At 50.8% G+C, this 140,958-nt stretch overlaps 2 long non-coding RNA genes and 16 other non-coding genes across 19 annotated transcripts; 8 read left to right on the top strand and 10 right to left on the bottom strand.

The window, feature by feature from the left end:
* The first annotated feature begins 10,398 nt into the window (after window positions 1-10,398).
* On the top strand, window positions 10,399-10,472 carry TRNAN-GUU (transfer RNA asparagine (anticodon GUU)). The gene has a single exon. It is a non-coding gene; the product is annotated as a tRNA-Asn (tRNA).
* Window positions 10,473-11,194: 722 nt separating this feature from the next.
* Window positions 11,195-11,266, bottom strand: TRNAM-CAU (transfer RNA methionine (anticodon CAU)). The gene has a single exon. It is a non-coding gene; the product is annotated as a tRNA-Met (tRNA).
* A 4,688-nt stretch (window positions 11,267-15,954) lies between these two features.
* Window positions 15,955-16,068, top strand: LOC127041037 (U5 spliceosomal RNA). The gene has a single exon (XR_007771619.1). It is a non-coding gene; the product is annotated as a U5 spliceosomal RNA (small nuclear RNA).
* Window positions 16,069-17,215: 1,147 nt separating this feature from the next.
* LOC127041018 (U2 spliceosomal RNA) lies at window positions 17,216-17,414 on the top strand. The gene has a single exon (XR_007771601.1). It is a non-coding gene; the product is annotated as a U2 spliceosomal RNA (small nuclear RNA).
* A 15,326-nt stretch (window positions 17,415-32,740) lies between these two features.
* Window positions 32,741-32,822, bottom strand: TRNAS-AGA (transfer RNA serine (anticodon AGA)). The gene has a single exon. It is a non-coding gene; the product is annotated as a tRNA-Ser (tRNA).
* Window positions 32,823-38,049: 5,227 nt separating this feature from the next.
* On the bottom strand, window positions 38,050-38,123 carry TRNAT-UGU (transfer RNA threonine (anticodon UGU)). Its single transcript has one exon. It is a non-coding gene; the product is annotated as a tRNA-Thr (tRNA).
* Window positions 38,124-39,813: 1,690 nt separating this feature from the next.
* On the top strand, window positions 39,814-91,267 carry LOC127041000 (uncharacterized). The gene is made up of 4 exons (XR_007771578.1): window positions 39,814-40,269; window positions 41,249-41,539; window positions 42,378-42,470; window positions 91,242-91,267. It is a non-coding gene; the product is annotated as an uncharacterized LOC127041000 (long non-coding RNA).
* Window positions 40,156-40,228, bottom strand: TRNAK-CUU (transfer RNA lysine (anticodon CUU)). Its single transcript has one exon. It is a non-coding gene; the product is annotated as a tRNA-Lys (tRNA).
* Window positions 41,334-41,406, bottom strand: TRNAF-GAA (transfer RNA phenylalanine (anticodon GAA)). The gene has a single exon. It is a non-coding gene; the product is annotated as a tRNA-Phe (tRNA).
* On the top strand, window positions 44,253-44,324 carry TRNAQ-CUG (transfer RNA glutamine (anticodon CUG)). The gene has a single exon. It is a non-coding gene; the product is annotated as a tRNA-Gln (tRNA).
* Window positions 70,554-70,635, top strand: TRNAS-UGA (transfer RNA serine (anticodon UGA)). The gene has a single exon. It is a non-coding gene; the product is annotated as a tRNA-Ser (tRNA).
* An 88-nt stretch (window positions 91,268-91,355) lies between the features above and the next one.
* On the bottom strand, window positions 91,356-100,076 carry LOC127041001 (uncharacterized). Of its 2 annotated transcripts, none has more exons than XR_007771579.1 (3): window positions 99,751-100,076; window positions 97,855-97,957; window positions 91,356-91,439 (listed from the first exon to the last, which is right to left on the bottom strand). It is a non-coding gene; the product is annotated as an uncharacterized LOC127041001 (long non-coding RNA). The 2 variants fall into 2 exon arrangements; XR_007771580.1 differs by having other exon boundaries at window positions 97,855-97,937.
* On the bottom strand, window positions 92,653-92,724 carry TRNAC-GCA (transfer RNA cysteine (anticodon GCA)). Its single transcript has one exon. It is a non-coding gene; the product is annotated as a tRNA-Cys (tRNA).
* Window positions 99,934-100,015, top strand: TRNAS-GCU (transfer RNA serine (anticodon GCU)). The gene has a single exon. It is a non-coding gene; the product is annotated as a tRNA-Ser (tRNA).
* Window positions 100,077-109,307: 9,231 nt separating the features above from the next.
* TRNAV-GAC (transfer RNA valine (anticodon GAC)) lies at window positions 109,308-109,380 on the bottom strand. Its single transcript has one exon. It is a non-coding gene; the product is annotated as a tRNA-Val (tRNA).
* Window positions 109,381-117,024: 7,644 nt separating this feature from the next.
* TRNAA-UGC (transfer RNA alanine (anticodon UGC)) lies at window positions 117,025-117,096 on the bottom strand. Its single transcript has one exon. It is a non-coding gene; the product is annotated as a tRNA-Ala (tRNA).
* Window positions 117,097-129,229: 12,133 nt separating this feature from the next.
* On the bottom strand, window positions 129,230-129,313 carry TRNAS-AGA (transfer RNA serine (anticodon AGA)). The gene has a single exon. It is a non-coding gene; the product is annotated as a tRNA-Ser (tRNA).
* Window positions 129,314-139,366: 10,053 nt separating this feature from the next.
* Window positions 139,367-139,438, top strand: TRNAQ-CUG (transfer RNA glutamine (anticodon CUG)). Its single transcript has one exon. It is a non-coding gene; the product is annotated as a tRNA-Gln (tRNA).
* The last annotated feature ends 1,520 nt before the right edge of the window (window positions 139,439-140,958 follow it).

Genomic DNA, 140,958 nt, shown 5'->3' with positions numbered 1-140,958 from the left:
GGCAGGACCCCAGGAGGAGGGGGGTAGGGGGCAGTGTGGGGCAGGACCCCAGGAGGAGGGGGTAGGGGGCAGTGTGGGGGCAGGACCCCAGGAGGAGGGGGCAGGGGCAGGGTGGGGGCAGGACCCCAGGAGGAGGGGGCAGGGGCAGGGTGGGGGCAGGACCCCAGGGGGAGGGGGTAGGGGCAGGGTGGGGGCAGGACCCCAGGAGGAGGGGGTAGGGGGCAGTGTGGGGGCAGGACCCCAGGAGGAGGGGGCAGGGGCAGGGTGGGGGCAGGACCCCAGGAGGAGGGGGCAGGGGCAGGGTGGGGGCAGGACCCCAGGAGGAGGGGGCAGGAGCAGTGTGGGGGCAGGACCCCAGGAGGAGGGGGCAGGGGCAGTGTGGGGGCAGGACCCCAGGAGGAGGGGCAGGGCAGGGCTTTGGGGGGAGGGCGGAGCTCGGGGAATGAGGAGGATTAATTCGGTTCAGTGGCAGGTTTGTCTGCGGGTGACACTGGCACTGCAGGGGGGTTAAAGCCGGGCTCACCGAGGGAGGAGGACGGGGCTGGGTGGCCGGGCACAGCGGGAGTTCGGGGGAGTGACAAGGAGCCGGTTCCAAGGCTCATCGGACACCCCCAGAAACCAGCTCACACCCAGACGGGGGGTTACAGCCCCAGCGAACAAGGGGCGCTGGGAACATCCCCGCGGTGCAGACAAATGTACCAAGTCACCGGGCAGAGACAGACCCGGCACTGACCTGCCCCCCCCGGTCCTCGGCCTCCGCCCCCAGCGCTCCCGCCCCCGCCCCGATCAGCTGCTTTGTGCGGGGGTGTGAAAGGGGCGAAGCGGCGCGGCACGTTCCACGCGGAGCAGGTTAACACACTGCACGGGGGGCGGGGCTCTCTGGGGGGCGGGGCGGGGGGCGGAGTTGTGGGGGGGAGGAGGTGTCAGGTTGACCCAGGGACCCGCCCTCACCTGGGCTCGAGAGGACGGAAGCGCCCCGGGGCAGGCTGGGAGTTGTAGTTCCTGGCCCGTCTCACAGCGGAAGTGACGAACGGTTGCTCAGGCAACGCGCCCCCTCCCGGTGCACACCGGGAAGCGTAGTTCTCCCTCTCACACGCGGCCTCTATTGGAGGAGGGGCCGTAGCTCGTCAGATCGCCGCGCCCCTCCCCGCTCCCTGATTGGCGGAGAGAGCGCGGGACAGAGACTCGGCGCGTGGGGGGCGGGCCTGGTTCCCTCGCCGCGAGGCTTCGCTGCCCCCGCCCCCTCCCCACGGGGAGCCGGGGGGGGGGCACCAGTGGGACCCGCCCCGGCGCTGCGGGGGGGATGTGGGCTCGGGGGCAGCCGGCGGGCGGGGCCTGGCCGAGGGGTGCTGAGGCGGGACGGGGAGAGGCGGCTCCGCACGGGGGGGCCCAGACACCCAGTTCCAGGCGCCAGGCCCAGCCCGTGCCCCGGGAGCAGCCCCGGGCCCGTGGGAGCCGGGCGGGGGGGGCACAGGGCAGAGGCAGCGCGAGTGAAAGGGCTTCACCCCACCCCCCGCTGGGCCTGGGGGGGTAACGGGCCTGGGCAGCAGCGGGGGGGGGAGGGGCTGAGCTGCCTGGGAGCAGCCCCACATGCGGCAGCCCGGCTGAAAGCCGCTATAGCCTCCCTCCCTCCCTCCCTATGTGCGCGCGTGTGTGTGAGAGGAGCTGGAGGCTCAGCCACAGGGGCACGTGAGGGTCCCGCTGGCCCAGCACAAAGGCTGGTAACTCAGCATTGAGTTAACTGCTCCTCAGCTCTGGAAGCGGCTGCTGTTCCTCACTTGGCCCAGTGCTCGCTTTCATCACGTGACCTTTAAAGCGGATCGTTAGTTACCCAAACTCATCTATAAAACAGCCTCACATGTAACTCCACTGGCTGTTTAATCTACATGAGAGACATGAGGAAGGATCCCTGAAAAATAACAACCACGTTGCCTCAGGAGGGCATAATTAAGTGAGCTGAGTGCTTCCCCGTTATATCCGTTCTTCCTAAAAAGAGAGAAATTCACACACAGGCACATTATCTGCACCCTATGTGCAGTGAGCAGCTTTCCAGGGCTACACTGCACTTCTGCCACTGGTCACTAGGGGGTGCTAAAGAACACGGATTAAACAGGCATTGGGCAAGTGGCAGGAGGAGCCCCAGTGCCTCAATTATCTAAAACTGGTCTGTCTAAAGCCCTGGAGGATGTACGTAGGGAACTGTTCTGGATGGGCGAGGGGGAGGGACAGGGTGAACAAAATATCTTTCAAGTCAAACTGCTGGTGAGAAAGGAGCCAGATCTCTAAGAGATTTCCTGTGGGGAGGATTTGTGTGGGTGGTAGATCCCTGATGGCAGCCAGAGTGCAGCTAGGAATGTACAGGCTAAGTGGATGCATTCCCAGGATGCATTCCTACAAGATAAGGATGGGACACATTCCAGCAGATAAGCTCTATACAGATAAGGGCCATGAAGTAGCAGGAGGCCTTCAACCTCCCCCAACCTGCCCCCCAGTGTCCCCCCCATCCACTGTGACTCTTCTGCCAGCATCGCCCCCTCCTCTTCCTCTGTAGGGCCCCAGCAGCCCCTTCAACCTCCCCCAACCTGCTCCCCAGTGTCCCTCCATACACTGTGACTCTCCTGCCAGCACCGCCCCCTCCTCTCCCTCTGTAGGGCCCCAGCAGCCCCTTCAACCCCCCCAACCTGCCCCCCAGTGTCTCCCCATCTGTTGTGACCCTCTCGCCAGCCCCACCCCCATCTGTGGGGATCCCTCACCCCACAGCATCCCCTCCCCCATCGTGTACACTCTACCTGAACTTTCCCTTCGCTCCCGACCTCCTCCTCCCCCACCGTCCTCAGCACCCCGACATTGACCTCCTCCTCTCGCCCCACCCCAAACACCTTCCTTCCCGTCCTCAGCACCCCACACTCCCTTCCTCCTCCTCCCCCCCCATCCCCGTCCTCAGCGCCCCACCCCTAATTGCCTCCAACCCATTTCTCATTGCTAGGCCCAACTTTCCCATCCCCCCACTCCCACAGTCCATCCCCAGGATGTGAGGTTCCTCATCTTCAATCTCTGCTACACCCAAACCTGCCAGGTTCTCCTTTTCAACCACTGTGGGATCGTCCAACCGCCGACACCCATCCACTCTGGGCTCTCTGAATCCCACATTCCCACAATGCACCTTGGCAATGCCACTCTCCTCTATCCCTAATCCCCCTATTCCCTTAGGTCCTTCTGGACACCCCAAACGACAGACAGGCCCCCACATACATCCCAGTCATTCACATGCTGAGCTAGTTCTTCAGGGACCCCCACAGCCTACCAAACTTCTCCATCCATGAGCCCCATGGACCTGTGGCCGGGAAGGTGAGGAACCTCCCACTTTGACTGGGCTGGGTGTGGGTGTTAATCTTTTCCTGTCTTGTTGTGTGCTGTACTCACAAAGGCTTTTTGCTCCCTCCGGGTGAGGTGTGGTTTTGGCCGAAGATGAGGTGTTTTGGTAGCCCTGTGGATGCTGTGTGGTGTCTGGAATGGAGCGTGTGTATTCCCATCATGCCCCTTCCCCTCTGCCTGCAGAGCTGAGACAGACAGGTCTGAGGAGCAGAGCAGGAGCTGTGGGAAGGAGAAGAGCAATATGAAGATGGAGTCTAAGATGAGGCCAGGTAAGTTCTGTGGAGGGAGACATGCTAGACAGCACCAAGGATTGCGGAGACAACCAGGTGCTTCAAGGGAGATGATGTTGCCATTTGCGAGGGCAGATCATCTCTCTGGCCAGGAGTAGTGTGTGCTCACTAGCAGAAAGTTGCATCCATGAGGGTGACTCCCTGTTCTGAATTTCTTTCTTCCTCCTAGGTTTTTCTCTCTGTGTTGGCCAACTTTCACTCAAACTCTCTCTCTCTCCTTTCATGGACACCTGTCATGTTCAGTTTCCTGCATTCTCTTCCTCTGCTCCCCCACCCCCAGTCTCCTATGGGCTCTGCTGGGTCTATCTGCCCACGGGCAGGGTCTCTGCCATACTGGGAAGGATGTGTCCTGCCTGCCAGGATAAGGGGGTTGCTCCTCCCACCCCCTATCTTCAGGAAGACCTCATTGCTGTAACTGGGTCACAGTGTGAGTGGCCATTCAAGTCTTTCGGGCTGTGAGGTCTGAGACTGAAAGGGGTGGGCTTGCGGTCATGGCTTTGGGCACAGGAGAAGTGGGGCTGGGATTAGAGATGCCCCTTATCACCCGCTAGCTCCATTACTGCATCACCCAAAAGCCTCGCTCAGGGTCCACTATGCGTCCTTGCGCTGGGCACTGCAGGGACAATCAGAGGGACAGCAGGATGCATAAGGAAATAGATGAGTGTGTGAGGCAGATGGGTGAAGGGGTGTGTGTGGCATACATTGGGGCTGGATGGGGGGTTGAGGGTTGGACGGACAGCAGGACAGATGGAGAGCTGCAGGGATGGATGGTGATGTCAGAGGCTGGACTTGTGATGGGTTCAGCTCATGGCCGCTGGCTCTGTCATCTCCTGCCCCCATCTGCCCATCTGCCCCTGTCTCTCGCAGGCAGCACTCAGCAGAGTCTGGCCCTGTTGTTACACTGGTACCCACATCCAGCGCACACCTGTGCGTAATGTGCTCCTGGAGAGCTCAGGCAGGGAGAAGCGTGTGGCTCACAGCTGCTGAACCAGCTACTCCAAAGACTCTCGCAGATCTCCCCCTCCTTGGGCAGCAACACCCTGGCCGGGGGGTTCCTTGTCCCTCCTCGCTGCCAAAGCAGCCTGCTCAGCGCAGAAACCGAGGTCACCTGTCTCTGCCCAGCCTCTAGCTGGAGCTGCTGCAGCCCCGAATTGCTGGTATCGTGCCTGGCCGGAGTTGGTGTGATGTCCTAACAGAGTCTGTTCTTTCTCCCTGGTAGATAGTGATTTTCCCCACTGCAGTTAGTTGCTCTTTCTCTGCTTCCACCATAGCCCCTCCCCAGCGATAGTGACCCCTGCTGGCCAGGCACGGGAGTGTCCTGTAGGTGCCTTCTTGTAGGAGCAGTGACTCCTGGTGGCGAGAGGCAGCAATGTCTGGCATGTATCCCCCTTAGCATTGCTGCAGCGACCCCTGGTGGCAACTGAGGTCAGTTGCCTGTGTGACCCCCACTACTTCCATTGCGCCTGTGAGCGCTGGTGGGTAGGTGAGGCAGTGCTCTGTATGTATATCAGCCATTGGGGCAGTGCCCTCTGCGTATCCCGCTCTCATCTCGGTGACTTGTGTTGCCCAGGTGGGGCAGTCCCCTGTATGTATTTACTCCCCGCAACCCCTGCATTGTGTCTGTGACCACTGGTAGCCACAGGAGTCAGTGCCCAAGCTGTATTCTTCACCTTCCCCAAGGTGGCAGGGTGCCTGGGTGGCTGTGTCAGGCAGTGCCCTGGGTATCTTCCAAGTCCTTTGTGGCAGTGAGCCCTGCTTCTGGTGTGTATCACTCCCCCACTAGGGATGTGCACTGGTGGCCAAGTATGGCAGTGCCCTTTGTGTAGCCCCCTCTCCCCGCCCCCCAAGGTGACCAGATAGAGAGTGTGAAGGATCGGGACGGGGTGGAGGCTAATAGGCACCTACATAAGAAAAAGCCCTGAATATCAGGATTATCCCTATAAAATCGGGACATCTGGTCACCCTATCCCCTCTACCCATGTGCCAGGTATGGCAGGCACTGATCCCTGGTATCCCTGTGGGGCAATACCCTCTGTATATCCCCCAATTGGGGCAGTAACCCCTGCTGGTCAGGTGGGGCAGTGCCCTGTGTGTGTGTGTCCCCTATTTAGGTAGTGACCCCGATGGCTAAGTGAGGCAGTGGCCTTTGATTTTCTCTTCTCTCCCCAGCCCCCCCTCTCTCTGGTGTAGGACCCCCAGTTGGGGCACTACCCGATGTGTATCTCTACTAATTGGAGCAGTGACCTCCCCGGGGTGCCCTGGTGTGGCAGTGCCCTATTGCTTTCTCCTTCCCCTTCTCTCCATGCCATTGTAGTAGTGGCCACTTCAGGCAGTAGCCTGTTTATCATCTCCCCCCCACCAGCACCATTGCAGCAGTGCCACCTGTGACCATGTGCGGCAGTGCCCTGCCTGTATGCCCCCCTTAACCTTTGCTGCAGTGACCCCAGGTGCCCAGTTTGAGTAGTAGCCTGTGTGTACCTCACCTCTTGGTGCAGTAACGTGTGTGGCCAGCTAAGACAGTGCACAGTCTGTGACGTCTGGTGGCCACGTAGGGCAGTGGCCTGTATGTACCATCTCCTCTGGAACAGTGACCACTGGTGTCTTGGTGCTAAGATGCAGCCACTTCTGGGTTACATGGTGGGGCTGTTTAGGACAGTGGGGACAGCCCCCCTGTTCCAGGAAGTAGGGGAATGTCTGGTGTTTGGGGCAGAGCGTTCCACTTTCTATTGAACTGTGATGCTCTGAGCACCTTTTCCCTGCATGAAGAAGACCTTGTGTGACCCCAAAGCTGGTCCAGTAACAGGTATCACCTCATCTGCCTTGTCTCCCTGGTTTTCTGGCAACTGTCCAACTTCCCCTTTGCTGTTGGTCTTGAAACCTCCTCCAAGCAACCCCCCATCAATCCCTTAAGATGCCAAACCTCTCCTGGAACCCAACCCTAGGGGGGGGCACCCCACCTGAAAACCCTACGGCATCATGGGAGTGGTAGTGTCCACTGCCTCCATCTTCCCTCAGCCAGGATGGGCCCCACAGCACAATGGGAGTGGTCGTGTCTCCTGCTTCCATTTCCTGACAGCTGCTGCCAGGCCTGACCCAGACTTCCCATTTCTGGTGCGAGTCTGGAAGCAGATGCTGCCATGAGGCGGTGCCGGGAAGGGTGGTGCTGGTGTCAGGAGGAGTAGGTGGGTCTGTGCTACTGCGGGGAGGTGCTGCCCTTGCTGTGAAAGTACTCCGCTGTTAGAGGAGATGTCATCTCCCTTCCCTGCCGTGCTCTGCACCAGCCCCTGCTTGTCACGGGAGCAGGGCTGGCTCCAGGCACCAGCGTAGCAAGCAGGTGCTTGGAGCAGCCAATTCAAAGGGGTGGCCCGTATGGCATCGGGGCAAAACGTCTGGGTCTTTAGCGGAAATTCGGCGGCGGGTCCCCCATTCCCTGTCTTAGTCTTTGAGCTACCACCAAATGTCTACCAAAGATTAAGGGAGGGAGGACTCGCCGCAGAACTGCCACAGAAGAAGCAGTGTGGTTGAGCTGCCGCCGAAGAGCCACAGCTTTTCTTTTCTTTCTTATTTACTTTCTCCACACCGGTCATGGTTTTATAGACCTCCGTCTTATCCCCCTTTAGTCGTCTCTTTTCCAAGATGAAAAGTCCCAATCTTATGAATCTCTTCTGAGACGGAAGCTGGTCCATATCCTCTCATCATCTTTGTTGTCCTTTTCTGAATCTTTCCCATTCCAATAGATCTTTTTTGAGATTGGGGCGACGGCATCAGCACGAAGTATTCAAGATGTGGGTGTACCATGGATTTTTATTGAAGCGATATGATAGTTTCAGTCTTCTTATCTATCCCTTTCTTAATGATTGCCAACACTCGGCTGCATATTGAGTGGATGTTTTCAGAGAACTATCCACAATGACTCCCAGATCTCTTTCTTGAGTAGTAATAGCTAATTTAGACACCATCGTTTTATAGGGATAGTTGGGATTATGTTTTCCAATATGCATTACTTTGCACTTAACAGCACCGACGTTCATCTGCCATTTGGTTGTCCCGTCACCCAGTTTTGTGAGATCTCTTTATGGCTCTTTGCAGTCTGCCTGAGCAATTTTGTATCATCTGCAAATTTTGCCACCTCACTGTTTACCCCTTTCCCCAGATCATTTATGAATAAGTTGAACAGTACTACTCTCAGTACAGACACCTGGGGACAAGAGAGGGAAGATCCTCTTCTGACACTGGCAGACCAGGTGCCAGCTCATACCAAGGCCCGCAGGCCTTACTGAAAAGTGACAAACGCATGGCTGGAACCTGGTCTTTCTCTCCTGTTTGTTACTGTTGTTAAAACAGGCCTTAGATTTATAAAAATGTGTTTAGTGTTTAGAGTTTATGACAAGCTCGTGAGTTGCTGCATGCATTCTTCTCACTTATAATAGCCGTAGCCCATGTTGTAAGGTGATATATAAGCGTTGACACTAAAGCTGTAAACCCCCTTGCCGCCACCCTGCCACCAGTCAGGAGAGAAGCATTGCCAAGTGTGAAATGCTAGTTTACCAGAAGAGGCATCATCTCCTTTCCAACAAGAGAAGGCCCTGAGGCAACGTCTACACTACAGCATAAAATCGAAATTACTAAAACCGGTTTTATAAAACTGATATTATAAAATCAATTTTATGCGTCCACACTAAGGCACATTAATTCGGTGGTGTGCGTCCATGGTCCTAGGCTACCATCGTTTTCCGGAGCGGTGCACTCTGGGTAGCTACAGTAAAAGTATGAGACCAATAACTTCGATTTCCGTCCACACTAACCCTAAATTGATATAGTAATATCGATTTTAGGGTTACTCCTCTCATTGGGGAGGAGTACAGATATTGATTTTAAGAGCTCTTAAAATCGATTTAAAGTGCCTTGTAGTGTGGACGGGTACAGCGTTAAATCAATTTAACGCTGTTTAAATCGATTTAACTGTGTAGTGTGGAACAGGCCTGACTAAGAAATCAGGCAAGCCACTATGGATCATCCGTGGACAAAAGACCTGGTTGATTGCTCCCACTCACACACCCAGGAGGAGGCAAAGACCTGCACAAACACTTGCCCCTGTCAGCTTGAGCTCTGGGGGAATGGAATAACAATCCCTGTCAGGAAGAAAATGTTGTCCCCACCCTGGATGCTGCTTGGACTTCAGGGAGACCGCACACTTTCTAAGCATAAGCAAAGGATCCTGGCTGTTTTGCTAGGGTTAGCCCTATGACTCCATGTTAAAGCTATTCTAGTGCCTGAGAAACTCACACTTGATACATGGTGGGTGAGATTAAAGCATGGATATCATAACCTAGTCCCAGATTTGGACCTTAGCGTCCAAAATATGGGGGTTAGCATGAAAACCTCCAAGCTTAGTTACCAGCTTGGACCTGGTAAAGCTGCCACCACCCAAAAAATTAGAGTGTTTTGGGGCACTCTGGTCCCCACAAAAACCTTCCCTGGGGACCCCAAGACCCAAATCCCTTGAGTCTCACAACAAAGGGAAATAAACCTTTTCCCTTCCCCACTCCAGGTGTTCCTGGAGAGATACACAGAAGCAACCTCCGTGAATCTAAGCAGAGGGATTCCACCCTCCCCCCTTTCCAGCTGGGAAACACAAGCACTTCCCTCTTCACCCAGAGGGAATGCAAAGTCAGGCTAGTAAATCTAACACACACAGATTTCCCCCTGACTTCTTCCTCCCACCAATTCCCTGGTGAGCTGTAGACTCAATTCCCTAGAGTTCCCCACTAAAGAAAAACTCCAACAGGTCTTAAAAGAAAGCTTTATATAAAAAGAAAGAAAAATACATAAAAATGGTCTCTCTGTATTAAGGTGACAAATACAGGGTCAATTGCTTAAAAGAATATTGAATAAACAGCCTTATTCAAAAAGAATACGATTCAAAGCACTCCAGCAACTATAGACATGTAAATACAAAAAAAAACATATAAATCACTAGCTGATCCTTTGTACTTACAACTGGGAAACAGAAGATTAGAAAGCAAGAAACAGAAATCCCCTCATAGCTCAGAGAGCATACAGGCAGAAAACCAAGAACAAAGGATTCACACACAAACTTCCCTCCACCCAGAGTTGAAAAAATCCTGTTTCCTGATTGGTCCTCGGGTCAGGTGCTTCAGGTTACTTTTTTTTTTCAGGTGAAAGAGACATTAACCCTGTTTATGACAGTGGAACACGCAACCATAAGGAGCCCCACTGCCTTAGGGTTAGGGTTATGCCATTTGATCTCTTTGTTCTTCTTAGTGCTGCAGTTCTTTGCCTTAAGCTTATGCCATTCGATCTCTTTCAGGGTATGTTTTGGTTCCTGAGAGGTAAAAGGCTGCTGTGTGTGTGGTGTTATGGAGTGAGGTAGCAAAGGTTGGTTGCAGAGGTTGTGCAGGTGCCACAGAAATTCGCACCCCCCCCACCAACCCCAGTTCTGGTCCCAGAGTCCAGAATTTGCATTAACCTGCCTGCTGACCTCTGACTAGGAATTTCGCCCTGCTAACTCTTCCAGCAAAACAGGCCAAAGAAAGAGTACGCAAGCACTGTACCGCAGCCCCCGTGCTCTTTTCGGTTCCTTCCCACAGAACTTTCACTGCATACCAGTCCAGTCCCTTGCTGTTGCTTGTCTAAGAGCTGCATGCATATGCTAGACCGTACCCTGTGCTGATTCCCGACTTTTGTGCTCCATACAGCCTTGCCCGTCCATGTCTCTGTGGCGCAATGGGTTAGCGCGTTCGGCTGTTAACCGAAAGGATGGTGGTTCGAGCCCACCCAGGGACGGCGATGAGCCTGTGCTACTTCCTTGCTTCCCCGAGGCCTGCAGGGAGTCTCCAAAGTCCCCTTTTGCTGCCTCTTGGCCTCAGTGCTTTCCGCTGGTGGCCCAAAGAGCGTGCTGGATGCCATTCAGAAACCCGTCTCCCAGCAGCCGTGCCAGAGGCTCAGGCTTAATCCTCAAGGCCGAGCACAAAAACTTTCAGCCAGGAACATTTTGCTCCCTTCCCGCCTCCGCCAAAGCGGCAAGGGAGAAGGGGACGAGACACGCCTGCTCAGAGACGCCTCCCTCCCACTTCCCTGTAGGCTGTGCAAAGCTGTTGGCCTGCCTCATGCCTCGTCAGGAAAGAGCAGCCATGCTGCCCAAGCCTGAGTCATGTGCACAGCCAGGCCCGCCCCGGCTGACGGCGCGCAGAGCCACGCGAGTCAATGGCAGGTCGAGTCGGTAGCCTCGGCTCTTTCCCCTGACAGCCACACAGCACTGCCTAGCGCCCCGAGAGCCTCCCTCCTGTTCTCCCGCAGCCCGCCGGGGTGGGTGGGAAAAGGGGACCAGGAAGCACTGCAGCCTCATTCTGGGACAGGAGTCCCTTGCCACACCCAGACCTCCCTCTTGCCTTCAGCCCAGGTAGCCAGGGAGCCCTCTGGCAGGCCACCGCCTCAGCCACCTCTTGCCGCTCTGCTGGTCACCGCCTCGCTGGAAGGCCCAGAGGGAAAAGAAACAAACGCACACATAGCAGAGGATGGTTTCGATCCATCGACCTCTGGGTTATGGGCCCAGCACGCTTCCGCTGCGCCACTCTGCTGGCTCTTCACAGCCCTGCCACCCAGCCGGCACTATCCAGATTAGGGCCTTACGCGCTCTCATGCTGGCAGGCGGATGCGCAGGCTGCTAGGCAGCTGCCCTGGTCACAGGATTTTACAGCGTCTGCAGGGTAAAAGGGATCTCTTTGGGGTTTGGACCCCACTGGGAGCTGGGTAGCTGAGTGCCGGAGACGGGAGCACTTCTTAAACTGTTCTCAGTTAAGCCTTCAGCTGGTGGGGGACGAGGTTCAGCCTTGGATCCGTGTCTGCAGCAGGCAAGCGCCTCTGGCTCAATCGGCCCCCCTCGCTGTCTTAGCAGACTAAAACCCGGAGCAAACGCACACGCCTTGCAAAGGAAGAGGAGCCTGGATCTTGAACAAATGTCAACATTTTATTAAGATCAGTAAAGAATCCTGTGGCACCTTATAGACTAACAGACGTTTGGGAGCATGAGCTTTCGTGGGTGAATACCCACTTCCTCAGATGCATAATGATGATTTTATTAAGATGACGTTCAAAGAAAAAAAAAGGGTACGGTACAGCATTTAGGAGCAGAAGTTTCTGGTGATCAGGGAACAACATACAGATTACCCAGGGGGTGCGAAGTTCGGTTTAAGATCGGGTGGCATAAGGAATACATAATGTGCAATAGCCCCGACTGGGGGTAAAAGGTTAACGTACAGACACTGAGTTAGGAGGGTATGTTGTCCATGTGAGGGCTAAGTTCAGGTGTGGAGTATAACGAGCGGATAGGACGATGAGGATGGATTGACCCGCATTTGGTGAGTTTGAACGTTCAGTGTTTTTTAATCTTTTCCACAATCTAGTTTAAGCAGGGTCGCTATGAACTCTATCCTGTCATCTGTTGGTGATCTGTTGTAAAGGCCTTTTGAGGCTGCTGTCATTTGCATGGTTCCACCCACCCCGGATTGCATGATGGGAGTGCTTGTCCAAATGGTCATTTCAGCTGCTGTGGGATCCCCAGTCTCTTTGTTATTGGGGCAGGAGTAATGCAGTGTATTTTGCTGTTCGTTTTGGATCAAGGAGAGAGTAACTGTAGCTGGCATTTGAGGCCTGAGAGCTTCACCCTCGCCTCAAAAGTAGTCATCATTAAGGGGTCTGGGTTCCCAATGCCCAAGGTTTATGGGAGGCTGGAATGGATGTTTGTTTGGTTCTTGGCAGCCAGTGCATGCTGGTTTTGTTCCTGCTGTTCCTGGTGTGTAAAGACAGAGATGGTTTTGAATCTCTTTGAGTTGTTGTTAGTGGTGCAGTTGTTGGCCTTAAGCTTATGCCGTTTGATTTCTTTCAGGGTGTGTTTGGGTTCTGAGAGGTAAAAGGCAGCTGCTGTGTGTGTGGTGTTATGGAGTGAGGTAGTGAAGGTTGATTTGCAGAGGTGGTGCATGTGCCACAAAAGTTGTGGAGGCCCACCCCCAGCTCTGGTCGCAGAGGCCAGATTTTGTGTAAACCTACCCATTGACCTGTTACTAAGAATCTAGTTTCAGAGTGTGTCACAAAAGCTGTGTCCCACAGCTTGACTGTCAGAATCCAATCTGCAAAATTTTTTTGCTGTCTAAGTGGTGAGGAGCCTTTTCCCCAACTATGGGGTTGTTTTCAACTTATAGTGTGAAAAAGAAATCACAACTTAGGCTTTCAGAAATTTTGGAAAACTGCATTTAGTCACTGACCACTTTTTTCCTATGGCTAGTTCTAAACATGAGTTAGAAATGTAAAACATTCTGTTTTTAAACTGGAGAGACATAAATGGCATAAAATGTGCACTTAAAGATTCCACTAGAAATCCATAGCACTAAGTACAAATATCCCTTTTGAATCTCTTTTATTTCACCATGTTTTGGAACCCATGTCCCTTGCCTAACGAGATTCATGTAGGTTCTGGTGAGTCCCGAAATCATGAACCGCTAAGTTCCGTTCTACTGTCCTTGATTCATATCACCGGAATAACTGCACTTTATTACCACTGCCCTAATAAGAAAGAGACTGAGGATCCCACAGCAGCCGAAATGATCCTTTGGACAAGCACCCCCATCATACAATCCGGGGTGGGTGGAACCATGCAAATGACAGCAGCCTCAAAAGGCCTTTACAACAGATCACCAACAGATCGCAGAGTAGAGTTCATTCTCACCCTGCTTATCTCCTCCCCACAGCCAGGCAGATTGGACAAATGATCAGGGAGGAGTATAGAAATATTGCTCAGGCAGGCAGGAGTGAAATCAGGAAGGGCAACTCATGCTTGGAGTTGTACCTAGCAAGAGATGTTAAGAGTAACAACAAGAAGGGTTTCTTCAGGTATGTTAGCAACAAGAAAAAAGTCATGGAAAATGTGGGCCCCTTACACAGTGAGGGAGGCAACCTAGTGATAGAGGATGTGGAAAAAACTAATGTACTTGATGCTACCCCCTGCCCCCATCTTCACGAACAAAATCAGCTCCCAGACTGCTGCACTGGGCAGCATAGCATGGAGAGGAGGTGACCAGCCCACTGTGGAGAAAGAAGTGGTTCAAATCTATTTAGAAAAGCTGGATGAGCAAGAATCCATTGGGCTGCATGCGATGCATCTGAGGGTGCTAAAGGAGTTGGCGGGTGTAATTGCAGGGCCACTGGCTATCTTTGAAAAGTCATGGTGATTGGGGGAGGTCCCAGATGACTGGAAAAAGGCTAATGTAGTGGCCATCTTTCAAAAAGGGAAGAAAGAAGGAGGATCAGGGGAACTACAGGCCAGTCAGCCTCACCTCAGTCCCTGGAAAAATCATGGAGCAGGTCCTCGAGGAATTAATTCTGAAGCACTCAGAGGAGAGGCAAGTGATCAGGAGCAGTCAGCATGGATTCAGCAAGGGCAAGTCACGCCTGACTAACCTAATTGCCTTCTGTGAGGAGATAACTGGGTCTGCAGATGAGGGGAAAGCAATGGAGATGTTACTCCTTGACTTTATCAAAGCTTTTGATACAATCTCCCACAGTATTCTTGTCGTCAAGTTCAAAAAGTATGGGCTGGATGAATAGATTATAAAGTGGACAGAAAGCTGGCTAGGTCGTCGGGTTCAGTGGGTAGTGATCAATGGCTCCAAGTCTAATTGGCAGCCGATATCAAGCGGCGTGCCCCAAGGGTTGGTCCTGGGGCTGGTTGTGTTCAACATCTTCATTAATGATCTGGAGGATGGCTTGGACTGCACTCTCAGCAAGTTTGCAGATGACACTAAACTGGGAGGAGCGGTCGATACGCTGGAGAGTAGGGATAGGATACAGAGGGACCTAGAAAAATTAGAGGATTGGGCTGAAAGACACCTGATGAGGTTCAGCAAGGACAAGTGCCCAGTCCTACACTTAGGACGGAAGAATCCCATGCACTGCTCCAGACTAGGGACCGAATGGCTAGGCATCAGTTCTGCAGAAAAGGGCCTAGGGGTTACAGTGGATGAGAAGCTGGATATGAGTCGACAGTGTGCCCTTGTTGCCAAGAAGGCTAACGGCATTTTGGACTGTATACGTAGGGGCCTTGCCAGCAGATCGAGCGACGTGATCGTACCCTTCTATTCGACATTGGTGAGGCCTCATCTGGAGTACCGTGTCCAGTTTTTGGCCCCACACTCCAAAAAGGATGTGGAAAAACTGAAAAGAGTCCAGCCTAGGGCAACAAAAATGATTAGGGGGCTGGAAGACATGACTTATGAGGAGAGGCTGAGGGAACTGGGATTGTTTAGTCTGCAGAAGAGAAGAATGAGGGGGGATTGATCGCTGCTTTCAACTACCTGAAAGGGGGTTCCAAAGAGGATGGATCTAGACTGTTCTCAGTGGTACCAGATGACGGAACAAGGAGCAATGGTCCCAAGTTGCGGTGGGGAAGGTTTAGGTTGGATATTAGGAAAACCCTTTTTCATGAGGAGGGTGGTGAAGCATTGGAATAGGTTCCCTAGGGAGGTGGTGGAATCTCCTTCCTTAGAGGTTTTTAAGGTCAGGTTTGACAAAGCCCTGGCTGGGATGATTTAGTTGGGGATTGGGTTGGACTAGATGACCTCCTGAGGTCCCTTTCAACCCTGAGAGGCCATGATTTTTAAGCTGTTCCCGTGTATCAAGGTGAGCTGCAGCTCAGCGAACCCCAAGGATCTGAGGCCAGCTACTTTGCAGGAGAGACAGACCATGCAGCATGTACAACACGGGGTCACACCCCGGCCGGCAGATAGAATCTCATGTCTGAGATCCCGGCTCCTGTTCCTTTGCAAAGTGTGTGCTTTTGCTCCAGATTTTAGCTGTGGGCCAAGTGCCCTCTGGCTTCTCGTCCGGGCTCCGTCCTCCATGTGCCTGGCCATCAGCGGGACTGTCTCAGGAGAGCAGCTTCCCCACCCTCGCTGCATCCCAATCTCCGCCCAGCTGGGGAAGGAGCAGAGGCAGCTCGGAGAAAAGACCCCTTTGAGCGCTGGAGACGGCCGGAGCATCTTATTTGCATACCCACAGTGCATTGCCTGCAGCGAAGCGAGTCCCTGGTCAAGAGGCTGGTTTTGCTCCCTGTGTCACCGGTTCCCATGATCCAACTCAGGCTGTCGATCGGTTCAATTCCATTTCCTCTAAAAGCTAGCAGTTTAGTGGGCTGTGAGAGTAGTCACCCTGACTTGTGGTAGCATACGCGGTTGCCCCGGCAGAGACTCTGCTTTTTTTTTTCTTCTTCTCTTTTTTTTTCTCTCTTTCCCAGTTTGTATAAATCTTTTGCCTTTTACTAAAGATTTTTGTGGAGAGGAGCATTTATGAGTTTGTACCCAATTTTTTGAGGCTTTGTTTTGGTAAGACTGTTCCTTGTTGTGAAAAAAACAGGAGAATACTACCTCACCTAGTGTCAGTAACTCAAGCTTTTCTATTAGTGTAAGAAAACAACTGAGAGCTCTGAAAATGACTGTGTGGGATTTTTTGCCCTTCTTTTTTTTTTTTTTTTTTTTTTTTTTTTTTTGAGCTCATCGTGTTAGTGAGATGGCTTCCTAGCTAACAGGGGACTGTTTTGTGATGTGTATTCTGCTGGCTCTTTGGTTTCATAAGTTTTTGGTTATCACAGTTAAAGAGCAGCAAAGAATTGCGTTGTTGTTTGTGTTAACGTTTGGTCTGTCCTAAGAGTGTATGGTTTGGAGTCATTTGTAACTCTTGGGTTAGTTATTGTCAACAGCTTATTTTTGGGTCCCTGAGTTGAAAGGCTGCTCTTGCGGATTTCAGTTTGTCATTGTTGGAAGGTCAGTTAAAGAGCTGCTTTCTTAATCTAGTCCATGAGGGTTCTTACGCTGCCCTCCTTAATATACCTTCCAGAAGGTGATTGCATGGTTTCCCTCGTCTCCCCACAGAAGAGAAATTGTCCATCCCTTTCCTGTTGGGAAAACACCAGTGTTTTTAAATGTTTTGCCCAGATGAGGGATAGTTCATAGGAGCAGAAGAGGAGGAAGTTTGTGGCCATTTGAGTCAGATTCCTAGGGATTAAGGCCAGAAGGAATCAGCCGATCACCTCAGAGGGACTAAGGGGCACCAATGCCCCAAATAGCGAGGAACTGCTTTGATGCAATTGACTGTATGTTTGAGATAGTTGCGTGGGAAGGAGCAGAAAAGAGCACTGGGGCTGCGGAATAGCGCTTGCATAGGCTTTCTTTGCCCTGGTTTCTTGTAAGAGTTAACAGTGAGAGATTGGTAGTCACAGGTCAGTGGGTGGGTTTATGGAAATTAGGAGTCTAGAGGGGAAACCAGGGAGAGGAAGGCATCTGCAAGACTTGTCTGTCTTTGAACAGAATTGTGTGTTAAGGGTTCTTGCTTTGAATTCTTCCACTGGAGTCATTTCGGGGAAGTGAGTCAGTCTCCCGTAGAGTTCCCTAGTTATGGTGTTTGTTGCATGTCTGGGAGCTCGTCCTGATGAGGTAGAAATGGGTGGGCGCAGGGGTGTGCGTGCGTGGCAGAGTGTCAGCATTGTTTTTTGGTTCCCTGGAGCTAAGATCAAAGCATAGTGGCTGTTCTTCTCAGTATAATCTGTGATATGTCTTTGATGTGAGCACTGTGTATTAGCTTGATTTTTAAAAGAAGAAAATTAGTGAGAACAGGAGTTTGCTTTATCTACTCCATGCATGGATCTGGTATTGCAGTGTTTCCAGGAACAGTGTATCTTCTTTAGGGGAGACCTTTCTGATTAGAAAAACAGAAAAAAGTTAAACTGTAATGATCTTTTTTTTCAAGCAGATTTTTTTTTGAAATAGCAGAAAAATGTGGTATCTTTAGTGTTTTTGTTTCTTTATGATAAACACAATACAGTTACACTTTCTTGGAAGTGTTTTGTGAGTCTGCAGATGTGAGAGGTTCTTCTTTGTTTTCCTAGAGAATTATTTAAGAGGCTGGACTCCTTTCTGCTGTGATTCTTTTCAACAGTATGAGGGACAAATGCTTTCTGGACTCTGGGTCTGTTGGGGAGATGGTTGTTTTTTTCTTTTGTTTTTCTTGGGGTGGGGGCTTGGTAATATTTGAGATTACGTGTACATCAACAACTGCATGAGTTACACAGACTTCTCCGTACCCGACCTACGTTCTATGTATCTTGGTTCGTAAGATCGAGACAAGGCACTAGGTGTCGTGCTGCATCTGGCACACAAGGGCCCCAAGCCTGATTTTTTTTCCCCCAAACTGACTGTAATCTAAATGCTAAATAATAACCCTTAACTTCTCATTATTGCCACCCTCACTATTGGAAAATCCCCAAAATCACAACAGTGACTTACAAATCATGAGAATTCTTTGTTTAAAAAATGTAATGTGGGTTCTCTATCTTTCCCTTCCAGTTTTCTGAACCAGGCAAGCTTGAAACTTACTTTTCTAGTGCAGCCAGAGCCCCAGGGAGCAGGAGCCCCCGGTGCCTGGGGCTGGCAGGCAGTGGGGTTCCTCACGGTTGTGTATTCCACACACACTTTGATCTCACCCACCAAGCATCAAGTGTGATCTCCTCAGGCACTAGAACAGCCTTAACATGGAGTCACAGACAGCCCCCTTGGGCACCCTGACTCTAGCTTGCAACCCAGGTGTAGCAGAAGCTGCTGTAACACTCAAACTCTGTATGTCCTTTAGGGCTAACCCTAGCCAAACAGCCGGGATCCCTTGCTTATGCTTAGAAGGCGTGCCATCTCCCTGAAGTCCAAGCAGCATCGGGGGTGGGGACAACAGTTTCTTCCTGACAGAGATTTTTATTCTATTCCCCCAGAGCTCAAAGAGATGGGGGCAAGTGTTTGTGCAGGTCTCTGACTCCTCGTGAGTGTGTGAGGGGAAGCAATCAACCAGGTCTTTTGTCCATTGATGATCCACAGTGGCCTGTCTGATGTCTCAGTCAGGCCCTTCTCTTGTTGGAAAGGAGATGACGCCTCTTCTGGTAAACTAGCATTTCACACTTGGCAATGCTTCTCTCCTGACTGGTGGCGGAGTGGCAGCAAGGGGGTTTACAGCTTTAGTGCCAACGCTTATATATCACCTTACAACACGGGCTACGGCTATTATAGGTGAGAAGAATGCATGCAGCAACTGACGAGCTAGTCATAAACTCTAAACACATTTTTATGAATCTAATGCCTGTTTTAACAACACTAACAAACAGGTGAGCAAGACTAGTTTCCAGCCATGCGTTTGTCACTTTTCAGTAAGGCCTAGGGGCCTTGGCGTGAGCTGGCACCTGGTCTGCCAATGTCAGAAGAGGATCTTCCCTCTCTTATCCCCCGGTGTCTGTACTGGGAGCAGTACTGTTCAACTTATTCACAAATGATCTGGGGAAAGGGGTAAATGGTGAGGTGGCAAAATTTGCAGATGATACAAAATTGCTCAAGATAGTTGAGTCCCAGGCAGACTGCGAAGAGCCACAAAGAGATCTGACACAACTGGGTGATGGGACAACCAAATGGCAGATGAACATCAGCGCTGTTAAGTGCAAAGTAATGCACGTTGGAAAACAGAATCCCAACTATCCCTATAAAACGATGGGGTCTAAATTAGCTGTTACCACTTGAGAAAGAGATCTGGGAGTCGTTGTGGATAGTTCTTTGAAAACATCCACTCAATGTGCAGCGGAGTGTTGGGAATCATTACGAAAGGGATAGGTAAGAAGACAGAAACTATCATATCGCTTCAATATCAATCCATGGTACGTCCACATCTTGAATACTGTGTGCTGATGCAGTCGCCCCAATCTCAAAAAAGATCTATTGGAATGGGAAAGATTCAGAAAAGGACAACAAAGATGATAAGGGGATATGGACCAGCTTCTGTCTAAGAAGAGATTCATAAGATTGGGACTTTTCATCTTTGAAAAGAGACGACTATAGGGGGATACGACGGAGGTCTATAAAACCATGACCGGTGTGGAGAAAGTAAATATAAAAGAAAAAAAAAGCTGTGGCTCTTTGACGGCAGCTCAACCACACTGCTTCTTCTGCGGCAGTTCGGCGGCGAGTCCTCCCTCCCTTCCTCTTTGGTAGACATTTGGTGGCAGCTCAAAGACTAAGACAGGATATACGGGACCCGCCGCAGAATTACCGCCAAAGACCAGACATGCTGACCCGATACCAGACGGGCCGCCCCTTTGAATTGGCTGCTCCAAGCACCTGCTTGCTACGCTGGTGCCTGGAGCCAGCCCTGCTCCTGTGACAAGCAGGGGCTGGTGCAGAGCGTGGCAGGGCAGGGAGATGACATCTCCTCTAATAGCGGGGCCCTTTCACAGCAAGGGCAGCACCTCCCCGCAGTAGCACAGACCCACTTATTCCTCCTGCTTTCTCCTGACACCAGCACCACCCTTCCCGGCAGCACCTGCTTCCAGACTCGCACCAGAAATGGGAAGTTTGGGCCGGGCCTGGCAGCAGCTGTCAGGAAATGGAACCAGGAGACACAACCACTCCCATTGTGCTGTGGGGCCCATCCTGGCTGGTGGGAGATGGAGGCAGTGGACACTACCACCCCCATGGTGCCGTAGGGTTTTCAGATGCGGTGCCCTCCCCACGGTTGGGCTCCAGGGGAGGTTTGGCATCTTAAGGGACTGGGTGGGGAGGCTTGGAGGAAGTTTGAAGACCAACAGTGAAGGGGAAGTTGGACACTGGCCAGAATACCAGAGAGACAAGGCAGGTGAGGTGATACCTGTTACTGGACCAGCTTTGGAGTCACACAAGGTCTTCTTCATGGAAGGGAAAGGTGCTCAGAGCATCACAGTTCAACAGAAGATGGAACACTCTGCCCCGAACACCAGACTTTCCCCTACTTCCTGGAATGGGGCGGCAGTCCCCACTGTCCTGTCAACAGCCCCACCACGTAACCCAGAGGTGGCTGCATCTTAGCACCAAGACACCAGTGGTCACCGCTCCAGAGGAGATGGTACATACAGGCCACTGCCCTACGTGGCCACCAGACGTCACAGACTGTGCACTGTCTTAGCTGGCCCCACATGTTACTGCCCCAAGAGGTGAGGTAAACACAGGCTACTACTCAAACTGGGCACCTGCGGTCACTGCAGCAAAGGTTAAGGGGGATACAGGCAGGGCACTGTTGCACATGGCCACCAGGTGGCACTGCTGCAATGGCGCTGGTGCGGGGTAGATGATAAACAGGCCACTGCCTGACGTGGCCACTACCACAATGGCGTGGGGAGAGGGGGAGGGAGATACCAATAGGACACTGCCACACCAGGGCACCACAGGGAGGTCACTGCTCCAATCAGTAGAGATACACATCGGGTAGTGCCCCAACTGGGGGCCCTACCCTAGAGAGAGGGGGGGCTGGGGAGAGAAGAGGAAATCAAAGGCCACTGCCTCACTTAGCCATCGGGGTCACTACCTAAATAGGGGACACACACACAAACGGCACTGCCCCACCTGACCAGCAGGGGTCACTGCCCCAATTGGGGGATATACAGAGGGTATTGCCCCATAGGGATGCCAGGGATCAGTGCCTGCCATACCTGGCACAGGGGTAGAGGGGATAGGGTGACCAGATGTTCCGATTTTATAGGGACAGTCCCGATATTCGGGACTTTTTCTTATGTACGTGCCTATTATCCTCCACCCTGTCCCGATTCTTCACACTTTCTATCTGGTCACCCTGGGGGCGGGGGAGAGAGGGGGCTACACAAAGGGCACTGCCATACTGGGCCTACAGTGCACATCCCTAGTGGGGGAGTGATACACACCAGAAGCAGGGCTCACTGCCACAAAGGGGTTGGAAGACACCCAGGGCACTGCTTGACACAGCCACCCAGGCACCCTGCCACCTTGGGGGAGGTGAAGAATACACCTTGGGCACTGACTCCTCTGGCTATTAGTGGTCACATGCCCAATATAGGGGTTGGGGGGGCGTAAATATACACAGGAGACTGCCCCACCGGGGGAAGACGTGTCACTGAGATGAGAGTGGGATACGCAGAGGGCCCTGACCCAATGGCTGATATACATACAAGGCCCTGCCTCACCTACGCACCAGTGCTAACAGGCACAATAGCAGTAGTGGGGTCACACAGACAGCTGACCTCAGTTGCCACCAGGGGTCACTGCAGCAATGCTAGGGGGGATACATGCCAGGCATTGCTGCCCCTTGCCACCAGGAGTCACTGCTCCTACAAGAAGGCACCTACAGGACACTCCCGTGCCTGGCCAGCAGGGGTCACTATCACTGGGGAGGGGCTATGGAGAAGCTGAGAAAGAGCAACTACATGCAGTGGGGAAAATCATAATCTACCGGGGAGAAAGAACGGACTCCGCTAGGACATCACACCAACTCCGGCCAGGCTGGATACCAGCAATTCGGGGCTGGAGCAGCTCCAGCTAGAGGCTGGGTGGAGACAGGTGACCTCGGTTTCTGCGCTGAGCAGGCTGCTTTGGCAGCGAGGAGGGACAGGGAACCCCCTGCCCAGGGTCTTGCTGCCCAAGGAGGGGGAGATCTGCGGCACTCTTTGGAGTAGCTGGTTTAGCAGCCATGAGCCACACGCTTCTCCCTGCCTGAGCTCTCCAGGAGCACATTACGTACAGGTGTGCGCTGGATGTAGGCACCAGTGTAACAACAGGGCCAGACTCTGCTGAGTGCTGCCTGTGAGAGACAGGGCCAGAGTCAGACGGGCAGATGGGGGAAGGACATGACAGAGCCAGCGGCCATGAGCTGATCCCATCATAAGTCCAGCCTGTGACATCACCATCCGTCCCTGCAGCTCTCCATCTGTCCCGCTGTCCGTCCAACCCTCAACCCCCCATCCATCCCCAACGTATGCCACACACACCCCTTCACCCATCGCCTCACACACTCATCTATTTCCTCATGCATCCTGCTGTCCCTCTGATTGTCCCTGCAGTGCCTAGCACAAGGACGCATAGTGGACCCTGAGCGAGGCTTTTGGGTGATGCAGTAATGGAGCTAGCGGGTGAAAGGGGCATCTCTAATCCCAGCCCCACTTCTCCTCTGCCCAAAGCCACGACCGTGAGCCCACCTCTCTCAGTCTCAGACCTCACAGCCCCAAAGACATAAAAAGCCACTCACACTGTGACCTAGTTACAGCAATGAGGTCTTCCTGAAGATAGGAGGTGGGAGGAGCAACCCCCAATCCTAGCAGGCAGGACACATCCTTCCCAGTATGGCAGAGACCCTGCCCATGGGCAGACAGACCCAGCTGAGCCCATAGGAGACTGGGGGAGGGGGAGCAGAGGAAGAGAATGCAGGCAACTGAACATGACAGGTGTCCATGAAAGGAAAGAGAGAGAGTTTGAGTGAAAGTTGGCCAACACAGAGAGAGAAACCTAGGAGGACGAAAGAAATTCACAACAGGGAGTCACCCTCATGGATCCAACTTTCTGCTAGGGAGCACACACCACTCCTGGCCAGAGAGATGATCAGCTCTCGCAAATGGCAACATCATCTCCCCTGAAGCCAAAGCTAGTCCGGAAACCAACATCCAGGTAACGAGAAGTCCCTGCCTGGAGCCAGGACGGCTGTGACCAGAGCCCTTCCCAAACCAGATACACATCTCACCGACAGAGACGGTTACTCTCGTTCCAGTTGGGCAGCTCTTGCCTGACATCAACAGGATTCACGCTGTCACTGCTCTCGATCACTTTCCATCTCACCTCAGGGCTGGACTCCATTCCTGCGACTTCTTTTCCCTTGGTATGAAACATAACACAAGAGGAAAAGAAAAAGCAATGGTGGTGAGGCTCCTCTTCTCGCTACTCCCGCACCCCAGGGCTTCGGCTTCAACCTTCCTCCCATTCTGCCATCACAGCTACAATTAGAAATCTGAACCCGGGGCTCACACCTGGTTGTCTCCCCAATCCTAGGCCCTGTCCAGCATGTCTCCCTCCACAGAAGTTATCTGGCCTCATCTTGCACTCCATCTTCATATTGCTCTTCTCCTTCCCAGAGCTCCTGCTCTGCTCCTCAGGCCTGTCTGTCCTCAGCTCTGCAGGCAGAGGGGAAGGGGCATGATGGGAACACACAGACTCCATTCCAGACACCACACAGCATCCACAGGGCTACCAAAACACCTCATCTTCGGCCAAAACCACACCCCACCCAGAGGGAGCAAAAAGCCTTTGTGAGCACAGCACACACAAGACAGGAAAACATTAACACCCACAGCCAGCCCAGCCAAAATAGGAGCTTCCTCACCTTCCTGGCCACAGGTCCATGGGGCTCATGGATGGAGAAGTTTGCTGGGCTATGGGGGTCCCTGAAGAACTAGCTCAGCATGAGAATGACTGGGATGTATGCATTGTGGGAATGTGGGATTTAGAGAGCCCAGAGTGGATGGGTGTCGGCGGGTTGGACAACCCCACAGTGGTTGAAAAGGGGAACCTGGCAGGTTTGGGTGTAGCAGAGATTGAAGATGAGGAACCTCACACCCTGGGGATGATCTGGGGGAGTGGGAGGATGGGAAAGTGGGGCCCAGCAATGAGAAATGGGTTGGAGGCAATTAGGGGTGGGGCGCTGAGAACAGGGATGGGGGGAGGAGGAGGAAGGGGGGGGTGGGGCGCTGAGGACGGGGATGGGGCGGAGGAGGAGGAGGAAGGGGGGCAGGGTGCTGAGGATGGGAAGGAGGATGTGGGAGATGAGGCGAGAGGAGGTTGGTGTCAGGGTGCTGAGGACGGAGGGGGAGGAGGAGGTCGGGGCGAAGGGAAAGGCCAGGCAGAGTGTACATGGTGGGGGAGGGGATGCTGGGGGCTGAGGGATCCCCACAGATGGGGGTGGGGCTGCCGAGAGGGTCACAACAGTTGGGAGGACACTGGGCGGCTGGTTGGGGGGGCTTGAAGGGGCTGCTGGGGCCCTACAGAAGGAGAGGAGGGGGCGGTGCTGGCAGGAGAGTCACAGTGGATGGGGGGGGACACTGGGGGGCAGGTTGGGGGAGGTTGAAGGCCCCGCGGCCCCAGGCTGCCGCTTGTGGGGCTGCTCCCAGGCAGCTCAGCCCCCCCCCCGTTACCCCCCCAGGCCCAGCGGGGGGGGGGTGAAGCCCTTTCACTCCGCGCTGCCTCTGCCCTGTGCCCCCCCCCCCGGCTCCCACGGGCCGGGGCTGCTCCCGGGGCAGGGGCTGGGCCTGGCGCCTGGAACTGGGTGTCTGAGCCCCCGGCCCCCCCCGTGCGGAGCCGCCTCTCCCCGTCCCGCCTCAGCGCCCCTCGGCCCGGCTCCGCCCGCCGGCTGCCCCCGAGCCCGCGTCCCCCCCGCAGCGCCGGGGCGGGTCCCACTGGTGCCCCCCCCCCGGCTCCCCGTGGGGAGGGGGCGGGGGCAGCGAAGCCTCGGGGCGAGGGAACCAGGCCCCCCCCACGCGCCGAGTCTCTGTCCCGCGCTCTCTTCGCGAATCAGGGAGCGGGGAGGGGCGCGGCGAACTGACGAGCTACGGCCCCTCCTCCAATAGAGGCTGCGTGTGAGAGGGAGAACTACTCTTCCCAGTGTGCACCGGGAGGGGGCGCGTTGCCTGAGCAACCGTTCATCACTTCCGCTCTGAGATGAGCCAGGAACTACAACTCCCAGCCTGCCCCGGGGCGCTTCCGTCCTCTCGAGCCCAGGTGAGGGCGGGTCCCTGGGTCAACCTGACACCTCCTCCCCCCCCACAACTCCGCATCCCCGCCCCGCCCCCCAGAGAGCCCCGCCCTCCGTGCAGTGTGTTAACCTGCTCCGCGTGGAACGTGCCGCGCCGCTTCGCCCCTTTCACCCCCTGCACAAAGCAGCTGATCGGGGCCGGGCCGCCCCTCCTCCCCTCCATCCACGTCCTCAGCACCCCGCCCCCCCTTCCTCCTCCTCCCCCCATCCCTGTTCTCAGCGCCCCACCCCTAATTGCCTCCAACTCATTTCTTATTGCTCGGCCCCACTTTCCCATCCTCCCACTCCCCCAGTCCATCCCCAGGGTGTGAGGTTCCTCATCTTCAATCTCTGCTACACCCAAACCTGTCAGGTTCCCCTTTTCAACCACTGTGGGGTCGTCCAACCCGCCGACACCCATCCACTCTGGGCTCTCTAAATCCCACATTCCCACAATGCACCTTGGTAACGCCACTCTCCTCTCTCCCTAATCCCCCTATTCCCTTCCCTCAGGTCCTTCTGGACACCCCAACCCACAGTCAGGCCTCCTCATACATCCCAGTCATTCACATGCTGAGCTAGTGACCCCCACAGCCCAGGAGACTTCTCCATCCATGAGCCCCATGGACCTGTGGCCAGGAAGCTCCCACTTTGGCTGGGCTGGGTGTGCGTGTTAATCTTTTCCTGTCTTGTGTGTGCTGTACTCACAAAGGCTTTTTGCTCCCTCAGGGTGAGGTGTGGTTTTGGCCGAAGATGAGGTGTTTTGGTAGCCCTGTGGATGCTGTGTGGTGTCTGGAATGGGGCGTGTGTGTTCCCATCATGTCCCTTCCCCTCTGCCTGCAGAGCTGAGGACAGACAGGTCTGAGGAGCAGAGCAGGAGCTCTGGGAAGGAGAAAAGCAATATGAAGATGGAGTGTAAGATGAGACCAGGTAACTTCTGTGGAGGGAGACATGCTGGACAGGGCCTAGGATTGGGGAGACAAGCAGGTGTGAGCCCTGGGCTCAGATTTCTAATTGTAGCTGTGATGGCAGAATGGGAGGAGGGTTGAAGCCGAAGCCCTGGGGTGCGGGAGTGGCGAGAAGAGGAACTTCACCACCATTTCTTTTTCTTTTCCTCTTGTGTTGTGTTTCATACCAAGGGAAAAGAAGTCATGGGGACGGAGTCCAGCCCTGAGGTGAGATGGAAAGTGATCAAGAGCAGTGACAGCGTGAATCCTGTTGATGCCAGGCAAGAGCTCCCCAACTGTGACAAGAGTAACCGTCCCTGTCGGTGAGATGTGTATCTGGTTTGGGAAGGGTTCTGGTCACAGCCGTACTGGCTCCAGGCAGGGACTTCCCGTTACCTGGGTGTGAGTTTCCGGTCTAGCTGTGTCTTCAGGGGAGATGATGTTGCCATTTGCGAGAGCTGATCATCTCTCTGGCCAGGAATGGTGTGTGCTCCCTAGCAGAAAGTTGGATCCATGAGGGTGACTCCCTGTTGTGAATTTCTTTCGTCCTCCTAGGTTTCTCTCTCTGTGTTGGCCAACTTTCACTCAAACTCTCTCTCTCTCCTTTCATGGACACCTGTCATGAAAATTCCCCAAACTGAAAATTTTCTGCTGAAAAACCAATACTAATCTGTTTGAGGACTTGATTTGAATGTATTATTGTTATTCTCTTCTGATTTATCTCATTTCAGTCTTTGTCCTCCAGATGTGTTTCCAGCTGTTGAGTTGTGGGGGAGAGAGGCCAATTCATAATGTCTCTACTTCCCTTTCATAGTTTCTTCCAACTTGCTAGAAAGTACCTTTGCTACGACATGAGTCAAGCACTGTCCATTGTCTCTGTGCTATCTCAGAGAAGTCTGCATTGTACATGGTTCCTGGAATAATCCTTGGGAGTGTGGATACCTTCAATGGGCCAGCAGCAAGTCTGGCTCCTCCATTTTTGCACCTGAAAGGCTGGTGGGAGGCATTTCCCAACCTCATAACATATTTCTGTAATGCACACAGAGCAAACTTCATAACTTCCCAAACAAATGTGAACACATAGAATGCAAGAAGACATTAATGTTCAACAGATGAACAGTTCAAGATTTTTGAAATGATCCCTCACCAGGCAGACTTTGTTCAAAACGTATCATCACTATATGAGAGTGGTGAATATGGGGCTTGCAGGGTGCTGCTTTGAGCACAGCTTGCCACCCCTGGGCTTACATTGCAATGGGAACGTCCCTTTAGAGTCTCTCTCTCGCGGGATAAAGATGGCAGGATGACTGGCCTGGGTCATCTGCCTTGGGCTCATTATGCTAAGGCTGAGAGGCTAAAAACTGTGGTGCAGATATTTGTGTTCACACTGAAACCTGGGTTCAGAAACCATCGCCCCTCGTGGGGACTCAGAGGTTGGGCTCAAGTCCATATGTCTGCACTGTCATTTTATAGTCTTGCAGTCCCAGCCCCATAAGCCTGAGTCAGCTGACCCAGGCTTTGAGACAGCTGCTCTGGGTGTGTTAACGGCAGTGTAGACATAATGTTAGGGTACGTCTCCAGTGCAATGAAACATCCAGGGCAGGCCTGTGTTGGAGTTATCAGGGTAATGTGGCTTCTTCTGTAAAGTTGCAGTGTACGTGTCACAGCTCAGGCTCAGTACCCTGCTCTAGGAGCCCAGAAGGTTGGGAGGGAGTTTAGCAAGTGGAAATGGTAAAACCGCAGTGAAGTATTACCCTGGAGTCATGTCAGTTCTCCATTGGTCTTTCTGCTTTTGGGGCAGGGATAATAACTCTCAGTGGTGCCTTGTTGAGTGGCTTTTGGGGCACCTGCTCTTGGCTCCTGTCAGAAGAGAAGATTCAGAGCTAGATGGTCCTTTGGTCTAGCCCAGTGTGGTTTTTCTTATGGTTTAAATTACACTCCAGGCACTGATAATAGAGTTACTGAAAGTTTAGGAGTTAGCAGCTGGTAGGTTGTGCATGACCGGCTGTGGCTGGGGCAGGTGCAGGTCTGGGCTCTCACACCAAATGCTCTTTGTGGCTGCCAGAATCTGTGTGCTTCTCATTTAGGTTACACTGAGTGTTAAGTCCTGCTTTGTGCACAGTGTATGAGAATGAAAATCCTAAACCGCCCTTTGAAATAATGAATGCAGCAGGACGTGTTATTGTCCCTGCCCCAAAGCAGACAGACCAATGGAGAAATGCCATTGAGTCCAGGGTAATACTTCATTGCAGTTTTACCTTTTTTGCTTGCTAAACTCCCTTGCAGCTTTGAGGGGGCCCAGAGCCCAGTATTGGAAGCACCTGACCTTTCTTTCTTCTCTTGCTCTTTGTCAGCAAGGGGAAGAAAAAGAAGCTCTCCTTCAAGCTGGAGTCAGAAGGGCGACGTCAGGATGACTTCCTGAGTGCCGGCTCTAGTCATTTGCTCTACCAGCTGACCTATCGAAGGGCTGCCACTTCTCTCTCCAGGTTCGCCCATTGGTGTGTTCAGAATGGAGAGGAGTAACTAGTGGTGTTCCCCAATGGTCAGTCCTAGGACCAGTCTTATTCAATTTATTCATAAATGATCTGGAGAAAGAGGTAAACGGAGGTGGCAAAGTTTGCAGATGACACTAATCTGCTCAAGATAGTTAAGACCAAAGCAGACAGTGAAGAACTTCAGAGACGTATCACAAAACTATGATTGGGCAATAAAATGGCAAATGAAATTTAATGTGGATAAATGTCAAGTAATGCACACTGGAAAAAATACCCTCAACTATACATACAATATGATGGAGGCTAATTTAGCTATAAATAATCAGGAAAGAGATCTTGGAGTCATCATGGATAGTTCTCTGAAGACTACCGTGCAGAGTGCAGCAGCAGTCAAAAGAGCAAATAGGATGTTAGGAATCATTAAAAAAAGGAGAATAAGATAGAGAATATCTTACTGCCTTTATATAAATCCATGGTACACCCATATCTTGAATACTGTTTACAGATGTGGTCTCCTCTTTTCAAAGAAGATATACTGGCATTAGAAAAGGTTCAGAGAAGGGCAACTAAAATGATTACGGGTTTGGAATGGGTCCCATATGAGGAGAGATTAAAGAGACTAGAAATTTTCAGCTTGGAAAAGAGAAGACCAAGAGGGGATATGATAGAGGTATATAAAATCATGAGTGGTGTGGAGAAAGTGAATAAGGAAAAGTTATTTACTTGATCCCATAATATAAGACCTAGGGGCCACCAAATGAAATTAATAGGTAGCAGGTTTAAAACAAATAAAAGGAAGTTCTTCTTCACACAGTGCACAGTCAACTTGTGGAACTCCTTACCTGAGGAGGTTGTGAAGGTTGGGACTATAACAATGTTTAAAAGGGAACTGGATAAATTTATGGTAGCTAGGTCCATAAATGGCTATTAGCCAGGAAGGGTAAAAAATGGTGTTCCTAGCTTCTGTTCATCAGAGGATGGAGATGGATGGCAGGAGAGAGATCACTTGATCACTGCCTATTAGCTTCACTCCCTCTGGGGCACCCGGCATTGACCACTGTTGGTAAACAGATACTGGGCTAGATGGACCTTTGGTCTGACCCGGTATGGCCGTTCTTATGTTCTTATAGGGCACCTTCTACACGGCGACTGGGCAGTTGACTGACTTTAAATCTAGCTAGCTCTGTTGGTAGAGCATGATGCTCTTAATCCCACCATCATAAATTCAAGCCCCATGGTGGGTGATAGCGACAGCCCTTAGGTGTCACTCTTCTGCTAATAGTCACAGATCAAAAGGAAACAAACTCTCTGTGCTCTTTGGCAGGTCATGTTTCTTCTTCTCTCTGAGCTTCACTAAAACATGAAGAGAGAACAAACAGACATTTGCATCCTATGTGAAGAGAGTATTTTCTCCTCTTCCATTGTACCCCAGGCAAGAAGAGGGGATAATAACCAGTTAACGGATGATTGCAGAAGGAAAAGTTTGGTCTTTATAAATAGGACAATTATCATTTGGTCTCCATGTCCACTGATGGTAGGACAAGAAGTAATGGACTTAATCTGCAGCCAGGGAGATTCACGTTAGATATTGGGAACAGCTTTCTAACTCTGAGGGTAGTTAAGCTCTGGAATAGGCTCCCAAGGGTGTCTGTGGAGTCTCCGTCCTAGGAGGCTTTTAAGAACAGGTTGAACAAATCTCTGTTAAGGATACTCTGCATATACTTGGTCCCATAGACAACCTGCTCTGGCTCTGGTTCCCTCCTTCTGCTCCCTGCCTGGGCCGGCTGCTCTGGGCACTTGGTCCCACATGCCCCCAATGCATCATCTCTGCTTGGCTCTGCTTCAGCAGAGAGGGCTGGATTTCATGACCTCTCCAGGGCCCTTGCAACCGTACAGCTCTATAATTCGATGCCATCGCAATACAATACAAAGAACAACAAAAGTGGAATCCCCCCAATCTAACATCTAACAATTCAGCGTGAACTGACATTCCACAGCACAAAGTGACAACACGTAGGAGTGCAAAGCCTGACAATTGAGCACCATGCAAATGAACGCCCCATGGGGCAAAATGACACACTGCAAAAGAGCTCAGCTCAAACCAGTGCAACACAAGCCAGTGCAAAAACCATACAAGACGAAACAATGCATCAGAGTGCAAAGGTTCACAGTGCAAAACAGCTCAGCGTGGAACAACGACATAGCGCAAACCCACACAACAGAATCATATAGAAAGTTAGGGCAGGGAGGGACCCTGAGAGTCAGGACCAAGTCTCCCTAGGCCGTCCCTGACAGGTGTTTGAAGAACAAGGAAACAAAGGGCACCACAAACTTATGTTTTTTGGATGAGCAAGTAAAAGGGAGTAGCATTGTCCCCCTCGGGTAGCCCCTGTTCAATTCCAGGTCAGAAAACAAAACTCTTCTGCAAGAATATCCAAAAAATATTGTGTTTCACTTTACTTCATAAGTACAGTTGTGTGGCAATTAAATGATGACTCTAAAGTTTCCTAAAAGTGTGGGAAATATGGATGTATCTGAGGAAATGGCTTGGAATGAAGGAAGACAAAAACTGATGGGTCGAGAGAACAGGCCCTGTTTCCCCCTGGTTTGGAACTTCTCTCACAACTACTGGAAGAGAAAAGCTAAGCAAATGGTGTTCTGTTGTTGCAAAGGAGATTAAAGTGAGGCCATTTTCTGCAGATAGAATTAAATGGTCATGTCAGGAGTGGGATTTGAAATCACGTCTCCATGCAGAGACCAGAACACCCAATGGATTGGAAAAAAAGAAACTTATAACTAGTACTTTAGACCAGTCCACCATCCTGATACTACAAAGAAGGTGACTTATCAACCCTAGTTTTCATTAATAGTTGGTGAACTCTTTAGGGAGGTCACGATGGCACATCTCTTTCAACTCCTAGAGACCTTCTACAGCACAGCTGATTTTTAGATACACTCACCCGGACCTAAAGTTACACGTTTCCTGGAACTCCATGAGTTCTGAGGTGTTGGAATCTCCCTGTTCGCTTTTTAAGTGAACAAAAGATGGGTGCTGGCATTCTAAGAGAGTAATGATGAACCTCAAAATCCTGCCCTGTGCGCCAGACAGTCAAGCAACCAGCACCCACAACCTCTACTATGATAGCATCCTGTCTGGGAACAACTCACTTACCAACAGCTGGGGTGTGAAATCCTCATTTCTTTGTTGTTCTGTCACTGTAGTCCCCACTTTCCTATTACTTGTCTGTATAATCTCTGTCTGGTTCTGTAACTGTTTCTGTCTGCTGTATAATTAATTTGTTTAGTGTAAACCAATTAAGGTGGTGGGGTATAATTGGTTAGATAATCATGTTACAATATGTTAGGATTGGTCAGTAAAATGATTGGTTAAGATAGAGCTAAGCAGAACTCAAGTTTTACTATATAGTCTGCAGTCAATCAGTAAGTAAGGGGGGGAATGCGAATGGGAATTGGAATTATGTTTTGCTAAGGGGGGAATAGGAACAGGGAAGGGGAACAGGGACACAGGAAAGCCTCTGTGGTGTCAGAGCTGGGAAGGGGGATGCTGAGGAAGGAAATTGGAATAATTGCTTGCTGGAAGTTTACCCCAATAAACATTGAATTGTTTGCACCTTTGAGCTTCATGCATTGCTGCTCTCTGGTCACGTGAGAAGGACCAGGGAATGGGAGGGTGATGGGACAAACCCTGTAACAAGTACGTCTTTCAGAGTGTGAAACCCCCCAGAACCAGTATAATTAAGCTGACCTAAGCCATGGTTAGATAGTGCTAAATGAAAGGAAAGATTGTTTTGCCAATGCAGCTATTACAGGGATGGAAAACCCCTCTCCTCACTGTAGCAGCTGTCTACTCCACAATCCTACAGCAATATTCTAAGCACAGCCAGCCTCAAAGGGAGACCAGATCTGGCTTCATGAATGGTCAGGCACTAAGACAGCAGCAATGACAACACACTAATGTTTCTGTAGGTGGCAGGATTCGAACCTGCGTGGGGAGACCCCAATGGATTTCTAGTCCATCGCCTTAACCACTCGGCCACAACTACTTGATGAACAGCTGCTGCCCTATATGATAATTCTGTTCTCACAGATTTGTCACTTCAAATGGCTCAGACCAGCTTCCCCAGCACACTCATGGCTGTGCATTAGTGTAAGTGTGTCCATGGTGAACAGCAAGAGTTCCTGCCCATTTTCCTTCCAGCTGGAGCGTGATTAGTGTGTTTGTGGCTAACAACTTTGCTATAGATTGTTGTTCATTCCCCACACTGACAATTCAGACAGTCCCTTTCCTATTCCAATCTCCACCATATCATTCCAATAGCCAGGGGCAGGATTTCTCTGGGGCACTGAAATGTTTCAGGGGTTGGTGTGTGAGCTCAGCCTTGCATTCCATCCCTGATGTTTCATGGACTAACAACAGCAGCAGAAAGAAAGAGCTGAGCCAATAACTCACTGTCAGCACGGAAGGTGGCCACGTCCCCTCTGTCTGACCATTGCCATTGCAGGAGAGAAGGGTTCACTGCAATCGAATGCCCTGGCTCAGACCAGAGACACAGGGAGGTTTTACTGTTATTGGATCTGTGCAAAGGAAATTGTGCCTCTGTGTGAAATTGAGGAGGGAAATGAAACATCCACATGGTGGCCCAGTGCCTTAAGGAATGTGGGCGATGGAGTCTGGCTGAGAAATGATTTAACAGGAATTTGTATCAATGTATTGCCCTGATTAAAAGCTATGGCTGTAAAGTGCCACTGTTGTTAGTACTTGAACATGTGTGAAGACACCCAAGTGGGTGTCAAGTCCATTACCTTAATGAGGGGTAGTTGATTATTTTGTCAAGATCCAAATTTCTTGGTCAAGGTCTAGTCAATGTCTGGATGACAGAGAAAATAATACACTGATGATAATAAGAAGAATTTAGAAATATTTACAGTTGCTATGGACATAACTATGATGATTGTTTCATGTTTCACTCTTTATATCGGACACCACCATCATCTTTCCCTTTAGCCTTGTAGTTTACCAAGGGTAAAACTAAACATCTCTTCAGATACAAGGGAGTGTTTATGTTCATTCCTGCTAGCTACACAGGGGCTTGATGTAGCTGCTTTCAATCCTCCTGCTCTGCCCTGATAAGTAACATTTCAGGGTGTCACTGAACTGAAGGAGGGAGATCATTTTTTGACAGGTTACACTTCCTCTTAAAGGTGTTTGTCTGGCTGGCAGCCCTGGTTCCCAGGTCTCTCCTGAGGGAAGAAACTTTCTGTGTAAAATTCTAAAACTTTTAACAGAGAGGAGGGAAAGGCGATGGCCACATGATGGGGCCAGTATGTACCAGAACATGGTTCTTTTATGTGGGATGACTCTGAAGATTGACTGATCTCCACTTCCTTGGTTTTGAAGAGATGTTTAGTTGTGCACTTAGGAACCTATAAGGCTGAAGCAATTTTATGGATGCTGACACTACGATTGAAGGGTTATTTAATGTTGTAGAAATCGTTAAAAACACTTAGCTTCAACTTGAGCTGCCTGTTATTAAAGGCTGGTTTCCCCACGTCAGTTCCATAAGCTCTGCTAGAAAGGCCCTGGGTTCTCTCCTGCCTCGGTGGGAACTAGAGGCAATCGTCCCCTGCTGCCCTTGGCTTCAGGCTGATTTTTTTAGGGAGGGGATGTGGAATTGGTTTGTTTGCTGTTGAGAAGGGAGCCGGACCAGTTATCAGAGAACGAGAACTCCCAGCATCTTCCCAGCCCAACCCAAGCTGCTGCCCTGTCCCAGCCTCTGTTCCCCTGGGAGCCCTGCTTGTTTGACTCTAGAGCAGGCTGGGAGCAGCAGCTGAAGCAGAGGACAACCTGGGCTGGGCAGATGCTAGGAGCAGAGCACCAGAGGCCTCTACTGGCTCCCTCCTCAGCAGCAAACAATCAGTCCCCACCCACACCCTGGGACAGCAGCCTGGAGCCAAGGACAGTGTCCAGTGGGGGTTTCTCTTTTTCCTCTTCCTGGGGTGAGCAGCGACCTGGGGGTGTTTCTTGCAGGGCAGTTGGAACTGAATTGGGGTACAGGCTTTTAATAACAGGCAGCTCAAGTTCAGACTAATTTTGTTACAATTTTCTTTATAATGTAAAATAATTCAAAAGTAAATGGGCAGGAATGATTGGAACTCTTTTCTCCCTGTCATACAAAGAAATGGCTTTTTGGCTTTTCATGATACAGGAGTCAGGTTCGTTCACTGTGCAGAATCAATGTGCACAGAAGCCTGTTGTGTTTCAGTTGTGTTTCATTTCTTAAGTTCTGCTGCCATCATGTGGCCATTTCCTTCCCCTCCTTTCTGTCCAAAGTGCAGTGCCCAGTTCCTCCAGGAAGAGAAGGATATCTTTCTTCTTTCCTTCCTCAAAAGCCCCCTTCCTTGGAAAGCCCTTTGCTGGATCTGGGTGGGGAACAGCTATTCCTGAGGATTAATTTCACACCATATTTGGGTTTGTGTATATAGATTTTACAGCCAGACTAGATCACTAGGTATCTCTGCTCTGACCTGATTCAGAACAGAGTCCAGAGAATTTTACCCAGTGACTCCTACACCCACCCCAAGATCTTCTGGCTGAATGAGGCAGGTTCATTCAGAAAGTCATCATGTTTGGATGTAAAGGTGGGAAATGATGGGGAAATTGGTCCCTCTTTCAAGTTTCAATGTTGTAACTTCTACACCTAGACCGGGGTGGCCAACCAGAGCCTGAGAAGAAGCCAGAATTTCCCAATGTAACTGCCAAACATGCACCTTTGTAGGCAACTACTGAGTCAATTGTGAAGCTTCCCATCATTATCATTATCCCTCTGAAATAATGATGTGATGGACACTTGGCTGTATATCCCAGTGTGCCCTGCACATCTACAGGCTGCATTAGCCAATCCAACCATTCAGCACTTGCAGATGGGCACCTCTGTACTGTGCCTGAGTCTTGTACAGCTATGAAAGGCTGGTAGATGCCAATATTTCCCTGTCTTTTTAACCTGCACTAATACCAGGCCAGGCCAGGACTGGGAAGAGAGACAGAGCAGCAGGTTTCCCATATTGTATCCATTTCCCTTTTTCTTGACTAGTTTCTCCTCTGCATAACTTGTACTTCTTTTGTTGTGAGCCTGGCTAACTCAGCTGGTAGAGCGTCAGACTTTTAGTCTGATGGTCCAGCGTTCAAGTCTCTGGTCAGGTAATAAACTACTCACTATATCTTTAAAAATTGCTCTTCTGATGTCCTCTTTGGTGTTACTTTTTCTCTTCAAGACTGTGCCTTTCCTAAGAAGGGCCTTTGTGTGTGTGGGTTTGAAGGGGCAACTTCCTGACATCCTCTCTGTGCTTGCAGCCTGGAGGAATAAAGGCCTCTGGACACACAGCATGTTCCTCCCCTGCATGCACACGCACACGCACACACAGAAAACAAAACAGAATATCTCTAAGGAATTACAATCACCTGCGGCCTTCCTCTATCCTGCTGGATCCCCAAATGATGATGCTCTTCAGCCTAAACCCATGTTCCCTCTACTCCCAGTGACCTTCAGTCCCAATCCACTGCCCCTCCTATGCACACTGCTCCTCACTCCCATCCAGAGCCTACTCTTCTTCACCCTTCTCCTCTATCCCAACCCACAGCCCCCTCCTTTTTACACTGCTCATCAATCCCAACCCACAAGCCTCTCCTATTCCCAGTGCCCCTCAATCCCAAACCACGGCTCTTTCCTTCCCTCCAGCAGCAGGTGCTTCAGACTCCCTCAGGAAGATTTTCTTGCAAGGTTTCGTGTATGAGTCTGCATGTGGATTTTACAGTGCGTTGGAAATATGTTGCATTGCTTGCCAAAATGATCACTTTTGGCTCGTGTTGGATTCCCAGTCTCCTTGTTATTGGGACAGGAGAAAGAGAGAGTTGTTATCCTTGTTGTGTGAATCAAGGGCAGCACAACTGTGCTTGGAAGACCCCGATTAAGAGACTCACCCTCAATTCAATAGCACTTGGTAGGCAGGGGACAAGGGTTCCAGGACCAAGTGGGCTGGGGTCCCAATACTAAAATGTAGGTGTTAAATCAACTTTAAGACAGGGTGGCAGTGGAGGGATGAGTGAGTTCCTAGACAAGACAGTGATGTACAGTGCCTTCTTATTTTCCCTCTTTTCCACTCAGGATGGCAGGTGAACTCTACAGAGGCACCTCTGGGCTTGCACTGACTAAGGACAACAGCTGTGAGTGGAGTGCCGGGGGGGCTCATGTTTAAGGACTTTTGGTTGCTGGACTTACAAACCGTAGGGATAAGGACACTGCCCAGCTTATTTGGGGGTGGGTCTTTTCCTCGTGGTTTATGTTTATGTGTTGGGGCTGCTGACATGACTTCTGCTAACCCTGGGCTTACATTGCAATGTAGACATATCCTAAGAGGGCATCAATACTGTGATAAAATCCCACTGACCTGGATGATCTGATTTGGGCTCCTGGGGATCAGACTGGAGCCCAGGCTTGGAAACCCTCACCCCTCGTGGGGTCTCTGAGGCTGCGCTGAAGCTCAAGTGTCTACACTGTAATTTTATAACCCTGCAGCACAAGCCCCGCAAGCCTGAATCAACTGACTCAGGGTTTGAGAATAGTGACTTGGGTGTGTTAATGGCAGTGTAGACATAATGCTCGGCTATGTCCACACTGCAATGAAACACCCACGGCTGTCCTGTGCCAGCTCAGGCTCCTAAGGGTTTTGGCCGTGGGGTGGTAAATTTGCACTGTAGACATCTCAGCTCAAGCTCAATATCGGGCTCTGGGAGCCCTCAAGGTTGGGAGGGAGTTTAGCAAGCAAAAAAGGTAAAATGGCAGTGGAGTAATACCCTGGACTCAATGGCATTTCTCCATTGGTCTATCTGCTTTGGGGCAGGGACAATAACATGTCCTGCTGCATTCGTTATTTCAAAGGGCAGTTTAGGATTTTCATTCTCATACACGGTGCACAAAGCAGGACTTCACACTCAGTGTAACCTAAATGAGCCGCCAACAGATTCTGGCAGCCACAATGAGCAATTGGTGTGAGAGCCCAGACCTGCCCCTGTCCCAGAGGGAGGAGGGTCATCTGTGAGAGGCTGGACCACTGACCTATCAGCTCTTAACTCCCAAACTTTCAGTAATTCTGTTATCAGTGCCTGTGAGTATAATTTAAACTGCCATACTGGGCTGGACCAAAGGCTCATCAAGCTCTGGGTTTTGTCCATTGACAGTAGCCACCTCCAGGTGCCCCAAAAGTTAATCAACAAGGCACCACTGGGAGTTGAACCCAGGATCTCCTGTTTACAAGACAGGGGCTTTAACCAGCTAAGCCATGGTACCTTCCTGTAGCTAAAACACAGTGTTTGCCCACACCTGACTCCCTGCCATCCTCACTGGGGCCTGAAAAGCTTTGCTTGTGTTTGGATTCTGCAAAGCAGAGAAGCAGGTGAACTTTTCCTTGCAAGCTGTGTGTGTGTGAATCTTTGGCCAGGTCTGCACTACAAAGTTATTTCAGCATCATTATATTGCTCAGGTGTGTGAAAAACACACAACGCTCCCTCGGTCAGCAGCTTTTGGCAGGTGCACACACTGCAATACCACATCTGGTGACAAAACTGCCCTGTTTAGGTGACAAAATAAAACCACCTAGACGAGAGGCCTAGAGCTTTGTGCAGCAAACTTAAAGTGGCAAATTTTCAGTGTAAATGCTGCTGGTCATTTTATCACCATAACTGGCCTCCACCAGTATCCCATAATGCCCGCCATGAACTCACCTGCCCTGCGTTCCTGCTACAGAGGCTGGGCCCCTCCCCTTTCATAGTTCCAGAAAGTTCTGACAGCTGAGCCGCTATCTGCCCTGGGATTAGGTTGATATACTGCATTGCCAGCCTAAGTAACGTAATTACACCAACCTAATTTTGTAGTGTAGACTTGTCCAAAGAATCACACGCACCCCTTGGGAGCAAAACTTCACCTGCTCCTCTGCTTTACGGAAGCCAAACACGAGCAACGTTTGTCAGGGCCCAGTGGGTATTGGCAGACAGTCAGGTGTGGGCAGACATGACACTTTAAGTAACAGCAGGTACCATAGCTTAGGTGGCTAAAGTACCTGTTTTGTAAAGAGGAGATCCTGGATTCAACTCCCAGTGGTGGCTTTTGGGGCACCTGGCATTGGCTACTGTCAGAAGACAAGATTCAGAACTAGATGAACCTATGGTTTAAATTACACGCACAGGCACTGATAATAGAGTTACTGAAAGTTTGGGTGTTAAGAGCTGATAGGTCAGTGATCCACTCCCCTCAATGCAGTTTTACTATTTCCACTTGCTAAATTCCCTCCCAACCTCTATAAAATTACAGTGCAGACATATGGGCTCGAGCCCAACCTCTTAGGCCCCACGAGGGGTGAGAGTTTTTTAACCCAGGCTTCAGTGTGAACACAAATATCTGCAGCACAGTTTTTAGCCCCTCAGCTTTACGTCCATGAGCCCAAGTCAGATGAGCCAGGCCAGCCCTGCTGCCATCTTTATCCCAGGAGAGATGGACTCTAAGGGTACATCTCCATCGCAATGGAAGCCCAGGTGTGGCACGCTGTGCTCAAAGCAGCACCCTGGAAGCCCCATATTCACCACTCTCATATAATGATCATATGGTTTGTACAAGTCTGCCTTGTGAGGATAGACACTACTTGATTCACATCCTAGCAAAGGAGCTTCCTAACAAGCTGGAAGAAACTATGAAAGAAGGGTAGAGACACCATGACTTGGCCTCTCTCCCCCATAACTCAACAGCTGGAAACACACCTGGAGGACAAAGACTGAGCTGAACTGATTCAGAAATCAGAAGAGAATACTAAGAATACATTCAAACCAAATTCCCCAACCAGACTAGTATTGGTTTTTCAGCAGGATTCCTGGGCCCAGCCTTGTTGCGGTTACGAGGACTCTGCCACACATGAGAGTAGAAAGAGAGTCCTTGGGGTCAGGCAGGCCTCTGGTAAGGGGGTGGGGACTCAGATCCTCTCTCTGGCCAATTGCACCAGGGTCATGTATAAACCAGGGAAGTTCTCCACAATAGCCAGACCAGAACCCCCTGTACACTTGCCCTCTGTACTCATTGCTTCTCTGTCTCTCTTCCCCTCAGCTCTGCTGCTCTCCCTCTGAGCTTTCTCAGCACCTGGCCCCACAGCACTTCCTGCCAGCCAGAGACTGCATGTTCCAGGCCTGTTCCTGTGGATGTGACCTCTCTCCTGATTCCTGAGGAAAGGAACCTTTCCAGGAAATGGCCATGGATTCTGGGAATCTGCATGTGGCTGGTGGACAGCACCAGGAATCATTTGGCTCCTGGCACACAAGGCAACTTAAAAGCTGAGCACCCAGACAAGGGCTTGAACCCTGGATCTTCAAATTAAGAGCCTGATGCTTTACCAACTGAACTACCTGGGCTTGTTGAGACCATCTTCACCATTCACCACAAGAGCGAGTAGGTAGGCAAAAGAGAGGCAAAAAAAGTCCCAGGAACCCCTCATGTGGCCTAATGGATAAGGTATCTGAGTGTGGATCAAAAGATTGAGGATGAGAGTCCCTTGGTGGTTGTGTTTCTGCAGTTTTACCTTTGTGCTGAAAGTTCTACTTCCTTCAGGGCTGGAACCTCTTCTTGGCTTCTCAGGCCAATGCTCTGGCTTCAGCTAGAGCCCTGGGAAGGAGTTGGGGGGTGGGTGTCACAAAGGCTGGGACATGAGACCCAAGTGCTTCCAGTCTAGCCTTTGTCATTCCTGACTTGCCAAAGAAAGTGAGTGACTGCCCGGGCTGGCGTGTGCGCCTGTCCCTGTGCTGGACAGTATTTGCTACATAGCGTCTTCGGAGCTTGGGTGTTTCTCTGCTTCTCGTCAGCTTCGGAAAAGCCTCTTGGGGTAAAATCTCCTGCCCCACTGCAAAAGTGAGCACCTTGAGTGGGACCAGTCAGAGGCCCCACCATGGGGGCTGACCCTGCTTTCCTAGCAACTTATGATGTTATCCACAGAGCATCAGCAGCTGCCCTGCATGCTGGTGACCTTCAATGGGTGTTTGGCATTGCAGGGAGCAGACTGGCTGAGTGTTTTTGTGCCTGTCTGAAGGCCACACATAGGCATGGTCCTGCCCTCCTCTAGCCCTGACCTCAGTTGCTCTGTGGCTTTTAAGCCTTCCCTTGGAGCTGTCAGCCCCAGCTGCTTCTGCTCTAGATGCCCAGAGTAGGAGAGGTGTGGCTGGGTCACTTTTACAGATACCCCTTCCCTGGTACTGCCATTGCTCAGCTGTACAGAGGAGCTTCCATCCCCAATCCCTGCCTAGCAGCCCTCTGGCACCATTCCTGAGACCTACCCTGCCTCACTTTCTTCCTACCATGTTGGGAAAGACAGCTCTCATTATTAAAGGTCAGGTGGGCCAACTAGGGGCAGAAGCCTGTTCTCTGTTTTCCTACTGCAGAGCCCAAACTCAGGAACTCACCTTGGGTGCAGGGACTGCTGTGCTCCCAGAAAACATCCCCTGTACGAAGAGTGCTAACAAGGCCTGCCAAAGCCAGGGATTGAACCAGGTACCTTTAGAGCTTCGGTCTAACACTCTCCCAACTGAGCTACTCTGGCAGTTATATGAGAGCATTTTGGCCTGTTGCTTCTCTGTCTGGGATGTTTTTGTCAGCAGTTGCACACAAAAAGGACAGGAAAACAAACGGCTGCTTCATACCCCCACCGGAGGAACCCGGCACCATTAGCTGTGGTGAGTAAGAAGTGTCTGTTGGCTGACAGGGCCTGTCCCTCAGGAGCTGGAACAGCAGCTGCTGCCTCCCCCTTGGCTCCAGGCTGTGGGAAATGCTCATTGCCTGGCTCCATGGGCAGATGTTGCTCCGTGCTCTGGAGAGCGTCTGTATTGGTCTGTCAACCCCCCATCTTCATTGAGCCAGTCTGGTAAGGTCCCAAGTGCCCCCTCCGGCCTGGCAGCTGAGAGTCTGTGCAGACATCAGCCCCCTGCCAGCCCCACAGCCAGCAGAAGCGCCAGCCCCCCCAGCACCACAGGGGCACTCAATGCACTTCCTGTGGGGAAATGGCTCCTTGGCGTCCTGCTGCTAGAGTGAGAGCCAGGAGAGAGCAGTGTCTGGCTCACCGTGGGGGAGAGAAGAGACCTGATGAGTGCGGATCTCCCTCAGCCTCCCCCGCAATGCTGGTCAGTTTTATTGTCACTGTGATAGTCAGTGCTTCCCTTCAGGGCTGGCCCTAGGGAGGTCTGGGGTCTGGGACAAATCCCCCCCTTTCCTCCTCAGGCCCTGCCCCCACTCCACCCCTTCCCCCAAGTCCCCACCCCATCCTGTCCCATCTCTTCCCTTCCTGCACCTTCCTGCCCCATTCCTCTCCCACCCCCACCTCTTCCCGTCCCTGCTCCTTCCCGTCCCCACCCAGTGCCTCCTGCACCCCACTGAATGGCTGATCACTGGCAAGTGGGAGGTGCTGAAGGGGAAGAGGAGGAGCTTGTCAGCAAGGCCTGTAGTGTGTATGGGGGAGGGGGGGAGCTGGCTGCCAGTAGGTGCTGAGCACCTATTTTTTCTCTGTTGGTTCTGCAGCCCCATAGCTCCCATGGAGTCGCTGACTTGGCTTCTTTCGCACTCTAGAGACAGGAGCAGAACCAGGGCTATGGCTGATCTATGGGGCATCAGGTGACTGCCAGAGGCTTCAGGTGCTGAGAGTTTGCCTGACCCCTCAGGGACACAGTGTGAGGTGCTGTCCCAGGGATCTCTATGAAAGGAGCAGAACGGGATTTACTTGGGGTGGGGAGAGAATTGAGAGTGTCTCAGGGAGTTGTATAGAGATGTTGCCCGGGTGAGAGACTGGCTAAAACACAGGCCTCACTGTGAGTAGGATTCAAACTTGCTCAGGGAAACCCTTTTGGATTTCAACTCCCACATCTTAACCACTTGGCCATCACAGCTGTGAATACAAAAATGCCCCAATGCCAGAGAAACTGGTAAAAAATCACAATGACCAGGTGTGAAGCCATCTGAACCACAGAATTCCCACCACAAACCTGGCTCCCAAAGCACAGGGGGGATTTGGGGTTTGTTCTCTTTGCTTAGCCATGTGCAGTAGCACAGAGAGCACGTTTAAAAGTCTCTCCTCCCACAGAGCGGGAATGGGAAATGATTCTCAACTTGAAGCCTGATGTAGGGTGACCAGACGGCCCGATTTTATCGGGACTGTCCTGATATTTGCTTATTTGTCCCGCGTCCCAAGCGATGTGTGGTCGGGACCCTGGACAAACAAATAACTTTGTCCTCTGTTCCAGCACACAGGCATAGTCTGGAGGGATACTTGTCCCCTCCAACTCCACCCTCTCATTCCCCCATTGGATCCCTCCCCAAATCCTGGCCCTGGCCCTGCCCCTGCCCCCAGGCCCACTCCCTCACTGCCCCATTGGATCCCTCCCCAAATCCTTGCCCTGGCCCTGCCTCTTTCCCAAGCACACAGCATTCTTCCTCCCTCCTAGGTTTGCACACAGGCCATGGCCATGGCTGGGAGCGCAGTGCAGAAGCTGCTCCAGCCCTGCAGCCTGCGGGGCAGCGCAATGGGGCTGGGGGCAGCGCGGAGCAGGCAGGGCCCAGGTGGGTGGGAGGCAGAGACATACATGGGGTGGTCACGCTCCTGCTGGGAGCAGCCTGGTTCACCCCTTGTCCGGGAGCTGCAGGAAGGGCCCGGATCATGGCTCGGCTGCAGAGTTCGGAGCCCAGGCTGGGCCCAGGAGTGAGGGGATGGGGGAGCTGGGGGTGTAGCGGGGGTTGGAGCCGAGAGTTGGTTGGAGATGGGGCTGTGCCACTGCCGCTTGGTGGCGGGGGGGCCCTCCAGCTTTTTTTTTTTTTTGCTCCGCCCCCCGCGTCCCGATATTTCATCTTTGACATCTGGTCACCCTAGCCTGATATGAAGGAGGATGTCTGGACCAAGGGGACAAGGACTGGCCTTTGCTAGAGAAACCGCTGTCAAGTTTTAGCCAATTAGGACAAGTCAGCAAATAAGAACAACCTCAGGTATCAGTAACTGCTACAGGTTGCAAATTCCTACATGTAGCAGTTTCTGGCACTACACCTGCACAGCTCTGCTCCCGGGCTCTTCTCGGGCTCCTGCTCTCCCCTTAGCTCTGCCCCACTCTCACCCAGGCAGTTCCAGCTCACATGGAGGATGGGACCCCCTGGCCTGGTGACTCCCTCATTACACTGCCTGGCCTGTCAGTGCAGCTAACTTGGAGCTTTGGCCTCTCCCCATTGTCCCTGGGGACTGTCAGTCTCAGGGTCCTGATTTCCCATTGATCCTTCCCCCTTCTATTGGTGCTGGGAACTAGCCAACCAAACCCCCTCCCACACACACTAAGTTTTAGTAAAGGGCCAAGAGCCCCCTTACACAAGCAGCCCCATGAGGGTCACCGATGTGCAGAGAAGGCAGCACAAGCTGGTCCCATGGTGTAATGGGCAGCACTCAGGACTCTGAATCCTGTAATCTGAGTTCAAATCTCAGTGGGACCTTGTGTTGGCTTGTGGTCATAGGCAGCAGGTTATATACATTTGCGGTGCTCGGGCTCCAGGAATATTCAGGGCTGGGGGCCCTGCTCCAGCAATATTTGGAGCTGGGTCTCTTCCCCTGGCCCTGCCACCCCTCCCCCTGCATGTCTGGCGCTGCGTCCCTGCCTGACAAAAAGCAGAGTGCGACTGTCTCCTGCCTGCTCCTGCTGCTGGAGTAGAGGGATTCTGGGCAGAACTGCTGTCTGCTTCCCCTGGGGTCCTAGTGCCCACCCTCCACTAATGGCAAGGCAGGCTGCCCTGAGTCCCAACTCTGATCCTGAGCCACCTCCTGCATCATGAATCCCTCATCCTCAGCCCTGCACTCCCTCCTATCCCCAAACTCCCTCCCAGCGGCTGCACCCCTCCCCCTTCCCACACACTCCTTCCCACCCCCAAACTCCCTCCCAGAGCCTGCCCTTCTCATCCCTTCCTACAACCCCACCCCCTGCCCCAGCATGGAGCCTGCACCTAGCACCCAAACTCCATCCCACAGCCTGCACCCTATTCCCCAGCCCAGGATCTGCACCCCAGACCTCCCCGGCAAGCCCCCTCCCAGAGCCTTAGGCAGGTGGGGGTGGAGTTTGGGGGGCGGAGTTGCGGGGCGGGTTCTGGGCACCACCAAAATTTCTACAAACTTGCCACCCATGCTTGTGGTAAAGCCCCAGAGCTCAACTCCCCTGTCTCCAGCTGTGTAAGAGTGAATCTTTCCCCTCCTGCTGGGTGACTCACACCTCCTAGAGCCAGGTCTTTGGCTGGGATGGCCACAATGAGTTAGGGCTTTAGAACTTGCTACTCTGATAGTTGGGATTCTTGCTGCTGCACCTGATGTTCGCAAACTTGGCCCTTGTGCTTCCTACCACACGTTTCCTCTGACTCACATGGCACTTGAAGAAAGGAGTGACAGGATAGTGATTAATAGTCAGGTCTTGGCAGGAGGGAGGAAGAGTCTCAGGCTGGAGCCCCACACACCTTCCCTCCTCCGGGCACCTAGAGCAGAGGCAGCCTAGCTCTGTCCGCTGGATACCTCGGCAGAGTAGGTTAGTTCATGTAAATACAGTCTGGTCCCAAAGCCTTCTCCCAACCCTGGTCATCAGTAGCTGCCAGGGGAGAGCTCATTCACACCTCGCTTACAAATCATCATTTGAAATTCTAAGGTTGGCCAACACTGCCGAAGCCAATGCACCGACATTGTCAGCAAACACAACAGCTGGGTGAGGAAACCTGGCTTTGTACAGACTTTCCAAACCTATTTTACTTTCTCAGGTACAAGTAGTTTTCATACGTTGTATCTGCTTTTAAAGTGTGTGTTAACGTTTCAATTTCCATTCAAATTTGCAAACAATGACAACATTGGCAGCGCTGCATGTAACTACCTGACCACTGAGGGAGGGGGTGTTGGGGAAATTCGGGGAAGGGGGTGCACAGTCCCCTGACTGGGGGGCCTATAGGGAATACCCAGTTTCACTGAATTGAGTCTCCTACTGCAGAACCTCAGTAGGTCACATCAGAGAGGAGCTGCAGTGTCTAGGCAGTGGGATGCCTGTGCCTTTAAGAGCCCAGCCCTGGGAAGCCCATGCTGAGAGGTGCTGCCTGTGAGAGGGGAAATAAAAAAGCCCTCTGCTCCCCCCACCCATGTTTGCAAACACGAATCTCAGCCCACCGGGATAACTGTTACCCCTCAGCCCCTGCCTGTGCCAGGATTAAACCCTCTGGCAGCGCCTCCCCCTGGGCTTAACTCTGGCTCCTCCCCCGCTCCCTGACTTTGCCCTTCAGTCCCTCTCCTAACTCTGCCTCCAGCTGCTTGAACCCCGACCAGTCAATTTCCACCCCCTGCTCAGACCCTGACCACCCCCTCCTCTGATTTGCCCCCCTTTGTCCCTTTTTAATCCCTGTAAAAAGTAGGGGGTGCTGGGTCCCATTCTCTGGAGGGAGGGCTGGGCGCCTGGCCCCTGCCTGCCCAGTGCTCAAAGTGCCCCATGATCTTGTGGATGTTTGCCGAGTGCTGCAGGATCACCCGAAGGGGAAGAGAGACGTGGTTAGGAGGTGATGCAGCCAAGGGTGCCTCACCCAATACTGAGATGCAGCCACCTCTGGGGTGAGTTACACAAGTCAGCAAATGAATTTGGAACAAGAAATGCACTGAAAGGACCGAGGCAGCTGCAGGAGGTGGAGAAAACCAGAAAAAGCAGTATCCCCGGATCCCAGCCCTGCCTCTCCCCTAATCTACCGCGTAACCTCCACTCCCCTCCCACATGTGAGGGGAGAACCCAGGAGTCCTAGTCCCCAGCCTTGCCCACTCTCATATTTTGATATGGCTCCATCCAACAGCTGCCCCCACAATTGCCGGGCGGTGTCATGGGGCACACTGGGGCCTGCCTGTTTGCACAGGACAGGCAATGCCAGTGCCCCAGGGTGGGGAGAGACGATGCTAAGGGAGAAGCAGGCAGCAGACAACTCCCATGACAGAGAAAGAAATGCTAGGGGATGCTGTGCTGGAAGGAGTGAAGGGGGTTGGCAGGGAATGGGAGGATCTTCCCTCAAAGCAGGTGCATCTGTCTCCCTCCCAGTTCCTCCCCAGCCCTACCCCAGCCCAGACTAATCCCAGCCCAGCTACCAGGGTTAAATTTGGCTTGAATTCCCAAGATGCTGGGGGAGGGGCGTGGGTCTGGAAAGCATGAACCTCTACTCCCCCTTCCCCAGACACAGTTGCATGGGCACAGACCAAAGGAGCCTGCAGCACTGCTGCCTAGAGGAAACTGAGGCACCAGCCACTGACAGACACATCATGGCTCTCCTCATCCTCATTCTCTTTTCCATATACAACCTGGCGAGGGGAGGGGGGGGTAAACTCAGGGCAGTTGCATAGTTAACCTGTGGAACTCCCTGCAAGAGGATGTTGTGAAGGCCAAGACTATAACAGGGTTCAAAAAAGAACTAGATAAGTTTATGCTGGGTAGGTCCATCAAGGGCTATTAGCCAGGGTGGGCAGGGATGGTGCCTGTAGCCTCTGTTTGCCAGAAGCTGGGACTGGGCAATAGGGGATGGATCACTTGATGATTCCCTGCTCTGTTCATTCCCTCTGGGGCACCTGGCACTGGCCACTGTCAGAAGACAGGAGGATACTGGGCTAGGTGGACTTTGCATCTGAACCAGTCTGGCCGTTCTTATGTCTCCCTTGGAGCAGCAGTGACACCCAGTGGGCAGTCAGAGTCATGCACAGAAGGGGTTTTGCTTGGCGCAGCAGTGACACCAAGTGGCCAATCAGGGTAACACACACAGCACGTTTCCCTTGAAGCAGCAGTGACACCTCGTGGTGATTCAGGGTAATGCACAGAAGGTGTTTCCCTAGATACAGCAGTGACACCCACTGGTCAGGTGGCGTAATGCACAGCATGTGTTTGCCCTCCACAAGCAGTGACACCCACGGACCAGTCATGGTACGGCACATAGTGTGTTTCCCACCAATCTGGGTAAGGCACAGAGCATGTTTCCCATGGAGCAGCAGTGACACCCAGTGACCAGCAGGGGTGGCATCAAACTCTTCTCCTTTAGTGGGGGACTGAGATGGGCTAGACAAAAAAAATTGGGGGGCTGTGCCCCCCATCACCTGGCCCCACCCTTCATGGGGGCCATGACTCTGCTCCTTCTCAGTTAAAGGCCAGGCTCATCTCCTCTCCCCCAGGCTAGGGTTTACAGCAATACAAACTTTATTAAAATAAAATAGTAAACAGAGTTTATTTCAAATATTCTAAATCTGTCCAAATTTTAGTACTGAATCCAAAGTTCTCTTAAAGATCCCATAAGTAACCAAAACCTAAATGGAAACCAAAAACAAGGCTTAATTTAAAACCCAAACATTAAGAAAAACTTGGTTTGTAAAAATAAAAACTAACAAATGCTGTAAATTAATAATTTCAACATTTTATCAAAAAAGTGTGCTACAGCAGAATGATAAAATAACATCAAATAAATAAGCATGACCACTAAAACCTCCTATAAAGGAATTGAATCCTTGAATACTGGTCAAATCTGTATAAAATATGCAGAACTATGTCAAAACTGGTGTTGCAAGACAGCCATTCCATCCAGCAAATGTCAATTAAAAGCTCCAGTCCAACTAAAAAAACCAAAACAACACAATAAACCAAAATGGTCACAGCCTGAAACAAACCTACACAGAAGCAAAATTAAACCTGTACCAACACTGGAACAAATGATGTAAATTTCTAATTTTAACTTCTTGTTTCTCCCAGAAGGAAAGTGTCTTGCACCCCAGTAACCAGGCTGTCACTGCAGCTTTCCTTTCACTAAATAAGATTTTTACCAAATATAAATTGCCTTCCAAATTCTCTAAGAGAAATTGAAATTGTATCTTTGCACTAATATCCCAAGTGTGCAAGTTCATCCCCTCAGAGCAGCCCCACACCCTGAGGCCAGGGGAGAATCCCAACTGGTTTGTGCATTTGTAACCCTGGGGCCTGAAGCTGCTGAGAGAAAGGGAAGTGAGCCATCTTGGAGGTTTCTGATACCACCTGCGGGGAGCACAGGGATTTGACTGAGTGACATCCTGGCTAATTTTCACCTTCTTCTCCACCAGCAGGATCCACTGGGAGAGCTCGGGAGTGACTTGACCATGGCAGCACCCTATTTACATATTAAAAGCTGGCATTTTGGGGCCAATGGGGTGAAATGTGAGTACTTTTGGGGTTGGGACCCACATGAGAAGGGATGTGTACAAACTGGAGAGAGTCCAGCAGAGGGCAATAAAAATGATTAGGGGACTGAGACACATGACTTACGAGAACCTACAGGTCATTTCCTGTATGTTAAGCTAAGGCAAAGTTAGCATATCTGTATTGTGACCTTTTACTCAGAGAGGAAAATCGACCTTTATCATGTTACTTAAATAGATAAGTACCCATGCCTGTCCAGGACCTTTACCTAGACCAATCGACAATGGAGAATGGCATAGGGTTTTTTTCAGTGTTGTACCCACAGATTTAAGAGGTACGCTACAAGGTAACTTATGTGCATATGTACATGTCATCAACAAGCACAAACATACTAGCCTATGAAGTAAATGTACCCTAATGTTTTGTGGGTGAGGAATGAAATTTGGGTATAGGAGGAAGGATTTCCGGCCCTTGTGCCCTATAAAAGATGTAACCCACCTTGCTAGAGCACTTTGCTCTATCATTCTGACTTACTTCCTCCACTCTCTCTCTATGTACTATCAGCAGGCTGTACTTGTTCTTAAACTTTAAGTTTCAAGGGAACTAGGCTAAGTTCGGTTTCCCTACGTTTTTAGTCTTTATTAGGTTTTGATTTTAAGTTTAACATATACAAGTAAACCCTAAGTAACACTAGCTTTTTCGAAGCACTTCATCTTTCACTTAAGAATTGAGAAACCTGAACTGCAAGGCTGGTCCTGTGTCTCTTACCACCAGGTTATCAAGGAAGGCTATGGGTATATTAACCAAAACTTTGTTGCATATAATGCCATATGTATCTTTTGAATAGCAGTAATGCAACTGTAACTTTGTAACTCAATTAAATTAAATAAAATGTAAGCTAATCAATTACATTTTCATCAAATTATCCAAATTAATATTATTAGTACACCCTAAATCAGGCTACATGGGACAGAGACTTGGAGTGCAGAGGGATGAAGGCACTGGCTCTGGGGGTGCAGACTCTGGGGTGGGGTTAAAATGAGACATTCAGGGTGCAGTAGAGAACTCAGGGTTAGGATAGAGAATTGGGCTGTGAATGCTCAGGAATGAGGCCAGGAAAGAGAAAATTGAGATGCAAGAGAGAAATCAAGCTAGAGCAAAAAGCAGAGAAGAAGTGTGTGATTTGAGCTGCAGAGAAAAGAAAAAATCTCTGCTTGTCCCCTCTCACCAAAGCGTCTAAGAACCAGATGAGAGACATCTCTCCCCCACTGCAACAACAATTTAAGTTGACCTAGACTGAAAAAGGAAATCTTCTCCTTTGCAGCACTAGCAGACCTGGACTGAGTCATGAACACCTCATCCTCTCCCCCGATCTCCTCCAATCTGGTGTTCCTGGCCTGGGGCACAGGAGGGGCTCCTCTCTTCTCCATTTGGGACATGGCGGGATGAGAGAAGTGAAAGGGCTTTATGGGAAATAATTATTTGCCTAATTCATGTGCAAGTCCTAGTCCTTGTTAACCCAAACAAACCATTTATCCTGCATGCTGATGCCAGTTTGGAGGTCTGGGAGCAGTCCCGTACCAGGAAGTGGAAGGAAATGTAAATCTGTAGGCTTTGCCAGCTGAGGACTGTCTGATAGCGAAACTCACTATCCCATTCACCTGCAGTAGTTCTTGGTCTTGAAATGGGCCATCACTGAGAAATTTCGAGACTACTTGTGTGGTGCTCAGTTTCAGGTGTGGACAGAGAACAATCCACTGACTTATGTGTTAACAAGGGCTAAGCTGGATGCTACAAGGCAGAGGTGGGTGGCTACTTTTGCTAGCCATAACTTCGCATTCAATACCAATGAGTTGGTATAATAGGGAATGTGATTTATCAGGACCACCAGTTCTTGGATACAGGGAGGACGTAAGCAGGGTGAGAATAAACTCTACCCTGACATCTGTTGGTGATCTGTTGTAAAGGCCTTTTGTTGCTGATGTGCATGGTCACACCCACCCCGCAGTGCATGATAGGGGTGCTTGTACAAAGGGTCAATATGGCTGCTGTGGGATCCCCAATCTCTTTCTTATTAGGGCAGATGTAATAAAGTGCAGTTATTCCGGTGATATAAATCAAGGACAGTAGAACGGTACTTAGCAGTTCATGATTTCGGAACTCACCCGAACCTACATAAATCTCGTTAGGCAAGGGACATGGGTTCCAAAGCAGAGTGAAATAATAAGATCAAGTGTCAGTAGTTTTTTGGTTTTTCCAGGGCTGTGATCAAGTGTCTTGATGTTTTTGGTTTTCCTGGCTTAAGATGAAAGCTTTGTTTGTGTTTCTGGGACCTTGAAGTAAAAACATTATTTAAGTAATACAGATTTTTTGTGAAATCTCTAAATAAAAATATTAGGTCCTGTGTGTTTCTCTAGTTTAAAAATAAAGCTTTTATAATTCTAATACACATTTGCACCTATACCACAGATAAAAAGTTATTAATGACTAAATGCAGTTTTTAGATACACATAAACTGCTGGGCTTATCATAACCTTAGTCCCAGATTTGGACCTTAGCATCCAAAATATGGGGGTTAGCATGAAAACCTCCAAGCTTAGTTACCAGCTTGGACCTGGTACTTGCTGCCACCACCCAAAAAATTAGAGTGTTTTGGGGCACTCTGGTCCCCCTGAAAAACCTTCCCTGGGGACCCCAAGACCCAAATCCCTTGAGTCTCACAACAAAGGGAAATAATCCTTTTTCCCTTCCCCCCTCTCTGTTCCCAGTCCTGGAAACAAAAGTACTTTCCTATCCCCCCAGAGGGAATGCAAAATCAGGCTAGCAATCCAACACACAGATCTCCCCTTGATTTCTTCCTCCCACCAATTCCCTGGTGAGTACAGACTCAATTTCCCTGAAGTAAAGAAAAACTCCAACAGGTCTTAAAAGAAAGCTTTATATAAAAAGAAAGAAAAATACATACAAATGGTCTCTCTGTATTAAGATGATACAATACAGGGTCGATTGCTTAAAAGAATATTGAATAAACAGCCTTATTCAAAAGAATACAAATCAAAGCACTCCAGCACTTATATTCATGCAAATACCAAAGAAAAGAAACCATATAACTTACTATCTGATCTCTTTGTCCTTACACTTAGAAACAGAAGACTAGAAAGTAGAAACTGCTTCTCCAAAGCTCAGAGAAAGCAGGCAGACAGACCAAAGACTCAGACTCTAAATTCCTTCCACCCAAAGTTGAAAAAATCCGGTTTCCTGATTGGTCCTCTGGTCAGGTGCTTCAGGTGCAAGAGACATTAACCCTTAGCTATCTGTTTATAACACGCCCCCCAAATTGCAGACAGTGGGGAAGCTCACTGGCGGCGATTTCCTTCTAGAACTTGAAAATAAACAGATTAATACAACACATGCACCTTTACATATACCACTAAGTATATAACTAACAGACTTCTACATTTTAAGAACACTTTTTAACTACTGAATTCTGGGAAACTCTCTCGGGAGAGTGCATCAGCAACTTTGTTAGAAGCTCCTGTGATGTGTTGAATTTCAAAATCAAAATCTTGGAGAGCTAAACTCCAACGAAGAAGTTTCTTGTTGTTCCCCTTGGCAGTATGAAGCCACTTTAGTGCAGCATGGTCAGTTTGTAGTTGGAACCGCCGTCCCCAAACATATGGGCGTAGCTTTTCCAGGGCGTACACAATGGCATAGCATTCCTTTTCACTGACTGACCAGTGACTTTCCCTCTCAGACAGTTTCTTGCTGAGAAACACGACAGGATGGAAGTTGTGATCTGTTGCTTCCTGCATGAGCACTGCTCCTATACCACGCTCAGATGCATCTGTGGTTACTAGGAATGGCTTGTCAAAGTCCGGGGCCCTGAGCACAGGGTCAGACATGAGCGTTGCCTTAAGTTGGGTAAAGGCCTTTTGACACTCATCAGTCCACTTAACTGCATTTGGCTGGGTCTTTTTGGTCAGGTCGGTCAGTGGGGCAGCGATTTGGCTGTAGTGTGGTACAAATCGCCTGTAGTATCCGGCCAAGCCTAAGAAGGATTGGACCTGCTTCTTGGACCGTGGGACAGGCCACTTTTGGATAGCATCCACCTTGGCCTGTAGGGGGTTTATGGTTCCTCGACCCACCTGGTGCCCCAGGTAAGTCACTCTGTTTTGGCCTATTTGACACTTTTTGGCCTTAACAGTTAGTCCTGCCTGCCTGATGCACTCAAAGACCTTTTCCAGGTGTAGTAGGTGTTCGGGCCAGGAGTCAGAAAAAATGGCCACATCATCGAGGTAGGCAACTGCAAATTCTCCCAGTCCAGCTAGTAGACCATCTACCAGCCTCTGGAAGGTGGCGGGTGCATTTCGAAGGCCGAAAGGAAGGACATTGAATTCATACACCCCCGCATGGGTGACGAATGCTGACCTCTCCTTGGCAGGTTCATCTAGCGGTACTTGCCAGTACCCCTTGGTTAAGTCTATTGTAGAGATGAACTGGGCACGGCCCAACTTTTCCAATAGCTCATCGGTACGTGGCATTGGATAGTTGTCCGGACGAGTTACAGCATTTAGCTTACGGTAGTCCACGCAAAAGCGTATTTCCCCATCTGGTTTGGGTACCAGAACCACTGGAGATGCCCATGCACTGGTAGATGAGTGGATTATACCAATCTGTAGCATGTTCTGGATCTCCCGGTCTATAGCAGCTTGGGCATGAGGAGACACTCGGTAGGGTGGGGTTCTGATTGGGTGAGCATTACCTGTATCAATGGAGTGGTATGCCCGTTCAGTCCGTCCTGGGGTGGCTGAGAACAATGGGGCGAAGCTAGTGCACAGCTCCTTGATTTGTTGCCGCTGCAGACGTTCCAGGGTGGTTGAGAGGTTCACCTCTTCCACGCCACCGTCTTTTTTCCCGTCGTAGTAGACACCGTCAGGCCACTCAGCATCCTCTCCCTGGACTGTAAACTGACAAACCTGTAAGTCTCTGGAATAGAAAGGCTTGAGAGAATTAACATGGTACACTTTAGGCTTTAGTGAGGAATTGGGAAATGCTATGAGGTAGTTTACAGCTCCCAGGCGCTCTTGGACCGTGAATGGCCCTTCCCATGATGCTTCCATCTTATGGGCCTGTTGCGCCTTCAAGACCATAACCTGGTCTCCTACCTTGAAGGAACGTTCTCTGGCATGTCTGTCATACCAGGCCTTATGCTCTTCTTGAGCATCCTTTAGGTTCTCTCTAGCAAGGGCTAAAGAGTGTCGGAGGGTGCTTTGTAGGTTGCTTACAAAGTCCAGAATGTTAGTTCCTGGAGAAGGCGTAAACCCCTCCCATTGCTGCTTCACCAACTGTAATGGCCCCTTAACCTCGTGACCATACACAAGTTCAAATGGTGAAAACCCTAAACTGGGATGTGGTACAGCCCTGTAGGCAAACAGCAACTGCTGCAACACTAGGTCCCAATTATAGGAGAATTCGTTGATGAATTTTCGTATCATGGCCCCCAAAGTTCCATTGAACCTTTCCACTAGGCCATTGGTTTGATGGTGGTATGGGGTGGCAACCAAGTGATTCACCCCATGAGTTTCCCACAGTTTTTCCATGGTCCCTGCCAGGAAATTAGACCCTGAATCTGTAAGGATGTCGGAGGGCCAACCTACCCTGGCAAAGATGTCTGTTAGGGCCAGGCACACAGTGTTAGCCCTGGTGTTGCCTAGAGCTACTGCTTCTGGCCATTGGGTAGCAAAGTCCACTAAAGTCAGTACGTACTGCTTTCCTCTGGGCGTCTTTTTTGGGAAAGGGCCCAGAATATCCACAGCTACTCGCTGAAATGGGACCTCAATTATGGGGAGTGGCTGGAGAGGGACCTTGATCTGGTCTTGAGGCTTTCCCACTCTTTGGCATACCTCACAAGACCGGACATACTTGGCAACGTCCTTGCCCATCCCCTCCCAGTGGAAGGACTTCCCCAACCGGTCCTTGGTTCTGTTCACCCCAGCATGGCCACTGGGATGATCATGGGCTAAGCTTAAGAGCTTCCCCCGGTACTTAGTAGGAACCACCAACTGTTTTTGCGGCTGCCATTCTTCCCGGTGTCCACCAGAAAGAATTTCCTTGTATAAAAGTCCTTGGTCTATAACAAACCGGGATCGATTAGAAGAGCTGAGAGGCGGTGGGGTGCTCCGTGCCGCCGCCCAAGCTTTCTGAAGGCTGTTATCCGCTTCCTGCTAAGCCTGGAACTGTTCCCTTGAGGCTGGGGTCATCAGTTCTTCCTCAGACTGTGGACTTGGGCTTGGTCCCTCTGGAAGCGATGTAGGTGATGGGGTTGTTTCCGTTGCTGGTGAACCGCTCTCCGCTGGTGCACCTGAGGGTATTTCAGGCTCTGGCTGAGTCTTTTGGGTATGGCTGTCTGTTGCTTCTGCCAGTTTTGGCTCGCTGGCGCCCTCTGGCGTTGAGTTTGAAGATGTAGTTGCACTTGCTGGTGCTGGTTGCTGTTCCAGTTCCGGGCCTGGGACTGGAGATGCTGTGGCTGTTTCAGTGGTAGGCATGGAATCCGGGTCCACTACCTCTGTCTGGGTCTCTGGTAACACAGACGGAGCCTCTGTGGACGGCTCAGGAACAGGAATGGGTCTGGAAGCTTGCCTGGTTTGGCTACGTGTAACCATTCCCACTCTCTTGGCCCGCCTCACCTGGTTGGCCAAGTCTTCCCCCAGTAGCATGGGGATAGGATAATTGTCATAGACTGCAAAAGTCCACATTCCTGACCAGCCTTTGTACTGGACAGGCAGTTGAGCTGTAGGCAAGTCTACAGCTTGTGACATGAAGGGGTAAATTGTAACTTTGGCCTTTGGGTTGATGAATTTGGGGTCAACGAAGGATTGGTGGATAGCTGACACTTGTGCCCCCGTGTCTCTCCACGCAGTAACCTTCTTTCCGCCCACTCTCAAATTTTCCCTTCGCTCCAAGGGTATTTGAGAGGCATCCGGGCCTGGGGATCTTTGGTGTGATGGTGGTGTAATGAATTGCACTCGCATGGTGTTCTTGGGACACTTGACCTTGATATGTCCCAGTTCATTACACTTAAAGCATCTTCCATCTGATGGGTCACTGGGCCGAGGTGAGTTACTGGAGACTGGTGAGGTTGAAGGGTAGGGTATCTGTGGCTTTACTTGGGTGGTATGTGGGGTCTTTGGCTGTCCTCGGTTGTAGGGTTTATGGTCTGTGTGCCCCCTGGGGTAATCGTTCCCCTTGACAGTAGCTTTCTTGCTTTCTGCCAGTTCCATCCATTTGGCTCCAATTTCCCCCGCCTTAGCGATATCTTTGGGATTTCCATCTTGTATGTACCGTGTGATGTCTTCAGGAACACCATCCAAGAACTGCTCCATTTGTATGAGGAGGTGCAGTTCTTCCAAGGTTTGAATGTTGTTTCCTGCTATCCAGGCCTCATAGTTTTTTGCAATGTAGTAGGCGTGTTTGGGAAATGACACCTCTGGTTTCCACTTTTGGGTTCTGAAGCGCCGACGGGCATGATCTGGGGTTATCCCCATTCTGTATCTGGCCTTGGTTTGAAAAAGTTTATAGTCATTCATTTGCTGCTTAGGCATTTCAGCTGCCACCTCTGCTAAAGGTCCACTGAGCTGTGACCTCAATTCTACCATGTACTGGTCTTCGGGAATGCTGTACCCAAGACAGGCTCTTTCAAAATTTTCCAAGAAGGCCTCGGTGTCATCACCTGCCTTGTAGGTGGGAAATTTCCTGTGCTGTGGAGCAATAATGGACGCCGGGTTGTTAGGGTTGGCTGGCACATGCAGCCCAGCTTTTGCCAACTCCAGTTCATGTTTTCTCTGTTTTTCCTTCTCTTCATTCTCTTTTTGTTGTTTTTCCATTTCTTTTTGTTGTTTTTCCATTTCTTTTTGGTGCTTTTCCATTTCTCGGCGGTGGGCCAACTCTTCTTCTTCTTGTTTCCTTCGGTGGGCGAACTCTTCTTCCTCTAGTTTTCTTTTGTGTGCTGCCTGTTTGATTTGTTCTTCTCTTTCTTTCATCTCCATCTCTTTTTGTTTTATTTCCAGTTGTCGCCTGTGTTCAGCTTCTCTGAATTGTTCTTCGGCCTCAATTTTTGCCTTAGAAGTCATGGTTCTTGTTTTCTTGGGTTGGGGTGCCCTCCGGTGTTTATCTTCTGCACTGCAGGCTCTGTTGCCTCCTGAAGTCTGCCTAGCAACAGTGCCTTTAGCTAATCTTCAATGTTAAGTAAACCTGAAAAACCACTTTATTTGCATTCATATAGTGCTGAAACTTGCCTCCTAATGGGAGGGCTATTGCATGACAAAAGACCCTTAACAGTCTGGTAATGGCTTCTTGCTTAACATGCAAGCCACAAACTGCCAGAGAGAGCAGAAAAAAAAATTCTCTCTGGTTCCCTTTTAAAACCAACTGTTTCTCTCTGCTAAAAAGCCCTTAGCAGAGAAAAGAAAAATATAATATTCCTACTGGCTTCTGGATTCTGTCTATATCCCACCAGCTGCCACTCATATCATAACCTTAGTCCCAGATTTGGACCTTAGCGTCCAAAATATGGGGGTTAGCATGAAAACCTCCAAGCTTAGTTACCAGCTTGGACCTGGTACTTGCTGCCACCACCCAAAAAATTAGAGTGTTTTGGGGCACTCTGGTCCCCCTGAAAAACCTTCCCTGGGGACCCCAAGACCCAAATCCCTTGAGTCTCACAACAAAGGGAAATAATCCTTTTTCCCTTCCCCCCTCTCTGTTCCCAGTCCTGGAAACAAAAGTACTTTCCTATTCCCCCAGAGGGAATGCAAAATCAGGCTAGCAATCCAACACACAGATCTCCCCTTGATATCTTCCTCCCACCAATTCCCTGGTGAGTACAGACTCAATTTCCCTGAAGTAAAGAAAAACTCCAACAGGTCTTAAAAGAAAGCTTTATATAAAAAGAAAGAAAAATACATACAAATGGTCTCTCTGTATTAAGATGATACAATACAGGGTCGATTGCTTAAAAGAATATTGAATAAACAGCCTTATTCAAAAGAATACAAATCAAAGCACTCCAGCACTTATATTCATGCAAATACCAAAGAAAAGAAACCATATAACTTACTATCTGATCTCTTTGTCCTTACACTTAGAAACAGAAGACTAGAAAGTAGAAACTGCTTCTCCAAAGCTCAGAGAAAGCAGGCAGACAGACCAAAGACTCAGACTCTAAATTCCCTCCACCCAAAGTTGAAAAAATCCGGTTTCCTGATTGGTCCTCTGGTCAGGTGCTTCAGGTGCAAGAGACATTAACCCTTAGCTATCTGTTTATGACAGGGCTGGCATCTCATTTCCACACTAAAACTTGTAAACAACTCCATAGATGGGTAAAATGCTCCTTACAGCTCAAACAGCAAGGAAATTTTGCAGATTGCACACTGGGAGATTAGCTGTGGGACACAACTTTTGTGACACACGGACTACCTCTGCAACCAAATTCTTAGTCACAGGTCAGCAGGCAGGTTTATGCACATTCTGGACTCTGGGACCAGAGCTGGGGTTGGCGGGGGGGGGGGGACAATTTTTGTGGCACATGCAACACCAACCTTTACTACTTCACTCCATAACACCACACACAGAGCAGCCTTTTACCTCTCAGAAACCAAAACATACCCTGAAAGAGATCAAGTAGCATAAGCTTACAACAGACAACTGCAACACTAACAACAACTCAAAGAGATTCAAAAACATTTCTGTTTTTACACACCAGAAAAAGAAAACCCACACGCATAAGGACAGGCCAGCAAGAACCACAGAAACATCTATTCCAACCTCCCAGAAACCTTGGGTCTTTGGAACCCAGACCCCTTAATGATGAGTACTTTTCAGGCGAGGGTGAAGCTTTCAGGCCTCAAATGCCAGATACAGTTACTCTCTCCTTGATCGAGAACGAACAGGAAAATACACTGCATTACTCCTGCCCCAATAACAAAGAGACTGGGGATCCCACAGCAGCTGAAATGACCCTCTGGACAAGCAATCCCATCATGCAATCCAGAGTGTGTGGAACCATGCAAATGACATCAGCCTCAAAAGGCCTTTACAACAGATCACCAACAGATGGCAGGGTAGAGTTCATACTGACCCTGCTTAAACTAGATTGTGGAAAAGATTAAAAAACACTGAATGTTAAAACTCACCAAACGCGGGTGAATCCATCCTCATCGTTGTATCCGCTCGTTATACTCCACACCTGAACTTAGCCCTCACATGGACAACACACCCTCCTAACTCAGTGTCTGTACGTTAACCTTTTACCCCCAGTCGGGGCTATTGCACATTATGTATTCCTTATGCCACCCGATCTTAAACCGAACTTCGCACCCCCTGGGTAATCTGTAGGTTGTTCCCTGATCACCAGAAACTTCTGCGCCTAAACGCTGTACCGTACACTTCTTTTTTCTTTCAACATCATCTTAATAAAATGTTGACTTTTGTTCGAGATCCCGGATCCTGCTCCTTTGCAAGGCTTGTGCGTTTGCTCCGGGTTTTAGTCTGCTAAGACAGCGAGGGGGGCCGATTGAGCCAGAGGCGCTTGCCTGCTGCAGACACGGATCCAAGGCTGAAACTCGTCCCCCACAAGCTGAAGGCTTAACTAAGAACAGTTAAGAAGTGCTCCCGTCTCCGGCACTCAGCTACCCAGCTCCCAGTGGGGTCCAAACCCCAAATAGATCCCTTTTACCCTGTAGAAGCTGTAAAATCCTGTGACCAGGGCAGCTGCCTAGCAGCCTGGGCATCTGCCTGCCAGCGCGTGAGCTCGTAAGGCACTAATCCGGATAGCAGTGGCTGGCTGGCAAGGCTGTGAAGAGCCAGCAGAGTGGTGCAGTGGCAGTGTGCTGGGTCCATAACCCACAGGTCAATGGATCGAAACCATCCTCTGCTATGTGTGCATTTGTTTCTTTTCCCTCTGGGCCTTCCAGCAAGGCGGTGACCAGCAGAGCAGCAAGAGGTGGCTGAGGTGGCGGCCTGCCAGGGAGCTCCCTGGCACCTCTGGCTGCCTGGGCTGAAGGCAAGAGGGAGGTCGGGGTGTGGCAAGGGCCTCCTGTCTCAGAATGAGGCTGCAGTGCTTCCTGGTCCCCTTTTCCCACCCACCCCGGCGGGCTGCGGGAGAACAGGAGGGAGGCTCTCGGGGCACTAGGCAGTGCTGTGTGGCTGTCAGGGGAAAGAGCCGAGGCTACTGACTCGACCTGCCATTGACTCGTGTGGCTCTGCGCGCCGTCAGCCGGGGCGAGCCAAGCTGTGCACGTGACTCAGGCGTGGGCAGCATGGCTGCTCTTTCCTGACGAGGCATGAGGCAGGGCAAGAGCTTTGCACAGCCTACAGGGAAGTGGGAGGGAGGCGTCTTTGGGCCGGCGTGTCTCGTCCGCTTCTCTCTTGCCGCTTGGGCGGGCTGCCCCCGAGCCTGTGTCCCACTGGTGCCCCCCCCCGGCTCCCCATGGCGGAGGGGGCGGGGGCAGCGAAGCCTCGGGGCGAGGGAACCAGGCCCACACCCCACGCGCCGAGTCTCTGTCCCGCGCTCTCTCCGCCAATCAGGGAGCGGGGAACTACGTTTCCCAGTATGCACCGGGAGGGCATTGCCTGAGCAAACAGTCGTCACTTCCGCTCTGAGACGAGCCAGGAACTACAACTCCCAGCCTGCCCCGGGGCGTTTCCATCCTCTCGAGCCCAGGTAAGGGCGGGTCCCTGGGTCAATCGGACACCTCCCGCCCCTCCCCCCAGAGATCCCCGGCCCCGCCCTCCCCAAGCTCTGGGTCCAGGTGCGAACTCTCGTGTTCTGGGGTCTCGGCCTGGCCCCGCCCCCCGCAGCGCGGCGCCCCCCAGTGTGGTGGGGGCTGCCGGGCGCCTGCTCCTCCCCTGGCCTCGTCTGTGCCGCCCCGATGTGCTCCGCGGGGCTGCCCCACTTGGGGGGGGGCGTTGGGTGGAGCCCTATGGAAACACGGAGGTGGGCAGGGCTGGGAGCCAGGAGTCCTGGGTTCTCCCCCAGCTCGGGGAGGGGAGGGAGATTAGGGGGTAGAGTGGGGGAGGGGCTGGGGGGGTCTCCTGCCCAAGAGGCAAGTCCAGGAGCTGGTGTCGGGCAGCAGGTCACTTCTGGGCCCCAAGTGTCTGATCTGGAAACAGCTGCCTGTCCCCGCGCCCGGGGACTGCGCGTGGCTGGCAACCGTCTCCTTGTACCTGAGACATGGGGTGGCATTGACCAGAGACTTTTGGGTTGTTGGACTTTGGGGTAATTGAACTTAAAACCCTAAGGGGAAAAAGGACAGTGCCAAACGTACTTGGAGGTGGGTTTTTGTTTATGGTTTGGGTTATAACCCTGTTTGTGGTGTTTCTCCAATGGGATGCCACATTAATTCCTTCCTTTATTAAAAAAGATTTTGCTACACTCAGACTCCGTGCTTGCGAGAGGAAAAGTATTGCCTCCTAGAGGCGCCCAGGGGGGTGTGGTATGTGAGTGTCCCAGGTCACTGGGCGGGGGCTCGATCCGGTTATGCATTGTGTTACTGAAACAGAACCCCTGGATACTGAACCCGGCCCTTGTTGCTGCCAACTCAGCGGGGCAGAAGGGTTACATGTACAAGTCACTCCCTGTGCTGGGATGTCAGTTCGTACAGACTTTGCTGGTGCTTTTTCTGTAGCCTGTGGTAAAATGAGGCAATTAACTAGATGCCTTGATGGAAGTTCTCTGCGTACCCTATGGCGTACACATACCCTTGGTTGAGAACCACTGATGTAGGGGAACCCAGGCCCACCCTCCGATTCTGACTTCCAACCCCGTACCCTGGGCAGCTGGTTCAGCTTTGCTTACCTTGCATCAGCCTCAAGTCAGCTTCACTGGGTCACCAGTTCCAGCATGGCCAGGCATCAGAGAGAGGAAGTTTCCTCTCAGCTGGAAAAGCAGCAAGGGCTCCATGAGGGGTCGGTGCTGCTGGAGCAATTATTGACACTTTCTCTAGTCTCCTTTTCAGATTTTGCCCCATTTTCTCTTTAATTCTCCAATCTTAATTTAACAATCTCTGATTTGGGATATTTTCACAACCATTTGACCTGAAGCAAATTTTCTTCCTTTCTTCGGGAAATTGTCCTGAATCATTCCCCAAATGAGAAGGGGCTTAATGGATGCAGTTTGCAGAGCCCTGAGACACAGCTGCCTCTGGGGTGGGCTGGGGTGGCCATTCTCTGCTGGCAAGGAAGGGGACAGAAGGAAAAAGTCCCCAGAGGAGACTTTCCAGCACAAGGTTACGCCGTCCTGGCTACTGCTACCCCCAACTGCCAGTCACCTGCCTGCCCCTGCTTCTGCCTCCTCTCCACTGCCAGGAAGTTTTCCTGCTCCACACTCCCCTCACGTACCCTCTTAAAGCACCTCCCCAAAGGGCTCCCTGCTGCCATGTGAATGGTGTGGTTGTGTGTGTGTGTGTGGGGGGGAATTATTGCTGTCTGTTAATTGAACTTCCACTGTCCAATTACTCTCACTTAATGTAAAATCTCTTCATATTCAGATGGTTTTCTCTCAGTAGCAAGTGTTTCTTTTTAGACCCATTTCTTCCCCAGTTCTCTAAGATAGATATAAAATATCCTGTGTGCAGCGCTGTAGTAGGCAGGGTGGTCCCAGGGTATTGGAGGCTTCCCCCTTGGTTTGTATACAAATGTTATTCTCCAGCCCATTCCTTACGAATACTAACTTGATGTTAACTTTTTTGCCGGCAGCTGTGAATTGAGTGGAGCTTTTCATTGATCTGTCTACAGCAACATGCAGATCCCGTTCTTGGGTTGTGTAGCCGATAATCTGTTCTGCTGCCATCACTAGGTGTAATGCATGTTCAATAGGGGTTTCTCCCCTCTTCCCTTTTTGTATTTCCTCTCCCTACTAGTGTTGGGGTGTCCTTCTCCTCAGGTTAGTGTATTAATGATCTCATCTTGGGGTCATATGTGTCAATTCATTGCTACGTCTTCAGAGAACTATCCATGATAACTCCAAGATCTCTTTCCTGATATGTTGTAGCTAAATTAGCCCCCATCATATTGTATGTATAGTTGGGGTTATGTTTTTCCAACGTGACATTTATCCACCTTAAATTTCATTTGCCATTTTGTTGCCCAATCACTTAGTTTTGTGAGATCTTTTTGAAGTTCTTCGCAGTCTGCTTTGGTCTTAACTATCTTGAGCAGTTTAGTATCATCTGTGAACTTTGCCACTTCACTTTTTACCCCCTTCTCCAAATCATTTATGAATAAGTTGAATAGGATTGGTCCTAGGGCTGACCTAGGAAAATCACAGCAGCAAGATGGAGTCTGGAGTCACATGGGCAGGTCACATGTCTGTGCCTGATTCAATTTGCAGGCCTACAACATTGTTTACATGTTAGTTTGAATGTTCCCAGGAAAGCTCGGATGTGGATTGGCATTTTCCAAAGTCCATTGTCAGTGAAACGTTTCTTGATTGGGCACTTACTGAGAATAGTCCTTTCTCAAGAAGCTGACCAAATACATCACTGAGGCTACTTGAAATCAAATACATTTGAGATACAAGTACATAGCCCATATTCATAACTTCAGATAGAAAAATAGTACACACATACAGCTAGTATAATTATAACCAGCAAATCATAACCTTGTCACAGACACCTCACACGACAACTTTTGCACAATATTTGCTGCAAATATATAACAGTGGTGGCAGCAATGATCTATATGGTCCCAGTTGATATTAATAATGTCACAGCCTACAGAGAAATGAGAGGGAGGTGTCTTCTAGCCGGCGTTTCTCCTACATTTCTCCATTGCCGCTTGGGCGGAGGCAGGAATGGAGCAAAACACGCCTGGCTGAAGGTTTTGTGTTCAGCCTTGAGGATTAATCCTGAGCCTCCAGCATGGGTGTTGGGAGATGGATTTCTGAGTTGCATCCAGCACAGTCTTCGGGCCTGAGCTGAAACCACTGAGGCCAAGAGAGATGGGTTTGAGGTGGCCTTTGAGGCTCCCAGCAGGTCTTGAGGAGCTAGGGGTTATCGCCATGCCTGGGTGGGCTCAAACCACCATCCTTTCAATTAACAGCAAAACACACTGACCCATTGCGCCACGGAGAAACATGTCTGCTGTTACCAAGGCTGCTGCCTAGCAGCCTGCGCATCTGCCTGCCAGCGCTAGAGCTCGCAAGGCAAGTGTGGGTGCTGGAGGCTGTAAGTAAAGAGCCAGCAGAGTGACACAGCAGAAGCGTGGTGGGTCCATAACCCAAAAGGCAATGAATCAAAACCGTCTTCTGCTAGGCATGTGCTTGTTTCTTTTTGCTGGGGGCCTTCAAAGGAGGAGGCAACCAGCAGAGCATTGAAAGCCTAGGCCATGAGGCAAGAGGTGGCTGAGGTGTCCGCCTGCCGGAGAGCCCGGCACCTCGGGCTGTGTGGGCTGAAGGATTTTTTTAATTTCTCAAGAAACCTTTGTGGTTTTCAATGGAAATCTAAACCCAAAGCTAAAATGTTGAGGATTTTGTTTTCATTTTTGCAACCCCCCAGTGAAAAGGAGTGGGTTGTGTTGACTTGTTCACTGTCCATCCCTTTTCTTTTCCTAGACTTGCGTCTACAGAGTGTCAGTCCTACTGAGCCTCAGGCCATGGTCTCCAAGGTTTTGGAAATGTACCGACCTGTCCTGGACATGGTCCCTGCCAGCTCATGTGACGCTGGCTTTGCTGAGCCTGCTGCTGGGGAAGAAGGAAACTTTGTCTCTCAGCTGGACGTTCCCTTCAGGTGCCCAGTCTTCAGTGTGGCTCGAATGTCCATGGATCAGGGTTCACTGACCCAAGAGATAGCTTTAAAAAATATGAACGTTTTCACAAACACACTGACTTTCTCAATTTTCTTTTTCTTGGTAACATTTCATGGATCTTTTGGAGATGAATCGGTTAAAAAATACAGGAAATCAGGGTGTCACCAAAAGGATATAATATAAAGTTTGCAGTTAAAGGTACAGAAAGGAACTGAAAAGGCAGCTGCAGACTTTAAGACTGTTTCTTTAAACAAGAGGGGGCAATCAATGTGACCCCAAAAACCTTGGGACTCATAATCTGATATTGCAGAGAGGAACTTTGTCTGTTTGCAGTGTATTTCAGCCTATGTTTCGGACTGTGAGAAATCTGTTAAGAATGGGACTACAATTCACCATTTCCTTCTCCGCTGCACTTCCCTTTCCTCTGGCCAGGTCAGGGGAATGGTCCTGAGGCAGGAAAGGGCCGGGCTGTTGTGGGAAGTGGTGGCCGCGTGGCAGGCGAGGAGCTGCAGAGAGCTGGATGCGGAGGGCAATCCCCAGGAACGGATGCAGATCCACATGTGGAACAGGCTGTGACTCCCAGAGCTTACAGCTGGCTGCAGGTCTGGGTGGGGTTCTGGGGGAGCAGCAGCGGCTGGGCAGGGAGCCAGTACAGAGCAGCTCCAATGAGAGACACGAAGTGAACCTGGCCTGGAAACCTGCAGGCTCCAATTTGCTTGGCTAGAGATTGGAGTGGAGAGGTCACCCCAGGCTTTAGGCCTGAAGTAGGGTTACCAACTTTCCGCACAAAACCAAACAGCCTAACCCCGCCCCTTCCCCAAGGCCCCGCCTCTTCCCCGAGGCTCCGCCCCTGATTCACTACATTCCCCCTCCCTCAGTGACTTGCTCTTCCCCACCCTCACTCACTGTCACTGGGCTGGGCAGGGGGTTGGGGTGCGGGAGGGATTGAGGGTCCTAATGGAGGGTGAGGGCCAGAAATGAGGGGTTCAGGGTATGGCAAGGGGCTCCGGGCTGGGCAGGGGGTTGGGGTGTGGTAGGGGGTGGGGGTTCTAATGGGGGGTGAAGTCCAGAAATGAGGGGTTCAGGATACGGGAAGGGGCTCCGGGCTGGGACGGGGGTGGGGATGCGGGAGGGGGTGAGGGGTCTAATGTGGGATGAGGGACAGAAATGAGGGGTTCAGGGTATGGGAAGGGGCTCTGGGCTGGGCAGGGGGTTGGGGTGCAGGAGGGGGCTGAGGGCTCTAACGGGGGGTGAAGGTCAGGAGTGAGGGGTTCAGGGTACGGGAAGGGGCTCCGGGCTGGGCAGGAAGTTGGGATGCAGGAGGGGGTGAGGGCTGTAAAGGGGGGTGAAGAGCAGGAATGAGGGGTTCAAGGTATGGGAAGGGGCTCTGGGCCGCAATGGGGGGTGGGGGGTGGGACTGGGTGAGGGCTGTAAAGGGGCGTGAAGGGCAGGAATGAGGGGTTCGGGGCACAGGAAGGGGCTCCAGGCTGGGTAGGGGGTTGGAGTGCAGGAGGGGGTGAGGGCTCCGGCTGGGGGTGTGTGTAACCTTCCCCTTTCCCTAGCCATGTGTCTGAGCCACCAGGGTCAGCAAGTACAAGGCTTCGCTGCTGAAGCACTGACAGTGGGTACGTCTACACTACAGGATAAATTCGAATTAGCTTAAACCGATTTTATAAAACAGATATTATAAAGTCGATTGTGCGTGTCCACACTAGGTACATTAATTCGGTGGTGTGCGTCCGTGGTCCGAGGCTAGCATCGATTTCTGGAGCGGTGCACTGTGGGTAGCTACTGTAAAAAAATGAGGCCAATAACGTCGATTTGCATCCACACTAACCCTAAATCGATATAGTAATATCGATTTTAGCGTTACTCCTCTTGTTTTGTAGGAGTATAGAAATCGATTTAAAGAGCCCTTTAAATCGATATAAAGAGCAGTGTAGTGTGGACAGGTGCAGCGTTAAAACGATTTAACGCTGTTAAAATCGGGTTAAACAGTATAGTGTGGACCAGGCCAGTGTCCAGTGACGCTACACCTGGCCCTCTACTGACAGCTCAGGGGTTTGGCGTCTTCTGGCACAGAGACTCCACAATAACTACAGGGTTATTTCTAATGGGTTAAAGCAGAACTTGTGCTGAGATTAACACGTCTCTCATGGGTCTGGAGGTTTTACAGCATGAACTGGCTCTGCGTGTGGGTACTGTGCATGTGTTTGAGTGATACCAACATGGCTGAAACACACAACTCCCCATCCTGGGGGTTTCCATCCCGCCTCATTCCTTCCACGGGGGTCACTGACCCGGCTCCTCTACAGCCAGATGTCCTGATGGGCAGCAGCCGGGATGTTAGGAGAGGTTCTGTTTTCTGTGACTAGTGACAGGCCCAAAGTGACTCCCACCAGCCCCCATTGCCTTGCGCTGCAGCTGCCAGTCTCTGAATCCTGGCCTGGAATTCAATTGGAACGAGGCCCCTGGGAGCTGGATAGACCACGAGTCAGACACTGCAACATTGTAGCCAGAACATCCATGTCTAGATTTTAAGGCCAGTCAAGACAACTAAATAATCCTGTCTAACCCCCATGCATGTGACAGGCCACAAAGTCACCCCTGCACTGAGCCCAACAACCGGGATTAAACTAAAATATTGCAGGCCTTAGGAGAATATCCCGTTGTGTGCCACAGGCAGAGCATAGGAGAGGCAGAGGGGTACCAATACGGGAGGCCCCTGCACTGGAATTGATTTGGTGAGATGTACCCAGCTGATCCTGGCAAGTGACTTGTGCCCCATGCCGCAGAGGATGACAAAAACTCCAACATCCCTGCCAGTGTGAGCTGGGGGAAATTCCTTCCTGACCCCAGCAATGGAGATCAGGGAGACCCTGAGCATGAGAGCAAGGCCACCAGCCAAGCACCGGAGAGAAATGGTTTTCTATCTCACCTGTGAGCACTTTCTTCAGTCCCCCCTGTCCCCTCTTGCCACCCCCATGTGGGGTGGAGAATCCATCATTGCCCTGGGTACTTTGTTCCAATGTTTAATCACCCGATTGCAAATGTGTCCCTTATTTCTCATTTTACTTTCTCCGCCATTAACTTCCAGCCACTGGTTCTTGTTCTGCCTTTTGCTGCTGGGTTAAAGAACCCTTCAGTACCCAGAATTTTCTCTTTGGGAGGTGATTTACGCATTGTCATCAAGTGACCTCTTGGTCTTCTCTGTGATAAACTGAGCAGATTGAGCTCTTGTCTCGCACTGGAAGACAACTTTTCAGTGCTTTTTTTCCTCTTCTCTGCTCCCCCGTCCAATTTTTCATTCTTCATCTTAAAATGTGGCCAGGACGACTGTGTGCAAGAGTCCAGTGTTGGTCTGAACAATGTTGTACAGAGATAACACTAGTGCCCTATAACTAGTCACTGTTCTCCTGTCTGTACATCCAATGACAACCACAGCATCGCATGGGGATTTCATTCTGAGTTGTTTGTCCATTATGACACCTAAACCCTTCTCCGAGTCACAGCAGTCTGGCCTTGCTCGTTAGTAAAGCTCAGGCCATGGCTACACTGGCGCTTTACAGCGCTGCAACTTTCGCACTCAGGGGTGTGAAAAAACACCCCCCTGAGCGCTGCAAGATACAGTGCTGTAAAGCCTCAGTGTAATCAATGCCACAGCGCTGGGAGCACGGCTCCCAGCGCTGCAAGCTACACCCGTAGAGGATGTGGTTTACGTGCAGCGCTGGGAGAGCTCTCTCCCAGCGCTGGCGCTCCGACCACACTCACACTTCAAAGTGCTGCCGCGGCAACGTTTTGAAATGTCAAGTGTAGCCATACCCTCAGTGTGTTTGAATGGCCACAGCTGCCCAAGTGCTCTGTAACATGCACAAGGGATTCCACTCCTCAGTCACCTTCAGTGCTGCTGGTCTCTTTTCTCTTTCTTCTCCAGGATCCACATGTGTCATTGTGGGGGGAGTTCTCCTCCTCTCTTTGCCTGGGAGCGATGTGACCCCCCGGATGGACTGACCAAACCCAGGATTCCTTCAGCCTGAAAGCAGAGGGGAGCCTTCACCCGCTCCCTCTTTAAGGCTCCAGTCCCAGGTCCTAAATTTCCTGCCAAAGCACAAAAATCCACACTGAGCCCAACTCCTCTCTCGGTGGTGATTTCCTTTCTCCCACAAATCTGTCTTGAGGACACAGCCCCTGCAAGGGGCAGTTTGCCCTATTAAACAGCTCGGGAATGTCGTCTTTTTCTTTTCTCCTTTCAAGAGTAACTTCATGTATTTCTAGTCTCTTTATATGACCCCCCGATTTGCCGCTTCCAATTCTCTGCTGTACATGCCAGCACTGGATTGGCTGATGTGCCTGGAGCCATCCTGTACTGGGTACATGGGGGACTTGCAGGATCAGACCCTGAAATCGCTTTAGAGGGAAATTCTAACCCTAATCTGTTCCTGGGAGATGTCGGTACGGACCCAGGCCGTCGAGCACCATGGAGTGAAGAGACCTATTTTATCAGTAAGTCAGACCCCCCAGCTGCCCACTGCCTGGATCACCTCCCCCCAGGTGACGTGAGCCACCCTCCAGAGCCATTGCTGGGCCACAGGGGACAGCCACACAAGCCATGGGGATGGGCAGCTCCCAGGAATCTCGGCAACGAATCTCCAGGTCGGAGGGTTTCCCCTAGTGCTGGATCCACCCTCAGGGTCCAGCCAGCCAGCAGCTTCCACCCAAGCCTAGAGCGCTAACAGCAGCAGCATGCCTGGGGGCCTGGCCGGTGACTGGGGCCAGTCACCTGGGCATGAACCCAGCCGACCTCAGGAGATGGACCCAGGTCACCAGCCCAACCCACCACGCAGCTGCTGCCACTACCCCATTAGTGCATGAGCTCCCATGGACCACGCTGGGGAGATCCCCCAGCTGCAGGGTAGATGCCCCTGAGCACCTGGCAGGGCACAGCTCCTGGCTGACCTGCCCTGCTGACTTCTCTACTAGGCTGGGTGGATCTGGGGCCAAGGGTGCTGGGTGACAGGGGGGCGTTGGCTCTGGGCTGGGACTGTCACTTCCCCCCCTCCCCATCCAACAAGATCACAGCAAACGAAACCAGCTCAGCCTGCAGGGGAAGAGTTCAGTCCAGGGCCTGGTGCATTCTGGGAGCAGGGACAGTGCAGAGAAAGGGCAGATACAGGGCACCTCTGAACAGTCCGCACAGAACTGCTTGTCCTGACCCACAGCCCCTGTTATCCCAGCCCTGGGCTCCCCTCTCACTGCTCTGCCAGTGCCCCTCACTCCCGATCCACAGACCTCCCCCGCTGTATCTGTGACTTCTGCTACGGAACCACCAATGCGCTGACTCCTCTTGTGAGACATTTCTCTACACAATACTGCTGCTATTCCAGTTACTGACTCCAGGAAACATTTTCCTTAGCCTGATTCCGTGCGTCACTGGTTTCTATAGCAAAGGTCAGTGTCTGGCCCTGTGGCCCAGACATCCTCATTCACATCAAGCTTGAAGTTGAGAATCATTTCCCATTCCCGCTCTGTGGGAGGGGAGACTTTTAAATGCGCTCTCTGTGTGACTGCACATGGCTAAGCAAAGAGAACAAACCCCAAATCCCCCCTGTGCTTTGGGAGCCAGGTTTGCTGTGGGAATTCTGTAGTTCAGATGACTTCATGCCTGGGCATTGTGATTCTTTACCAGTTTCTCTGGCAGTGGGGTAGTTTTATACTCACAGCTGTGATGGCCGAGTGGTTAAGGCGTGGGAGTTGAAATCCAATAGGGTTCCCCTGCGCAGGTTCAAATCCTGCTCCCAGCGAGGTCTGTGTTTTAGCTACTCTCTAACCTGGGCAATACCTCTCTACAACCCCCTGAGACACTCTCAATTCTCTCCCCACTCCAAGTAAATCCTGTTCTGCTCCTTTCATAGAGATGCCTGGGACACCACTTCTCAGCACCTGAAGCCTCTGGCACTCACCTTGTGCCCCATAGATCAGCCATAGCCCTGGTTCTGCTCCTCTCTCTAGCGTGCGAAAGGAGCCAAGTCAGCGATTCCATGGGTGCTACAGGGCTGCAGAAAAAAAAAAGGTGCCCAGCAGCCGCCCCTGCACCTCCCACCTAGCAGGCCTGGCCGACAAGCTTCTCCTTCTGCGCCTCCTGCTGGCCATTGATGGGGTGTGCTGGAGGATGGAGGAGAGAAAGAAGTGGGGCAGGGTCGAATAGGAAGAGATTTGATGGTTTGGGGGCAGGGCCTGAGGTGGAGCAGGCATTGAGCTCCGCCCGGGAACTCTCAAAGTCAGCGGCTCTGAGTGCAGAAGCCTTCCCTGAGTCTGAGCTGCCAGGATCCCTGCCGCAGAGCAGGTGCCACAAGTCTCAGCCTCTGTCCCACACATGGCTCTGGGCACCACCAGGAATCAATTGGCTGCTGGCACACAAGGCAACTTAAAAGCTGAGTCCCTGGACAGCAGCTCAAACCCTGGCTCCTCCCATTAAGAGCCTGAAGCTCTACTGACTGAGCTAGCCAGGCTTGCTAGGAGCCTCCACCCCTCCTCTTCTTCTCCATGGCCACTGCCAAATCCTCCTTCTCTTCCTCTGTCCTGCACCTGAGGGTCACTAAATCTCCTCACCTAGACAGCCAGCTCATCCACTGCACCCCAATCCCCCATGCCTGAGCCTCCCTGCCAAAGTCCTGCATCTGGCTCCATAGAATTAATTCTCACGTGTTGCTGGGAACTCTACTTCTTGTGCCCAGAGAGTCTCAGCCCCCCTCAGTAGAAGACCCGAGAAACACAGTGTCTGCCTTTTCTAAAGAAGTGCTTGGAGGGGCTTTTCTCATGTGGCCTAATGACTAAGGCATCTGACTTCAGAACAGGAGTTGAGAGTTCAAGTTACTTCAGGGTTGTGTTGCTGCAGTTTTACCTTCGTGCTGAAATTCCTGCTCCCTTCAGGGCTGGAACCTCTTCTTGGCCGCTCAGGCCAGTGCTCTGGCTTCAGCTAGAGACCTGGGAAGGAATTCAGGGGTGAGTGTCACAAAGACTGGGGCATGAGCCCCAGGTGCTTCCAGTCTAGCCTCTGCCCTTCCTGACTTGCCAAAGAAAATGGGCAGCTGCCCGGGCTGGCATGTAGAGCAGTTTCCCTCTTCCAAGTGTGCACCTGTCCCTGTGCTTGAGGGGGTTGCTACATAGCGCCTTGGTAACCTGCATGTTTCTCTGCTTCTCGCCAGCTGGGGAAAAGCCTCTTGGGGTAAAGTCTCCTGCCCCACGGCAAAAGTGAGCACTGTGAGTGGGAACAGACAGGGGCCACACCAGGGGGCTGGCCCTGCTTTCCTAGCTTCTTCTGATGTTGGTGACAGAGCATCAGCAGCTCCCTTGCATGCTGGTCTGTGGGTCGCTTTCAGTGGGTGTTTGGCATGGCAGGAAGCAGCCTGGCTGAGGGTCTTTGTGGCTGTATGCTGGCCATGCATAAGCATGGTCCTCCCCTCCTCTTGCCCTGCCTTCAGTTGCTCTGTGGCTTATAAACCTTCCCTTGAAGTTGTCAGCACCAGCAGCCTCTGCTCTAGGTGTCCAGAGGAGGGAAGGTGTGAGGGGCTCCAGGCTGGGCTCCACTTCCCTCCTGCCAAGCCCTGACTATTAATCCCGGCCTGGCATTCCTTTCTTCAAGCGCCGTGTGGGCCAAAGGAAAAGTGTGGCAGCAAGCACAAGGGCCAAACTTGTGGGAATCAGGTGAAGCAGCAAGAATCCCAACCACCAGGTCAAACCACAGGACTACAGGCAGCCATAGCCACTTCTACACCCCAATCCATTGCAGCCACCTCAACCAAAGACCTGGCTCCAGTGGGTGTGAGTCACCCAGCAGGAGGGAAAAGACTCACTCTTAAACAACTGGAGACAGGGAAATTGAGCGCTTTGAGCTCCAGGGCTTTACCACAATCCAACACAAGGTCCCACTGACATTTGAACTCAGATTCTAGGATTCAGAGTCCCAAGTGCTGCCTATTACACCATGGGATCAGCTAGTGCTGCCTTCTCTGGCCATCGGTGACCCTCATGGGGCTGGCTTGTGTAAGGGACTGTTGGCCCTTTACTAAAACTTAGTGGGGTTTTTGGTTGGCTAGTTCCCAGTCCCAATAGAAGGGAGAAGGGTCAATGGGAAATCAGAACCTTGAGACCGACATGCCCTTGGGGCAATGGTCACAAACTGGTAGGGAACATGGGAGAATTTGTTAATGGAGAAAAATTCCTGGTGAAAATTGGCAAAGCTGTGGAGATTCTGAAAAGTTCCTGTGAATATACACATGAAGATACAAACAGAGAGACAAACACACACAGAGAGAAAGAGAAAATCACACACTGCACAGGCCCACACAGACATAAACAAAAACCAAACCCACACAGCACACAGAGCCATATACACATAAGGGAAAGCCACACAAAATATAGAAAGAACAAATCCACACCAAAAAATACAGCAAAAGCCCACAACAAGAAAGCACAACAACCACATACCAAAAGAATACTAAGCAAAAAAACAATCTGTATGCAAAAATCATACACACACACACCCAAAACTATGCCAGGCATCCACCAAAATCACACAGGACCCACATGCAGATCAACACGACAGACGAAAAACACATCAAAATATAGAAGGCCAGGCATGGTTGGAGTCTCACAGCGAAGAGGGTGAGCACACAGGTGGTTTGGGGAGCAAAGACTGAGGGGGAGTCAGGGGCAGCGCTCTGGGCTCTGTCTGATCCCTCCTGACACAGGTGGCTGGTAGAGAGCAGAGCCTGGTAGATCTGTGGAATCTGCCCTGCTCTCTGTAAAGCAAGGGGACCTCGGTGTCTTTTGAGCTGGAATTGTATTTTCTGCAGGACAAAATGATTGGCAGAAGCCATTTGCTTAAAGAAAACTAGTGCTTTAGGTGAGGTTTAAACTCACAGCTTCAGCATCATTCCCCTCAGCACTGCTACTATAAGTCCTGAGCACTAATCCATTGCACCTCTGCTGCCTGAGGGTCTTGTCTCCTTGATTCATGGATGGATTAGGGGTTGAGGGGGTTGCATTAGGAATGGTCAGAGGCCCCTCTTGCTTTCCAACCACCTTGTGATGCCGGCCGCAGAACGAATGCTGGTCTGTGTGTGGCCTTCAGTGGGGGTTTGGCATGGCATGGAGCAGGCTGGCCGGGTGTCTTTGTGGCTGTCTGCTGGCCACGCATAGGCATGGTTATCTCCTCCTCTTGCCCTGCCCTCGGTTGCTCTGTGGCTTATAAACCTTCCCTTGGAGCTGTCAGCACCAGCCGCCTCTGCTCTAGGTGCCCAGAGCAGGAAAGATGTGTTGGGCTCCAGCCTGGGACTCTTCCTCCCTCCTGCCTAGCCTTGACTATGAAGCCTGGCCCTGGCACTCCTTCCTTTGAATGTCATGTGGGCAAGAGGAAGAGTGTGGCAGCTGCAGGGACCAAAGTTGTGGACATCAGGTGAAGCAGTGAGAAACAACCATATGGTCAACAGCAGGGCTCTCCAGCCAGAGTGTTAAGTTCAAGGACCCCAACCTATAGCAGCCAGCCCACTGAACCGTCCGGACCAAAGACCTATCTCCAGTGGGCATCAGTCACCCAGCAGGAGGGAAAAAACTCACTCTAGTTCACCCTGAGGGAGGGGAGCCAACACACTGAGCTCCATGGCTTTGCAGGAAACCAGCATTGCTCCAGGAGGTCCTACTGAGATTTAAACCCAGGATCCAAAGTCCTGAGTGCTGCCCATTACACCATGGGACCTGCTGCCATTTCATTTTCTAGACCCCTGTGACTCTCAGCTGGCTGGTTTGTACCCTGCACTTATTGCTTCCCACTAGCAGCTTCCTCTTGCGGGACTCTCTCTCCTCCTCCAGCGACTGTGGTCCTGCACTATCAGATCCGCAGGTCCTGCCCTGAGTCCCCGCATCCCCCTGCTTTGTCTCCATTCCCTGCAGGCCACAAAAATGTAGGGGAGCTGCCTCTCCCTTCACTCAGTGCTCCTGCTCATATCGGCCAGCTGCAGCCTCATCTCCTGGAACTCGGCCAGCTGTCATTTGATCCGGTCACACAGTCACATGCTGACTGGCTCCTCAGCATGGATGCTCTTGTGGAAACCCCACAGGTGACGCTGCAGGACTTGGTACCGTTGGTTTCTTTAATGTTGTGGTATTTCCCCAGCAGCTGGAACAGAGCCACCAACAAAGCAGGGGGGGCGGTGGTAGGCTCCGGGATGGAGTTTGGGTGTGGTGCAGAATCTGGGCTGGGGGAGGGGGTTGGGGTGCAAGGGGGACAGTGGCAGGCTCTAGGAGGGATTTTGGGTTCATGAGGTGCAGGTTCTGGGCTGGAGCAGGGGGTTGGGATGTGGCACCTATCTCAGGCAGCTTCTGAAAGTGACCCACACCCCCATTTGGCACAATTCCTACATGGAGGAGGCTGGGAGAGTCCCCTGGCACCACTGCCCACAGGCATCAACCCTGCAGCTCCCATTGTCGCAGTTCCAATGGCAGAGTTGGCACTTGGGGCAGGCGCAGCGTGCAAGAGACACACCCCACAGGGGCCGCAGGGACGTGCCAGATGCTTCTGGGGGTGGTGCACCGTGTGAAGCGAGGGTGGGCAGGAATCTGCTTTAGCCCCACTGTGCTGCCGGTAGTGGTGGCAGGAACCCCCGGGCCCTTTCCAATCACCCGGGGCCAGCTGCTCAGGCTTTCTGATGGGGAAGCAAAGGGAAGCCACAAGAGTGGTCATGTACCCCCCATGAGCAGTTCTGGGGAGTCTTTTGGGAGCTCCTGAAGTAGGCAGCAGAGAGGTGCAGCCTCGCCACAGAGTCTGTTTCCCTGGAAGGGAGAGGGGGCTGCAGGGTGATACCCCACCTCTGAGCATCCAAGAGACTCTGCTCCCCACTGCCATGCTGGAGCCTCCACATTTATTTATCGGCAAATAAAATTTGCAGAATTTTAAACTACTGTGCACAGAATTTTTATTGTGCAGAATCTCCTGAGGAATGAAACCGACTCAGGGAACCTCCTTGAATTGTCACTGCTTGGTTAACCACTCAGCCACCACACCAATGCACACAGAGAGTGCCAAGCCCTACTGCTATGTGGGGGTGGGGGCTGGGGTCAGGTCATACACATTCAGACTGTACGCTCCCCCAGCTACAAACCGCTGCTGATTTCCCATTTAGGACATTAGCCCTTACTGACAAGGTTTGTCTGTGGTCTCTTTTTATCTCATGCTGCAAGTTAGAAGGATATTTATTTATTTATTTATTTTTCAAAAATACACAACTCCCTAAACCTGCTTTTAGCAATCAGAAGAATTTAGTGTCACCTTATTTTTGCCTGCCCCAGTAAAAAAGCAGAGGCTTTTGTGGTTTTCCTGACTCAGAGGATGAAAACAAACATGTGTCGGTCCCAGGGGTGGCTCTAGGCACCAGCAAAGCAAGCAGGTACTTGGGGCAGCTCATTTGCAGGGGCAGCAGCTAAGAGGGATCCAGCCTGGGAGCAGTGACCTAGAATCCTACTTTTGTCATCTCCGACTCAAAGAATACTTCCAACACACCTCTGGACAACATCCTAACCCACAGAATCCTTCCTACCAATGTTATAATAAAAAGGATTCTGCATGGACTCCTCCTGAGGGTCGAAACAACAGACTGGACTTCTACATAGATTGCGTCCATCAATGTGCACAGGCTGAAATTGTGGAAAACAGCATCACTTGCTCCATAACCTAAGCCGTACTGAACACAATGCCATCAACAGCCTCAAGAACAACTCCGACATCATAATAAAAAAGGCTGACAAAGGAGGTGCTGTCGTCACCATGAATAGGTCGGAATATGAACAAGAGGCTGCTAGGCAGCTCTCTAACTCCACATTCTACAGGCCATTACCCTCTGATCCCACTGAGAGTTACCAAAAGAAACTACACCATCTGCTCAAAAAACGCCCTGAAAAAGCACAGGAACAGATCTGTACAGACACATGGCTAGAACTCCGACCAGGTGTATTCTATTTGCTACCCAAGATCCATAAACCTGGAAATCCTGGATGCCCCATCATCTCAAGCATTGGCACCTTAACAGCAGGATTGTCTGGCTATGTGGACTCTCTCCTCAGGCCCTATGCTACCAGCACTCCCAGCTATCTTCAAGACACCACTGACTTCCTGAGGAAACTACAATCCATCGGTGATCTTCCAGAAAACACCATCCTGGCCACTATGGAGGTAGAAGCCCTCTACACCAACATTCCACACAAAGACAAGCTGTCAGGAACAGTATCCCCGATAATATCATGGCTAACCTGGTGGCTGAACTTTGTGACTTTGTCCTCACCCACAACTATTTCACATTTGGGGACAATATATACCTTCAAGTCAGCAGCACTATTATGGGTACCCGCATGGCCCCACAGTATGCCAACACTTTTATGACTGACTTAGAACAACGCCTCCTTAGCTCTCGTTCCCTAACGCCCCTACTCTACTTGTGCTACATTGATGACATCTTCATCATCTGGACTCATGGAAAAGAACCCCTCGAGGAATTCCACCGTGATTTTAACTATTTCCATCCCACCATCAACCTCAGCCTAGACCAGTCCACACAAGCGGTCCATTTCCCTAGACACTACTGTGCTAATAAGCGATGGTCACATAAACACCACTCTATATTGGAAACCCACTGACCTCTATACTTACCTACATGCCTCCAGCTTCCATCCAGGATGCACCACATGATTCATTGACTACAGCCAAGCTCTAAGATACAACCGTATTTGCTCCAATCCCTCAGACGGAGAGAAACACCTACAAGATCTCTATCAAGCATTCTTAACACTACAATACCCACCTGCTGAAGTGAAAAAACAGATTGAAAGAGCCAGAAGAGTACCCAGATGCCACCTACTACAGGACAGGCCCAACAAAGAAAATAACAGAACGCCACTAGCCATCACCTACAGCCCCCAACTAAAACCTCTCCAGTGCATCATCAAAGATCTACAACCTATCCTGAAAGATGATCCCTCACTCTCACAGATCTTGGGAGACAGGCCAGTCCTCGCTTATAGACAGCCTCCCAACCCGAAGCAAATACTCACCAGCAACCGCACACCATACAACATAAACACTAACCCAGGAACCTAACCTTGCAACAAAGCCCAATGCCAGCTCTGTTCACATATCTATTCAAGTGACACCATCATAGGATCTAATCACATCAGCCACGGCATCAGGGGCTCATTCACCTGCACATCTACCAACGTGATATATGCCATCATGTGCCAGCAATGCCCCTCTGTCATGTACATTGGCCAAACTGGACAGTCTCTACACAAAAGAATAAATGGACACAAATCTGACATTAGGAATCATAACATTCAAAAACCAGTGGGACAACACTTCAACCTCTCTAACCACTCACTGACAGACTTGAAGGTGGCAATTTTGCAACAAAAAAACTTCAAAAACAGACTCCAAAGAGAGACTGCTGAACTCGAATTAATATGCAAATTAGATACAATTAACTCAGGCTTAAACAGAGACTGGGAACGGTTGGGTCATTACACTAATTGAATCTATTTCCCTATCTTAAGTTCTCCTCACACCTTCTATGGGTTACCTTAATTATCACTTCAAAAGGTTTTTGTTTTTCTCCTGCTGATGATAGCTCATCTCAATTGATTAGACTCTTCCTGTTGGTATGCATACTTCCACCTTTTCATGTTCTCTGTATGTATAAATATCTCCTGTCTGCGTGTTCCATTCTGTGCATCCGAAGAAGTGAGCTGTAGCTCAGGAAAGCTGATGCTGAAATAAATTTGTTAGTCTCTAAGGTGCCACAAGTACTGCTGTTCTTTGCAGATACAGACTAACAGGGCTGCTACTCTGAAGCCTGGGAGCTGAGAACCAACAGGGAGCCTTGGGAGCTGTAGTTCCTTGGTTAGCTCCCTGCCTATAGAGTCAGCCCTGGAGCAGGGAAAGAACTACATTTCCCAGCATTCCCTTGACTGCTATCAACAGGGAAGGGAGGGGGAGGGAGTATGGTAGCTGAAAGCTCATGCTGCAGCTTGCTGTGAATGGAGAGCTCACTGCTAGAGCGGGGTGGCACTGTGAATGGGGAACAAATGTGCCCAAGGAGTAGAAGGCTTTGGCCCAGATACCCCCTTCAGAAGACATCCCCAGACTGGCTTAGGGACACTGGTGTGACCTCACCTTGCAGCCCCCAAAGAAGGAATTGAGGGGACTAAATGGACAGTGCCCCTCTCTATCTGAAGCCTAGCAAGGGAGGTATGTGGGTCCCACTAGAATTTAAAATGAAAAGTAAGGGAGGGGAGGCTCTACTGGACCTGGGCAGCTTTAGATACAGTACCAGGCACGTAGGAGGATTTCCACTTCTGAGCCATGGAAGCAGAAATTGACTTTTCCTTTCCAGATTTAGCTAATATTCAGAAAGGGAATCTAGCACCTGCCTTCCAGATTTGAACACCTCAAAGTTCAGGAGTGCTCAAGCTCAGTTTGGGCAGCTGATACTTCATTTCTCCCAAATCAAATATACTGATCCACTGTAATTTCCTGTAGAAAAAGTAGGATAAAATTGAGCAAGAAATGCTTCCCAGAGGTTTTTAGGACTGGAATTGCTATTTTCAACAGCCATTGCCTTTTTGTTTGTTTAAAAGGAAGACCGTGATATTGCATTGGCAAATTCCCCATAGAAACGAAGAGTGGAACAAAAAAATAATAATAAAGGCACCTTAACTTTTCCTCATTTATGGAGGACAGTCTTACAATATGCATCCAGATGTCTTCCAATCACACAAGCTGAAAATTGTTCCACTTTACTGCAGCTCTGTAACCATGTGGGAATCAATCCTATGTGTGTTCTGTACACATCCAAAATTCCTGCTGAATGACCCACCCTAGGAGCAAGTTACCAGTGACCCAGAGCTGGGGCGGAAGGAGGGTGCAGATGAGGGGAGCAGAGCCCAGGGCTGGGGCGGCAGGAGGTGCAGGTGGAGGGAGCAGAGCCTAAGGCTGGGGTGGCAGGGGGTGTGTGGGTGGGGGAGCACTGGTGGGGGGTGAAGGGGAGAGCCCAGAGCTGGGGAAGCATGGGGTGCATGTGTGCGAGAGCCCAGGACTGGCTTGGCAGGAGGTGCGGGTGTAGGGAGGAGAGCCCAGGGCTGGGACGGCAGGGGGGTGAGGATCAGGTGGTAGAGCCCAGGCCTGGGGTGGCAGGGGGGTGGGAGTGGGGATAGGGGTAGGGGGAGGTCCAGAGCTGGGGAAGCAGGGGGTGCAGGGGCAGGGGAGAACCCAGGGCTCGGGCAGCGGGTGGGGCAGACAAATTATTTTTGCTTATGGCAGCAAAAAATCAAGAGCCGGCCCTGTCTCCACATACTGTAAGGTAGGTAGGAGCGGATCGTTATTATCCCTACTTGAAAGAGGGAGAAGCTAAGGCTGAGAAAGGAGAATTGACTTGTCTCAGATCACACAGCCAGCCAGTGGCAGAGTTGGAAATAGGACCCAAGAGCCCTGATTTCCAGACTAACCATCAGATCTTGAATTTTAAACTTTGACTAACTTGAGTAAAGTGTTCTCAAATGAGCTGCAGACCAACACTGCACAGTAATTATTCAGCAAGTATTTGAGGAGAACTGCAATGTTAGAGAGAATCATGAACTGCTCAGAGACCATTAATGCACCGAAGCAGCAGAATTAATCAAACATATAATTGGTTCTGACTTATTTCCTTGGTCTTCAAAGAGAACAACAAGGACCTGAGTCTCCTCCCTGTCTATAACCCCCTGCTCAGACAATCAGGGTAGAGACTGAGGACAGGAGGCTGAGGGTTTTCAGCAGAGAGCCCAAAGGATGGCCCAGGTCACCGGTGGAGATAACTGACCGAGCACTATTTCAGCTCCACATTTCTGGGTGGACCTCCCACAGTGTGTGCTGCCGAACACTCCCCCGCAACACACACACAGACACACACACTGCTCCTGGTGTTGGGAGGGAAACAGATGAAAGGAGAAAAGAAGAAAGAGACAAAAAGAAAGGAGGGAGGGAGGGATGGAGGAAAAGGTGAAACACAAAGGACAAACCCTAATGTCCCCAGTGATTCTAAGGGACAAAATCCCAGGTGCAGAATAAAATTCTGCGTCCTTAAACTTGTATTTTCCATGCCTAGATTTCAACTGTCAACAGATGGATCAGACTGAACAGGTTTCAAACCTCGAGGAGGCTCTTACCTTCTAATCAGGGACTGCAGTTTTCTAGTAAAATCAGGAAAAGGGAAGGAGGAAACTCAAGAGAGGTTCCTCCTGGCACTCACGTCTGTGAACCCAAATACTCTCTCAGTCCTCAAAGAGAGACCTGGAGAAGGAGACTTGCTGAAGCAAAGCCACAGGGGTCTCTGAGGTTTCCCTGGCCCTTCGCCCCTGTCCTGCCTGGCTGATGTTGCATCTTTCTGTGAGGTCACCACATCCCCACCACCTTTGACCAATAGTCTTAGCTCCTGAAAAATGCCTTTGCGATGTCACTGCCACACCCCTCCCTTGCTGTGCTAATGTCCTGCCCCTGGCCAGGCACTTTGGAGGTTTGAGCTACTCCCTGTGGATCACCCCACTCAAGGAGCATTTGTTCTAGGAAGCAAGCCGGCTAGACAGTAACACATCAGACGCTGCTCCCAGCGCTACACTCAGTTTTTCAGAAATTAGTCAACTTTATGGCTAGAAGAGACCATTAGAGCATCTAATCTGACCCCCTGCATATCACAGGCCTCCTGTATGACACAATAGCTACTTTTGGGGCAAACACATTCCAGAAAGGCATCTAGTTTTCATTAAATGACATCAGGAGATGGCAAATCCACCACTTTCCTTGGTAGCTTGTTCCTGTGGTGAATCATCCTCGCTGTTGCATATTTGTGTCTTATTTGTAATATGAATTTGTCTCTTTTCACCTTCCAGCAATTGGGTCTTGTTATGCCTTTCTCTGCTAGACTAAAGAGCCCTTTTATACCCAATCTTTTCTCTCCATTAAGGCCCTTCAACACTTCAATGAAGTCACCTTTCAATCTTCTTTTGATAAGCTAAACAGGTTGAGCTCGTTCAATAGCTCACTAGAAGGCATTTTTCTCCAGCCAATAGAACATTTGTTGGCTCTTTGCTCATCAGAATCCTGAACCCCAACTGGATGTGGTTCTTGCTCTTCTGCACAACATAGCTCCTGGAGAAGAGGGATCTGCAAATGCACATTCATATGATACCTTTGTTTAATTGATGAAAACATAAACTAGACACTTAGGGCTGGTCTACACTACGGGGAGAAATCGATCTTAGATACGCAACTTCAGCTACATGAATAACGTAGCTGAAGTCGAATATCTAAGATCGGATTACTCACCCGTCCTCACCATGCGGGATTGATGTCCGCTGCTCCCCCTGTCGATTCTGCAACTCCGGTGGGGTTGGTGGAGTTCCGGAATCGATATAAGCGTGTTCGGGGATCAATATATCGCGTCTAGATGAGACGCGATATATCAATCCCCGAGCAATCGATTTTAACCCGCGCGGGTAGTCTAGACGTAGCCTTAGAGGGTTGAAACTGATTTCAGCTGATGGACAGGTTTGCTAGATTTTTATGCATTTGGATAGCGAAATGTTGAATGTTTAGATTCATATCAAGCCCCCTCGTATAGTGGAGCTCCTGAACATAATGGAGAATGGAAATGAAAATGTTTTCCTTTTTTAAAAAAAAGAAAGAAATTTTTAAGAGAACGCTGGGGTTTGAACTGAGGACCACATGAGTTGTAATCAAGCACTCTACCACTGAGCTACACCCCCATGATGACAAGTATATGGAATCATGATCTCCAGGACTTTGAAGGACAAACCCTGCTTCATCGATGTCCTTTGCCATTCCCAGACCACAGATGGTTTTAAAAATGAGATGTGACCCTGCTTTAATGGGGTTGCCAGGGCTGGCATTAGACTTGTTGGTACCTGGGGCTGAAGCCAAAAGTCTGAGCCCCACCACCCAGGGCTGAATCTCTCAGGCTCTGGTTTTCGCCCTCCCCCAATGGGGCAGAGCTCAGACTTTGCCTCCTCTGCCTCTGCTCAGTGTGGAGGGGCTTGGTCCCTCTTTCCAAGGCCATGTAGTAAGTTTTTTTTGGCAGAAGGGGGTTGTAGTGAAAGGAAGTTTGAGAAACCCTGGCATAGAGCCTCTGAATATGTCTAGACTTGGCTCCCTGTGACACCATGGGTAATCAGACACTGAAAATACAGCCATGCAGACACCACACACCAATCTTGCCTAGCAGGCAAGAATCAAACCTCCATAGAGAGATGCCTGTTGTTTTTAAACCCATCTCCCTAAGCACTCAGCCTCAACCACTTAACAAAGGGGCTTTTCTACACTATGGTTCTGGTCTCACTGAAGGGTCAATTCCAATTGTTTGTTCAGACCAGCATTAGGGAAAATGGTGCCCTGGGCAAAACTTGTACTTTGGCACTTCCCCATTGCCCCTGAATGATCCCCACTCCCCCTTTACTGCTAGCTCCTGCACGCCCAACCCTTGCACCTCCTTCACCCCTAACTCCTGCCCCCTCCTGTGCCCTTAACTCCCCGTGCCACCAGCCATTGCCCCTCTTCTGCAGCCCCTTCACATGGTTCCAGTGCTGGGGGCCCCGCACTTGTTCTCCCTTTCCCTGGGCTTTGGCATCACTAGCCCTGCTTAGCAAGTAGGGTTCAGTGGTTCCCAAAATGTGGGGCATGACCCCTAGGGGGACACAGAGGAACATTCTTGGGGGCACCACAGGGCCTGAGCCAGCCCCCATGGAGGAAGCACCATTCAGCCTCAACGCAGTCTAAATGTCTAAATCCCAGTTTTATTTAAAAAAAATTCTCTAGTTGTGTATTTCTTAGTTTTTATCTCAAAAGGTAACATCCTCATCATCTCCCCCAGACACCCTGGGACCTGCCCAAATTATTAAAATACCCTCAACCCGAGCAAGGCCAGAGCAGTGAACCAGAGCTAGTGTCTAGGCCAAGCTGTTCTCAAGGAGGCAACTCAAACATTTTCTCCCTGCTTCTCTTGGCAAGGTCTGACTGAGAAAACTAAATTCCCCAAACTGAAAATTTTCTGCTGAAAAACCAATACTAGTTTGTTTGGAGACTTTGATTTGAAAGTATTATTGTTATTATTCTCTTCTGATTTCTGAATCAGTTCAGTCTTTCTCCTCCAGGTGCGTTTCCAGCTGCTGAGTTGTGGAGGAGAGAGGCCAAGTCATGATGTCTTGTGGATAAGGGAGAAGCGGTGGATGTGATATACCTAGACTTTAGTAAGGCATTTGATACGGTCTCGCATGATATTCTTATAGATAAACTAGGAAAGTACAGTTTAGATGGGGCTACTATAAGGTGGGTGCATAACTGGCTCTATAACCGTACTCAGAGAGTAGTTATTAATGGCTCCCAATCCTGCTGGAAAGGTATAACAAGTGAGGTTCCGCAGGGGTCTGTTTTGGGACCGGCTCTGTTCAATATCTTCATCAACGATTTAGGTGTTGGCATAGAAAGTACGCTTATTAAGTTTGCAGACGATACCAAACTGGGAGGGATTGCAACTGCTTTGGAGGACAGGCTCAAAATTCAAAATGATCTGGACAAATTGGAGAAATGGTCTGAGGTAAACAGGATGAAGTTCAATAAAGATAAATGCAAAGTGCTCCACTTAGGAAGGAACAATCAGTTTCACACATACAAAATGGGAAGAGACTGTGTAGGAAGGAGTATGGCAGAAAGAGATCTAGGGGTCATAGTGGACCACAAGCTTAATATGAGTCAACAGTGTGATACTGTTGCAAAAAAAGCAAACGTGATTCTGGGATGCATTAACAGGTGTGTTCTAAACAAGACACGAGAAGTCATTCCTCCACTTTACTCTGCACTGGTTAGGCCTCAACTGGAGTATTGTGTCCAGTTCTGGGCGTCGCATTTCAAGAAAGATGTGGAGAAATTGGAGAGGGTCTAGAGAAGAGTAACAACAATGATTAAAGGTCTTGAGAACATGACCTATGAAGGAAGGCTGAAGGAATTGGGTTTGTTTAGTTTGGAAAAGAGAAGACTGAGAGGGGACATGATAGCAGTTTTCAGGTATCTAAAAGGGTGTCATCAGGAGGAGGGAGAAAACTTGTTCACCTTAGCCTCCAATGATAGAACAAGAAGCAATGGGCTTAAACTGCAGCAAGGGAGATTTAGGTTGGACATTAGGAAAAAGTTCCTAACTGTCAAGGTAGTTAAACACTGGAATAGATTGCCTAGGGAAGTTGTGGAATCTCCATCTCTGGAGATATTTAAGAGTAGGTTAGATAAATGTCTATTAGGGATGGTCTAGATAGTATTTGGTCCTGCCGTGAGGGCAGGGGACTGGACTCGATGACCTCTCGAGGTCCCTTCCAGTCCTAGAGTCTATGAGTCTATGTCTCTTCCCCTCTTTCATCGTTTCTTCCAACTTGATAGGAAGTTCCTTTGCTACGATGTGAGTCAAGCAGTGTCCATTGTCTCTGTGCTATCTCAGAGAAGCCTGCATTGTACAAGGTTCCTGGGATAGTCCTTGGGAATGTGGATACCTTCAATGGGCCAGCAGCGAGTCTGGCTCCTCCTTTGTCGCACCTGAAAGGCTGGTGGTGAGCATTTCTCAACCTCATCACATATCTCAGTAACGCACGCAAAGCAAAACTTCATAACTTCTCAACCAATGCGAGCACACACAATCCAACAAGATATTAATGTTCAACAGATCAAGACTTTTGAAATGATACCTCACCAGGCAGACTTTGTACTAACCATGTCATCATTATATGAGAGTGGTGAATATGGGGCTTCCAGGTGCTGCTTTGAGAACAGTGTGCCACACCTGGGCTTCCATTGCAATGGAGACATACCCTTACAGTCCATCTCTCCTGGGATAAAGATGGCAGCATGGCTGGCCTGGGTCATCTTACTTGGGCTCATGGACATAAAGCTCAGAGGCTAAAAACTGTGCTGCAGATATTTGTGTTCACACTGAAGCCTGGGTTCAGAAAGCCTCACCGGGCCTCAGAGGTTGGGCTCAAGCCCATATGTCTGCACTGTAATTTTATAGAGGTTTGGAGGGAGTTTAGCAAGTGGAAATGGTAAAACCACATTGAGGGGACTGGACTACTGACCTATCAGCTCTTAACACCCAAACATTCAGTAACTCTATCATCAGTGCCTGTGAGTGTAATTTAAACCATAGGTCCATCTAGCTCTGAATCTTGTCTTCTGACAGTAGCCAATACCAGGTGCCCTAAAAGCCACTCCCCAAGGCACTACTGGGAGTTGAACCCAGGATCTGCTGTTTACAAAAGAAGTATTTTAACCAGCTAAGCCATGGTGCCTGCTGTTATTTAAAGTATTGTGTTTGCCCACACCTGACTGTCTGCCAATCCCCACTGCATCCTGAAGTGTTGCTAGTGTTTGGCTTCTGTAAAGCAGAGGAGAAGGTGAAGTTTTGCTCCCAAGGTGTGTGTGGGATTCTTTGGACAGGTTTACACTACAAAATTAGGTTGGTCTAATTACATTACTTAGGCTGGCAATGCAGTATATCAACCTAATCCCAGTGTAGATAGCGGCTCAGCTGTTAGAACTTTCTGGAGCTATGAAAGGGGAGGGGCCCAGCCTCTGTAGCAGGAATGCAGGGCAGGAGAGTTCATGGCAGGCATTATGGGATACTGGTGGAAGCCAGTTATGGTGATATAATGACCAGCAGCATTTACCCTGACAATTTGTCACTTTAAGTTTGCTGCACAAAGCTCTAGGCCTCTTGTAGAGGTGGTTTTATTTTGTCACCAAAAAAGGGCAGTTTTGTCACCGGACGTGGCATTGCAGCATGTACACCAGCCACAAGCTGCCAACCAAGGGAGCGTTGTGTGTTTTTCACACATTTGAGCAATATAATGATGCTGAAATAACTTTGTAATGCAGAACTGGCCAAAGATTCACACACCCACAACCTGCAAGGAAAACCTCACCTGCTCCTCTGCTTTGCAGAATCCAAACACATGCAAAGCTTATCAGGCCCTGGTGGGGATGGCAGGGAGTCAGGTGTGAGCAAACACTGTACTTTAGCTACAGGAAGGTACCATGGCTTAGCTGATTAAAGCCCCTGTTTTATAAACAGGAGAACCTGGGTTCGACTCCCAGTGATGCTTTGTTGAGTAACTTTTGGGGCACCTGGTATTGGCTACTGTCAGAGGACAAAACACAGAGCAAGAAGGACTTTTGGTCCAGCCTAGGATGGCTGTTGTCATGGTTTAAATTACACTCACAGGCATTGACAATAGAGTTACTGAAAGTTTGGGAGTGAAGAGCTGATAGGTCAGTGTTCCAAGCTTCTTGCAAATGACCCCATCCCTCTGGGGCAGGGGCAGGTCTGGGCTCTCACACCAAATGGCTCATTGTGGCTGCCAGAATCTGTGAACAGCTCATTTAGTTTCCACTGAGGATTGAGTCCTGCTTCGTGCACTGTGTGTGAGAATGAAAATCCTAAACCGCCCTTTGAAATAACGAACGCAGCAGGATGTGTTATTGTTCCTTCCTCAAAGCAGACAGACCAATGGAGAAATGCCATTGAGTCCGCGGTAATACTCCACTGCCATTTTACCTTTTTTGCTTGCTAAACTCCCTCCCAGCCTTGTGGGGTCCAGAGCCCGGTATTCAGCCAGAGCGCAGATGTCTCCACCGCAAATTTACCACCCCACAGCCCAAGCCCTGGGAGCCTGAGCTTGCATGGGACAGCCATGGGTGTTTCATTGCAGTGTGGACGTAGCCTAGAATTATGTCTACACTGCCATTAACACATCCAAGTCACTATTCTCAAACACTGGGTCAGTTGATTGAGGCTTGTGGGGCTTGTGCTGCAGGGTTATAAAATTACAGTGTAGACACTTGGGCTTGAGCCCAGCCTCCGAGACCCCAGGAGGGGTGACGGTCTCTGAGTCTAAATTCCAGTCTGAGCCCCAGGAATCCAAATCAGATCATCCAGGCCAGACAGGCCACAGGGATTTTGTCATAGTATAGATGCCCTCTCAGGGTATGTCTACATTGCAACGTAAGCCCAGGGTTAGCAGAGGTCATGTCAGCAGCCCCAACACATAAACAATGAGGAAAAGACCCACCCCCAGATAAGCTGGTCAGTGTCCTTCCTCCTACGGTTTGTTAAGTCCAGCAACCAAAAGTCCTTTAACATGAGCCATCCCCTCTCTGCACCCTACTCACAGCTGTTGTCCTTAGTCAGTGCAAGCCCAGAGGTGCCTCTGTACAGTTCACCTGCCATCCTGGGTGGAAGAGAGGGAAAATAAGAAGGCACTGTACTCACTGTGCTGTTTAGGGACTCACTCATCCCTCCACAGCCACCCTATTCTAAAGTTGGTCTAACATCTAAATTTTAGTATTAGGACCCAGCCCCCAGCCCACTTGGCTTTGGAACCCCTGTCCACTGCCTAGCAAGTGCTATTGAATTGAGAGTGAGTCCCTCAATTGGGGTCTGCCAAGTACAGTTGTGCTGCCCTCAATTCACACAACAAGGATAACAACCTTTTATTTCTCCTGCCCCAATAACAAGGAGACTGGGAATCCAACACCAGGCAAAAGTGATCATTTCGGCAAGCAACCCAACATATTTCCAACATACCGTAAAATCCACATGCAGATTCATACATGAAACCTTGCAAGAAAATCTTCCTGAGGGGGGGTCTAAAGCACCTGCTGCTGGAGGGAAGGAGGGGGCTGTGGGTTGGGACAGAGGAGAAGGGTGAAGAGGAGTAGGCTCTGGTTGGGAGTGAGGAGCAGTGTGCATAGGAGGGACTAAGGGTTGGGACTGAGGGGCACTGGGAAAAGAGGGGACATGGGTTTAGGCTGAAGAGCATCCTCCTTTGGGGATCCAGCAGGAAAGGGGAAGGCAGCAGGTGATTCTAGTTCCTTAGGGATATTCTGCGTGTTTGTATGTGTGTGTGTGTGCAGGGAAGGAACATGCTATATGCCCAGAAGCCTTTATTCCTCCAGGCTGCAAGGACAAAGGGGCTGTCAGGAAGTTGCCCCTTCAAACCCACACACAAAAAGGCCCTTCTGAGAAAAGGGAAAATCCTGAAGAGAAAAAGTAACATCAAAGAAGACTCCAGAGAGACAGTCAAGAGCTTGGTGAGTAGTTTATCACCTGACCAGGGACTTGAAGCCTGGACCCTCAGATTAAAAGCCTGACGTTCTGCCAACTGAGCTAGCCAGGCTTACAAGAAACAAGAGCAACTTGGGGCAGAGGAAAAGCTAGTGAAGAAAACAAGTGCAAGAAACAATAGGGGAAACCTGCTGCTCTCACTGGCCTGGTCAACACTACGAGTTTATATTGAATTTAGCAGCATTAAATTGCATTAACCCTGCACCCGTCCGCACAACAAAGCCCTTTATATCGATATAAAGGGCTCTTAATACCGATATCTGTACTCCTCCCCGACGAGGGGAGTAGCTCTGAAATTGGTATTGCCATGTCGGATTAGAGTTAGTGTGGCTGCAATTCAACGGTATTGGCCTCCGGGCACTATCCCACAGTGCACCATTATGACCACTCTGGACAGCAATCTGAACTTGGATGCACTGACCAGGTACACAGTAAAAGCCCCATGAACTTTTGAATTTCATTTCCTGTTTGCCCAGCGTGGAGCGCCGATCAGCACAGGTGACCATGCAGTCCTAGAATCAAAAAAGAGCTCCAGCATGGACCGTATGGGAGATACTGAAGCTAAGGCTTTTTCTCAGCTCATTTCACCACCCTCTATCCTGTGGAGTTGAGTTTATCGCAGGTGTTACCCAAAATTGGGCTAGCTAGTAAGTGTAGGGAGGACTAATAACCCACCTGAGTTTGGCAGAAAGCAGCACATTTATTATACTGACAGCTAAGCTCAAAAGAAGAAGGAGGGGAGTGTCACACTCACACTCGCATACTCACGCTCCCAGGACAGGCACAGCACTGAACACGTCAGGGTTCTGCAAGGTAAGTGTCCCACAGCGCAGCTATGGATGATGCGATGAAGGTAAGTCTTCCTGAGGCACAGTGAAATACAACGCAGAGAACCACTGGCCAGGCGGCCCGGGCAAAGGGCATTCACTGGAGGTACAAGTTTGTGAGTGCTCTCCTGAGCACATGGCCCCTTCTCCTTTTAAGGACCTCCACCTAATGGTCTGCAACTAGAGATGACTTGGCTGCATCTGGTTGGTCACACTCCACCTTGGGCAGTGTCCATGCTCTGGGTGTGTGACTGCTGCCTAATTAGAGTCCCAGACACCTTGTCTGCCTGGAAGCTCTTCTGCTCTTCAACCAGCCCATTCATCCCTCGAGTAGACCAGGAGGAAGCGAGAAGAGTAAAGCCACTTCACGGGCATTTAGAGAGGTAGAGGAGACAAAAGCAGGAGCAGGGGAAGTATAAGAGACCTTTTGATCATAGAAATCACTACTGCTCCTACAACAGTAGGGACAGGCCAGTAGGAGCTGGGAAAATTAAGCCCTCATGTTTCTGCCTGCTTTCAAACCAGACACCTTTTACATGTTAGGCAAACGTGATAACCACTACACTAGAGAAACTCTGTCACAGGATTTTGCCCCTCCCTTCATAAAAACATAAGAATGGCCATACTGGGTCAGACTAAAGGTCCATCCAACCCCACATCCTATCTGCCAACAGTGGCCAATGCCAGGTGCCCCAGAAGAACTGAACCTAACAGGTAATGATCAAGTGATCTCTCTCCTGCCATCCATCACCACTCTGACAAACAGAGGCTAGGGATCCCATTCCTTACCCATCCTGGCTAATAGCCATTCATGGACTTAACCTCCATTAATTTATCTGGAAAAAGAAGGAAGAGTACTTGTGGCACCTTAGAAAATGAACAAATTTATTTGAGCATAAGCTTTCCTGGGCTATAACCCACTTCATTTTGCCATACACACTATAAAGAGAGTGATCAGTTAAGGTGAACTACTATCAGCAGGAGAAAAAATCCATTTTGCAGTGATAGGATGGCCCATTTCCAACAGTTGACAGGAAGGTGTGAGTAACAGTAGGGGGCAAATAAACATAGGGAAATAGTTTTACTTTGTGTAATGACCCATCCACTCCCACTCTTTATTCAAGCCTAATTTAATGGTGTCCAGTCTGCAAATTAATTCCAATTCAGCAGTCTCTTGTTGGAGTCTGTTTTTGAAGTTTTTTTGTTTTAATATTGCGACTTTTAGGTTTGTAATCGAGTGACCAGGGAGATTGAAGTGTTCTCCGACTGGCTTTTGAATGTTATAATTCTTGACATCTGATTTGTGTCCATTTATTCTTTACGTAGAGACTGTCTGGTTTGGCCAATGAAGGAAAGGGCTGGATTCAATGGTTTCTTCCAGTTCTAGGAGATAGGGTACATCCATTATCTTTTTTTTTCCTTACTGCACATCAGACCCAGGACTTTCACCTAGCAGTTCTTGGGGCTGTGGGACAGAACTGAGCTTCACTGGCAGCAGAGGGAGAACGGTTGGGACTGAGCTGTCTGGGGAATATTTTAATCCTTATTTAATTTTCAGAGGATTAAATCAATACAGCTTCCACTTCTCCGTCTTTCCCAAGGAAATAACGTTTCTGTGTGAAGTACCCAAACCTTTTAACAATAAGAAGTGAAATGAAATGGCCACATGATGGCAACAGAATCTAAGAAATTTGTTAGTCTCTAGGGTGCCACACATACTCCTGTTCTTTTTGAGGAAACAGACTAACACAACTGCTCTTCTGAAACCTGAGAAGCCATGTTCTTGTTCAATGAGCATTGAAGCTGAAAAGGGAGATGTTTTCTCTTTGACTTCTAGGCCCCCACCTCTAATCCACTAGACACCCCTTTCCTCCTACAGCTAGGAATAGAACCCCACAGTCATGCTAATAGCAGCCTCTGGCCCGATAAAAGAGAAGCTCTGAGACCCTTGTGCTGTCCCATCACTTCCTTGCCTGAACTGCCCTTGAAACCCAATGGGGTTTCCTTGGGCAGTTTTGACTCACTCCCAGAAAGGGTGCAATTTTAGGAGCAGGTTCCAAATAGTGCAATTAACCAGCCAGAAGGGGCAGGAGATACCAGTGTAGGAGCCATTGAAATAACTCTGCACTTACTTAGATGCAGACATAACAAGCTTTATGGTTGGTAAACTTACAGAGACTCTGCTCCTGCTCATGAACTAGCAGCCCATGACCTGTAAACAGCTGCCATTTGAATGCATCTGAAAGTTACAAGGAACAATGATCTGTGTTACAGGAAGGTTAACATTTCTTAGAGCCCCAGTTGATACTGTGTGTGCAAAGAGAGGTTTGAATGTGTAACAGGGAGTTTGGTAACTCTTGGTTATTTTATTTTTGTAACAGGCTCCTGTCCATCTCCAATAGAGTTTTAAGTCCCAGTGGCAACTTATTTACCAAATGTAATAGAAACTAGTCCATTCCTCCCAAGTGGATGTGGTTCTTGTTCTTTTGCACATTGTAGCCCATGGAGGCCAAAGACCTGCAAATATGTCTTCATGTGCCTTTGTTTAATTGATGAAAACAAACCTAGACACTTAGAGGATTGGAACTGATTTCAGCAGAGGGACATGTTTGCTAGGTTTTTATTCATTTGCACAGGAAAGTATTGAGTGTGTCTATTCATTTCAGGGACCCCTATTTAGTGGAGCTTCTGGACATACTGGAAACGGAATCACTTTTATTGAAAGAACAGGTTTGTAAGGCAGCACTTGGATTTGAACCAAGGACCACTTGATTTGCAGTCAAACACTCTACCACTGAGCTATACCCCCATGACATTTACAAAGGCAAGTCAGTGATCTTAAGGATTTTGAAGTACTGGCTCCGCCTCAGAGAGCTCCTTTTCTATTCCCAGACCACAGAGGTTTTAAAAATGGGGTTTGATTAAACTTTATATATACATGTAGACATCACAGCTTGCACATACACCAGCATAGCTTCCCCCAGTGACATAACTACCACCTCTCGGGGAGATGGATTAACTGCACGGACGGAACAGCTCTCTCCTCTCCACTTAGAGGATCTTCATTATTTATAAATAGGTGGGAAATAACCTCCTCAATGGACAGGAACCAATTTATCAAATATTGCTGTGTCTGCATTCAATATGGGGAACTGGTCAGATTGGGCTAGGTTAGTAGGAGCATTGCAAGCAGATGGAGGGAAGTGATTATTCCCTTCTATTCAGCACTGGTGAGGCCACATCTGAAGCATTGTGTCCCGTTTTCGAGCCTTCCCCCCCCAATACAGAAACAAATTGGAGAAAGTCTAAGGGAAGGGCAACAAAAATGATTAGGGGACAGAGGACTTACAAGAAGAGGCTGAGGGCAGGGCCGCCCAGAGGGGGGACAGGTGGGGCAATTTGCCCCAGGCCCTGCAGGGGCCCCCATGAGCATATAGTATTGCAACTTTTTTTTATGCAAGGGGCCCTGAAATTATTTTGCCCCAGGCCCCCTGAATCCGGTGGGCGGCCCTGCCCAGACCATGGTGCTGTCCCCCCACTCCACCCCCTTCACTCATTCTCCTCCCTCTGAGGCCCCACCTGTGCTCTGCCCTCACTCCCATTTGGCCACTTCCCACCCCTGCTCTTCCTCTTTGGCTGAGGCCTGCTGGTCCACCTTTTGCTCACTCCTCTCCTCCCCCAAGGCCTGCTCGCACCTCTCCACCCTCTACCCCAAGGTCTGCCTGCTGCCCACACCTCTCTGCCCCCTCCCCTGAGACTCACCCTGCTCATTGCCCACACCTCTCTGCCCCCTCCCCTGAGACTCACCCTGCTCATTGCCCACACCTCTCTGAGCCCTCCTCCGAGACCTGTCCTGCCCACACCTCTGTGCCCTCTCCCCTGAGACTCACCCTGCTCATTGCTCACACCTCTCTGCCTCCTCCCCTGAGACTCACCCTGCTCACCACTCACACCTCTCTGCCCCCTCCCCTGGGACCCCCCTGCCCACACCTCTCTGCCCCCTCCCCTGAGACCCACCCTGCCCGTCGCTCACACCTCTCTGCCCCCTCCCCTAAGACTAGCCCTGCCCACCACTTGCACCTCTCTGACCCTCCCCTGAGACCTGCCCTGCCCACTGCTTGTACCTCTCTGACCCCTCCCCTGAGACCGGCCCTGCCCACCACCCACATCTCTCTGCCTGCTCCCCTGGCCTGACCTGCCCACCGCCCACATCTCTGCCTCTCCCCTGAGACCCACCCTGTCCACCTCTTTCTTTGGTCATCTGTTGTTATTCCTTGAAACAACAAGGATGGAATAAAAAGCTGAGTTTCTCCAGGGTGAGGAAAGAAAGGAGCCACCAACCCCCTGGCAAAGCCCTAGGGATATGGCGGGAAGGGGACTGTCTGAATGAGCAAGGCAGGAAATGGACAAGCTACAGCAATGTCATTAACCACGAACACACTCTCCTCATGCCCCAGCCAGAAGGGAAAGGAGCAGGAATTCTTGCTGTTCAGCCATGGACACACTTACACAACGGCACAGCAGTGTGTGCATTGTGGAAGCTGGTCTGAGGAAACAATTGGAATTGATCACTCAGTGAGAACAGAACTAGAGGGCAGTGAGAGCCCCATGTCAAGCAAGTAGTTGTGGCTGAGTGGTTAAGGTGATAGGCTAGACATCCATTGGGGTCTCCCTGTGCAGGTTCAAATCCTGCCAATTAGGGAGGAAGCTGTGGTTCTTCTGTCTTGATGGAGCTGAGTCTTGTCTCATTCTTAAGCTATGTTTAGATGGAAGAGTAACATGGCTTTAGTTAAAGTGTTTTAATTGAACAGCTGTTGCATGTCCACCCTATGCCCTGTGTCACCAGAGCACATCCATGCTAGCATCTCTTGGATGGCCACAGAGAGCAGTGCATTGTGGTAGCTATCCCACTGTGCAACTGGCTGCAGGGTGCTTTGGGAAGGGTTTGCAATGCCTCACGGGTTGGTACAGCATCACATGATACAGTTTTCAGTTCCATGGGCATCCTACTAGATTGCCAGCTGCTTTTCCACTGCAATGTGCGTGGTGGGGTAGAGAGCATGTGTGTGTGGGGAGGAGAGACAGTGTGTGCATTGCAGAAGAGTGAGTGTGTCGGCACACTGTCTCTAAGTTCAGACAGCTGCTGGAAGCAACCAATCCTGAGGCAGGGGACAGCCTCGACATCAGCCCCCCTTCTCTCACTGGCTCAGCTCAGCACAGCACAGCACTCTCTGTCACACACACACACGTACACGTACACACTGCTGCCTGCTTAGCTCTGTGTCAGGGGTGCTGGAACAGGGGGGTTAGAGGGCCATGGCCCCACCACTCTTTATTGGTTAGGACAAATGATGGAGGGGGGAAGGGTGCAGTCTTGGGGAAGAGGCGTTCTGTGGGTGTGGCCTCGAGGGGAGAGGAGCTGTGAGTGGAGGTCCTTAGAGAAGGCGTGTCATGGGGGTGCCACAGTTAGGATAACAGTGCCCCCCCCACTGTAAGGAAGCTTCTGCCGCCCCTGCTCTGTGTTCGCAGAGCGGGAGAGAGCAGCATCCACGGCAGTGATTTGCTCCCCGGGGCTCCGGCAGGGGGGCTTGGGAGGTGATTTAAAGGGCCCAGGGTCCAACTGCACCAGGGAGCCCTGGGCCCTTTAAATCAACAGCCTGGGGAAGACGGGCCGGGCTGGCACAGCATACTGGCTCTTGCCAGTACGTCATACTGTAACATACCGGCTTACTTTCACCTCCGGAAGGTCCTCACGTGGATCAATAACTGGTTAAAAGATAGGAAACAAAGGATAGGACTAGATGGTCAGTTTTCAGGATGGAAACAGGTATCTTGTGGTGTCTGTACTGGGACCAGGACTAGTCAACATATTAATAAATGATCTGCTGAACAGTGAGGTGACAAAATTTGCAGATGATCCAAAACTACTGGCTTGCTTCCTAGAACGAACGCTCCTTGAGTGAGGTGATCCACAGGGAGTAGCTCAAACCTCCAAAGTGCCTGGCCAGGGGCAGGACATTAGCACAGCAAGGGAGGGGTGTGGCAGTGACATCACAAAAGCCTTTTGCAGGACCTCAGACTATTGGTCAAAAGTGGTGGGGAGGTGATGACCTCACAGAGAGATGCTGACATCAGCCAGGCAGGAGAGGGGTGAGGGGCCAGGGAAACCTCAGAGACCCCTGTGGCTTTGCTTCAGCAAGTCTCCTTCTCCAGGTCTCTCTTTGAGGACTGAGAGAGTATTCGGGGTTCACGTACGTGAGCGCCAGGAGGAATCTCTTTCAAGTTTTCTCCTTCCCTTTGCCTGATTTTACTAGAAAACAGCCATTCCTGTTTAGAAGGTAAGAGCCACCTCGAGGTTTGAAACCTGTTCAGTCTGATCAGTCTGGTGACAGCTGAATGCTAGGCATGGAAAACATGAGGTTAAGGAGGCAGAATTTTATTCCACACCTGAGATTTTGTCCCTTAGAATCACTGGGGACATTAGGGTTTGTCCTTTTTGTTTCACTTTTTCCTCCATCCATCCCTTCCTCCTTTCTCTTTGTCTCTTGCTTTTGTCCTTTCACCTGTTCCCCTCCCAACACCAAGAGTAAAGTGTGTGTGTGTGTGTGTGTGTGTCTGTGTGTGTGTGTGTGTGTTGCGGGGGAGTGCTCTGTAGCTCCCACTCTGGGAGGTCCACCCAAAAATGTGCGGCTGAGATAATGCTCAGGCAGTGATCCCCACCGGTGACCTGGGCCATACTTTGGGCTCTCTGGTGAGAACCCTCAGCCTCCCATCCTGAGTCTCTACCCTGATTGGTTGAGCAGGGGGTTATTGACAAGAAGGAGACTCAGGTCCTTGTTCTTCTCTTTTAAGACCAAGTAAATAAGTCGTAACCAGTCATATGTTTGAAGAATTTTGCTGCTTCTCTGCATTAATGGTCTCTGAGCAGTTCGTGATTCTCTCTAACATTGCAGTTCTCCTCAGATACTTGCTGAATAATTACTGTGCACTGTTGTTGGACTTGAGCTCATGTGAGAGCACTTTACTCAGGTCATTCCATGTATGAAATTCAAGATCTGATGGTTAGTTTCAAAATCAGGGCTCTTGAGTCCTTTTCCCTACTCTGCCACTGACTGGCTGTGAGACCTAAGACAAGTCAATTCTCCTTTCTCAGCCTTAGCTTCTCCCTCTTTCAAGTAGGGATAATAATGATTCGGTCTTACCTACCTCAACACACACACTGTCTCTGCTCGCACACAAACAGTCTCTGCAGTTGAAAGGCAGCTGGCAATCTAGTAGGATGCCCGTGGAACAATGGGGTAGAGAAACCTGCATCACTGAAAGTACAGCCATGAAGACAAGACACACCAGCCTTTCCTAGCTGGCAAAAATCAAACCTCCACAGAAAGAGCCCTATGGTGTCATACCCCAGCTCCCTAAGCCCTCAGCCACAACCACTTAAGACAGGGGCCTTTCTACACTCTGGTTCTGTTCTCACTGAAGAGTCATTTCCAATTGTTTGCTCAGACCAGATTCCCCAGCACACTCACTGCTGTGCAGCTCTGTACGTGTGGCCATGGCTGAACAGCAAGAATTCCTGCCCATTTCCCTACTGGCTGGATCATGGTTAGAGTGTGTTTGTGGTTAATGATGTCACTGTAGATTGTTCGTTTCCTGCCTTGGGAATTCAGACAGTCCCTTTCCCAACATATCTCCAGCACATCAGTCCCTGGCTGGGTCTCCTAGGTAGTGGAAAACATCCCTTGTTTGGTGCTGCCAAGGGGAACGTGCAGAGCTGAGATGTCCCTCGGCTTGGATCAAAGGGGGATGTTAGATGGAATTTATCACACAACGCTCCCTGCTCCCCAGAGCCCCACGGGGAGAATCCAGAGAAGGGGGAGTCATTTCTCCCGTGCACTCCCAGAAGAACTGCTAGGACTCCTTCCTGCCAGCTACTCACCCCTGGATTCATCCTCAGCTCCTGGGATCTTTCTGCTCCAAAGGCTCCAGAGGCCTGGGGTGGGGAGGGCGTCACTGCACAGTCTGAAACACAAGGGAGGTTTCTGGAATTGAAGGAAGGGGCAGAAAATGGAGAGGAAAGAAACAGAGAGAAAACGCCTCATCTCTCTCCCCTCCCCCTCCCCCTCCCAGCAAGAAATGTTCTCAAGGATCAGCGTTAGGGGAACTGGTGCCCTGGGCAAAACTTGTACTTTAGCACTTCCCCATCGCCCCTGGATGATCCCTCTCCCCCTTTCCCCGCAGCTCCTGCACTCCCAACCCTTGCACCTCCTTAACCCCATCTCCTACCCCCTCCTGCGCCCTAACCCCTACACTGTATCCACTTTGCCCTTAAGTCCCACACTCCCTTCCTGTGCTACCAGGCACTGCCCCCTGCTGCATCCCCTACACCCCTAACCCCTGCACCCCCTCCTGCACCCACGTGGGGACAGTGACCTATGTGCATGGAGCAACTCGCGTTGCTGCCCGCACCTCCCTGGAAGGCTGCTCCTCCGGGCACCCTTAGGACCTGCGGGGGTGGGGTGCGGGGGCAAGAAGCGACATCATCCCTGCTCCCTGCATCCAGGTCGCTTTCCTCAGTCAGGCTGCATAAGGGGAGGGCAGAGAGCAGCAGCTTCTGATGCTTCCCTCACAGCTGAGCCCAGGTGGGGAAAGTGACCAGGATGCATGGAGCACATAGTGTTGCTCCTCTCTCCCCCCAACCTCCTATGGGGCCACGGAGGAGCACTGGGGCAGGGGAGAGCAGTGAGCACCTTTGCACTGGCACATAGTGCCCTTTGACCCCCTGGAGCCCTGGGCGGCTGCTGGGGGACCCCACCCCTAAGGCCAGCCAGGCTCCCCAGCACAAACAGCAGAGAACACAGAGAGACTGGCCACACACTGAGCAGCGGTAGCCTGGGCAGCACATAATGGAGACTCGGGGGGGCTCAGCCTCCCCAAACCTTGTGTCACCAAGGGGCAGTGGAGCCCATGACTAGGGGCCCTGGAGAAATTAGGTCCCCCTGGAAAAGTCTCCCCCATGTCAGCCCCAGGGCTGGAGGAGCTCTCACTCCGTGCTATGGCCCGGGGGCTGCAGCAGGGGCACAGAGCTTCTCTGGTCTTGGGGCCACAGCAGGGCAGGGGTAAAGGAGTGACAGGGTGGGGCTAGTGGGGGAAGGGGTGGAACAGAGGTGACATAGTGGATGGGGCTGTGGGTGGAAGGAGTCGCAGGGGGCAGAGCCACAGACAGAAGTGAGGGGGCCTAGTTCCAGTGCTGGGGGCCCTGCAATTGTTCTCCCTTTCCCTGGGCTTTGGCATCACTAGCCCTTGCTTAACGTGTAGGGTTCAGTGGTCTCCAAAATGTGGGGCATGACTGCTAGGGGAACAAAGAGGAAGATTCATAGGGGCACCTCAGGGGCTGAGCCAGCCCCCATGGAGGGAGCACCAGTCAGCCCAACTCTGTCCCAGCTCTTTTCCAACCCCACCCTCAGCCTGGGCCCCTGACTGCCAGCTCGGCCTCGACCCACTTGCCCCTGTCTGCAACCCTTTCTTCAGCAAGCAACACCCCACTCCCAGCCCCAGTTTTCACCTGTGGCTCAGAGGGCCCACAGCCATGGATAGGAGGGCATAATGTGAAATGTTTGGGGACCACTGCTTTAGGGTGACGTTCTGAATCACTTCTATGCAGTCCAATAAATGCTATTCCTCACCCATCAGGACCGACTAAGTATGTTCTGCTGCCCTTCACTCATGCAGGAAGGATAATAACATTTCATACCACTCAGTGCTAAAGTGATTTGTAACCCGCCACCAGCTAAAAATGGTCATTTTGGGGAAGCGGCCCCATGATGCTGCATACCTAGGCAGAGTAGGTGTGTCTATGCAAACATGGTCTGTTCCTGAAGCCTTTCCCACAGCTGGTCAGTAGGTGTGAGGGGGGAGCTCATTCAGCCCCTGCTTCCGCTTAGTATTTAAGAACACCTTAGTGTCCCTGTCTCTGCTGGCCTTAGATTTCTCATCCTGTCCATTTCCTGACACCTCAGATGAGGTGGCCGAGTGGTTAAGGCGATGGACTGCTAATCCATTGTGCTTTGCACGCATGGGTTCGAATCCCATCCTCATCGGATGCATTTAGTCTTCACTCTTCCTTTGTAGACAACCATCTCCCCCTTTGGTACAAGGACAGATCAAACAATGTTGCTTCTTGCAAAGAAAACCCTGCTCAGAAACTCCCTTGCTTTAAATAAAATGTCTAAGTCTCAGATTTCTAAAAAAAAAATCTCTAGTCCTGTATGTCTTAGTTTTATCTCAAAAGGAAACAGCCTCATAATCTCCCCCAAACACCCTGAGATCTCCCCAAATTATTAAAATACCCCAGTTCTCAGCAAAGCCATGACAGTGACCCAAAGCTAGAGTGTCTAGGCTAAGCTGTTCTGAAGGAGGCAACTCAAACATTTTCTCCCTGCTTCCCTTGGCAAGGTCTGACTGCGAAAACAAAATTCCCCAAACTGAAAATTTTCGGCTGAAAAACCAGTACTAGCTATTTGGGGACCTTGGTTTGAATGTATTATTATTATTCTCTTCTGATTTATGAATCAGTTTTGTCATCCAGGTGTGTTTCCAGCTGTTGATTTGTGGGGGAGAGATGCCAAGTCATGATGTCTCTTCCCCCCTTTCATAGTTTCTTCCAACTTTCTAGAAAGCTCCTTTGCTATTGTAAGCAGAGTCAGGATAAGCTCTACCCTGACATCTGGTGGAAAGAATGTGAGAGAGTGTATTTGCATAGGCACGCCCACCCTATCCCAGACTGCCAAGCTGTGGGACTGGTTGGTGACAAATTGCTCACCCTCAGTTGGGTGGTACTGGCTAGACATGGGACATGGGTTCCAAAACCCAGAGAACTGAGAGAGGCTGGGGATAGATATTTGTGCTTGGTGGTGCAGGCTCCTTGTGGAGCCAGAAGCACCAGTTCCACCCCCTCCTCTCTCCACTGTGGAATGTCAGAGTTGTTTTTTTATTCCCTTAAGAATTTAATTATAGGTTACTGAGCTGAAATCACTTTGGGCTAATGGTGGACTAGCAGTGGGGCTCCCCTACTATGAGCTGGAATCACTAAGAGCTGAAAATCACTAAAGAGCTAAAATCACTGAGCTGAGAGCACTGAGAACTGTGCTAACTAGTGGGGAGCCCAAAGCTATACTGGGGAACAGAGCTGCTGGCGGAGTGGAGCAGTTTGTGGGGACGGCTGGAGTGGATCACGGGACAGCTGGTGGCAGCGGAGCGACTGGCAGAGCGGAGTAGCTGTGAGCGGCCCGCAGAGCTGAGCAGTTTGCAGGGACAACTGGAGCAGCTCACAGGACAGCTGGTGGAGCAGAGCAGCTGGCGGAGCGGAGCAGTTTCTGAGAACGGCTGGAGGAGCAGAGTGGAGCGGCTGGTAAAGCGGAGCAGTTCGTGGAGAAGGCGGGAGCAGAATCCACGGAGAGGCAGAGCAGTTGGCCCTGGATCACGTAAGGTGCCCCTTTCTACCAGGCTGTGGGGGGAGACCTGCAGATAGACTCTCGAACTTTGGGCTGCACTGACCCAGGACAGAGACTTTTGGGACTGTGGGTGATTTGGGGGTTGCTGGACTCAAGAGCCCAGGAAAGAGGACACAGCCCAATTTCCTGGGGTGGGTCTTTGCTCACGGTTTGGTCTATGAACTCTAGTAGAGGTGTTTTTCCCAATTTAGTGTTTGTTGTTTATCTCATGTATTAAATCTTTTCTGCTACACCGAGACTCTGTGCTTGCGAGAGGGGAAGCATTGCCTCTTTGAGGCGCCTAGGGGTGTGTGTAAGATTTTCCCAGGTCACTGGGTGGGGGCTCGAGCTGGTTTGGCATTGGGTTATTGAAACGGAACCTCTGGATACTGAACCCGGCCCTTGTTGCTGCCAACTTAGAGGGGCAGAAGGGTTACACTATGATGTGAGTCAAGCAATGTCCATTGTTGCTGTGTTATCTCGGCGAAGTCTGCATTGTACACGGTTCCTGGGATAGTCCTTGGGACTGTAGCCACCTTTAATAGGCCAGCAGTGAGTCTGGCTCCTCCCTTGTCGCACCTGATAGGCTGGTGGGGGGCATTTCCCAACTTCATAACATATTTCTGTAATGCACACAGAGCAAACTTCATAACTTCCCAAACCAATGTGAGCACATAGAATGCAAGAAGACATTAAGGTTCAACACATGAACAGTTCAAGATTTTTAAAATGATACCTCACCAGGCAGACTTTGTTCAAAACGTATCATCACTATATGAGAGTGGTGAATATGGGGCTTGCAGGGTGCTGCTTTAAGCACAGCGTGCCACACCTGGGCTTCCATTGCAATGGGAACGTACCCTTAGAATCCATCTCTCCCAGGATAAAGATGGCAGCATGGCTGGCCTGGGTCATCTGACTTGGGCTCATGTAGCTAGAACTGAGAGGCTAAAAACTGTGGTGCAGATATTTGTGTTCACACTGAAGCCTGGGTTCAGAAACCCTCACCCCTTGTGGGGTCTCAGAGGTTGGCTTTGAGTCCATATGTCTGCACTGTAATTTTATAGTCTTGCAGTCCAAGTCCCATAACCGTGAGTCAGCTGACCTGGGCTTTGAGACAGGTGACCTGGGTGTTTTAATCATAGTGTAGACATAACATTAGGGCAGGTCTAGGAGCCCAGAAGGTTGGGAGGGAGTTTAGCAAGTGGAAATGGTAAAACCGCAGGGAAGTATTACCCTGGACTCATGGCAGTTCTCCATTGGTCTGTCTGCTTTTCAGGCAGGGATAATAACTGCCAGTGGTGCCCTGTTGAGTGGCTTTTGGGGCACTTGCTCTTGGCTGTTGTCAGAAGGACCTTTGGTCTAGCCCAGTGTGGTTTTTCTTATGGTTTAAATTACACACACAGGCACTGATAACAGAGTTACTGAACGTTTGGGAGTTAGGAGCTGGTAAGTCAGCGGTCCAGTCCCCTCATGGATGATCTCCTCCCTCTGGGACAGGGGCAGGTCTGAGCTCTCACACCAAATGCTCATTGTGGCTGCCAGAATCTGTCGCCAGCTCATTTAGTTTATGCCGAAGGTTGAGTCCTGCTTTGTGCCCAGTGTCTGAGAATGAAAATTCTAAACCACCCTATGAAATAATGAATGCAGCAGGATGTGCTATTGTCCCTGCCCCAAAGCAGGCAGACCAATGGAGAAATGCCACTGAGTCCAGGGTAGCACTTCATTGCGGTTTTACCTTTTTTGCTTGCTAAACTCCCTCCCAACTTTGAGGGGGCCCAGAGCCCAGTATTGAGCCTGAGCTGAGACATCTACACTGCAAATTTACCACCCCACGGCCAAAGCCTCGGGAGCCTGAGCTGGAATGGGGCAGCCCTGGGTGTTTCATTGCAGCGTGGACATAGCGTAGTATTATGTCTGCACTGTCATAAACACACCCAAGTCACTATTCTCAAACCCTGGGTCAGTTGATTCAGGCTTGTGGGGCTTGTGCTGCTGGGTTATAAAATTATAGTGTAGACACTTGGGTTTGAACCCAGCCTCCGAGATCCCACAAAGGGTGAGAGTCTCCTAACCTGGGCTCCAGTCTGAGCCTAAATGTCTGCACTGCACTTTATAGCCTCACAACCTGAGCCCCAGGAGTCCAAGTCAGATGATCCAGGCCAGCCGGGCCACACTGCTTTTATTACGTTATAGATGCCCTCTCAGTGTATGTCTACATTGCAATGTAAGCCCAGGGTTAGCAGAAGTCATGTGAGCAGCCCCAACGCATAAACATAAACCAAGAGGAAAAGACCCACCCCCCAAATAAGCTGGGCAGTGTCCTTCTCCCTACGGTTCATAAGTCCAGCAACCACAAGTCCTTTAACATGAGCCATCCCCTCTCTGCACCCCACTCACAGCTGTTGTCCTTAGTCAGTGCAAGCCCAGAGGTGCTTCTGTAGAGTTCACCTGCCATCCTGGGTGGAAAAGGGGGAAAATAAGAAGGCACTATTCTCACTAACTTGTCTGCGGACTCACTCATCCCTCCACAGCCAACCTTTCCTAACACTGATCTAACCCCTAAATTTTAGTATTAGGACCCATGCGCCAGCCAATTTGGCTTTCAAACCCCTGTCCCCTGCCTAGCAAGTGCTATTGAACTGAGCGTGAGTCCCTCAGTCGGGGTCTGCCGAGCACAGTTGTGCTGCCCTCAATTTACACAAGGATAACAACGCTTTATTTCTCCTACCCCAATAACAAGGAGACTGGGAATCCAACACCAGGCAAAAGTGATCATGTCAGCAAGCAACCCAGCATATTTCCAATATACTGTAAAATCCACATGCAGACTCATACACAAAACCTTGCAAGAAAATCTTCCTGAGGGAGTCTGAAGCACTTGCTGCTGGAGGGAAGGAGGGAGCTGTGGGTTGGGATTGAGAGGCACTGGGAATAGGAGGGGGCTGTGGGTTGGGATTGAGGAGCAGCGTGAGGAGGAGGGGCCTGTGGGTTGGGATTGAGGGGGCTGTGAGTAGGGACAGAGGAGAAGGGTGAAGAGGAGTAGGCTCTGGTTCGGAGTGAGAAGCAGTGTGGATAGAAGGGACTGAAGTTTGGGACTGAGGGGCACTGGGAAAAGAGGGGATATGGGTTTAGACTGAAGAGCATCGTCATTTGGGGATCCAGCAGGAAAGGGGAAAGCAGCAGGTGATTCTAATTCCTAGGGATATTCTATGTGTTTGTATGTGTGTGTGTGTGTGCAGGGAAGGAACATGCTATATGCCCAGAGGCCTTTATTCCTCCAGGCTTCAAGGACAGAGGGGCTGTCAGGAAGTTGCCCCTTCAAACACACACAGAAAAAGGCCCTTCTGAGGAAAGAGAAAATCCTGACAAGAGAAAGTTATGTCAAAGAGGACTCCAGAAAGACAGTTTAAGATCTTGCGGAGTAGTTTATCACTTGACCAGGGACTTGAACCCTGGACCATCCAATTAAAAGTCTGATGCTCTGCCAACTGAGCTTGCCAGACTCACAAAGTAAAATAGCAACTTGGTGTGGAGGAGAACTAGTCAAGAAAACAAGAGCAGGAAACAGTAGGGAAAACCTGCTGCTCTCTCTGGCCTGGTCAACACTACAAGTTTATATCTAATTTAGCAGCATAAAATCGCATTAACCCTGCACCCGTTCACACAACGAAGCCCTTTATATCAATATAAAGGGCTCTTAATACCGATATCTGTACCAACGAGGGGAGTAGTGCTGAAATCGGTATTTGCCATGTCGAATTAGGGTTAGTTTGGCTGCAATTCTGCGGCTTTGGCCCCCTTTGAGCACTGCTTGCAGAGGCAATAAAGTCAGTGTTGTTTCAAATTCCTGCATTCTTTATTACTTCATCACATAAACAGGGGGATCACTGCCACAGTAGCCCAGGAAGGGTGGGGGACGAGGGAAGCAATGGGTGAGGTTATTGCAGGGGAACCCCCTGGAATGGCATGCAGCTCATCATTTCTGCGGGATGCCTGGGGCTCTCACTCAGAGTGGCTGTGTGACTCTCTTGTTCTTTAGTAGGCTTGCCTGATAGTCTAGACAGGACTGACTCTCCCTTTAGACAAAACTCAAAGAAGGGAATGACCTGGGGAGTCATTCCCATTTTTGTCCATGCGTCCCTGGCCAGCCTCACCGAGGCCGGCCAGGAGCATCCATGACAGCAGCAGACGGTTCAGTATAACTGGTAACTGTCATTGTCAACTTGCAAAGCAGCAGACGGGACGGTATGGCTGGTAACCATCTGTCATGGTATAATCCCCACTCTGAACCTTAGCGTCCAAAAGATGGGGTACCAGCAGGAATTCCTCTAAGCTTAATTACCAGCTTAGAACCTGTAGCGCTGCCACCAACCAGGAATTCCAGTGCCTGGTACACTCTGGTCCCCACAAAACCTTGCCCGGGGACCCCCAAGACCCAGACCCTCTGGATCTTAACACAAGGAAAGTAAACCCTTTCTCTCACCGTTGCCTCTCCCAGCCTTCCCCTCCCTGGGTTACCCTGGAAGATCACTGTGATACAAACTCCTTGAATCACAAAACAGAGAGGACAATTCACCTTCCTCCCTCCTTCTCTTTCCCCCTCCCAGACTCTTCCTGAGAGAAAGTAATCCTGGCACAGAGAGAAATCAGCCTCTCTCTCCCTCTTCCCTCCTTTCTCCCCACCAATTCCCTGGTGAAGCCAGACCCAGTCCCCTGGGGTCTCAACAGAATACAAAACAATCAGGTTCTTAAACAAGAAAAGCTTTTAATTAAAGAAAGAAAAAACAGTAAAAATTATCTTTGTAAATTTAAAAAAATGAAATAGGTGCAGGGTCTTTCAGCTATAGACACTGGGAGCACCCTCCCAGCCTAAGTAAACAAGTACAAATTAAAACCTTTTCAGCAAAATACCAATTTGAACTCCTTCCAACCAAATACACATTTGCAAATAAAGAAAACAAACATAAGCCTAACTCGCTTTATCTATCTAGTACTCACTACTTGGAATCTATAAGAACCGGTATCAGGGAGATTGGAGAGAAACCTGGTTGCACGTCTGGTCCCTCTGAGCCCCCAGAGTGAACAACAACCAAAACTAACAGCACAGCACAAAAACTTCCCTCCCTCAAGATTTGAAAGTATCCTGTCCTCTGATTGGTCCTCTGGTCAGGTGACAGCCAGGCTCATTGTTCTTGTTAACCCTTTCCAGGCAAAAGAGATATGAAGCACTTCTGTGCTATTAACTCTTACTTATCTGTTTATGACACCATCTTTGCTAACTTGAAAAGGCAAGGGGACGCTGCTGTGTAGTGCTGCAGTACCGCGTCTGTCAGCACCATCCAGTAGTCATACAGTGATGGTGAAAAAAGGCTGAACGGGCTCCATGGTTGTCGTGCTATGGCGTCTGCCCAGGTAATCCAGGGAAAAGGGCACGAAATGATGGTCTGCCATTGCTTTCACGGAGGAAGGACTGAGTGACGACATGTACCCAGAATCACCCACGACACTGTTTTTGCCCCATCAGGCATTGGGACCTCAACCCAGATTTCCAATGGGTGGGAGAGACTGCAGAAACTATGGGATAGCTATGGGATAGCTACCCACAATGCAATGCTCCGGAAATTGACACTAGCCTCGGTATATGGACGCACACCGCCGAACTAATGTGCTTAGTGGGGCCGCGTGCACTCGACTTTATACAATCTGTTTCCAAAAACTGGTTTCTGTAAAATCAGAATAATCCCCTAGTGTAGACATACCTTGTGATTAACATCTTTGGTGGCTAATTGAACGGCTGATGGTTGAAACCCAAGTGAAGATGGAGGTGGTTTTTTTTAGTGATGAGAATCCAGTTCATTTTAATGGGCAGAAAATCTCCTCAATGCTTGTCTAGCCTCATTGGGCAACCATAAGTAACACTGCCACCAGATGCATTGGTGGTATAGTGGTGCGTATAGCTGCCTTCCTAATAGTCAACTGGGGTTTGATTCCCAGCCAGTGCAGTGATTTGGTGTTTTCTCTGCTGGGAATTAGTTTAATTTCAGTCCTATTGTATCAGTTTAGCAATGGAATGAGAGAATCAATGTTCTGAAGGTCATTCAACACACAATGGAGGAAGAAAGGGGTGGGACTATACAATGAGCAGGTGGAGTTATCCTGGTATTACAATGTTTGGTTTATTTTTTTTAAAAAACTTCCTTTACTTCCCTCTCCCTTTTAGACTCAGAGCCTTTAAGGTCAGAAAGGACCAATGTGATCATCTAGTACGACCTGCTGCACCTTACAGGCCAAAAGACCCCTCTCCCCTCCTGTAATAGACCCAGTAGGGGAGGCAGCTCTGTGCACTGCCCCTACCCCAGGCAGCACATGGACGACCTCTGCCCCCTTCCCCTAATGGGTGTGCAGACATGTGCCAGCAGCACTAAGGTGGCTCCCTGCCCACTCTGCCTCCGTCCCTCTGTGTCACTCTAAGAAATGGCCGCCATGTCCCAGCATCCCCTGGGTTGGGGGGAGTGTCTCCATTCACTACCCCTGCCTCGAGTACCAACTCCACAGCTCCCATTTGCCAGGAACTGCAGCCAATGGGAGCTCTTGGGGCAGCGCTTGCAGGCAGCAGCACACAGAGACCCCCTGGCACGGCCCACCTAGGACCTGCTCCCCAGGGTTGTGTGTACCAGTCACTTTGGGAGCTGCAGTGCCCGGGGTAAGCGCGACCCCTCCTGCACCCCAGCCCACTCCCCCAGCACAGAGCCTGCATCCCACACCCAAATTTCCTCCCAGAGCTTTGCTTGTTTTCCTTTCACCCAGAACCATCCTTCTCCTGGGATGCAAGTAGCCATCCCTGGGAAGCCAAGAGGTAGGCTCAGGATTCTGCCTCCCAGCAGCCAACCACACCTCCCCAGGCTTTTCAGGCTTTGCGGAAAAAATGGGCTTAGCTTCTGCCCTGCCTTCCTCAGCTAGACTTTCCTCTTTTGCCCCATTCCTGCCTCACTCCCTCCTTTGGCAAGTCACACAAAGGAAGCCAGCAGGAAGAGCCAGCCGCCATAGACCAACGTCCAAGGGCAGAGGAGACCAAGCAACAAGGCTTCAAAAGGTGACTGGCCAAGGTCCTCTAGCTTTCACCTGCTGATGCTAAGGCTTTATCCCAGCTCATTTCACCACCCTCTGTCCCGCAAGGGTTGAGCTTATTGCAGCTGTTACCCAAAATTGGGCCAGCTAGTAAGCGTAGGGAGGACGAATGACCCACCAGAGTTTGGCAGAAAGCAGCGGGTTTATTATACTGACAGCTAAGTTCAAAAGAAGAAGCGGGGGTGTCACACTCACGCTTGCATACTCATGCTCCCAGGACAGGCACAGCACTGGAGATGTCAGGATTCTGCAAGCTAAGTGTCCCACAGTGCAGCTATGGACGGTGCGATGTAGGTAAGTCTTCCTGAGGCACAATGAAATACAATGCAGAGAACCACTGGCCATGCGGTCCAGGCAAAGGGCATTCACTGGAGATACAAGCTTGTGAGTGACTCCTGAGCACATGGCCCCTTCTCCTTTTAAGGACCTGCACCTAATGGCCTGCGACTAGAGATGACTTGGCTGCATCTGGTTGGTCACGCTTCACTTTGGGCAGTGTCCATGCTCTGGGTGTGTGAGTGCTGCCTAATTAGAGTCCCAGACACCTTGTCTACCTGGAAGCTCTTCTGCTCTTCAACCAGCCCATTCATCCCACAAGCATTCCAGGAGGGGGACAGGGAAAGCCACTTCACAGGTATTCAGAGAGGGAGAGGAGAGAGGGAAATATAACACACCTATTGAGCATACAGGTTATACATTGCATAGAAATCACTGCTGCTCCTACAACAGCAGGGACAGGCCAGTAGGAGCTGGGGAAAGGAAGCCATCATGTTTCTGCCTGGTTTTAAACCAGGGACCTTTTGCATGTCAAGCAAACATGATAACCACTACACTACAGAAACTCTGTTGCAGTGCTCTGCCCCTCCCTTCATAAGAATATAAGAATGGCCATACTGGGTCAGACCAAAGGTCCATCCAACCCCATATCCTATCTGCCAACAGTGGCCAATACCAGGTGCCCTAGAGGGACTGAACCTAACAGGTAATGATCAAGTGACCTCTCTCCTACCATCCATCTCCACCTTCTGACAAACAGAGGCTAGGGATACCATTCCTTACCCATCCTGGCTAATAGCCATTCATGGACTTAACCTCCATTAATTTATCTGCAAAAAGAACAAGGAGTAATTGTGGCACCTTAGAGACTAACAAATGTATTTGAGCATAAGATTTCATGGGCTAAAACCCACTTCATCGGATGCATGCAGTGGAAAATACAGCAGGAAGATATAGCTATAGATACACACACACACACAGAGAACATGAAAAAATGAGTGTTGCCATACACACTATAACAAGAGTGAACAGTTAAGGTGAGCTATTATCAGCAGGAGAAAAAAACCTTCTGCAGTGATAATCAGGATGGCCTATTTCCAACAGTTGACAGGAAGATGTGAGTAACAGTAGGGGGACAAATAAACATGGGGAAATAGTTTTACTTTGTGTAATAACCCATCCACTCCCAGGCTTTATTCAAGCCTAATTTAATGGTGTCCAGTTTGCAAATTAATTCCAGTTCAGCAGTTTCTCATGGGAGTCTGTTGTTGAAGGGTTTTTGTTGTAATATTGCGACTTTTAGGTCTGTAATGAAGTGACCCGGAAGATTGAAGTGTTCTCAGACTGATTTTTAAATGTTATAATTCTTGATGTCTGATTTGTGTCCTTTTATGCTTTTATGTAGGGACTGTCTGGTTTGGCCAATGTACATGGCAGAGAGGCATTGCTGGCACATGATGGCATATATCCCATTGGTAGATATGCAGGTGAATGAACCTCTGATAGTGTGGCTGATGTGATTAGGTCCTATGATGGTGTCCCCTGAATAGATATGTGGACAGAGTTGGCAACGGGTTTTGTTGCAAGGTTAGGTTCCTGGGTTAGTGTTTATGTTGTTTGGTTGCTGGTAAGTATTTGCTTGAGGTTAGGGGGCTGTCTGTAAGCAAAGACTGGCCTTTCTCCCAAGATCTGTGACAGTGGGGGATCATCCTTCACGATAGATTGTTGATCCTTGATGATGCACTGGAGAGGTTTTAGTTGGGGGGCTGAAGGTGACAGCTAGTGAGGTTGTATTACTTTCTTCATTGGACTTGTCCTGTAGTAGGTGACTTCTGGGTAGTCTTCTGGCTCTGTCAATCTGTTTCTTCACTTCAGCAGGTGGGTAGTGTACGTGTAAGAATGCTTGATAGAGATCTTGTAGGTGTTTGTCTCTGTCTGAGGGGTTGGAGCAAATGTGGTTGTATCTTAGAGCTTGGCTGTAGACAATGGATTGTGTGATGTGGTCTGGGTGAAAGCTGGAGGCACATAGGTAAGTATAGCGGTCAGTATGTTTCCAGTATAGGATGGTATATATGTGACCATTGCTTATTAGCACAGTTGTGTCCAGGAAGTGGATCTCTTGTGTGGACTGGTCCAGGCTGACATTGTAGGTGGGATGGAAATTGTTGAAATCATGGTGGAATTCCTCAAGGGTTTTCTTTTCCATGAGTCCAGAAGATGAAGATGTCATCAGTGTAGGGCAAGTAGAGGGGGGGCATTAGGGGATGAGAGCTGAGGAAGCGTTGTTCTAAGTCAGCCATAAAAATGTTGGCAAGCTATGTGGCAATGCGAGTACCCATAGCAGTGCCGCGGACTTGAAGGTATACATTGTCCCCAAATGTGAAATAGTTGCGGGTGAGGACAAAGTCACAAAGTTCAGCCACCAGGTTTGCCGTGACATTATCGGGGATACTGTTCCTGACAGCTTGTAGTCCATCCTTGTGTGGAATGTTGGTGTAGAGGGCTTCTACCTCCATACTGGCCAGGATGGTGTTTTCTGGAAGATCACCAATGGATTGTAGTTTCCTCAGGAAGTCAGTGGCATCTCGAAGATAGCTGGGAGTGCTGGTAGCATAGGGCCTGAGGAGGAAGTTTACACAGCCAGACTATCCTGCTGTCAGGGTGCCGTTGCCTGAAATGATGGGGCATCCAGGTTTATGAATCTTGGCTAGCAGACAGAATAACCCTGCTGCTTTTTTAGCCTGCTGCTTCTCTGTCTGGGATGTTTTTGTCAGCCCTGGCACACAAAAATGGCATCACTGTGAGCGCCCACGAAGGCAGGATGAATTTTGGCTGCCTTGCTCAGCTTGACTTGCTTCCTCACCCCATTCCTGCCTTAGATCCTGGCTCACCTTGTGGCTGAAGATGGTCCATTGTCTCAAGCGGTGCCAGAGCCTGACACAGTGCCCCTGGGCAGCCTTTGCTCTGCACATGCCGACCATGCACATTTGCAAATACTTTAAAGTGCCTGTCAGTAAGTTCTGGGGACAGTTGCTCACCTTCAGAGGAAGATCCCTAAAATTGGCCTGTCTCACCCAGTAGTACATTGACCTCTGTTCAGATTGAGCCAAAGAGGGCGGTGGGGCTAGCTGCTGTGGCCGCAGCTGCTGTGAGGGCAGCCACTGTTGCGGATGAAGCCATCCTGCAAGAACGTTCCACCAAGCCACTCACTGAAAATCGTGTAGGGTGTAAGGTGAGAGTAGAACACTAGGGGGGGGACCTCCCCCTTCCCTCATCATTGGCCATCCCATACCCGGTGCTGCACCCAGTGGGGTAAAAATAATACAACCATATCGGAAGAGTCAGTTGCATTCTTTGTGGTTGCCCCACCATTTCCCTTGGGCCTGACCTGCCTTCCAGCTCAGACACCACTGAGAGAGCCGTACAAGGCTTCAAAGCCCACCAAACCCAACCCCCCTTCTAATATGGCAGAAAAGCCACATGTCTCCTGACTAGGCAGGGATGTCCTATTGCCCCACAGGAAGTGGAAGGCCCTCGTGTTCGGTCTCAGCAGCACTCGTGGAGCAGGGGGAAACACATGGCGGAGGAAATTCCCCACAGCCAAAAGATAGGTCTTGAGCATCACAACTTTGTAGGCTAATGACAAGGTCCACTTATGCCATTGGCTGAGCCTTTCCTCACAGGCCAGCAACCGCTTCTCCCAGTTCGCGTACCCCACCTCGTCCCCAGCCAAACACTAGAAGGCCCAGCTCATCAGCCTGCCCACTCTTGCAGCCCTCCTCTTCTGCCCTGACTGATAGGGAGGAGTATTGAGCCTCCCTCCCTTAGGCCCTTCAGCATTCCTGGGGACACCAACACTGCACAAGTGACTTTGGGCCAGTAGGTCAACCAATAGGGCTGCCTCCTAGGCCAGGCTGCAGCCCAGCTTCAGGACTCAGAGGAAATGCAGCTCGCATCCCTACCTACAGGACTCCAGGCACAGCCAGACTTCTGGATCAAACATCCCCTCTTGTGCTCAAGTCACAACAGCTGGCGGGCAAAAGACAGACATTCATGGCCTTTGAGAAAGCAAGACAGAGCCTTGGAAGACCCAGTAGGGTTAGGTGCCACAGGAATTGCTCTCAGATCCCACTGAGACTTCAACTCATATTGCAGGATTCAAAGTCCTGACTGCTGGCCCTTACACCATGGGACCAATAAGGAACACCCAGACCTCTGCTGAGTTCTGGTAAGGATGACCCTGTGTAGGCAACCCTGCATTTGCTCACCAAGTTGTTCTGCAGCAGTTTGCTGCAGCTCCCAGAGGCCTTTCTTAAACCAGACTGAGAGACCAGTAGGCATGTGAGGAAGTTGCCCCTTCAGTCCTAGGCAATACATGGTCCTTACTAGGAAAGGAGAAGCTGAAGTCAAGGAGAGTCCTCAAGAGATACCTTCTGAAGATCTTGGAGGATATTACAGGGAAAACTGTCTTTTTCATTTACCAGTGACTTGAAGCCTAGACCCTAGATTAAAAGCCTGATGCTCTACCAGCTGAACTAGCCAGGCTCACATGGACAAATGGCAAATTTCATGCAGAAGAGAAATTAGTCATGAAAATGAGGGCAGGAAACAATACAGAAAACTTGCTACTCTTGCTTTCTTAGCAGTCCTAGCCCCAGCCTGCTCCTCCATCTGGCGCCCTGAGGCCTTATTCTTTCTTTAGTTAAATATCAAATCCAGGAGAAAACACAGTTATACAGAAATGTCATTGGAAATACAAAAATTAAAAAGGAAAATGCAATTCCCATCACTTTAGCGTATCTAGGCCATTCCTGTATCGAGAGGACCTACTAAGGTCCCTGTGTGCTTATGAGAAACCTGGAGGAACTCATACCACAGCCTGAACATGAAACTCAACTGCTTCCAGGTGCCGCAGTAAAACCCTTTCCCTGCTGTGACTTTGAACTCCATAGGATTTTATGAAAATATGCTAATGAGTGTGAATATAAAGTAACTGAAATATGCTTCATGCAAAAGGTCTCTTGTAAGGTATCATTACAAAGCTTATAATCTACTGTGTGTGTTCATCCTATTTGTATGAACTGATCATTCCTGTATCTGAAACTAGAAATATGAAATATAACTCTGAGGTCCTATTGTAATGAGGCAAAGTGTGGGCCATTAATAGTGGTTTGGACTCTTGATGGCTCCCATTAACCAGAACAATTGACTGGAGATGGCTCTGTCCTGCACCATCTGTGAGTCAGGCCAGGAAGAATGAAGGCTTGGGGGTCTCCCAGGACATGTGACCATGTCACCTGGTACAGGAATCCATCTTAAACCTGGGGCTTTTCCCCAGGAGAGAGACAAAAGTTTCCTGCCTCGTAGCAAAGCTGTATAAGGGGATGGAACAGAAGAAAGGTGGGTGCAGTCATGAGAAATCCCCTAGCTACCTTGAGCTGGAACAAGGACTATACCTGGTGAAAAGATTGGGCCCAGACAAGAAATAAGTCTAGTCTGCAAAAGAAGCGTATTGGAAGATCTCTGAGGGTGAGACTTGATCTGTATTGAGTTTCATGCTGTATTAGGCTTGGACTTGCATGTTTTTGTTTTATTTTGCTCTATGGAGAATACAAATGGCACAGAGAAGGAAAAGATAATGCCATAGAAAAGTCTCTGTGTGTGTGTTAGATGGCTGGAGGGTGTCTAGAAACCACTCTCCTCTAGTTTCTTTTCTCTGATATCCTTTGGAGAATCTGAAGCAGGGAACAGAAGCCATTATTACCTCTGAGGCTTGAACTCATAATCTTCAGACTATGAGACTGACGTGCTGTCAACTGCACTAAGAAGACTTGATAAAGCTTTAAGCTCTGTGCATGTAGGACCCTCCTACATTGGAGACTGGGGCAGGGAAGGAGCCAGGAGTGTGCTGGAAGAAGCAGGGAGCTCTGGTGCCCACAGACCTGTCCTGGCAGCTTTCTCAGCAGCAGAGAAATCAATTTGCCCTGCCAGTGAACAATCTCCTGGAACTAATGGCAGCACAGGGGGGATGTTTCCAAGCTGTGCACCTACTGCCACATTTTGGAACTTACTCTTCTTTTCCTAGCAGGGCACTTTCCATGGGAATTAGGCAAAGCAAACTACACAGGTACGAGGAACAAGCTGGGGAAGGTACATGGGGAACAGAATCCAGGGCTCCAGATAAGGCCTGAATTTACAATCCCAGCAGCTTGCCCTTCTGCACTAACCAATTGCACCACTGCAGACGCTTTTTAGATGGATTTGGGAAGCAGGCAGTTCCCAGTCTCTGTGGTTCACACCTTTGCCTGGTAATTGAAAAGCAGCTGGTTCAAACCTAATTCAAGATGCGGCGTTTCAGTGATGAGACTCCAGTACGTTTTAACAGGAAGAAAATCTCCTCTATTCTGGTTTAGCCCCATTTGACTCCTTCTGCCCATCTTCTCTGCCCCCCCAGTCTCTTTCCTTCCCCACTGGGGCCATGCAGAGAGGAGCCGCAGTCAGTTTCTGTCACAGAGAGTCTGTATCCTACAAACGGAGGGAGGGGTCACTCTAAAACATTGATAACGGGGAGGGGAGGGGTGTGCGTGGTTAGGGGGAGAAAGGATGGAGACCTAACAGTGGGGCCCAGAGAGATTCCTCCAAACAGGGGAGATCCCCTGCTGCCCCCCATCTGCGGGAAGAACAACTGTGTGTGGGGGGTCTCCACATGCTGTTCCCGCCCCAAGAGCCAACTGTGGCAATGGGAGCTGCAGGGCTGGAGTCTGTGGGCAGCAGTGCTCAGAGATGCCCCCAGCCCTCCTGCTTAGGGGCTGCTGCCAGAGGAGGGTGCGGGTTGCTTTCGAGAGATGCCCGAGGTAAATGCTGCACCCTTCATCCTCTCCTGTGGCCCCAACCCCCTGCCCCAACCCAGACCCTACACCTGCACCCAAACTCCTTCCAGGACCCTGCTCTTTGCACATCCTTCTGCACCTCAACCACCTGACTAAGCCCAGACCCTGCACCCAAACTCTCTCCCAGAGCCCAGCCCCTCTCCCTCCCACACCCAAACTCCCTCCCAGAGCCTTAGGCAGGTGTGGGGTGGGGGGGCAGGACTTGGTCCCATTCTGGGCACCACCAAAAATTATACAAACCTGCCGCCTCTGTCCAGCCCAACCTTCTGCTGATGCACCTCAGCCCGCACCCATGCAGGGTTTGAAGCTTCCATTGCTTAAATTCCATGACACTGAGGGATTTCAGCTCCACTTTGCACAGAGGGAAACTTCACCCCACTCCCAACCAGGTTCTTGTCCATGGGATCACTGTTATGGGGGCTGGGTCCCTCGGTGTCTTTTCTCTCTCTATGACAGGCCAGGGTGCAATAACTGGGGCATCAGAGCACCCAGGACCTTCTGTGGGGCTGCCATTCCCCTTCCCCTTCTCTGGTCTCATCTGTCATTGACTCCAGCATTTTTTCTATCCATCCTCAGCACCTCCCAAGCAAGCTGCACTCACCTCAAAAAGACATAAAGTCCTGCGGCACCTTATAGACGTATTGGAGTATAAGCTTTCGCAGGTGAATACCTGCTTCGTCGGATGCATGTGGCGGAAATTTGCAGGGGCAGGTATAAATATGCAGGTAAGAATCAATCTAGAGATAAGGAGGTTAGTTCAATCAGGGAGGATAAGGCCCTCTTCTAGCAGCTGAGGTGTGAACGCCAAGGGAGGAGAAATTGCTTTTGTAGTTGGCTAGCCAGGCACAGAATTCCCACTACATTCATCCGATGAAGTGGGGATTCACCCCTCAAAGCTTATGCTCCTGTACATCTGTTAGTCTATAAGGTGCCACAGGATTCTTGCTTTTTACAAATCCTGGTTAACGCAGCTACCCCTGTGATACTCAAAATGACAGTGTCCCCTGTCGGGTGTACATCACTGACCTCTCTCCTTTCCGAGCACTGACTGCCCCTCTGTTTCCTTGCCTCTCAGTCTGAGCAGATGGGACCTTTCCCTCCAGTGCTGGAGGATTCGCCCTTCTCATCTACCCTTGTCCCAAGCAGCACAGTGAGAGGGAACCTTAAATGTACCAAGGTGACTTCGGAGCAGAAACCCCCCAGACCTTCCATGCAATTGGCACTTGCCCCTCACTGAGCAGGACTGAAACTGGTGCAGGGATACTGGTGGGCCACATCCTCTCTGGGCATGAGCAAAGCAGCAAAGTGAAAAAATGAACCTGGAGATGCTGGGCATTGCACCCAGGGCCTCATACGTGCAAAGCATGTGCTCTACCACTGAGCTACATCCCCAGATGGGTTGTGTTTGCTATGGGTTATACTCAGAGCCTTCCTGTTCTCACTGCATCCAGTGACCTATAAGCTTCACAAGAAGCCCATTCCCCTCTCTGAGGACCAGGCCTGCTCTCCTGGAGGTTACTTGTTCATAGGAGTCACTTTGCAGCAGGGCAAGATTCTATGTGTGGGGCACAGAGAGTTTGTGCCCTGGACTCAGGGTGCAGAGATACACTAAGCCCTCTCCCCTGCATTGGGTGGTGGGGGTGCTGCAATCCCCTCCTGTAAGGTTATTGTGGGGTATGCTGTGAGCAGCTCAACACCTCACCCTGGTGGCAGAAGTGAGGTGGGGAGTTCTAGGTGTTTCCACCTGCCTGTGAAGTCCAACTTTCCCCAGCACATTCACTGCGGTGCAATTGGGTCACTGTTTCCATGGCTGAACAGGAAAGAATCACTCCCAGTTTCCCTTCTAGCTGCAGCAGGATTAGCCTGTGTCAGGGGTTAATGAGGTGGATCTGGTTGTAGATTGTTATTCATTCCCCACCTTGACAATTCACATAGTCCCTTTCCTAATCAAATCCCCAAAACCTCAGTGATCCTGGTAGCAGGGGTTGGGTCCTGAGACTTTGAGGGTCCTTTTTACCCTTCACCTGGAGTGAACTCAGCTTTTCCCCCATCCCAGACAATCCATGAAATAACAACAGAAGCATAAAGAAAGAGGGGAGGGAACATCTCACTGCCAGGGCTGGATGTGCCCAGGGCCCCAACTCATCCATTGTTTCCACGGAATTTGGCCCCCTGCTTTGCACAAGGGACAGAGAAAGATCTTGCTGTTCCTGTGGCTATGCAAGGAAAATTGTGCTTCTGTATGAAAGAGAGGATGGAAATGGCCCCATGATGGGACAATATCTTCAGGATTAAGACCTAAGGACTCAGGCTGAGTCCTTTAACAAATTGTCTTCCATAGAACAGGGCCAGATTCAGCATTTTTGCCACCCCAAGCGGAAACAAAAAATAAAAAAGCTGCAATCAGCGGCAGCTCTACCTCTGCCACTTTTGGCAGTGAGTATTTCCCTCCAAGAGAGACTGAGAGGACCCAATAGCCACAGAAGCCTCCCCATTCCATTGGCCATCCCTAGTGCCTGGAGCCAGCCCTGCCATGGAGACACTGGGAAGATGGGGGAATCAGGAAACAGCCACAGATTTATTTACATTGCAAGTGAACAATGACTGAAGCTTTTTTTAATGGAAGTCAGTTTTCCGCGACTGGGAATTGAAGCCAGGGCTTGGTAATAAAAGTGCCAAATCCTAACCACTAGACCACCAGGGAGCTGATAATGTTGTTTTTTTTCTCACTTATGGTACACTTTCTTAGGCTACTTTCTATCCACTTTCTGACAGTACTCCATTGTCCACTCCCTGAGGGGTTAAGAACAGAGAGTACAGGAACCCCTGTACTCAGGGTCACAACCTCAGCCCAACACAAGCCACTGAAATAAACTCTAAGGATGCTTCCTCCAGCAGGATCACAGAGCCATGCAAAAAAAAACCAGGAGGAACAATCCTCCTCTGTCTTCATTTACTCCATCTCAACCCTCTCAGCAGCCGACTCTTGCAGGAAGGACACTCAGACGATAGGAGCTCTTGCATAGAGACCAAGGGACGGGTGTTGCTTCCTCTCACTGTGAGCTGATCACAGTCTGACTCCGTGCAACAGGGCTCTGAACTTTGTCACCTTGTGTGTTCTGAGAGCAGAGCTCCCCGGAACCTTCTGCTGAGAGCATGGTGATTGCACAACAGCTGCAAGGCCTTTTTCCCTCTCCTTGGCTTCCCCAGACTTTCCCCACAAATGGTTCTATCAGGTGCTGGAGGGATCTAAGGACCTGCAGGTTTCCCTCACCCATCTCTTAAAGCAAACAGTGATTCTCTTCTCTGACACTCCTGAGTCTGGGCTTCTTTTGAGTTTTTCCCAAGGGGGGGCCTGATTCCCTGTGAAAATGTGTGTGGCACCAGCTTGTCTGCCCCTTCTCTGGGAACCGAGAATCTTTTTCAGACTCTCCCCCACTAGATGAGTCCAACAGCACCTCCCCTTGGTGGGAGAATCCTAAATTCCAACCTCCCGCCCTGGTTGCTCTGACCAGCTGATGGCGGCAGCATGCTAAATCAACCCCAGCTCTCTGGTCTAGAAAGCAGCATCTAACCAGCCTTGTGACAGCTCTGGTTTGCTCGCTGGAGACATAACAAACCAGGAAAGAAGGCAAATGTAAGACAGGAAACCTCAGCTCACAAATAAAAACCTTCAGGGCACCTTCTACATTGCGTCTGGGCACTTGACTGACTTTAAATCTAGCTAGCTCTGTTGGTAGAGCATGATGCTCTTAATCCCACCATCATAAATCCAAGCCCCATGGTGGGTGGTCGCGACAGCCCTTAGGTGTCACTCTTCTGCTAATAGTCACAGATCAAAATGAAACAAACTCTCTATGCTCTTTGGCAGGTCATGTTTCTTCTTCTCTCTGAGCTTCACTAAAACATGAAGAGAAAACAAACTGACATTTGCATCCTATCTTAAGAGAGTATTTTCTCCTCTTCCATTGTACACCAGGCAAGAAGAGGGGATAATAACCGTTTAACGGATGATTGCAGAGGGAAAAGCTTGGTCTTTATAAATAGGACAATGATCAATTGGTCTCCATGTCCACTAATGGTAGGACAAGAAGTAATGGGCGTAATCTGCAGCCAGCGAGATTCACGTTAGATGTTTTGAACAGCTTTCTAACTCTGAGGGTAGTTAAGCTCTGGAATAGGCTCCCAAAGGTGTCTGTGGAGTCTCTGTCCTCGGAGGTTTTTAAGAACAGGTTGAACAAACCTCTGTCAAGGATACTCTGCATATACTTGGTCCCACAGAGAACCTGCTCTGGCTCTGGTTCCCTCCTTCTGCTCCCTGCCTGGGCCGGCTGCTGGGGGCACTTGATCCCACATGCCCCCAATGCATCATCTCTGCTTGACCCTGCCTCAGCAGAGAGGGCTGGATTTCATGACCTCTCCAGGGCCCTTGCAGCCATACAGCTCTATAATTCGATGCCATCGCAATACAATACAAACAACAACAAAAGTGGAAACATCCAATCTAACATCTAACAATTCAGCGTGAACTGACATTCCACAGCACAAAGTGACAACACGTAGGAGTGCAAAGCCCGACAATTCAGCACCATGAAAATGAACGCCACATGGGGCAAAATGATGCACTGCAAAAGAGCTCAGCTCAAACCAACACAACACAAGGCGGTGCAAAAACCATACAACACGAAACAATGTGTCAGAGTGCAAAGTGACACTGTGCAAAACAGCTCAGCACAAACCCACACAACAGAATCACATAGAAAGGTAGGGCAGGGAGGGACCCTGAGAGTCAGGGCCAAGTCTCCCTAGGCCGTCCCTGACAGGTGTTTGAAGAACAGGGAAACAAAGGGCACCACGAACTTATGTTTTTTGGATGAGTCAAGAAAAGGGAGCAGCATTGTCCCCCTCGGGTAGCCCCTGTTCAATTCCAGGTCAGAAAGCAAATCTCTTCTGCAAGAATATCCTAAAAATGTTGTGTTTCACTTCACTTCATAAGTACAGTCGTGTGGCAATTAAATGATGAGCCTAAAGTTTCATAAAAGTGTGGGAAATACGGATGTATTTGAGGAAATGGCTTGGAATGAAGGAAGACAAAAATTGATGGGTCGAGAGAACAGGCCCTGTTTCCCCGTGGTTTGGAGCTTCTCTCACAGCTACTGGAATAGAAAAGCTAAGCAAACGGGGTTCTATTGTTCCAAAGGAGATTGAAGTGAGGCCATTTTCTCCAGATAGAATTAAATCGTAATGTCAGGAGTGGGATGTGAAACCACGTCTCTATGCAGAGACCAGAACACCCATGGGACTGGAAGAAAAAGAGTCTTATAACTAGCACTTTAGACCAGTCCACCATCCTGATACTACAAAGAATATGACTTATCAATCCTAGTTTTCATTAATAGTTGATGAACTCTTTAGGGCGGTCGAGATGGCACATCTCTTTCAACTCCTAGAGACCTTCTACAGCGCAGCTGATTTTTAGACACACTCACCTGGACCTAAAGTTACATGTTTCCTGGAGAGCCATGAGCTCTGAGGTGTTAGAATCTCCCTGCTCACATTTTAAGTGAACAAAAGATGGGTGCTGGCATTCTGAGACAGTAATGGTGAACCTCAAAATCCTGCCCTGGGGGCCAGAGAGTTAAGCAACCAGCCTCTACCAGGATAGCATCCTATCTGGGAACAACTCACTGGTCAATAGCTGGGGTGTGAAATTCTCATTTCTTTGTTGTCACTGTAGTCCCCACTTTCCTATTGCTTGTCTGTATAATCTCTATCTGGTGCTGTGATTGTTTCAGCCTGCTGTATAATTAATTTGTTGGGTGTAAACCAATTAAGGTGGTGGGGTATAATTGGTTAGATAATCATGTTACAATATGTTAGGATTGGTCAGTAAAATGATTGGTTAAGATAGAGCTAAGCAGAACTCAAGTTTTACTATATAGTCTGCAGTCAATCAGGAAGTAAGGGGGGGAATGCGAATGGGAATTGGAATTATGTTTTGCCAACAGGGGGAATAGGAACAGGGAAGGGGAACAGAGACACAGGCAAGCCTCTGTGGTGTCAGAGCTGGGAAGGGCAATACTGAGGAAGGAAATTGGAATCATTTCTTGCTGGAAGTTTACCCCAATAAACATTGAATTGTTTGCACCTTTCAGCTTCGAGCATTGCTGCTCTCTGGTCACGTGAGAAGGACCAGGGAAAGGGAGGTTGATGGGATAAACCCTCTGTCATAAACAGATAGCTAAGGGTTAATGTCTCTTTCACCTGAAGCACCTGACCAGAGGACCAATCAGGAAACCGGATTTTTTCAACTTTGGGTGGAGGGAAGTTTGTGTCTGAGTCTTTTGTCTTTTGTCGTCTGCCTGCTTTCTCTGAGCTTTGGAGAAGTAGTTCTACTTTCTAATTTTCTGTTTCTAAGTGTAAGGACAAAGAGATCAGATAGTAAGTTCTATGGTTTCTTTTCTTTGGTATTTGCATGAATATAAGTGCTGGAGGGCTTTGATTTGTATTCTTTTTGAATAAGGCTGTTTATTCAATATTCTTTTAAGCAATTGACCCTGTGTTGTATCATCTTAATACAGAGAGAATATTTGTATGTATTTTTCTTTCTTTTTATATAAAGCTTTCTTTTAAGACCTGTTGGAGTTTTTCTTTACTTCAGGGAAATTGAGTCTGTACTCACCAGGGAATTGGTGGGAGGAAGAAATCAGGGGGGGAGATCTGTGTGTGTTGGATTTGCTAGCCTGATCTTGCATTCCCTCTGGGGAAATAGGAAAGTACTTTTTGTTTCCAGGATTGGGAACAGAGAGGGAAAGTCACTCTGTGTAGTTTCACAGAGCTTGTGTCGGTGTATCTCTCCAGGAGCACCTGGAGGGGGGAAGGGAAAAAGGATTATTTCCCTTTATTGTGAGACTCAAGGGATTTGGGTCTTGGGGTCCCCAGGGAAGGTTTTTCAGGGGGACCAGAGTGCCCCAAAACACTCTAATTTTTTGGGTGGTGGCAGCAGGTACCAGGTCCAAGCTGGTAACTAAGCTTGGAGGTTTTCATGCTAACCCCCATATTTTGGACGCTAAGGTCCAAATCTGGGACTAAGGTTATGATATGGTGTAGCAGCGGTTACGGGATAGACAGAATCCAGAAGCCAGTGGAAATATTTTATTTTTCTTTTCTCTGCTAGGGGCTTTTTAGCAGAGAGAAACAGTTGGTTTTAAAAGGGAACCAGAGAGAATTTTTTTTTCTGCTCTCTCTGGCAGTTTGTGGCTTGCATGTTAAGCGAGAAGCCATTAAGAGACTGTTGAGGGTCTTTTGTCATGCAATAGCCCTCCCATTAGGAGGCAAGTACCAGCACTTATATGCATGCAAATAAAGTGGTTTTTCTGGTTTCCTTTCATTGAACATTAGCTAGAGAGAGAAAAGGAAAAAAGTACTGTTGCTAGGCAGACTTCAGGAGGCAACAGAACCTGCAGTTCAGAAGATAAACACCGAAGGGCACCCCAACACAAGAAAACAGGAACCATGACTTCTAAGGCAAAAATTGAGGCCGAAGAACAAATCAAAGAAGCTGAACACAGGCGACAGATGGAGATGAAAGAAAAGGAAGAAACTGGCAGCCTTCCAAAGAGAACAGGCAGCCCAAGAGGCAGCACACAAAAGAAAACTAGAAGAAGAAGAGATAGCCTACCGAAGGAAACAAGCAGAAGAAGAGTTGGCCCACAGAAGGAAGCAAGAAGAAGAGGAGGCGGCCCACCACCGAGAAATGGAAAAACACCAAAAAGAAATGGAAAAACACCAAAAAGAAATGGAAAAACAACAAAAAGAAATGGAAAAACAACAAAAAGAGAATGAAGAGAAGGAAAAACAGAGAAAACATGAACTGGAGTTGGCAAAAGCTGGGCTGCATGTGCCAGCCAACCCTAACAACCCGGCGCCAATTATTGCTCCACAGCACAGGAAATTTCCCACCTACAAGGCAGGTGATGACACCGAGGCCTTCTTGGAAAATTTTGAAAGAGCCTGTCTTGGGTACAACATCCCCGAAGACCAGTACATGGTAGAATTGAGGTCACAGCTCAGTGGACCTTTAGCAGAGGTGGCAGCTGAAATGCCTAAGCTGCAAATGAATGACTATAAACTTTTTCAAACCAAGGCCAGATACAGAATGGGGATAACCCCAGATCATGCCCGTCGGCGCTTCAGAACCCAAAAGTGGAAACCCGAGGTGTCATTTCCCAAACACGCCTACTACATTGCAAAAAACTATGAGGCCTGGATAACAGGAAACAACATTCAAACCTTGGAAGAACTGAACCTCCTCATACAAATGGAGCAGTTCTTGGATGGTGTTCCTGAAGACATCACACGGTACATACAAGATGGAAATCCCAAAGATATCGCTGAGGCGGGGGAGATTGGAGCCAAATGGATGGAACTGGCAGAAAGCAAGAAAGCTACTGTCAAGGGGAACGATTACCCCAGGGGGCACACAGACCATAAACCCTACAACCGAGGACAGCCAAAGACCCCACATACCACCCAAGTAAAGCCACAGATACCCTACCCTTCAACCTCACCAGTCTCCAGTAACTCACCTCGGCCCAGTGACCCATCAGATGGAAGATGCTTTAAGTGTAATGAACTGGGACATATCAAGGTCAAGTGTCCCAAGAACACCATGCGAGTGCAATTCATTACACCACCATCACACCAAAGATCCCCAGGCCCGGATGCCTCTCAAATACCCTTGGAGCGAAGGGAAAATTTGAGAGTGGGCGGAAAGAAGGTTACTGCGTGGAGAGACACGGGGGCACAAGTGTCAGCTATCCACCAATCCTTCGTTGACCCCAAATTCATCAACCCAAAGGCCAAAGTTACAATTTACCCCTTCATGTCACAAGCTGTAGACTTGCCTACAGCTCAACTGCCTGTCCAGTACAAAGGCTGGTCAGGAATGTGGACTTTTGCAGTCTATGACAATTATCCTATCCCCATGCTACTGGGGGAAGACTTGGCCAACCAGGTGAGGCGGGCCAAGAGAGTGGGAATGGTTACACGTAGCCAAACCAGGCAAGCTTCCAGACCCATTCCTGTTCCTGAGCCGTCCACAGAGGCCCCGTCTGTGTTACCAGAGACCCAGACAGAGGTAGTGGACCCGGATTCCATGCCAACCACTGAAACAGCCACAGCACCTCCAGTCCCAGGCCCGGAACTGGAACAGCAACCAGCACCAGCAAGTGCAACCACATCTTCAAACTCAACGCCAGAGGGCGCCAGCGAGCCACAACTGGCAGAAGCAACAGACAGCCATACCCAAAAGGCTCAGCCAGAGCCTGAAATACCCTCAGGTGCACCAGCGGAGAGCGGTTCACCAGCAACGGAAACAACCCCATCACCTACATCGCTTCCAGAGGGACCAAGCCCAAGTCCACAGTCTGAGGAAGAACTGGTGACCCCAGCCTCAAGGGAACAGTTCCAGACTGAGCAGGAAGCAGATGACAGCCTTCAGAAAGCTTGGGCGGCGGCACGGAGCACCCCACCGCCTCTCAGCTCTTCTAATCGATCCCGGTTTGTTATAGACCAAGGACTTTTATACAAGGAAATTCTTTCTGGTGGACACCGGGAAGAATGGCAGCCGCAAAAACAGTTGGTGGTTCCAACTAAGTACCGGGGGAAGCTCTTAAGCTTAGCCCATGATCATCCCAGTGGGCATGCTGGGGTGAACAGAACCAAAGACCGGTTGGGGAAGTCCTTCCACTGGGAGGGGATGGGCAAGGACGTTGCCAAGTATGTCCGGTCTTGTGAGGTATGCCAAAGAGTGGGAAAGCCTCAAGACCAGGTCAAGGCCCCTCTCCAGCCACTCCCCATAATTGAGGTCCCATTTCAGCGAGTAGCTGTGGATATTCTGGGCCCTTTCCCAAAAAAGACGCCCAGAGGAAAGCAGTACGTACTGACTTTAGTGGACTTTGCTACCCGATGGCCAGAAGCAGTAGCTCTAGGTAACACCAGGGCTAACACTGTGTGCCTGGCTTTAACAGACATCTTTGCCAGGGTAGGTTGGCCCTCCGACATCCTTACAGATTCAGGGTCTAATTTCCTGGCAGGGACCATGGAAAAACTGTGGGAAACTCATGGGGTGAATCACTTGGTTGCCACCCCGTACCACCATCAAACCAATGGCCTGGTGGAAAGGTTCAATGGAACTTTGGGGGCCATGATACGAAAATTCATCAACGAATTCTCCAATAATTGGGACCTAGTGTTGCAGCAGTTGCTGTTTGCCTACAGGGCTGTACCACATCCCAGTTTAGGGTTTTCACCATTTGAACTTGTGTATGGTCACGAGGTTAAGGGGCCATTACAGTTGGTGAAGCAGCAATGGGAGGGGTTTACGCCTTCTCCAGGAACTAACATTCTGGACTTTGTAAGCAACCTACAAAGCACCCTCCGACACTCTTTAGCCCTTGCTAGAGAGAACCTAAAGGATGCTCAAGAAGAGCAAAAGGCCTGGTATGACAGACATGCCAGAGAACGTTCCTTCAAGGTAGGAGACCAGGTTATGGTCTTGAAGGCGCAACAGGCCCATAAGATGGAAGCATCATGGGAAGGGCCATTCACGGTCCAAGAGCGCCTGGGAGCTGTAAACTACCTCATAGCATTTCCCAATTCCTCACTAAAGCCTAAAGTGTACCATGTTAATTCTCTCAAGCCTTTCTATTCCAGAGACTTACAGGTTTGTCAGTTTACAGTCCAGGGAGAGGATGCTGAGTGGCCTGACGGTGTCTACTACGACGGGAAAAAAGACGGTGGCGTGGAAGAGGTGAACCTCTCAACCACCCTGGAACGTCTGCAGCGGCAACAAATCAAGGAGCTGTGCACTAGCTTCGCCCCATTGTTCTCAGCCACCCCAGGACGGACTGAACGGGCATACCACTCCATTGACACAGGTAATGCTCACCCAATCAGAACCCCACCCTACCGAGTGTCTCCTCATGCCCAAGCTGCTATAAAACGGGAGATCCAGAACATGCTACAGATGGGTATAATCCGCTCATCTACTAGTGCATGGGCATCTCCAGTGGTTCTGGTACCCAAACCAGATGGGGAAATACGCTTTTGCGTGGACTACCGTAAGCTAAATGCTGTAACTCGTCCGGACAACTATCCAATGCCACGTACCGATGAGCTATTGGAAAAGTTGGGACGTGCCCAGTTCATCTCTACAATAGACTTAACCAAGGGGTACTGGCAAGTACCGCTAGATGAACCTGCCAAGGAGAGGTCAGCATTCGTCACCCATGCGGGGGTGTATGAATTCAATGTCCTTCCTTTCGGCCTTCGAAATGCACCCGCCACCTTCCAGAGGCTGGTAGATGGTCTACTAGCTGGACTGGGAGAATTTGCAGTTGCCTACCTCGATGATGTGGCCATTTTTTCAGACTCCTGGCCCGAACACCTACTACACCTGGAAAAGGTCTTTGAGCGCATCAGGCAGGCCGGACTAACTGTTAAGGCCAAAAAGTGTCAAATAGGCCAAAACAGAGTGACTTACCTGGGGCACCAGGTGGGTCGAGGAACCATAAACCCCCTACAGGCCAAGGTGGATGCTATCCAAAAGTGGCCTGTCCCAAAGTCAAAGAAGCAGGTCCAATCCTTCTTAGGCTTGGCCGGATACTACAGGCGATTTGTACCAGACTACAGCCAAATCGCTGCCCCATTGACCGACCTGACCAAAAAGACCCAGCCAAATGCCGTTAAGTGGACTGATGAGTGTCAAAAGGCCTTTACCCAGCTTAAGGCGATGCTCATGTCTGACCCTGTGCTCAGGGCCCCGGACTTTGACAAGCCATTCCTAGTAACAACAGATGCATCTGAGCGTGGTATAGGAGCAGTGCTCATGCAGGAAGCAACAGATCACAACTTCCATCCTGTCGTGTTTCTCAGCAAGAAACTGTCTGAGAGGGAAAGTCACTGGTCAGTCAGTGAAAAGGAATGCTATGCCATTGTGTACGCCCTGGAAAAGCTACGCCCATATGTTTGGGGACGGCGGTTCCAACTACAAACTGACCATGCTGCACTAAAGTGGCTTCATACTGCCAAGGGGAACAACAAGAAACTTCTTCGTTGGAGTTTAGCTCTCCAAGATTTTGATTTTGAAATTCAGCACATCACAGGAGCTTCTAACAAAGTAGCTGATGCACTCTCCCGTGAGAGTTTCCCAGAATTCAGTAGTTAAAAAGTGTTCTTAAAATGTAGAAGTCTGTTAGTTATATACTTAGGAGTATATGTAAAGGTGCATGTGTTGTATTAATCTGTTTATTTTACTGTTCTAGAAGGAAATCGCCGCCAGTGAGCTTCCCCACTGTCTGCAATTTGGGGGGCGTGTCATAAACAGATAGCTAAGGGTTAATGTCTCTTTCACCTGAAGCACCTGACCAGAGGACCAATCAGGAAACCAGATTTTTTCAACTTTGGGTGGAGGGAAGTTTGTGTCTGAGTCTTTTGTCTTTTGTCGTCTGCCTGCTTTCTCTGAGCTTTGGAGAAGTAGTTCTACTTTCTAATTTTCTGTTTCTAAGTGTAAGGACAAAGAGATCAGATAGTAAGTTCTATGGTTTCTTTTCTTTGGTATTTGCATGAATATAAGTGCTGGAGGGCTTTGATTTGTATTCTTTTTGAATAAGGCTGTTTATTCAATATTCTTTTAAGCAATTGACCCTGTGTTGTATCATCTTAATACAGAGAGAATATTTGTATGTATTTTTCTTTCTTTTTATATAAAGCTTTCTTTTAAGACCTGTTGGAGTTTTTCTTTACTTCAGGGAAATTGAGTCTGTACTCACCAGGGAATTGGTGGGAGGAAGAAATCAGGGGGGGAGATCTGTGTGTGTTGGATTTGCTAGCCTGATCTTGCATTCCCTCTGGGGAAATAGGAAAGTACTTTTTGTTTCCAGGATTGGGAACAGAGAGGGAAAGTCACTCTGTGTAGTTTCACAGAGCTTGTGTCGGTGTATCTCTCCAGGAGCACCTGGAGGGGGGAAGGGAAAAAGGATTATTTCCCTTTATTGTGAGACTCAAGGGATTTGGGTCTTGGGGTCCCCAGGGAAGGTTTTTCAGGGGGACCAGAGTGCCCCAAAACACTCTAATTTTTTGGGTGGTGGCAGCAGGTACCAGGTCCAAGCTGGTAACTAAGCTTGGAGGTTTTCATGCTAACCCCCATATTTTGGACGCTAAGGTCCAAATCTGGGACTAAGGTTATGATACCCTCTAACAAGTACGTCTTTCAGGGTGTGAAAAACCCCAGGACCAGTATAATTAAGCTGACCTAAGCCATGGTTAGATAGTGCTAAATGAAAGGAAAGATTGTTTTGTCAATGCAGCTACTACAGGGATGAAAAACCTCTCCCCTCACTGTAGCAATTGTCTACTCCTCTGTGCTACAGCAGTATTTTAAGTGTAGACAGCCTCAGAGTGACACCAAATTTGGCTCCATGGATGCTCAGGCACTAAGACAACAACAACACACTAATGCTTCCGTAGTTGACAGGATTGGAACCTGCATGGGGAAACCCCCCAATGGATTTCTAGTCCATCGCCTTAACCACTCACCCACAACTACTTGATATACAGCTGCTTCACTACACAATATTTCTGTTCTCACAGAATTGTCACTTCAAATTGCTCAGACCAGCTCCCCCAGCACACTCACGGCTGTGCATTAGTGTGTGTCCATGGTGACAGGGAGCAGCGGGGGTTGGATGGGTCAGAGATGGGGGGGCAGTCAGGGGACAGGCAGCGGTTGGATAGTCATGTGAGTCACAGGGGTTTGTTAGGGGACAGGCAGGGGGTGGGGTCCTGGGGGGAAGTTGATGGGGTCTCAGGAGGGGGCAGTTGGGGACAAGGAGAAGGGAGGCTTAGAAAGGGGCTGAGGTTCCAAGGGGCAGTTAGGGGCAGGGGTCCCGGGAGGGGGCAATCAGGGGACAAGGACCAGTGGTGCTTAGATAGGGGTGGGGTCCTGGGGGGCAGTTAGGGGCAGGGTCCCAGGAGGGGGTGATCAGGGGACAGGGAGCAGGGGGATTGGATGGGTTGGAGTTTCTGTAAGGGGCAGCCGGAGGGAGTGGATGGGGGCAGGGTGGGGCTTCCCTCCCCCTGGGGTGTCCTGTTTTTTGAATGTTAAAATATGGTCTTCCTCCATTCACAGTGCAACTCTCCACTCACAGCACACTGCTGCATGAGGTCCCCCCTCCTTCTTTTCCAGTTGGTAGTGGCCAAGGGAATGCTGGGAAATGTAGTTCTTTCCTTGCTCCAGGGCTGGCTCTATAGGCAGGGAGCTAACCAAAGAACTACAGCTCCCAGAGCCGCCTATTGGTTCTCAGCTCCCACGCCGCGCCTGCAAATGGACTGCCCCAAGCAGGTGCTTGCTTTGCTGGTGCCTAGAGCCGCCCTACGGGGGGTGACGCTCCGGCTCCACAGCGGCAGGGCAGCCTGACCTGCAGTCCAGCCTGTGCACCTCAGGCTGCCGTGAGCGCCATCTTGTGACTGAAGCCAGAACTGCAGGGTCAGTTCCAGCTCAGCCTGAAAGCCTCAGCTGACAGGGAACATCTTGGTTCAGGGCTGGCTCCTGGCTTTTTGTGCGCCCCCCCACTCCAAAAAAAGGGGGGACAGGGGCTGGAGTGCTGCCACCAAGCACATGCTTGGAGCACTGGTGCCTGATCTCAGCACTGGAAATGGACCCCAGGAGTCCTGGCTCCCAGCCTCCCTTCCTCTAACCACTAGACCCCACTCCCCCCGCTTTTGTGGAGCCAGGACTCCTGGGTTCTAGCCCCATCTCTGGGAGCAGAGTGGGGTCTAGTGGTTAGAGCAGGAGGAGCCAAGTCTCCTGGGTTCTACTCTCAGAGCTGCTGTGTGACCCTGGACCTCTGTTTCTCCTCCCACATTTTGGATATGGAGCCTGTAAACTCTCTGGGGCATGGCCTATCTCTCGCTGTGTCTGGGCAGCGCCCGGCCCAATGGGGCCCTGATCTCAGCTGGGGCAGGGTCTGTCTCTGTGTCTGTGCAGCCCCTGGCACAACAGGGGTTTGAGTCTGCCCCGCTCTCTGTAGGTGCTGCTGTTGTACAGAGAAATAGTCATGATACTAAAAGGCGTGGCAGTGCGTGAGTGCACCACCATTGCCATGCAAGGGGAAAGCCGGTACAGATTACTGGGGCCTGGTGATCCAGAAGAGGGACCAGGGCCTGGCTTCCCTGGCTTCATTGTCCCGTTTAGCTGGTCCACTCTTGCTGGGGAGCATGAAACATTTTTTTCATTGGGGCCTGAACCCGCTTTCAGCGGCCCTGAGGGTATGGGGGGACTTGCCTCCCTTCACGGAGCATAGGAGTGTCAATAGGCACCTATGCATGGTCCCCCCAAGCAGGGCCAGGATGGAAATAGGGGGCCTGTGCCCCCCAACATGGAGAATCTGGGGTGCAACCTTGCTTAACGGGTCAGTCTGTCCTTTCTCTGACTGTCCCATTCCAGCTTCAACTAGCGCTTGTGTTTCATTCGTTCTTTTTCATTCCTTTCCTTCTCTAGCTTGTATGTTCTCACTTTCTTTTTCCCCCTCTACCTTTCATGCTCTTCCTTTCCTTCCTTCTTTTTCCTCTCCCTTTATTTCTTTCTCTGCTTTCCATGTTCTTTTCGCTCTCGCTCTCTCGCTGGTTATTTTTTTCACTCGCTCTTTTTCCTCGCTCCCTTCCAGGCCAAGCAGGTTCTCCTCGCACACACATGTTGACAGGTTTCCCTGCTGATCACTGAGTGTATTAAGCACGTTTCAGGGGGGGTTGGCAGCCAGGGAGCAGGTTGACCGGGTGTCTTTGTGGCTGTCTGCTGGCCACGCATAAGCATGGTCCTTCCCAGGGCCAGCTTTAGGCCGAATCGCCTGATTCCGGGGAATCGGGCCCTGCGCCTAAGAGGGCCCCGCACCTTAGGCAGCTTTTTAATTTTTTTTTAACTTACCCTGGTCCCCGGCTGCGGTCTGCTCTGGGGTCTTCCATGGTCCTGCTCCTTTGAGCGAAGCGCCGGCGGGAGTGTGGCGCGGCCCCGCGCTCCCAGCTAGAGCTCCAGCCAGGGCGGCGGGGCTTGCTGTGTTCCAGCCGGGGCTCCAGCCGGCAGAGCGGAGTGGCGGGGCTTTGCCGCGCTCCGGCCGGGGCTCCAGCCGGGAGAGCGGGGCGGCGGGGCTTTGCCGCGCTCCGGCCGGGGCTCCAGCCGGGAGAGCGGGGCGGCGGGGCTTTGCCGCGCTCCGGCCGGGGCTCCAGCCGGGAGAGCGGGGCGGCGGGGCTTTGCCGCGCTCCGGCCGGGGCTCCAGCCAGGAGAGCGGGGCGACGGGGCTTTGCCGCTCTCCGGCCGGGGCTCCAGCCGGGAGAACGGGGTGGCGGGGCTTTGCCGCACTCTGGCCGGAGTGCGGCAAGCCTGGTGGCTCTGGCTGGAGCGCGGCAAGCGCCACGACCCCGGCTGGAGCTCTGGGCCCTTTAAATAGCCCCCGGAGCCTGAGGCAGTGAGGGGCTCCGGGGGCTTTTTAAAGGACCCGGGGCTCCAGCTGCCTTTGCCACCCCGGGCCGGAGCCCCACCTCCCCCATGAATTCCCCAGCTCTCCCGTGGCTATTTAAAAGGTCCGGGGTGGGGTAGAAGGGGGTTTGGGGGCTACTTAAAGGGCTGGGGTTCCAGCTGCCTCTGCTGCACCCCCTGACCTGCCCACAGCAGTCTGCCCCCCCCATCTGCAGCCAGCTCTACACCCCATGCCCACAGCCAGCCCCTGCCACACACGCCTGCAGCCCTGCCCAAAGCCAGCCAGCCTACCACACACTGCTGTCCGCACCAGCCCTGCACACCCTGCCCAGCCCATACCCTCTGCCCTGTCTCCAGTCAACCCCTGCTGCACCCCACTGCCTGAAGCCAGCCAGTCCCGCACTCCCCTGTCTCCAGACCTGCAAACCCCTGCTGCACCCCCCTGCGGCCCTGCCTGAAGCCAGCCCGCCCCACACCCCCTGTCTCCAACCAGCCCCACACCCCTTGCCCTGCCTGCAGACAGACCCTACCTCCAGTCAGCCCCTGCCCTGCCTCCAGCCAGCCCCATGTCCACTGCTGCCCTGCAGTTTCCAGGGCAGTAGCCCTGCACACCTGCTTCAACGAGGGGGGCAGGGAGCAGCTGGGACCAACACATGTGCACACCCCCAGGGAGTGGCGGGGACCCACACGTGAAATGACGGTCATTAATAGCCAAACAACAGCATATATGATGCAATGTATATAATATATAATTTTATTATTCATATAGTTATGGAAAGTAAATAATACATGAAAGAAATGAAAGGCTTTTTTTTCCACTTTTTTTTTTAAGTCATCCCTGCCAGGGCCCCTCCGAAAATGTTCAAATTGGGCCCCGCACTTCCTAAAGCCGGCCCTGGTCCTTCCCTCCTCTTGCCCCTCCCACAGTTGCTCTGCAGCTTTTAAGCCTTCCCTTGGAGCTGTCAGCACCAGCCGCCTCTGCTCTAGGTGCCCAGAGCAGAAAAGGTGTGTTGGGCTCCAGCCTGGGACTCTTCCTCCATCCTGCCTAGCCCTGACTATCAAGCCTGGCCCTGGCCCTCCTTCCTTCAAGTGCCATGTGGACAAGAGGCAACGTGGCTGCAAGCAAAATGGCCAAACTTGTGGGCATCAGGCAAAGCTGCAAGAATCCCAAGCATCTGGTCAAACCACAGGATTGCAGGTATCAGCAACCAGAGTAGCAAGTTCTAGAGCCCCAACCCATTGTGGCCCTCACAACCAGGCTCCTGAGGGCAAGTCACCCAGCAAAAGGAGAAAGATTTGCTCTTGCGCAGCTGGAGACAGGGAAGTTAAGCACTGTGAGCTCTAGGGGTTTGTCATAATGTCCCACTGAGATCTGAACTCAGAATGCAGGATTCAGAGTCCTGAGGGCTGCCCGTTACACCCTGGCACCAGCTTGTGCTGCTATCTCTGCACATCGGTGACCCTCACGGGGCCAGCTTGTGTAAGGGACTGTTGGCCCCTTACTAAAGCTCAGTGGGTTTTTGGTTGGCTAGTTCCCAGTACCAACAGAAGGGGGAAGGATCAATAGGAAATCAGGACCCTAAGACTGACAGTCCCCAGTGGCAATGAGGAGAGGCCAAAGCTCCAAAGTTAGCCCGACTGACAGGCCAGGCAGTGTAATGAGGGAGTCACCAGGGCAGGGGATCCCATCACCTGTGTGAGCTGGAACTACCTATGCCAGAGTGGGACCCAGCTAAAGAGAAAGCAGGAGCCCGAGAAGAGGCAGGGAGAAAAGCTGTGCCAGCCAGGGAGAATCAGAGCAGATCCATGCTAGGAACTGAGCCAGAGCAGCATGAGCCACAGAAGCTGCCCAGGGAGCAGATCTGTGCTGGGAGAAGTGCTGCAGCAAGCAGAGCCAGAGAGGCCAGAGGAGCAGAGCAGGGAGATGGAGGCAGAACCGCAGCAGCACTGGGACTGGAGGTGGGTGCAGTGAGCAGCTTGAGAGAGTGAGAGGGACCCTGGGCAGAAGGCCCAGCACAAGGAGATGCCACCAATCGAGAGGCCTTGCAGGCCAGACCTTCGGGGGTGGGAGGATCATATCCCCTACATGGGGGCTGACACTGGGAACAAGGGTCCTGTCACCTAGAGCATGTGGCCACTGCCAGAGCAAGTGTCCGACCCGTGGTGTCCCTGCAGCACAGCCAGGGCCTGGGAAGGAGGCCTGGGACATGTGAGGGAGAGACTGTGACCTGCCCTGACACTCCAGAGACGCTGGTTGTGATCTCCCTGTAGCCCTTTTCAAGTGAGCACAACAAGATTCCTGGGCCCAGCCTTGTTGGGGTTACGAGGACTCTGCCACACATGAGAGTAGAAAGAGCGTCCTTGGGGTCAGGCAGGCCTCTGGGTAAGCGGGTGGGGACTCAGATCCTCTCTCTGGCCAATTGCATCAGGGTCATGTATAAACCAGGGAAGTTCCCCACAATAGCCGGACCTGAACCCCCTGTACACTTGCCCTCTGTACTCATTGCTTCTCTGTCTCTCTTCCCTTCATCTCTGCTGGTCTCCCTCTGAGCTTTCTCAGCACCTGGCCCCACAGCTCTTCCTGCCAGCCAGAGACTGCTTGTTCTAGGCCTGCTCCTGTGGATGTGGCCTCTTTCCTGAGGAAAGGAACCTTTCCAGGAAATGGCCATGACTTCTGGGAATCTGCATGTGGCTGGTGGACAGCACCAGGAATCATTTGGCTCCTGGCACACAAGGCTACTTAAAAGCTGAGTGTTTAGACCGGGGCTTGAACCCTGGATTTTAAGATTAAAAGCCTGATGTTTTACCAACTGAGCTAGTTGAGACCATTTTCCCCATTCACCACAAGAGCAAGCAGGTAGGCAAAGAGAGGCAAAAAAAGTCCCAGGAACCCCTCCTCTTTTTCTGCACATCCGCTGCCTGTCAGCAGGATTCCTCCTCCTCCTTTCTTCTGTGCCTCAGTGTGACTAAATCTCCACACCTAGACAGCTGGTCCATCCCCTGCACCTCAATCCCCCCATGACTGAGCCTCCCTGCCAAAGCTCTGCACCTGGCTCCATAGAATTAAGTCTCACGTGTTGCTGGGAACTCGACTTCTTGTGCCCACAGAGTCTCAGCCCCCCTCAGTAGATGACCTGAGAAACACAATGTCCGACTTTTCCAAAGAAGTGCTTGGAGGTGTTTTTTTGTGCGTTGCCATGTGGCCTAATGGATAAGGTGTCTGAGTGTGGATCAGAAGATTGAGAGTTTGAGTCCCTTGGTGGTTGTGTTTCTGCAGTTTTACCTTTGTGCTGAACGTCCTGCTCCCTTTAGGGCTGGAACCTCTTCTTGGCGGCTCAGGCCAATGCTCTGGCTTCAGCTAGAGCCCTGGGAAGGAGTTGGGAGGTGGGCATCACAAAGGCTGGGACATGAGACTCAGGTGCTTCCAGTCTAGCCTTTGCCCTTCCTGATTTGCCAGAGAAAATGGGCGGCTGCCCAGGCTAGCGTGTGCACCTGTCCCTGTGCTGGAGGCTACTTGCTACATAGCGTCTTCGGAGCCTGGATGTTTCTCTGCTTCTTGCCAGCTGGGGAAAAGCCTCTTGGGGTAAAATCTCCTGCACCACTGCAAAAGTGAGCACCTTGAGTGGGACCAGTCAGAGGCCCCACCATGGGGGCTGGCCCTGCCTTCCTACCAACTTGTGATGTTATCCACAGAGCATCAACAGCTGCCCCACTTGCTGGTGACCTTCAGTGGGTGTTTGGCATGGCAGGGAGCAGCCTGGCTGGGTGATTTTGTGCCCATCTGAAGGCCACACCTAGGCATGGTCCTGCCCTCCTCTAGCCCTGACCTCAGTTGCTCTGTGGCTTTTAAGCCTTCCCTTGGAGCCATCAGCACCAGCTGCCTCTGCTCTCGGTGCCCAGAGGAGGAGAGGTATTGTTGGATCACTTTTACAGATGCCCCTTCCCTGCACAGAGGAGCTTCCATCCCCAATCCCTGCCTGTCACTGCCCAGCAGCCCTCTGGCACCATTCCTGAGGGCTACCCTGCCTCACTTTCTTCCTACCATGTTGGGAAAGACAGTTCTCATTATTAAAGGTCAGGTGGGCCAACTAGGGGCAGAAGCCTGTTCTCTGTTTTCCTACTGCAGAGCCCAAGCTCAGGAACTCACCTTGGTTCTAGGCTCTGCTGTGCTCCCAGAAAACAAGCCACCCCTGCACAAAGAGGGATGACAGGGCCTGCCAAAGCCCAGGATTGAACCAAGGACCCTTAGATCTTCCATCTAATGCTTTCCCAACTGAGCTACTTTGGCACCTTTATAATAACGTTTTGGCCTGTTGCTTCTCTGTCTGGGATGTTTTTGTCAGCAGTTGCAGGCAAAAAGGACAGGAAAACAAACGGCTGCTCCACACCCCCACCGGAGGAGCCCGGCACCGTTAGCTGTGGTGAGTAAGAAGTGTCTGTTGGCTGACAGGTCCTGTCCCCCGGGAGCTGGAACAGCAGCTGCCACCTCCCACTCGGCTCCAGGCTGTGGGAAATTCTCATTGCCCGGCTGCATGGGCGGATGCTGCTCCGTACTCTGGAGAGCATCTGTATTGGTCTGTCAACCCCCCGTCTTCACTGAGCCAGTCTGGTAAGGTCCCAAGTGCCCCCTCCGGCCTGGCAGCTGAGCGTCTGTGCAGACATCAACCCCCCTGCCAGCCCCAGATCCAGCAGAAGCACCAGCCCCCCCAGCACCACAGAAGCACTCGAACTCCCTGTGGGAAAATAGTTCCTTGGCGTCCTGCTGCTAGAGTGAGAGCCAGGAGAGAGCAGTGTCTGGCTCACCGTGGGGGAGAGAAGAGACCTGATGAGTGCGGATCTCCCTCAGCCTCCCCCACAATCCTGGTCAGTTTTATTGTCACTGTCATAGTCAGCGTTTTCCTTCAGGGCCGGCCCTAGAGGGGTCTGGGGTCAAGGACACATCCCCCCTTTCGTCCCCAGGCCCCGTCCCCATCCCCACGCCTTCCCCCAAGTCCCCACCCCAGTCCCATCTCTTCCCACCCTGCAACTTCCTGCCCCATTACTCAACCACCCCCACCTCTTCCCGTCCCTGCTCCTCCCCCTCCCCACCCAGTGCCTCCTGCACCCCACTGAACAGCTGATCACTGGCAAGTGGGAGGCACTGAAAGGGAAGAGGAGGAGCTTGTCAACAAGGCCTGTAGTGTGTGTGGGGGAGGGGGGAGGTGGCTGTCAGTGGGCGCTGAGCACCTATTTTTTCTCTGTTGGTTCTGCAGCCCCATATTTCCCATGGAGTCGCTGACTTGGCTTCTTTCTCACTCTAGAGAGAGGAGCAGAACTAGGGCTACGGCTGATCTATGGGGCATCAGGTGAGTGGCAGAGGAGTAAGGTGCTGAGAGTTTGCCTGACCCCTCAGGGACACAGTGTGAGGTGGTGTCCCAGGGATCTCTATGAAAGGAGCAGAACAGGATTTACTTGGGGTGGGGAGAGAATTGAGAGTGTCTCATGGGGTTGTACAGAGGTGTTGCCCGGGTGAGAGACTGGCTAAAACACAGGCCATGCTGTGAGCAGGATTTGCACCTGCACAGGAGAACCCTATTGGATTTCAACTCCCACATCTTAACCACTCGGCCATCACAGCTGGGAGTGAAAAAAAATGCCCCAATGCCAGAGAAACTGGTAAAGAATCACAATGACCAGGTGTGAAGTCATCTGAACTACAGAATTCCCACCGCAAACCTGGCTCCCAAAGCACGGGGGGGATTTGGGGTTTGTTCTCTTTGCTTAGCCATGTGCAGTCGCACAGAGAGTGAGTTTAAAAGTCTCCCCTCCCGCAGAGCGGGAATGGGAAATGATTTTCAACTTGAAGCTGATGTAGGGTGACCAGACGTCCCGATTTTATTGGGACTATCCTGATATTTGCTTGTTTGTCCCGCGTCCCGACCGATGTTTGGTCAGGACCCTGGACAAACAAATAACTTTGTCCTCTTCTCCAGCACACAGGCAGAGTCTGGAGGGATACTTGCCCCCCCCCAACTCCGCCCCCTCATTCCCGCATTAGATCCCTCCCCAAATCCTGGCCCTGGCCCTGCCCCCAGCCCCATCCTCTCACTGCCCCATTGGATCCCTCCCCAAATCCTCGCCCTGGCCCTGCCTCTTCCCCAAGCACGCGGCATTCTTCCTCCCTCCCAGGTTTGCACACAGGCCATGTTGATGGCCGGGAGCGCAGCGTGGAAGCTGCTTCAGCCCTGCAGCCTGTGGGGCAGCGCAGTGGGGCTGGGGGCAGTACGGAGCGGGCAGGGCCCAGGTGGGCGGGGGGCGGAGACACACGTGGGGCGGACACCCTCCTGTCGGGAGCTGCCTGGTTCACCCCTTGCCCGGGAGCTGCAGGAGGGGCCCGGATCATGGCTCGGCTGCAGAGCTCGGAGCCCAGGCTGGGCCCAGGAGTGAGGGGATGGGGGAGCTGGGGGTGCAGCGGGGGTTGGAGCCGAGAGATGGTTGGAGATGGGGCTGTGCCACTACCACTTGGCGGCGGGGGGGCCCTCCAGCTTTTATTTTTGCTCTGACCCCCTCATTCCGATATTTCATCTTTGAAATCTGGTCACCCTAGCCTGATATGAAGGGGGATGTCTGGACCAAGGGGCCAGGAACTGGCCTTTGCTAGAGAAACCACTGTCAATTTTTAGCCACTTAGGGCAAGTCAGCAAATAAGAACAACCTCAGGTATCAGTAACTGCCACAGGTTGCAAATTCCTACATGTAGTAGTTTCTGGCACTACACCTGCACAGCTCTGCTCCCCGGCTCTTCTCGGGCTGCTGCTCTCTCCTTAGCTCTGCCCCACTCTCGCCCAGGCAGTTCCAGCTCACATGGAGGATGGGACCCCCCCTGGCCTGATGACTCCCTCATTACACTGCCTGGCCTGTCAGTGCAGCTAACTTGGAGCTTTGGCCTCTCCCCATTGTCCCTGGGGACTGTCAGTCTCAGGGTCCTGATTTCCCATTGATCCTTCCCCCTTCTATTGATGCAGGGAACTAGCCAACCAACCCCCCCCCCCCCCACACACACACTAAGTTTTAGTAAAGGGCCAAGAGCCCCCTTACACAAGCCAGCCCCATGAGGGTCACCGATGTGCAGAGAAGGCAGCATAAGCTGGTCCCATGGTGTAATGGGCAGCACTCAGGACTCTGAATCCTGTAATCTGAGTTCCAATCTCAGTGGGACCTTGTGTTGGCTTGTGGTCATAGGCAGCAGGTTATATACATTTGCGGTGCTCGGGCTCCAGGAATATTCAGGGCTGGGGGCCCTGCTCCAGCAATATTTGGAGCTGGGTCTTTTCCCCTGGCCCTGCCTGGATTGGGCCCTGGCCCCTGCCTGCCACCCCTCCCCCTGCTGCGCTGTGTCCCTGCCTGACAAAAAGCAGTGTGTGCCTGTCCCCTGCCTGCTCCTGCTGCTGGAGTAGAGGGATATTGGGCAGAACTGCTGTCTGCTGCCCCAGTGTCCTAGTGCCCACCCACCACTAATGGCAAGGCAGGCTGCCCTGAGCCTCTCCAACGCCCTGAGCTCCCTCATCCTTAGCCCCTTCTCTCTGCACCCTGATCCTCTGTCCCAGTCCTGAGCCCCGTCCTGCATCATGAATCCCTCATCCTCAGCCTCTCAGCTCTGCACTCCCTCCTATCACCAAACTCCCTCCCAGAGTCTGCACCTCTCACCCCAGCCTGGAGCCAGCACCCAAAGTCTGCACCTTGCACCCCTCCTGCACCCTAATCCCCAACCCAGGATCTGCACCCCAGACTTCCCCCCCCAAGCCCCCTCCCAGAGCCTTAGGCAGGTTGGGGTGGAGGTTGGGGGGGGAGATTCTGGGCACCACCAATGGCCACAATGGGTTAGGGCTCTAGAACTAGTTACCCTGATAGTTGGGTTTCTTACTGCTGCACCTGATGTTCACAAGCTTGGCCCTTTTGCTTCCTACCACACTTTTCCTCTGGCTAACATGGTGCTTGAAGAAAGGAGTGGCACGGCTGGGATTAATAGGCAGGCCTTGGCAGGAGGGAGGAAGAGTCCCAGGCTGGAGCCCCACACACCTTCCCTCCTCCAGGCACCTAGAGCAGAGGCAGCCAGGCTCTGTCTGCTGGATACATCGGCAGAGTAGGTGAGTTCATGTAAATACAGTCTGGTCCCAAAGACTCCTCTCAACGCTGGTCATCAGTAGCTGCCAGGGGAGAGCTCATTCACACCTCGCTTACAAATCATCATTTGAAATTCTAAGGTTGGCCACCACTGCTGAAGCCAATACACTGACATTGTCAGCAAACACAACAGCTGAGTGAGGAAACCCGGCTTTGTCCAGACTTTCCAAATCTATTTTACTTTCTCAGGTACAAGTAGTTTTCATACGTTGTATCTGCTTTTAAAGTGTGTTAATGTTTCAATTTCCATTCAAATTTGCAACCAATGACAACATTGGCAGCGCTGCATGTAACTACCTGAACACTGAGGGGGGTGTTGGGGAAATTCGGGGAAGAGGGTGCACAGCCCCCTGGCTGGGGGGTGTATAGGGAATGCCCAGTTTCATTGAATTGAATCTCCTACTGCAGCACCTCAGTAGGTTACATCAGAGAAGAGCTGCAGTGTCTAGGCAGTGGGATGCCTGTGCCTTTAAGAGCCCAGCCCTGGGAAGCCCATGCTGAGAGGTGCTGCCTGTGGGAGAGGAAATAGAAAAGCCCCTCTGCTCCCCCCACCCATG

This window comes from Gopherus flavomarginatus (assembly GCF_025201925.1).
Source record: "Gopherus flavomarginatus isolate rGopFla2 chromosome 13 unlocalized genomic scaffold, rGopFla2.mat.asm SUPER_13_unloc_1, whole genome shotgun sequence".
Taxonomy (NCBI): Eukaryota; Metazoa; Chordata; order Testudines; family Testudinidae; genus Gopherus; species Gopherus flavomarginatus.
Note: the sequence above shows the minus strand (reverse complement) of the source record. Positions and strands in the feature narration are given on the sequence as shown.